The following is a 121610-nucleotide window of genomic DNA, read 5'->3' as shown; positions in this document are numbered from 1 at the left end:
ACTTCCTAGCTATAACAATTCGTGCAGCTGTCAATAAATTTGTGAGCAAGTCCGTCGTAGGCTGTGAACCTTCCACCCCATCGTAAACTGATAATAATGCTACCTCTGGACTTTCGGTCAGCTTTACTCATGTAGATTGTGCTGGTCAGACGCTCTTGGGCCCTTCTGAATACTGATCAGTGGGGGGGGGGTGAGTTCTGGGCCCTTGGTTTTATGATTCCCCGCCGCTGCTGGGCAGCTGTCTCCTATGGTGTTGAGAACCTGCACTGGGGGCAGGGGGTAGAAAGAAACAGGGGCCCACCTCTGCCCACTCAAGGAGACCCACCCTCAGAGGCCCCCTTATTCTGGCTCCAAGACCATCCCTTCTCCTCCCCCACTGCTCTGATGGCACAAAGGAGAGGAAGAAAGGGGCACACCTTGAAATAGATTGAGGGAGGCTTACAAAACTTCCTCCCTGAGAAGAAACCAGAGACTAACCACACCTGTCCTGGAGCTGATCTAGGAAATGTTCCTCCCCTAAGAACCCACAGGACAGAAATGGACGATGTATCCCTCTTCTGCAAGAATGGTGTAAGATTGGCAGGGCTGTGAATTTGGTATCTGGCCCATCTTGGATTTCCCCCTCCTTCTACCTTGGTTTTTGGCGGCTGTGTAAATGTGGAACAGCAGAGCAGCAAGATTTCATGCAGGTTGGGGCTGCTGGGAGTCAAGCAATAGTTGGGCTACAGAACCTCCACCTTTGTACTAAATCAGTAAGATCTATTCTGTTGAGGCTATGCAATAATCAACCAAATGAGGCAACTTTAGTTAAGGAGCCTGAGCTATTCAAGATACTGACACAGTTCAAGATAAAAGACCCTTCATGCTAATTCTGACTGGAGCAAACTAGGCTATCCCACCTGCCTTTATTTTGCCTGCCAGCTCCAAGACTGGTTTGGCAGGCTGGCTGGAGCCGCACCCAAGAGCCTTCGCTTTTCAAACTTGGTTTCATTGAGAGCAAACCAACAAGTTTGGATTGCTACATTAGCTACCTCATTACTCCACCACAGCTAAGAAAAATGCAGGGCTTTTCCTCCACTGTCTGAAGCCAAGGAAACAAACCTGCAAAAGGACTCTCAAGTGGAGACCAGAGGCTCACGTTTTTTGCACCCAAGTCCTTTGGCTCACAACAGCACCAGCAGGTGAGATTAAGGCTGGATTGAGACACGCTTGAGAGGAGGAGAGAGAAATGGGGTTCTCCCAGCACTGCTCTATTTTTATTTGGGCAGGAACTGTGAATGTCAGAATGGACTGCAGGCATGTGCACTGACCTAGCGCTAAAGAAAACATAGCCACGAGCCATTTGCTTGAAGCAAATATTGCCCCTCCAAAAGCCTTATAGCAGAAAAGCAATTGTATCTGGAATGAAGATTTATTTATATTATTGTCTTTTGAAATACACAATCATTGGTTTCAGAACTTGAAATAGGGGGGCACCCTTTGCCTATTTTAACATTGCACATGAAAAGTAGTGATTTCCTTTGACTGGTTTTTTTCTAACGAGAGAGAGAGAGAGAGAGAGAGAGAGAGAGAGAGAGAGAGAGAGAGAGAGACTGGGCTTCCTGATGTTATTGGGCTACCAACTCCCATCAGCTCCAGCCACCACAGCAAAAGGTCAGAGGTGATGGGAGTTGTTGTGCAACATGTGGAGAACTGGAGGTTTCCTTCCCCCCTTGTATTAAGTCACCATTCTGTCCTCCCTGCCCCTGGGATTTTCAGTTTTTCAAAAATTCTTCCTATTCTGCAAACTGCACAACAAGGAATAGCATAACAATGCATGGGTTTTTTGGAAACGATATTTCCTGCTATTGCACAACTTTGCAATAGCTGGAAAAGACATTCTAAAAACAAGGAAGTGAACTGAAGTGGTGATGAAAGAAAAAACATGTAAGGCTTTCTTTGTGATGGAAATTGCTACTTCTGGGCGTCATTCTCAATTCCACAAAACCGCATTTCAAATATATAGACCCAGTAAACCTGTTTGGTAAAGTGGAAGGTCAACATCCAGGGAAGAAATTATACCCTCCCAGCATCACTGGTCCCTGGTATGCCAGGATGGAGGGAGGCCTCCCCTTTCTCCAACTACTCTGGTTTTAACATTAAAACTTCCCTAAACAGGGCTGCCTTCAGATGTCTTCGAAAAGTCAGATAGTTGTTTATTTCCTTGACATCTGATGGGAGGGCGTTCCACAGGGCGGGCGCCACTACCGAGAAGGCCCTCTGCCTGGTTCCCTGTAACCTCACTTCTTGCAGGGAGAGAACCTCAGAGCTAGACCTCAGTGTCTGGGCTGAAAGATGGAGGTGGAGACGCTTATTCAGGTATACTGGGTCAAGGCCGTTTAGGGCTTTAAAGGTCATCACCACCACCACATTTTGAATTGTGCTCAGAGATGTACTGGGAGCCAATGCAGGTCTTTCATCACAGGTGTAATATGGTCTTGACAGCTGCTCCCAGTCACCAGTCTAGCTGCCACATTCTGGATTAGTCGTAGTTTTTGGATCACCTTCAAAGGTAGCCCCACGTACAGCACATTGCAGTAGTCCATGGGTAGGCAAACTAAGGCCTGGGGGCCGGAACCGGCCCAATCGCCTTCTAAATCTGGCCCGTGGGCGGTCCGGGAATCAGTGTGTTTTTACATGAGTAGAATGTGTCCTTTTATTTAAAATGCACTCTGGGTTATTTGTGGGGCACAGGAATTCGTTCATATTTTTTTCTTTAAAATATAGTCCGGCCCCCCACAAGGACCAGTCCCCTGATGAAAAGGTTTGCTGACCCCTGCAGTAGTCCAAGTGGGAGATAACCATAGTCAAATACTAAGCTAGATTGATTTCCCCCCCTCCCCTTGGCTTAGTATGAGTAATCTACCTGTGTTCCAGAGTGGGAAATGGCAGTGGGTGGTGGATTTTTTTTCTATGCTCAAATCATGAGCTGAACCAGGGAAGTCTGGATGGGAGGGGCTCTGGAACTCTGTTCACATTATAGAATTTGCAAGCAGAGGTATTCTGAGTTGTCCCTCCTTTTGTAACACATCTGTGGTCTACATGATGCAGAACACAGGATGCAAAAGTCTTAGTGATGCTGAGCAGGTTTGAGACTAGTTGGTGCCCAGAGAAGAGACCAGCAAGAAATCCTTTGTGTGGCAACTCCATTTAAGAAAGATGAGATATAAAATGTCATGATTTTGGGTTGACTTCACTGGTTGGCAGGGACTCTGCAGGGTTTTTGAAATGGTGCGTTCCCAGCTCTAAATGCAGGTGAAGCACATGCCTGACTGCTGAGCTACATTTGCTCACTCTGACCTAGAGCCAGTCACAAGATCCAGAGGTCTCCCTTCATCCTGACACACCAGGGACCAGTGATGCTGGGAGGGTGTCATTTTCCCACAATGCAATTCCAGGCTGCCTTAGCAGCTGGGATCCTACCTGGCAGGGCCCAGTACAGGTATTACAAACTGTTCTGCACTCTTCCCAAGGACCAGCTGAATGAAGCTCTCTGGTCCATGCACTTTTCTCAGATCACTCACTTCGCAATGAGAATGAAGCCTTAAAATATGAGCCTGGCCTTGTAGCCAAGCTCTTCTGATAGAATTCAGAATCAGGATTATAGACTTCCCCCTGGTGGCGCATTAAAGCATAGCTGCCTTTTCTATCTGCTTGGCTCAGAAGATTGGAACTCAGCAGTATGCCCTAGTGATGAGAGTTAGCGGGTTTTATAAAGGATGACCAGGACTGCAACCTGAGTCAGTGGGGCACTTGCACATTCCAGAGTCTCAGGATCCTTCCTAAACAAACTCAGGCACATGGGCTGTGAATCTCAAGCAAAGAACAAAGTTCATTTGCTTTACCCGAGGCAAGAAGTGCTGAAAAGCTGGACTTGGCAAGCAGGAGTGAAATGTTACTTTATTACTCAGTTATAGCTCATTTTCCCCATCATGAAACCCAAAGCAGTCGTCAGCCACCCAGGCACTGATCAGACCAAGACCTCCTTAGCTTCAGCAGGGCAGCAGTAATCTAAGCAGCCCTGTATGGTTGGGAACCAGATACCTGAAGGACCATCCACACTCATCTGTACCTGCCTGAACCTTAACCCTGGTGCTCTTCTCTGGTATACTGCTGAGACCTTTAATGACAGTAAGTACCATGGACAGGGACTTCACTGTGTTCACTCATACACCCCCCCCTCCAGCTGTGGGAGATAAGCATGAAACCCTGATGTTTACAAGAGCCTTAAAAACTGAGTTCAATTCCAGTTTGGTTTGTAACACTGTGCCTGTATCCTTTTAATTTTATCACACTACATCAGCTGCTCTTACTTTATTTTTTTTATAAAATTTATTTGGTTTTTCAAATTAAAATCTGACAGAAATGTATCATAAAAACAAGATTCCAAGGACTTCCATCCTCCTCTTTGTGGGCCCTGTTATTAATCCTCTCCTCCCGCTTCTTTTATGATAATCCGAAAACCTCTTCCATTATGTCCAGAATTCAACCTTAAGCTACAAGTGATATTCCAGTCCTACTAACAATTTTACCTGTTTACAATGGTCCTTAAGGTAAGTTATAAATTTCCCCCATTGCTTGTTAAAGTTTTGGTCTTCCTGATTTCTGACTCTTCCAGTCATTTTAGCCATTTCAGCATAGTCCATTAACTTCATCTGCCACTCTTCTCTGGTGGGAAATTTGTCTTCTTTCCATCTCTGGGCCAGTAACATCTGTGCAGACTGCTGCTCTTACTTCAATGTTCTTGCTCTACATAAACTTTGTTATATTTTATTATCTGTTGCTAAGCGGCTTTGGAAGCATGAACACCATAGAAGACAGGTTTTTTTTTTTAAATCACCTAATACATTAATTCCAGCACTCATCCTGGAGTTGTTTGCACACCTCAGGAATCCCAGCTCCCTCACACTTGGCTCTTCTCCACTCTCTGCCCCAATTCCAAAACAAGGAACTGAATCCAGGATCCCTCCTAGCCCTATTTTAAACCTCTAATTCCAGAGCTGAGAATGAAACCAAGAGTCAAGATCACACCCATCAGCCCTGGACCAAAACTAGAGATCTACCAGCTCCTTGTTTCAGACTCACCCCCACAAATTCCATTTAGAATCACATTCTTCCGCCCATGAGCCTGCCTTGAAAGAAAGGGAAAGGATCTCTGCTGCTTTGACATTCTTTATCCAGCCTGACTGTCCACGTTCTAAAGGAGAAATTCATCTGCACTAAGCCCCAGAGGCGGCTCCTCCCAGCCTAAAGGTGGCTTGTCTAGGGCAGTCCAGATAGTGCTGGACAACCACCCCCATCATCCCTGACCATGGGAGGCCGATGGACGTCTAATCTCCAGAGACTCACAGGTTCCCCATGCATAGGCAAGGCTTCCCATGCAATCCAGCTGCATTAAGCCTCCTACTGGGTTCCCATGAGAGTAACTGCACCAACAGGTTTACTCAGTCCCTTCAAACAGGGACTTTACCTAAGAACTAGCAGAAGCACTTTGCAATACTTTTTTTTTTTTTTTTTGCATGGGGCGAGATCTTTCTGGAAGTTTTCTCTCGTAACATTCCTCCTACGAATACAATACCAGGAAGAAGGTTTGGAGCTATCCTGTCCCACAATAAAGGGGTCTTGAACAGATAGATTTTAGAGAAGTGAGAACGGGGGAGGGATTTAAAGGTTCAACCCTGTACACCTTACCACCTGCAAAGGGGTAGCAGCAGAAACAGATACACCAGAGAGCTTGATGTTTTGTTTTCAGCCTGAAATCTGCACATCTCGGATAGAGAATATAGACTGGCCAAGCACCCCTGGTTAAATAGAAAATGACTCTTTGGAGTTTATGAATAAATATGCAGCCATGTAAGACCACAGCAAAAACAGATCTACATTAAATACATGTGCAGTGTGTCTCCAAGGAGCAGAAACAACATCCGTACGTTTAACACTGATATAAAACTGCCTGAAGCTTACTGAAACCTTCTGCTCTCTAAGATCCCACAGTTCCCCCACAAGGCTAGGAAGGCCTGGAAATGTGACTTGTGGCACCAGTTTATCCAACCAGCTCATGGATTCTAGAAAGCCATCTAGCATTTGTAAGCCAATCTGATGCAAGATGTCTCTTAGGATGTGGTACATGCTGGGATGAGGAGGGTGGCTGTACAGAGCTCCCATCAACGGTGATCTTCATCTGTGTCGCCTCTCTCTTCTCCCGAGTCTAGCTCGCTATCCAGGTTCAAAACAGGGAGGCGGTCTCCACATTCACAGTTCCGGGCACATCTGTAAATATCCCTGCAGGAGAGAATGATGGGTGAAGATGATCCCTACATGAGAGAGGGTGTAAAAACCTCTCCCTGTTTACATAACTCCACACCACGCATAATATTACAAACCTCTATTGTGTTACACACAAACATACACTTTACCGGCTATTTTTCTAAGCTAAAAGCCCCAAATGATATAATCTTTCTCAAAGGGAAGTTACTCCGGTGCCTTGATCACTCTTGCAGTTACTTTGTCCAGAGAATAAAAGTAGAATAGGACTATAACTGTTGAGTGACAAAGTATAACTTTGAATCTTGAAATAAAATTAAAATATTAGAAGTAGGGGGAAAGTCTACACCCAACATGCCACTAGAGAATGAATGAGAGTCTAGAACCAAGGCTCCTCCCACCTTTGGGAGAAGAGATCCAGTACCTGCCGTGTTTCTTCGAAGTAATCACTGCGTGCTGAAGGCTGCCATCGGGACAGCACAGGTGGACGTGGACATGGCGGGTACGGCAAAGGACAGGCTTTGTGATCCGAGGCCAGGGCTGCTCCAGTTCCCCCAATCCTCTGCGCAGAATCAGGTATGAGAATTTCTCCTCCTTCTTTGGTGGGTTCTGGAGGAAGACACAGAAGGTTGGGAAGGGGAAAATGGATCTCTGAAGAATAGAGTTTCCTACCCTCACTAACTAATTTGCTTCCCAGCCTTTGCTAAAGGGCAATCCAACTCTTGAAGTTGGTTTCATGTTGAATCAGGTGTGGATTAATTGAGCTGCCCGACTCCCTATCCGGTTCAGCATGCCAGCATTTCCCAGCCCTGATCCTTCAGGATGAGAGAGGTGACGGGAGAAGGGCAGGGTATTTGACAGATGCTGTTAATGGAGCCTAATAACATGCCTCTTTGCCCCATATCGTTCATGCACGGGAAAAGCGTCTATGTAACAAAAACAATACAAAACACATCACCGTGGACAAGTGAGCAGGTTTTTATTGGCACCCTGAGTGAGGACACAATTTGGCCCCCTCCCCACTCTTGCTTTCTGCTCTGTGCATGCTCTCAAGTGTGCTATGTCATAGTTTTGTGCCCCCGCTGTGCAGGGGAGCTGCCTGCATGCATGGTGACAACTATTAAAAGGGCTCAGTATGCTTTTTTGCAGTCTATAGGGTAGGGAAACATAGTTATGTTATACTGGAAATGAGGGAAGCTGAGCCAACAAGCCTATTACTTGTAACTACACAAACACCCCAAGCTGTTCAAACACAACGGGAGGTTGATCAATATACAACGTGGAAAAGCATTGCACGTGGAATAAGCAGAAACTCACCCAACTGAAAGGCAGCGGGAAATATGTCTGGGTGAAGTTACATGGCAGGATACGGTCTGGCGACAAACGAGGGCATGGCAAATGGTGCGGACACTGAGCATAATAGAGAAAGGGTAGAAATTATCTGTTAGTCTCAGGTTATGGTAGGGTTACTTATCTCTCTGGGAATAGAAGACAACCAAAATCTAATTTGCCCACAGGCCCCCCCAAATTAACAAGCCTTCGCATCCTATCTACTCCACATTGCTTTAAGTGGAAGAATTTATTAGACATGGTCCAGATGAAACAATCTCAGTCCAATAAGCCAAATGCACAGCCTGTTTCCTGCATCTCATTTCAAAACCTCTCGCGTTTCTTACACACTTGGTACAATTTAGATGCCGTGGTTTGTGTTCCATCCACTAAAACAGACTGCAAACCACAGTATTTTTTCCAAGGTTGCAAACGCGGCTTCAGCTAGGATGAAAAGGGAAATTGTGGTTTAACAAGCCCCATAAATACTGAATTCAAACACACAAGAGATGGGTAGAGGGAACTTGCAGAAACAGCACTCATTCTCAGTCTAAGAGACCTTGTTTTACCTTAGGGGTTGTTACTGGGACTCCCAAAACACATCAACCCTAGCCAACATGGCAAATGGGCTAGGATGATGGGAGCTGTAGTTCAGCAACATTTGGGGGGCATCATGTTGTTCATTCTTGGTTTATCCTACTGAGATGGTTATATCTGAACTACATATTAGCTTCCCACTACTCTCATGTATCTGTTTGACAGTTTTGGTACTGTTATTTATAATGTACATTTAAAACATTTCTAGACTGGCTTTCATTCAAAATCACAGGGCAGGTGTACAGCAACACCATTAAAAATCACAGCAATAAAAAACACATACAATATAAAACAAGTAACAATAATATATTCAAACCAAAACAGATAGGTTCCAGTTGCCAGAAGATGGGGTGGAAGGTTTTAAGAAAGCACCAAAGGTCGGTAGAAAACAATATAAACTGAAGGCCTTTGCGGATGATGTGGTATTGACATTACAGGAGCCAGTGCCTAGTACTAAAAGAGCTTTGGAATTAATTTCTGAGTTTGGTCGGGTGGCGGGATTTAAGTTAAACAAACAAAAAACCAAGGTTTTGGCAAAAAATTTGACACCTTTAGAAATAGATGGGTTTCAGAAGGAAACTGAATTAAACGTGGTTAAAAAAGTGAAATACCTGGGGGTTAACCTGACCGGGAAAAATTTGAATTTGTTTAAAGATAATTATGAAAAATGTTGGTCTGAAATCAAAAAGGACCTAGAAATCTGGTCAAGATTGAAACTTTCCTTGTTGGGAAGAATTGCAGCTGTTAAGATGAATGTATTGCCAAAAATGTTGTTTTTATTTCAGGCCCTGCAGATCGTGGACAGGGTGGAGTGTTTTGGAAAGTGGCAGAGGGACATAGCGAAGTTTGTCTGGCAGGGCAAAAAGCCCCGAATAAAATTTAAAATATTAACAGATGCAAAGGAAAGAGGGGGATTTGCCCTGCCGGACTTAAGGTTATACTATGAAGCTGCATCCTTCTGCTGGATGAAAGACTGGTTTTTGTTAGAAAACACCGATGTCCTAGATTTGGAAGGGTTTAACAATGCTTTCGGGTGGCATGCATATCTGTGGTATGACAAGGTAAAGTCTCATAAGCTATTTAAAAACCATATTGTCAGGAAATCTCTGTTTATTGTCTGGACTAAATACAAGGACTTACTTGAAAACAAGACTCCGAGGTGGTTGTCACCGATGGAGGCTAAGGCCATTAAGATTCTTAATATGGGGGGTGGCTGGGCAAAATACTGTGAAATAATTGAAAAAGTGGATGATACTTGGAGGCTGCAGAGTTTTGAAAAACTTAAAGGGAAGGTGCGAGACTGGTTTCATTACGCCCAAATTTTAGAAATTTTCAAAAAAGACAAAAAAATTGGCTTCCAGGTGGAAAAATCAAAACTAGAGTCAGAACTACTTGAACCTAAGACGAAAGTGCTTTCAAGAATGTACAATTTGTTGCTTAAATGGAATACTCAAGATGAGTTAGTTAAATCAGCCATGATAAAATGGGCACAAGACATCGGGTACAACATTATGTTTGAAGACTGGGAAAGGTTATGGACCACCAGTATGAAATTTACGGCATGTAGTGCCTTAAAAGAAAACATCATGAAAATGATATACAGGTGGTACATGACCCCAGTCAAATTGGCAAAGATATACCATTTGTCTGATAATAAATGTTGGAAATGCAAAGAGGCTGAGGGAACGTTCTTTCACCTTTGGTGGACATGCCCGAGGGTGAAGGCCTTTTGGGAAATGATTTATAACGAGCTGAAAAAGGTATTTAGATATACCTTTCAGAAGAAACCAGAGGCCTTCCTTTTGGGCATTGTGGGCCAGAGAGTGTTAAAGAAGGATAGGACTTTCTTTTTATATGCAACTACAGCAGCAAGAATTTTACTAGCTAAACACTGGAAGGCACAGGAATTACCCACACTGGAAGAGTGGCACACGCAACTGATGGACTATATGGAACTGGCTGAGATGACCGGCAGAATTCGAGACAGAGGAGAAGATGCAGTGGAAGAGGATTGGAGAAAATTTAAGGACTATTTACAAAAACATTATAAATTATTTGAATGTTGAGAATTTGCTAAGTTTTGAGGAAAACATGCTTCATTATTGAAATTCGGATATGATTATAATTGAGTTATGATTGAGAAAAGCTTAAATTTTTCAAAATCAATAATTAGATGAAAGTAGAATAATATACGAAACAAGGTAACAATTTGCTATATAACCTTTATTATAAAAATACAGAGATGGAGGAGGTGGGGAAGTCCAATGGATAATGAAAAAAGATTTGGAAGAAGGAGCTTTGTCTTTGCTTCTATTTGTTTTCTTTTCTTTCTTTTCTGTAAAAAACGGCTTTTGTTGAGTTATTGACAATGTATCTCGACCTTGGAAAACAAAGCAATAAAAAATATTTAAAAAAAAAAAAAATAAGAAAGCACCAAAGGGACATTAACCAGCTCCCTCCTTGGAGGTGGTGTCACAACAGAAAATGCCCTATCCCAATTACTGCAATGCAAAACCTGACCAACAGTACTTCACGATCTGATCTCTGTGACAGAGCAGCTCGATGTGGGAGAAGACGGTTCCTCGAGTAGTCTGGTCTCAAGTCGCTCAGGGCCCTCTATGTCAATACAAGAAGCTTACAACTGGCTCCGTTGTATACTGGCAGCCAGTGCAATTCTCAAGAGGAACATTAGCTGTGCTGCACCACATTCAGCAACCTAGCTGCAGCTTCCAGACCAGCCTCAAGGGCAGGCCCACATACAGTTCATTCCAGTAGTCCAGACTTGAAGTTAACAACAGGAACAACTATATCTGGCAACTCAGATGAAGATGGCAAAAGGTGCTCCTAAGCACTTCAGCAACGAAGACTGATTGTGGATCACTCCCAAACGAGGCACCTGTTCCTTTTGGGGGAGGGGAATACAATTCTGTCCAGAACAGGTAAATCACCTAATTCCTGGACCTAGGAACCATCCACAAGACCTCCTCCTTCTCAGGATTCAGCAGCTCCTTTTCACTCAATCTAGCTTCAGGAAAATTTCAAAACTCACCGGGGCAAAAACGGAAGGCTCTGTAGGATCATGAACCACTTCATCTGTGCCCTACAGAAGATGGATGGTGGTAGAGAAACATAATTCATTTAAACAGTCACGCATGTCATTCTCACAGTCCTTCCTCGGTCATGGGCAAGGAAGCTAAATATTGAGGAAAATACAGGGGCCAGAGGTCGAGCAGGTGCAGCCACCACAGGAACAGGCCTATCAACTTGTTTAAAAGTTCAGGCCCATTTGAAATGGAGACAAGCCTAAATGCCTGCTACAATTATGGGGTGGGTGGGAATGAACTTTCCTTCTTTAATTAAAATTGGATTTTTAACTATCTGTGCAAATAAGAGTGGCAATCTGGAGAAGTTTTGTTAATTAGCAGAGCTTGAGGTTAAAGGTCTTCAAGAGGGAAATTATGAATCTTAAACTCATTAATTACAGTCCACGCTCCAGAGAAAAACTTTGGGGAAGACATAAAGCAATCATCAGACTAAGGGAAGGAGGCTAACGTGTTTCCTGGCACGATACCCCTTTTTAAACAATCGTTTTATTTCAGGGGTCACCAACACAGCACCCATGGGGGTAACAGCACCCTTGATGTCTTCTTCTGGTGCCCACACTCACAGCCCCCCTTGGTTATGAGGCCATCACCTTTTGTCCCATGGAGAGTATGCAGAACTGGAAGGGGAAGGTGGAAGAATGACACTCATTCCCACTTGCTCACTCAGCACTTTTAAAAGCTATGTGTATGCGCGCACACACATTTTCTATCCCTGGGGAGCAGGAAGAAGTCAGGGGTTGTACCCCCAGCATTTGCTCGCAGGTCTAAAAAGGCTGTCAACTCCTCTTTTATAGCCTGCGTGCATTTCTTTAAAGGACACAAACACAGAGAAATGCCTCACCTTTAATATAAGATCCCGGGCTTCCATGAGCATCTGATGACCTTCTTTGGTCCCATTCTCTACCAGAACCTGGGGAAATGAAGGCAAGGGAGAGACTGTACACTGGGTGGTGCTGAGCAACAGCCTCACCCCCATTCCCAAACAAGAGCAGGCTTCTGCAGTGCATGGAATGCAAGGGAAAGTTGTTACTATCTATAGCACCACCAGTGGGCAAGGCACTTTGCCAAGTACATGAGTAGAAATCTCTGTCCCAGGGAGCTTACAATATTAAGATTTTATATAGAGGAAGCAGGTGTCTCCACTTTCTGCTGCTCTCTCAGCACCATGACTTGGTGATCCACAACAGCAGCTCACAGAGTTTCCTCTGAGTTGCCCTAACAATCAGGAGCCCCTTTTTCATTCAATGTACAGAGGAATCCAGGTCACAGTTAGAGAAAGAGAGAGAACTGCAGAGACGATAGAAATTGCATATCCCCCTCCATTTACTGGAGCCAATAGGAGCTCCACACACCCTCACCTCTAATTATGGTGAGATTGTAATATGTGTGCAGGGTACAAATAGGTAGCTTTCTCCAAGTCTTACTGCAATACAGGGAGTGAGGGCAGAGAGGAGGCAAGGATATGCTGCAGGATGGGTAGGGAGGCCGTATGGGCCACACCCAGTTATTCCCCATCCCTGGAACAGAAAAATGGAAGGCAAGGTTAACAGGGAAGGTATATGTGGTTGCTTCAGTTGCATGTATTTAGGGGGAGAAACACAGTATCAGATGGGTAAGGTAAGCTGTTTGTCCACTTACCAAAAAGCCACCTGTCTTTCTCCAGAGTGTCTGCACTGTCTCCACTCTCTGAGCATAACTTTGGAGTTCGTTGAGTGAGAAAGCAGAAACCACAAGGTCAAATTTCACCTGCATGTGGAGCAACGGGAGAGAAAAAGATGGGGCTGGAATATGTAGGAACAGTGTATTCAATTACAAATTTTAGGGTCTTTTAAAAAAGAAAGGGAAAAGGCCGAAAGTTTAATTTAGAGCCGGTGTGGACAACTTCTGCAGTGTAACAGTCAAGCTCTTGGACTTAAGACCGGGAAGATCAGTCCATTCTCTGCTCTGCCATGAAGTTTCCCGGGTGACTGTGACAAAGGTACACTCTCAGCTTAACCTACTTCACAGGGCAATGACCCAACAGGTGGTGGCTGGCAGCAGTTGGGGAGGGCAGAAGAGGCCTCTGTATAATGGATATTTTTAAGGGCCCTCTGTAACAGATACATTGTGGATTTGGTGGAAGTAGCAGAAGACGTGAAAAATTCCTCCCATGAACTTCCTTATGGCTCAAGCCATTGGTATTATTCGAGAAAATCTCTGATTATTCTTAAGTGTGGCAAAAGTTGGCCACTTGCAGGGTTTTTTAAATGGAAAATTTACACAGCATAAGTAGTATTTAAAAACAAACTCGTTTGAAGACCATTTCCAATCATTAAGCCTGGGGAATGGGAGGGGGAACCTGTTTAGATGTGGAAGTTAACCAGTTCAAGTGGGAAATCCTTGTGGGATTCTGGAAAATACACAATGGCACCCAGTCAACAGAACAACAGGGGACTGTAGGCACCTGAATGCAGATTTAACGAGACCCCCTGGGACTCATCCTGCTCTGAGTGCAGCTCCCATTGGGAGGAAAATAAGATGATGAGTTATTATTACCTTTGGTGAGACTGGGAGGAACTGCCGAAAGTAGACTCCTGGGATGCAGAGATTCTTCTCCTCAGAAATGCCTGGGTAGTTATTATTTTAAAAAAACAACAACCATAAACAAAGGTAGAAACATGGAGAGGTTTGTGGGAGCTCAAATACAACAGGCGAAGTGCTATAACTCAGTGAGTAGAATGTACGTTTTGCATGCAAAAGCTGCTAAGCTCAATCCCTGATATTCCCAGGTAGGGCTGGGAGAGACTCCTGCTGAAACCCTGGAGAGCGACTGCCAGCCAGGGTCTACAGTAGTGAGAAAGATGGACCAATGGCCTGACCCTGTATAATAATAATAATAATAATAATAATAATAATAATAATTCATAATAATTTGTTACTTATACCCCACCCATCTGGTCGGGCCTCCCCACCCACTCTGGTTGGCTTCCAACAGGATATTAAAAACACAATAAAAGATCAAACATGAAAAACTTCCCTAAACAGGGCTGCCTTGAGATGTCTTCTAAAAGTCAGATAGCTATTTCCTTGACATCTGATGGGAGGGTGTTCCACAGGGCGGCCGCCACTACCAAAAAGGCCCTCTGCCTAGTTCCCTGTAACCTCACTTCTTGCAGCAAGGGAACTGCCAGAAAGCCCTTGGAGCTGGACCTCAGTGTCCAGGCTGAACGATGGGGGTGGAGATGCTCCTTCAGGTATATGGGGCCAAGGCCATTTAGGGCTTTAAAGGTCAGCACCAATACAGTGGTACCTCGCAAGACGAATGCCTCGCAAGACAAAAAACTCGCAAGACGAAAGGGTTTTTGGTTTTTTGAGTTGCTTCGCAAGACGATTTTCCCTATGGGCTTGCTTCGCAAGACGGAAACGTCTTGCAAGTTTGTTTCCTTTTTCTTAACACCGTTAATACAGTTGCGACTTGACTTCGAGGAGCAACTCATAGAACGCGGTGTGGTAGCCTTTTTTGAGGTTTTTAAAGACTTTGGTGATTTTTGAAGCTTTTCCAAAACTTTCCCGACACCGTGCTTCGCAAGACGAAAAAAATCGCAAGACGACAAAACTCGCCAAACGAATCAATTTCGTCTTGCGAGGCACCACTGTACCTTGAATTATGCTTGGAAACGTACTGGGAGCCAATGTAGGTCTTTCAGGACCGGTGCTATATGGTCTCAGCAGCTGTTCCCAGTCACCAGTCTAGCTGCCACATTCTGGATTAGTTGTAGTTTCCGGGTCACCTTCAAAGGTAGCCCCACGTAGAGCGCGTTGCAGTAGTCCAAGTGGAAGATAACCAGAGCATTCACCACTCTGGCGAAACAGTCTGCGGGCAAGTAGGGTCTCAGCCTGCGTACCAGATGGAACAGTTTCTTATGCTCCCATGATTCTAGTGGCAATGGGTGGAAATTGCAATATGGAAAGGGTCTGAAGCCATACGGCCCAGACGGAGGTTTGATGCTAAAAGAGTAGGGTTACATTGAACTGGCCTGTGCAAATCACAACAAAAGGACAAAGGGGCAGAGCTTCCCTTCATTTCAATGGTCCCTGCATATAATTTCCCCATTCATTGGGCATCTGGCGTCCTACCTATTAATCAAGGACGGGGCGGGGGGTGTATTCCACTGGCATGATACGGCTCGAAGTTCTCCACATAACACCACTCACAACTCTCACCTTTCATCAGCCTCTCAGCTAAGGCTAACATTGAAGCCGAACTGTCAATGTTCATGTACTCGTTGATACTCTTGCCCCAGATGCCGTGTGCTGCCCTAAAGTGAAGGGGAAGGAGAGGAAAGAAAGGAGCAGGGTGGCACGTCTATGAATGGTCTCTTCTAAAAGATTTGAGCTGCTGGGATGGGAAGACTGCTGGACCAGGGATAAAGAACCTGTGGCCCTCCAGATACTGGAATACAGCTACTTCTATTCTTGACCTCTAAGCTGCTGGCTGATGGGAGTTAAGAGTCCAGCAGCAGGAGGGCCACAGGTTCCCCACCCCTATTTACATCAATATTTCCCTCCCTCCCTCAATGCTGCTCAGGAATTGACATGGTTTCTCACCAGGTGACAGCGCCTGTTCCTGAGCCAAAATCCAACAGGGTGCGCGGCTCAAAGTCTGAGACTCTCTTCTGGATCTGAAGGAGGCAAAAAGAGAAATTGATTCGTAAACCAAGGAATGCTGTCAATTGAACATACATATGAACCTTTCCAAAAAAAACAGGGTCCTTTTTGTTGGGGATAATTCAGACGGAAATTCCCAAGTGTTAAAAAAGACTATTTATGTATGCTACTACTGCAGCCCATGTTTTGTTAGCCCAAAAATGGAAAACGAGAGAGGTCCCAACCAAAGAAGAATGGCAACTTAAAACAGATGGAATATACACAGCTTGCGGATAGAATAAGAAGAATGCATGTTTAAAGAAGACTGGAAAATGTTTACTGAATATATGGGTGAAAATTGTGTTCATTTAAAAACACTGGTAGCATTAAAATAAATTCAACAGTGTAAATAAGTTTTGATGGATGTAATCCATTGATTACAATGGTTTAGTTCATGTAAAATATGCAGGGATGTATGGTATGCAAAATGAACCATGGACAGGGAAGAAGGGAAGCCTTTGATTTAAGGTTGTTTAAATGAATATTTTGAAATGTAATTTAGAAAATTTAATAAAAATTATATACAAAAAAATAAAAAACATATGACCCCGTTCTCCATTTGAAAGTAGGGTACGGTATTTACAAATGCACCCTGCAGTGCGATAACAATCACTTTAAAAGCAACACCAAAGTAATTAACTATACAAAAACAAAACAGGATGGCATTCAACCAAGTTTTACTCAAGAGCAGGCCTACTAAAATTAATGGACCTAATGTATATCAATTTCTAGGGGTCTACACTGCGGAAAGCTTAGCGGAATACCACACAGCCCAAAAAGTTTTCATATACCTAGAAATTCAAAAGGAATGTTGCAAACCTTACAGAAAACACTTGCTTTGCACTGCCACAGCAGGGAGAGTGTACAAAGCAACTTTGATCACCTAACTCAGGGGTCTGCAACCTGCGGCTCCGGAGCCGCATGTGGCTCTTTTACATCTTTGCCGCGGCTCTGGGGCGGATACTAGCGAGGGGAGGAGGCGCATTGTGCGCCCCGACACTCCTCACTGTGGCAGGCGCTGTACTGGCTGTGACGTTGCATGGGGGCGGTGCGTGCATTAGTCACGCACCGTCCCGACGTCACCTTCCTGCCCGCTGTCAGATCGCGGCTCCGGAGATATATTTGTTTTAAATGTTGCAATGGTTTTGCGGCTCCCAGTTGTTGTTTTTTCTTTGGAAACGGGTCCAAGTGGCTCTTTTTGTCTTAAAGGTTGCAGACCCCTGACCTATCTGAAGCTGGTGCACGGGCTAATAGAGCGAGCAGAAGCCAATCAGGTATGAGAGTCTCAGGTTATGAATCATACTAAATAATGCTAGCCTACCTTATAGGGCTGTTGTTAACCATTACAGAAACAATGCAGGTGAAGCAATTTGGTCATTTAATGGGCAGTGTATAAATCAATGATGGGGACTGTCAGTCCTGGGGCCTTTCTCCATTTGCTCCCCAGGACTCTCACACCACATGACAAATAATACCCTCCTTGATTGTTGTTAACTTGGCTGGAATGTGCCCTTGAACTGCAATAATGGCTCCTGCTAACCAGGGTGGAGGACAGAGGTGTGTGCATGTGGATGCGTATAGAAACGAGCCTATTGAACAAAGGGAAACTTTTTGTTTCCTGATATGCATACTTTTGCCTCTCTCACCCTATCCACTGTCATTTGGCCCCCAGAAGGTCAACAAGAATGAAATACTGACCACAGGCTCAGAAAGCATTTGTACAAGGGACAAGGAAACCAAGCCATATCTATTTTATTCATTTCCTGTATTTTTAATTCTGTTTGCAGAGGCAAATTACTGTTTGCCAAATTCGCTCATACCAATTGGCAGGGTGGGGGTGGGGCGTTTGCAAACCGTCTTACAACCCGGAAAATAAAAAGGCAAGACGTATGAGGAAGAGGTGCTGAGGGAAAATGTAGAGAGGGACGATCTGTTATTCAAGGCTAGGACAAAGTGGTGCCCCATAGCAAGGCATTTGTATGCAGCTCAGGTCGGGCTGATCTTTTGAAACTATTCATGGCTCCTGTTCCTTTGGGCCAATGGATGGGGGGAGAATCCCTCTGGTTTTTGGTTTTGTTTACATAAAGGTAAGACCAGAAGACCCCAACAAAGCAAATCCTTTGCTCAAAGGGGATGAGAACCTGGGGCTCTCATATCTAAATAATGCTACACTAGCCCCAGGCCTGAATAATCCGGAGTTTTACCACATGAATGTTTGTTGGTAGTGTTTTAACTACTACTAAATTATTAGCCACCAATTTATTTTGAACATGTAGTACACAGCCATCTTCTCACCCTGCTCCACCCACTAAAAACTTGAAACGTCAACTCACTTCATGGAAAGCTCGGGTCACGGCTGCAAAAACCCCGTCCATCCGGGCTGCCATGTATATAAAGCTGAGCTCTTCAGTGTACCTAGCAAAAGACAAACCACATAACCAAGTCAGCAAGGAGCAGAATTCTCACAGCCTGTGCCACTGAGAGAAAAGGGAAAGAACTGCACCACAAAAAAGGGCTGAGCGAGAGCTCCCCGCTGGTCTACATTGTGTAATGAGTCGTATCTGCTCTACTACTGCTTCTTGCTATTGACTTATCCCTGTTACAATAAAGAGCCGGGTGTCTTCTGCAGGCTGGCCAAATTTAATTCAACCTTCTGAGAATCTCACTTTCCATTTAAGTGACAATGAACAATCCTCTAGTTCTTAGTGTTAAGACAAGATCTGAACAGAGGCGGGTGTGAGTCGCAAAAGGCAGGCAACAGCAAAAAAAAGTATACATAAAATATTTGGATACGGATTTGGTAGCATATAGTCGTCAAAAGAGCAGATCAGGACCATGGCCCATCTGGTCCAGCCTTCTGCTCCCATAATGGCAAACTAGATTATTGTGCAAAGCCCACAAGCAGGAAATGAGGGTGATAGCCCTATTCTGCTTGCAGCTGATATTCAGACCCACTTTACCTCTGGCACTAGAAGCAGTAAACATACATTTGCATAGTAGCCACCAACAGACAGTGCTACTCTTCATAAATTTATCTAAAGCCATTTAAGAATGCATGTCCATTCTTTGCTGTAAGTTTGCTGTAGATTACTGTTTGGAATAAGTCACGTAAGTTTGCTGTAGATTACTGTTTGGAATAAGTCACCAGACAAAAGCCCTATCACACTCCCTCCTCCGTTTTTTCTACTCTGAGGGGGCCTTATTCATCCCTGCAGCCTTGAAAGTGTATAGTATCAAAGTGATGGCCACAATGGCCTATGCTGCACCTTTATGGGCTGCCTTTGCAAATCTCTCACCTTTAGAGTCACTTCAAAGCCAATTCTTACGCCGACTTCTAAAATTACCAACATGCGTAAGTAATGCGGCTATCCGCTTAGAAATGAAGATCCCCTCAGTGGAGTTAGTTATATGGAGGAGAGTTTTGATTTATTGGATATCCCTATGGCATAAACTCCCGAACCACTATCTCATTCAATGCATGTGGCGAGATGACTTCACCAATTTGTGGTCAGGAAAAATCCATGCCAAATTGCTGTCCTATGAGATCTCACCCACTGAATTGCTCAAACTGGATCTAAATGTGGCAAAAAGGTGTATAAATCAAAGGCTGGATGATGTGGAGCTATACCAAAATTTCGTAGCTGGTGGTGGAGTCTGCTCGCCGTTAAATTTCGGCATAACCCCTATCTACCGTGCTCCGTCCTACTTAACATCGCTTACGGCCGCGTCTCACCGATATGCCTTCATTAGAGCTAGGTTTAATGTCTTTCCAACAAACGTGCTGAGACATAGATTCACTAAAGGCCAAGTCCCTCCAATGTGTGCGTGTGAAATGAAAACATCTGAATCTCTACATCATGTTATGCTTATCTGCCCTTTGTACAGTTCAGCCCGTGCCAGTATACTAAACTCCATAATCCAGCCTATGGCTGACAAATCAGTAGACCTACAGCTAGCCTGGGTTCTTCAAGATGTGGATCCTTATACTACCCTACAGGTTGCTAAATTCCTAACAGCCGTCCTCTCGTACAAGAGACGGAATGGAATGTTAGCTGATTATTGATAGTTATAAGAATTTTCTATAATTACATCAGATATTGATTTTAGTGTAGTGCCTAAATTTTTTTAATCTTAATCTTAAACTTTTCTATGAATGGCTAATATCTGTCCTCTGAGTTGAGAACTGTGTTATACTACTTGTGGCTTGTACGAGTCCACTGTTTTATTTGATTTGATTTGTTTTTATTTGTTTTGTTGTGTGGTGTTGTGTTGTGTTTCATGATGGGCGTAAAGCCGAATAAACATTTTGATTTGATTTGATTTGGAATAAGTCACCATATTGATTCTCTGTATTTAGAACGTGAAACAAAAGGCTCTGCAATAAAAGAAGGGCTTTATCTGCCAGTCTGCATTCAGTAATATGAGATGGCATGCTATGTTCACACCAAATCTTCCCAAGAGAATCAGGTCCTTGGTTTCTGGCAAGGTCCCCAGGACACTCACTTCAGCTCCTCCCAGTGGTAAGTTGCTTTTCGGAGGGCATCCAAGACCTTTTTCTGCAGCTTCGCCTCGGCTTCCTCATCCAGAGGGCCCGTGGCATCTGAGACAGAAGAAATCGAATTATTTTATTTAACTCCACTCTTCTCCCACACTAGTATCAATCATTATTCAACCCCCTTTCTCCCACCCACCCCCATGCAGCAACATGTAAGGTAAGTTAGGCTAAAAGAGTGTGACTAGCTCAAGATCGCCCAGCAGGTTACATGGCTAATTTGGGAACAGCATCATATCCTCACTCTCTGGGAACAGGTATTGTCTCCTCCACAACTACCCCACAAATCTGCACTCACTTTTCTTCTCCCGAAATTTCTGCTCCAATTCATGAGCCTTCCTGCGCAGATCTGCAGCCTCCAGGGGGCGTTTGCGGCTCCACAGGTAGTTGGTGAGGGCCTTGGTTTGTTGCTCCAGATTCCGCATGGAGGATTCTGGGGGAAACGAAAAGCTAGTCAGGGTAGGGGCACCTACAGCAGCTCTCACTTGAAGACCCAAAACACTTTCTCAGATTGTTATGATGCTATCAACATGCAGGGAACTTTCTTATCGGGGAAGAGCAACATGTAGTTAAGTACATCCCCCCCAAAATCTGCAGCAGATAAACAAGGGGTTTTGAATTATAAGTATTTAATAGAAGCAGAAACAAAACAGAAGTCTTTTGCTCCCCAATCCAGTCTGTATGAATCCTTGATCTGTCACCAACTCAAAATGTAGATGTGTACAGTCATACCTCGTGTTGCGTTCCGCTCTTGTTACGGACTTTCAGCTTACGAACATGGCAAACCCAAAAGGGTTTACTTCCAGGTTTGCCACCCGTGCAAGCGAAAAAGCGATCTGTGCGCTTCACGCATGCGCAGAAGTGCTCGATTGCGCTGCACACATGTGCAGAAGTGGCACTCTAGTTGCAGACTTTTCGGGGTGCAAATGGCACCCTGAAACAGTTTAAGTCCGTAACTAGAGGTTCAACTGTACTTGCACAACAAGGGTGGGGAAGCACTTAATTATTTATTGATTTAAGGAATGTATACCTTGCTTTTCCCAATGTGGGTCTCCAGGAAGCTTACAGTTATAAAATATACCATGTACAAAATTAAAAACATAAATGAAGGCTTCAAATGTTTAAAACATCAATAATTTAAAATCTAAAAGGAAAAGGAAAACATCTGAGAAGCATTCATGGTGCAAAGGCCTCCTGAAACAGAAGAGTTTTGACTAAGCAACTGAAACTCAGTAGGGATGGTGCCTGTCTAACTTTTTGCAAGAGGGAGTTGCACAGAGTTAGGCCCACAACACTTGAAGGCTTAACTCCTCATTGATACAAGTCCAAATCCCCGCACCTCCTTGAGGAATAAGCTACAAAATATTATCTTTATCATTGTTGTTGTTTATTAATGCAGATGAATTATATCCTGCATTTCCGATACATTTGCACTGCTCAGAGGAGCAATACAATAAAAAGCAATCACTGCACATGTGTGTATATGTGTATACTCTCTCTCTCTCTCTCTCTAACACCAAAATAAGAAAACGAAGTCCCAAGGACCATTCCCTCTTCAAAGCTAGGAGACCTGTAGTCCTCCAGAGTTTACAGGTCCACAACTCTCATTTCTGACTATTGTCTGTGTTGATTGGGAGTTGTAGTCCACCACACGCTGGAGGGTCATGTATTCTCCAGCCCCGATATACAAAATCACGGGACCAAGAAAACAACAATAGATTATTACAAAATAATTCTTTAACTCTGGAGTTGGGAAGAGTGAATCCAGCCCACCCAACAAATCTATGAAGTGCATATGAGTCCACTACCCTTCATCCCCTGCCCCACATATCACAGAGTGTCATTGTTAATGGGTTTTACTTACCAGTTACTAGAAAGTGAGCTACTTCTACCAGTTCAGGAGAAAGCCTAACATTTTTGAGATGGAGGATGCCCGGGTGCTGGCGATGTGGAATTTTGCCCAAGAAATCGGAAGAATTATCTACTTGGGAGACCTTGGGTATGACAGTAGCCAGGCCCTGAGGGTAGACAAACAGGAAAAAGGGCTAGTTATGAGACCCAAAGACATGTTCACAGCCAGGCAGAACTACAGCAGTGCTACAAACTGAGATATGAAAGACAGGAGCTAAATGGCACCTTAAAACTAGGTTATGGGCACAACAACGGAATGTCTAGGAACTTTTTAAAAACAAGAATACAAAGCTGAAAATGAATGAACGGTCTAGTCCTCACCCTGCCCACCCCCACTAATATTCCCCAGAATAGCTGGAAGTGGGAGACAGAAAAAGGTCCTCCTTTCCTTCCACTCTGCAATTTAAATCTGAAATCTCAGGCTCAGTACTAAACTCAGAAATGGCTCGTGCTAATGAAATTCCCTGTCGCAAAATGCGCCTAGAACAATGGTAGTTTTGAACACTGAACTATAGGGAGGAATGCAGGTTTATGCGGCCAAGGAAAGTAGTAGGACAACATTGCTAAGCTAGAGAGGCCCAATCCAGCATGTCTTTGCCAAACAGTGACCATCCACATCCCTAAGCAGCTCAGAGAAACAAACTTGCTAGTCTTCAAAACAATTTTAATTGTTTGCTTTTATGCATTTCACAATGTTTTCTTTTATTCATAGAAATGTATCTATGTCACCATATCATAAAGTATCAGGGCAACAATAAAAAACACTATGGGGGGGGCAGAAATATTAAAAATCATCAGAATGTCTGTCTAATTAGAGTTGCAAAGCTATGTTGGCATAAAACAATTTTGCTGCTGTCGTAAGCTGCTTTGATAATAATAGTAATAATAATTTATCTATACCCTGCCCATATCTTTGAGTGGAAAAGATACATACAATACATACACACACAGAGAGAAAGAGAAGATAAATGTAAACAAATAAGACTAGCATGGCATAAATAACCACCAGGTGGAAGTATGAACTTCATCATTTCCAAGTGTGGGGAGAGTGGTGGGCTAACAAACAAGTCACAGAGTCAAAGATTGGGGGTTGAACATTTGTGTCTTATCCATTTGCAAGCTGCTTTGAGATTGTATGAATTTTACATACATTTCACGAAACAAACGAACAAAATAAAACCAAGCAGAATCCAGAGCAAGTCAAGCGGTGCCCCAAAAGAATAAAAATAACCACAGTTATTGATGGATTCACATTTTAGTTAAGGCTGGTCTTCATTGTCACCACTATTATTATTGCAATTATTAAGGCTGCATGCAATTTCATAACATTTGCATGCTGCTGGGTTGCTTTAACCCCCCCCCCCAAAAAAAAATAATCATCCTCAAAGCGGCTTTTCAAAAAGAGAATGAAGAAATAAAATTATTAGTGGAACCAATTAAAAGCACGCCCCCCCAAAAAAAAAATTTCCCGAAAACCAGAAATAAACTAAAAAATACACCAGCATTTTAGGTTTGTCTGGGTCGACACTGAGGCGGGTTAACAACCTGAGAGCATCACATTCTCCTATAAGCCACAGTTCAGGAACGGCTGACCACCCGCAAATTAATGGCACGGGCTACCTAATAAACTCAAGCCTAAAGAAAGCCTGGAAATGCAAAGTTTACAGCGCCCCCAGCCCTCTCGCGGATAAACGGGGGCGAAGGGGGGGGGGGAAACCCACCCTAAACGCCATAGGATAATTCCATGCTTTCCTCAAGCACCTTGCAGCCGCCATCTTCGGAAGGGAATGGGTGCTCGTCGCGCCGTCGCATCAACGCTCCTCTCCCTCGCCGAGTCGCATCGCAGCCACCATCTTGGGAAGGGCACTGACCGAAGCTGCATCGTATAAGCGCATGCGCATAACTCTCCACTCCGTTCCTACAGTTGCTCGCGGGAATGCAGAGCGAGGGCAAGCCAGAGAGGCAGGCGCCCGTGTCCACGCCCCCTAAGCTGCTGATTGGCCCCAGAGTCACCAATTATCAGCAGCTGCCTCCCCTCAGTTATTGTATTTTTGGTCACTTTTTTTTTTTTAAGAAAAAGAAGAGCGGTGTATTTGCATACTGCTCGCTGATTCGCTCATTTGGCGTTCTAAGGCAGGGATGTGCCCGCCCGCTTCGTTTAGCTTTCCAGGAATACGGTAGTTTGTTCTCTTTGAGGAGTTCTGAGCCTGGCTGCTCGTGTGAAGCTGGCTGCGTGAGCGCGCACATTATTATTTTTTTCTTTTCGCAAGTTTCGCAAGAGAGTAAAAAATAATAATGCATTTTTGGGTCTCTGAAGCTTGAACTGTTATGGAAAACCATTCGCAAGTAGCAAGCAGCTCTGGATAACCACTGTTATCTTCTTCAGTGAAGTTGTTCCACAACAGTTCACCACATTATTATTTTTAATTAGCTACTACATCTCAGATGTATGTGATGTATGGAAGTGAAAGCTGGACCATAAAGAAGGCTGATCGCCGAAGAATTGATGCTTTTGAATTATGGTGCTGGAGGAGACTCTTGAGAGTCCCATGGACCGCAAAAAGATCAAACCTATCCATTCTGAACGAAATCAGCCCTGAGTGCTCAGTGGAAGGACAGATTGTGAAGCTGAGGCTCCAATACTTTGGCTCACTGGAAGGACAGATTGTGAAGCTGAGGCTCCAATACTTTGGCCAACTCATGAGAAGAGAAGACTCCCTGGAAAAAACCCTGATCCTGGGAAAGACAAGGAGAAGGAGATGACAGAGGACGAGATGGTTGGACAGTGTTCTCGAAGCTACAAACATGAGTCTGACCAAACTGTGGGAGGCAGTGGAAGACAGGAGTGCCTGGCGTGCTCTGGTCCATGGGGGTCACGAAGAGTCGGACAAGACTAAACGACTAAACAACAACAACATCTCAGACTTTGATTAAAATGGCTGTACTGGATTATTTCACATTTCAGAGTCACTGATGTGAATAAAAATTTCCTGTGCCGTACAGTTTTCAAGTAATTTTACGGGGAGGATGAAAATTAAGGAATATTAGATACATGCACCATGTATCGTAGAACGGTGAAGTAAAACAAAGAAAAGACCCCAGTCAATATAATCTTTTATTTTAGACACCTCTGGGAATAAATACTACATTAAGCATAGATGTATATAACAAATCTCTATAGCAGAAATCTCTCCCGGAAAGCTGAGATCCTCCCTCCAGAGCTCAGTTTCTTTTGCACCTTTGAAATTATATGTACTGAATGCACATTGGCCAATAGATTATGCTGCCTGTGGGGAAAAACAGGGTGGAACAGCAATGGGCTAATTACATTGGGAAAGGACCAAACGTAGGTGGTCACATAAACCATGAAATCCCACACATTACGCCCATGGTCATTTATGTGAATAAAGAGCAGCTTGTGCGTAAGTTGTATATTTGTGCATATATCACATTATGTATTTTATTTTATTTTTAAACATAATTCCTGGACTTTTTAAAAAAAAAAACAACTATACTAGAGTAACAGAAACAAGTGAGCACTTGGGTGTACATGGTGTTCTGACACAGGACAAAGCTTGAGTGCATCCGTATCCACAATTCTGTATTGAACCTGTATTCCTTGAGCATCCCTCTCTGAAATGTTGAACGAGGCTGAGATTATCATCATACACAATACGTTCTATTATCATCCAAGAAAAAAAAAATCACAGGAAAACATATTGAAATGCAAATGTTCAAAAATGTTGCCAACTTTCAAATGCAGGGTTACATTTCATTTTCACTCTAATCAGAAACCCTTGAATCCAAAATGACAACAGTTTAATAGTTTTCTCAGCTGTTGGGCAGGTAGCCTAATGCAGAGGCTGTCCACCTTTTGGGCCTCAAGGTCACGTTTGCAAATGTGTGTGTTGTGGGCACCACAAATGCACTGCAACCAAGCAAAAGCTGCAGCCTATTGTACTGACTACAAAAGAATGTTTCTTTCTAGCCTCATTTCAGTAGGTGGAGTGGGGGAACTTGAAGGCATCTGGAAAGACATCTGTGGTGACCCTGACCTGATGCCACTAACCCTATGATTGTCTAACATAGAAACTGTGTGTGTTTGTAAAGCAGTGGGAAATCCGGCTTTAATTTTTGTAATGATGGGGGTCAGGGAGGGAAAGATGTATGTAGAACAGGACAAGTTTTTTTCTTATACAGTGGAACCTTGCTTCTCGAATGGCTTAGTTGACGAACAAATCGGCTCCCGAACGCTGAAAACCCAGAAGTGTTCCGGTTTACAAACGTTTTTCAGAAGCCGAACGTCTGATGTGGCTGTCGGCTATTGTTTCTGGAGCGCCTGCACCAATCGGAAGCTGCGCCTTGGTTTTCCAAAGTTTTGGGAGTTGAACGGATTTCCGGAACGGATTAAGTTCGAGAACCAAGGTTCCACTGTACTAATGGCTGGAGAAAGAGGAGGAATATCAGTGGGCCTGATTAGATCGATACCTATCTCCGATATGTCCCACATGTGCGGAGGAGAGACGGCTCTGGAAAGAATCAGGTAACCAACCATGCAGATTGACCCTATGTGTCTTGGATCTTGTGGGTTTACAGCATATGCAAATGAACCTCAGCATGGACACCTGCCAGTAGTATCAGAGACAGGGCAGGGAAACAGCTGCTCTCTTTTGCCCATTCATGTATATCAGTTGAATTTGGGAAACACATTGTTTGATGTGGATGTGGTATGAAATCTCTGGATGATTCAGTCCCGCAGTTTTGGATCTGATAATGGAGTCCAGCAATATTTGGGGGGTCACATGTTCCCCACCCCTGTATTATGTGTCCTGACAGGTATCTGACAACACCTTAATCTGAATTTTAATGTCCCAGGCAAGTGGCCAAATAGAACTTCTGGCTTAATGGGTTATATAGTGAGCAACCTTGCATTAATCCAAGGCAAGGGCAATGTTATGTTTTGTTAAATTGATGAGCCCCTGTAAAGAAATAATAGATAGGTGTTATGTACTGAAGTTCTCACCCTGGGCCAGCAGGGGGATACTGTAGATAGTTATGCAAATGAAGGATCGAAAGGGACGTTCAGTGATTGGATAGTTTGTATGCAAATGAGGATCAAAAGTGACGTTCAGTGATTGGATAGTTTTAGAAAGTTGCAACAGTTACATTGTTCTGGAGCTCTATATAAGCAGGCTGACTGAGCTCCTCAGTTCAGTTCAGTTCCAGCTTATAAATAAAGAGCTGCTTTGGAAGAATCGCTGTGTCATCTGATATGTTCGCCCACAGCTTAACAATAAATTCTTTTCTTTTTTTTTTTGTATATAATTTTTATTAAATTTTCTGTTTTACAGTTGAAAATACTCATTTTTACATCCTTATAATATCAATGACTTTCCTTCTTCTCTTTCCATGGTTCATTTTACATATCATAAATCCCTGCATATTTTACAAAAACTAAACCATTCAGCATTCCATTATTACATCCATCCGGTGCTTTTTTTTCTAAAAAAAAAATATGTTTAGGGGTACTCTCATTTTCCTATTCATATTGAAATACTGCCCCTCAATGAGGCCAAACTTAGATTCAAAAAATGTTTAGGGGTATGCATACCCCAGAAAAAAGCACTGCATCCATCAAAACTTATTTACACTGTTAAATTTATCTTAATGCTGTCAACGTTTCCAGCTGTACTCAATTATTTTCCAAGAAATAATAGGTGAATCTTTACCACACTATACATATGTTAACTGAGAACTTCGGGTAAGTGGGATTCAAGTGACAATTCTGTTGTGAGTCAGCTCCGTGGAACACCTGCTTTCAAAGATTTTAACAGCTGTTTAGTGCTCTTGCTGCAAGTGGAAAAAGCCAAGCCTGCCCTACATGAAATTGCTTTCTTCAAAATGGACAGGCCATCCTGATGCATCGCAACCTATGAGAATATGCCTTTGTCCCGTGTGGGCCCAGTAGCGGCACTGGCCCCGCGAAGTTCCCTGCAGCTTGCAGGTGGTGACGGATAACTGTGCCCTGCTGAGCCTCAGGGCCCGGCGGTAATGGGTTCCGCCTCTGCTGCAGATGTCCTTTATGTTGCTCCTGGGCGCATGGACAAAGCTGTTGGTGTCTTTGCAAGGCCTTGTCATCCCCCGGCGCAGCATCATGGCCCCACAGTAATCCTGCCCAGCCACATTGGTCCGGGGGAAGTCGTTGTGCTGCCTCAGGAACTTCTCGTGCCGAGGATTCTGTGAGGAGACGCGGCTTACGATCAGGCAGGAGGCCAACAGGAGCAGCAATAGTGCTTCGTTTCCTCTCAGGGAGATCATTGTTGCTGCTGATTTCCGACGAACCTGCAGCCATCGAAAGGAAGCAAGTGAAATGTTTATTTCGCATCACGTTACATTTTTAAAAAATGGGTTGCAGTGTGTCGTAAAACAAATACGCATTGCAAATGAAGGACAAGATAAAAAATAGCATTTAAAGAAGCGTGATTGACAGGAAAACAAAACAGAAAAAAAATCGAAAAATTGAAACTCCACATGGAGGTTTTTTACTTGTTTTACTTGATTTTTACTTGCATCGTTGGCGATGCAGTGAACAATACAAGTGGTTTTATTCTGGGGACGACGCAGAGGTACGCATACCCCTAAACATTTTGTGAATCTTTGTACTTTTGTCCATTTACTGTATTTATCTTTCCTGAACTATAAAATGGTGATTTTCTTGAGTCAAAATGAGAGTACCCCTAAACATTTTTTAATAAAAAAGCACTGAACAATACCATAAGAAGTATTGTTTACTATCAAACACAGACCATTGGTCCATCTAGTTCAATGTTGTCCACGCTGACTGTGTGGGGTTTAAGTCAAATGGTCACATCTAGCTGTACAGTACCAATGTGAGAGAGCTGCTTTGCCCCAGCCTCAAGACACCCACCGCAAAAGTAGGCTGGGTCAGTGCCGTTGACACTAGATGGCAGCAGAGAACAATAGCTAGCCTGTCATGAAGCAGAACTGTGTGTGAGAGAGATTGCGATAGCCTTCAATTTCTGTTCAGGAATGTTTTTACGGCACCCGTATGCAAAAGAGGGCAAAGTCTCTCACATGTTTGAAGGGTTCTCTATCAAAGAAGGCTGTGTATCAGGCACAGCTTGGTGGCAGGGAAAAGCAAAGTCAAACATGCCGGAATTCCCACTTTTTGAAAGGCACAAGGACTATGTTTTCAACATTACAGCAAGTGATCATCTTAAAAGTGCTCTTTTGGCAATTTCTTATTCTCTCTCTCTCTCTCTCTCTCTCTCTCTCTCTCTCACACACACACACACACACACACACACACACACACAAATTCTTGCTCTGCATGGACTAGAACAAACCCACAGGTGGGTTTCATTGGCAAGACTCAGCTCTGGGACATAACAGGTAATTTGAAAGAAAGAAAGAAAGAAAGAAAGAAAGAAAGAAAGGGAACAGTCTCTGAGAACAAAAGCGTTTACCATTATTTATTTGTTTACCATTTTGTAACAGAAGAAGCACTAAACGTTGAAGGGAAAATAGCTTCTTTCAAACAAGTAAAAAACCCCCAAAACTCAGGTATCGTTACCATTGTAACAAGGAACTAGTCCCTCAAGGGTTTCACACATCCCTTACCCTTTTGCTCAGTTAGTCAGAGGCTCAGCAATAGAGATGTACTTTCTGGGTGATTCTGCTGTGTGGAAGGGAATCAGTTCCACATGAGACCCCCCTTTCCTCTGAGGGACAGTTGTGGATACATGCAACAGGGTGCCTTATTCTCTCTCTCTCTCTCTCTCTCTCTCTCACACACACAACACACAGTCACACACTTCAGACCTTCTTGTGTGTCATGACTGCAAAGCACATACTGCTAGAATCTTTTTTTTTTTTTTTAGTCTGGGGGGAGCACAGAGTCTGGGTATCCTGTGCCCCCCTCTAGATGCTTTTCAGCGCAAACTACCATAAGCCCCAGCCAGCATAACGGGTGTTCAGTGATAAGAAAGGACGATCTCTGCTTCTAGTCAGTGAATATTCTTCACATTTACAAAGCTGAGAAAGGTGCTTTTATATTAACAGACAGGATTGCAAATTGTTTTTATATGCAACAACGGCAGCAAGAATATTGTTGGCACCAAAATGGAAACAAGAAGAATTACCAACGAAAGAAGAGTGGCAGACGAAATTAATGGACTATGCAGAATTAGACAAACTGACAGGAAGGGTTTGAAACCTGCGGGACCAGAGATTCTTAGAGGACTGGAGTAAATATTTGAACTATTTGAAAAGCAATTGTAATAAACAGATTACGCCAGTAGGACTGCAAGAAGTTTTGTAAGGAGGACTATGCGAAATATTGCAAGGAAGACTATGAAGAGATTTATCAGTTAAGGACAATCAAAAGTAATAGAGAAATTAATAAATGAAGATTAAGTGATAAAGAATGGAAAATCTTCAGAGGTAGTCTAAAAAATTGCATAAGATAAGAATTTATGTTAAATGATTGTTGGAAATGATATGTTAAAAAATTAATAAAAATGTATTTAAAAAGGGAGAAAGGTGCTTTTAAGGCCAAATAACACAAATGCAGCTGAAGGGAACTGAGCCTCCCCACTCTCCCCTTCTTTACAGCCTAGCTGATACTGGAGCTGGGATGGGGGAGAAAGAAGGCACTGGCCCATAGGGAGGTGATACCGGGAAGGGTCCCTGCAAACGTTCATGTTTATTTTTATGCCAAACACAAAATCTCTCCTCTCCATCTTCTGCGTCACAAATGCGCACGAGGAAACAAACAGGGCTGCCTCCTCCTCACGTAGTTTGACCTGTAAATTGTCACTGCGAGGGCCCCTCCATTCTCCCTTCGCAACAAGGACAGTGAACCTGTGGCCCTTCAGATGTTGTGGACTACAAATCCCATCATCCCTGACCACTCGGCATACTGGCTGGCACTGATGGGGTTTGAAGTCCAATAGTATCCATAGGCTGGCAGCTTCCCCGCCCTTAGCCTACACAGTGTAAGTCTAGCTGGGTTGCAACCAATTCTTCCTTTGGTGACAAACTCAGCCTCACTCCCTGACACAAGCTAAGGACCACAATTTTATCACCCAGAACGATTTCTGCACCAACTTACGCGATCTGTTCAGCCAGCACTACTCAGAAATGCCTCCAAATCACCCAGGGGGCTGTCGGAGCGGTGAATTCGGTTTCCTGTAGAGCTGAACATTTCCCCTTGGGCTCTTTATAGCCAGCCTAGCCAGCTGCTGGTAAAAGGTTAGTACTGATCACATGCAGCTGGATTGAACAGGCAGACAATGTGTGGATCACTGAGATGGAGGGTAGGGATTAAGAAGAACAAATGCACTGAGGATCAAGACACAGTTGACCTCATCGTGGTTTGAAGTCTCTCTGTTAACCAGTAAAGATAACACTACTTCCTGAATCCTTCTGAATATTTCTCCTGGGTGTGTGAATCCTGCAAATCATCATCATCATCATCACTTCTTGATTGATTTAAACAATACTGTTACTGGGAATAGGGAAGAAATATGATTCAATTCACACTTAATGGTCAACATACTTAATTCACACTTTCTGGAACATTCTGCTTATTGAAAAATGGCCAACCTTAAAATTCGCACTTCGGTGAATTTTTCAGCGTAGTTCTGCTGTCAGGCAATGTGCTGGAGTAAAGTGTGCTGGAGTAAAGAATGCATGTGCTGGAGTAAAGTGTGCTTATAAATGCATATGTAAAAAAATTAAAATAAATCCATAAATGCACATATGATTGAGAATCACATTAAACTGGCATTAAAGAAGGGCAAATTGCTTTGCAAAAAAAAGTATTGGGCAAAATGGCATAAAATATGTTTGTATTAGGAGAAATTCACACAAAATGATGATGAATTTTCATGGAGACTTTAAAAAAAATGAAACTGCTGTGGAGGTGAATTTAAGATTGGATTTAAAAATGAGAACTGGAGAGAAAATGAAACTGACAGATTTGCTTACCCCCTAATTATTCCCTGTTTGGGTGGATGCTAGAACTGTCTTTTTTAAAAAAAATATTTTTTTATTTGAAATTTTCAACATAACACAAATTAAAACTAATTAATTATTTACCCCTTCTGGACTCCCCCCCCCCCCCGGTTGCCAATGTCTCCCCGTTGTTTTGTTTTCCATTCAATCTCAAATCCATTAATCACCTTAATGCAGTGGTACCTCTGGTTGCAAACAGGATCTGTTCCGGAGCTCTGTCCGGATCCCGGGGTTTTGCAACTGGAGGTGCCGCTTCTGTGTGCACACATGGCTTTAAAAAGTGCTGCGGCGCAGAGATAGCTTCTGTGCATGCGCAAGCAGCAAAACCCGGAAGCGGGTTTGCTGCTTTCGCAACCCGAAGTTTATGTTACCTGAGGGTAACATAAGCTGAGGTTCTACTGTACATGGTACTTCATAGATGCTGTATCAATCCTCCTAAAGTTTTTAACTCTTCACAGTGAACTTAAAGGTATTCTATAATTTTTTTCCAGTCTTATACAAACTTTTCTTCATCTTGCTCTCGGATCTTCCCGGTCATCTTTTCCATTTCAGCATAGTCTGTCCTCTTTGTTATCCATTCTTCCATCATTGGAACTTTCTCTTCCTTCCATCTTTGGGCAAATAGCATCCTTGCTGCTGTGGTTGCATATATAAATAATCTTTTAACATTTCTTGGTAAGTCTTCACTTGTTATTCCTAATAAAAAGGCCTCTGGTTTTTTTTTTAACAAAAGTTATCTTAAACATTTTTTTCAGTTTGTTATAAATCATTTCCCAGAAGCCTACTGCCTTTTTAGATGACCACCACATATGATAAAATGTACCTATTTTATCTTTACACTTCCAGCACACATTAGATAAATTCTTATGGATTTGGATTTTTGGATTTTGGATTTGATATCTTGCTTTATCACTACCCTAAGGAGTCTCAAAGCGGCTCACAACCTCCTTTCCCTTCTTCCCCCACAATAAACACTCTTATACATTTTAGCTAACTTTACTGGAGATAAATACCATCAATACATCCTTTTCATATAATTTTCTTTTAAAGCACTACAAGCCGTAAATTTTAAATCTTTAAATTTTAAATAAAGTTATTTGCTAGAAACTACTTCTCAAAATTAGATACAGCTTCTCATAATGTCAAAATGAACATCGTGACATAACATATTAAAATGTAGCTTATTCAGTTGACCGTCGAGTCCAGGATGTACAAAATGCAATTCCTATTTTGTCAGTCCTGTAGTCCATTCATATTCTAATTTCTAATATATCAGCTGTACAAATTCCAAAGAAACATACAAAGATATAATAAATGCACATAACATAACATGGAACTCATTCGTGATAGATTTTCAGTCATGGTAAACCTGTAAGCCTGAGTACTGTATAAGGGGGCAACACTAGCTAAGGCGACAGGTGCAGATAATTCGTATTAATTCACTCTTAAAGGAAGAGTACTCAGGCTTACAGGTTTACCACGACTGAAAATCTATCACGAATAAGTTCCATGTAGCTGTTATATACAGTAACGGTATGTACACTTATTATATGCTTGTATATTTCTTTGTAATGTGTTCAGCTGATATATTACAAAGTGTCTATGTTTATATGATTTAGAACCACGCACAGCTGTTGAAGCCTCTTGGGGCGAAACAGGGGAATATCTAGGAACCCTCGTCTTGTTTGCCTGTGCCAGCATCTACCAGTGCCAGTGTTCAAATGATTTAATGTTGGAATACTTCTAAGGAATACATCAGATAGAAAAAGACAAGAGAAGATGAAGAAATTAGAATACGAATGTGCTACGGGACTGACAAAATAGGATTTGCATTTTGTACATACTGGACTCGGTGAGTTTTACAAAGCAGACAGCACTTTCATGTTGGACCCGGCAAGTCATCCACTGCATGCTGCTGGTTGCAATGCATGTATTTTACTATGCATATGTATCCAGATTGAGAAACTGCAGTTCACCCTGGCTTCACGCTGCAGTTCACAGGTTACATATGCATGCAGTGAAACACTCACTCATCAAACATGCATATTAATTCTTACGGCGAACCATTTGTAGCTCTGAAACTGTGTTTACTGTCAACAGGTCTTGAGAAACGCCACTTGAGGAATAAAAGATTTCAGGGCTTATAAAAGAATTTGTGCCAAGCTGCAAGAGAGTCAAGGGTGATTTTAACTGGGGCCCTCTTTCCAATATTATCACATTTATAAAGTGTGTATATATATGTAGAGAAAGAGAGAAAAAACCTTCCATGGAGCTGTACAAGACACACCTCCAAGATTAAAGCGATCATGTGCATTGTGAACAGACATCCCAGAAACTAAGACACCTCTGTATTTCTTCATCTTGCAAGGGAGGAAGCTAAGTAGGATGAGGTTGGTGGAAATGAAGAAACCTGTTAGTAGCGCGGAGCAAACATACATCAATGCTTTTTTTCTCCTGCAGTGGCAAAAAGAAGTACAGTTGTACCTTGGTTCTCGAACGCCTTGCAACTCGAACGTTTTGGCTCCCAAACACTGCAAACCTGGAAGCAGGGCTGTAGCTAGGGAGTGGTGAGGAGGGCCCGTGCCAGGGGTGCAGGCGAGCGGTGTGTGTGCAAAATTGGTTAAAACTATGTCCATAAATATGACTAGAAATAAAAATATTGATTATTGCCTCTTAAGAAAAGGTTTTAAATAGAGGGTGAATTGAATGGGGGTAGGGTTGGAGGAGAGGCGGAAAGAAGAGCTAATTTGTCAGTGGCTGGGGGTGCAATCTGGACAGTTCTGCTAGGGGCACAAGATCACCTAGCTATGGCTCTGCCCGGAAGTGAATGTTCCGGTTTGCGAACGTTGTGGGGTGGGGTGGGGTTCCTGCTACATTGGGAAGCCGAACATCCAACATGGATTCCGTGGCTTCTGATTGACTGCAGGAAACTCCTGCAGTCAATCGGAAGCTGCGTCTTGGTTTTTCAACGTTTTCAGAAGTTGAACGGACTTCCGGAACAGATTCCATTCGAGAACCAAGGTACGACTGTACCTCAATATTGTCCTCACTGATTTTTGATAGACGTTCCCTTCTTACGAGGCACAACAGCTGCGTCCAACTCTATGACTCCCTATTCTCTGCACTCCAACTGTATAATTATTAGAGCAACAGAACTCCATGAAACACAAAGGACAGTCCAGTTTCACAGGGGATTGCACTTCTGTTGAACTCTGAAGTGTAAACGCTAGATTTCTTCAGCAACATTCTGGACATTCTTAGCTCTGATCCTAGGCCTTGTCTTGAGATGGGAACACCATTGTCTCCTGAGTCGGTCAATATTTGGCCACTAATAAAGGAGTAGCAAACAGGAACAATCCATTGTAGGCAGGAGGATTTTCTGAATTTATCATAAGCTATTGTTCACCAGCCTTTTGGAGCCACTCTCTTGCTTATCTCTTACCCAGTCTCCCATTTCTTATCCCAAAGGTGATGGCTGGGGCAAACCCATCTAGATAAAACCAAAAGCCTTTTCACTGCCTAAGATTTTTTCCAGGTGAAACAGGTTGTAGCTCGCCTGCCTCAGTAGGAGGGGCTGCCCCATTTCCAGGAGTCACTTCAAAGAAACAAATGGACAATTAGTGCTTTTTAATCTCCCTGCAATACTCAGTTTGGTCCAGCAGGGCTATTATTACATTACGTTCCTTACGTTCATTTTAACTACTTTGGTGTTTTTCTTCCCTGTACTCATTTGGGGCTCTGATTCAGTTGTGTTTTCGGTGTTTGGTTGATTTTGCTTGGTTGATTTTGTCATTTCTGTTTTCTTTAGCGGAACAAACAAGACTGTTCAATCTTGGCAGATACGTTGCCCCACGAGGCATGCCAACTGCTGCCTTACAACTTCCTACCTCCCCTTTGAAAAACGTCTAGAAACATATCAATCATTTGGTCGTTGGCCTGTTTCCAAACACCCCTCCCAACTTCTGTGGTCAAATGGAGGCCTCTCTTCTGGGGGGAAAGTGTGCAAACACTTGAGATTACAAAAGGTGACTTTCACAAGCCAATTTAGCTTGTTCAGAGTAATGGCGTCATTGAACAGGTTTGCTGTTGCCATCACTGAGAGCCACTTAAAAGTGGGTGAAACCACACCTCTTGATACTGGTAGGTAAAGGTAAAGGGACCCCTGACCATTAGGTCCAGTCGTGACCGACTCTGGGGTTGCGGCGCTCATCTCGCTTTATTGGCCGAGGAAGCCGGCGTACAGCTTCCGGGTCATGTGGCCAGCATGACTAAGCCGCTTCTGGCGAACCAGAGCAGTGCACGTAAACGCCGTTTACCTTCCCGCCGGAGTGGTACCTGTTTATCTACGTGCACTTTGACGTGCTTTTGAACTGCTAGGTTGACAGGAGGAGGGACCGAGCAACAGGAGCTCACCCTGTCACGGAGATTCAAACCGCCGACCTTCTGATCGGCAAATCCTAGGCTCTGTGGTTTAACCCACAGCGCCACCCGCGTCCCATTTTGATACTGGTAATAAACAGCTAAAAGAAAATTTGTGTGGTGCAGACTAGATAACATCACAAAAAATCAGCCACCAGAACCCATGTTTTCATAGGTTCCTGTGCATTCATGGCTCATCCTATTCATGTTACTATAATTTGTTTTAACAACTTTCAATACTGAATTCTAAGTTGCTGCTTTTGAGCCTGTTAGAATGGAACATGTTGCCTTCTAGCAGGTCGCCTACTTAGTTCAATATTGCCTTCTCTGACTTCCTTAAGGTCTTAGGCAGAGGCCATTATTGTGAACTGGGTGAACTGGGGACATTATTGTGCTCTTAACAATGAGCTATAACTTGTTCTCCAAACTGACTACTCCCCAGGAACCAGAATCAACACCTGACGTCCCTGGAAGAGATGCGGGAGAAATTCGGCTCTTTGTTTGGATACAATCATACTACATCATCATGCAACAAAATGGTAGACTGAAGCTTTTCAAGACTGGATTTGTTTGTTTGTTTGTATTCCTGAGCAATGCTCTTTATGAGGCTACTGGTATATATTAGAAACACATTTAAACTCCATAGTCAAACAAACACTCTCCACACACAAAAGGAGAGGTCCTGGGAAACCCCAAAGTTTACTAAGGTACCCAAGTGGGGAGACCTTAAGTTTTGAGGACCTTTAAAAAGTTCAAAGAGGGGTGGAATGGAGTGTCCTGGAGTAGGGCATATTTAGCTGGCTGAAACTTCACTGCTGCCTTTTATTGCAAATAACAACACAGTTCTACATATGTAAAGGAATATTTTATTGCATGAAACTGCAAGAGAAGACCATTCAGTCACAGGTGTTCTCAGTTCTCAGCCTTAATCTTTAGCGGATGTTAAAACGCAAGGATAGGAAAATGCATTCATATTGCTTTATGACCACTAGATGGCATGCATTTTATTAAAATACAAAAGCAGGAGGGAAAGGCTGGAGGGACTGCGCCTCAGAGAAAGCAAACGGCAGCATTTGGAAAGGCAAATTGCAGTTGAGATACACAAACAGAAATAGATTTTTTAAAAAATTCTACCCGATTCTAAAAAGGGATTTAAAGCATTGTGATTCAATACAAGTAAACAGAGACATCTAAAGAGGCATTTTGAAGTGAACTGGTACCCCGTTGGTGCAGCCCACCCGAATGCGCTGGGAGGTGGACCTGCCTCTGTAGTTACAGGGCGGTCTCTGGGAGCCTCCCCCAAGAATGCGGCAAGCAGTGATGTCAAAGGGTGTGTTGCTGTCATAGTAATTCTCGCTGGCGTAGGTCCCCCCGTCACGGCAGGTGGCATCCACGGCCATGGGGTCCCCATGGATGAAGGTGTTGGAAGGTTTGCAAACACCGTCGGTCATCCCCCTTCTCTGCATCATGAGGTTGCAATAGCGCCGGGCATCCAAGTCGCTTCTGGTCTTTGGGAAGTCGATGTGCTGCCGGATGAATTTCTCGTAACGGGATTCCCTCTGGGTAAGCGCCGGCAGGACCATCAGGAATAGGAGCAGCCAGCAGGCAGTCGTCTGAGCCATGGTGTCCGCCGCACTTAGGAATGGAGAAGGGAATTATTATTTATTTCTTTAAAAAAATTGTAAGGCAATTTGCACACAAAACTAAATGATTTTGTGTAACTATATACAGTGGTACCTCAGGTTACAGATGCTTCAGGTTACAGACGCTTCGGGTTACAGACTCTGCTAGACCAGAAATATTACCTCAGGTTAAGAACTTTGCTTCAGGATAAGAACAGAAATTGTGCAGCAGCGGCACAGCGGCAGCAGGAGGCCCCATTACATAGCTGTCAACTTTCCCCCTTTCTTAAGGGAAATTCCCTTATTCTGAATAGGATTCCTCACAAGAAAAGGGAAAAGTTGACAGCTATGCCCCATTAGCTGTGGTACCTGAGTGGTACCTCAGGTTAAGAACAGTCTCAGGTTAAGGACAGACCTCCAGAATGAATTAAGTTCTTATCCCAAGTAAAAAGCTGTTCTTATCCCGAGTATAGTAAAAGCTGAAGAGCGGCCACTGCTTTGATTGGCTAGGTGAATATCAACACACATCCTCATGCAGAATGTAGGCACCCTATATATAGAAATGAGCAAACCAGTAATATTTTAGGGAGCAGGCTAGCAGGCAGGGCCCATGACTTACATCACAGGAGCCTACACAACACAAAACACTGTTGCTGTATGTAGGTTTTATTTTATTTGTTTTTTATCTTATATTTTGGAAATGTACATCCAGTTGTTTTTTTCCTTTAATTTTTTTGGGGGCCCCCAAGAGAGTGGGGCCGGAAGCTATAGCTTGTTTAGCGTATACGTAAATCTGGCACTGTTCACATGCAGTGGAAGTCCCTAACTCACTGAGGGTTTGAGGCCCATCGGCTGACCTCACCTGGTTTAGCTTGCCAGTCAAAACTGTTCTGGGGTGTGGCTGCTGTCACATGCTGACAGTTTCTGGGAGCCACAGGTGAGAGCTGAGTGCAGGGTGGGGACCAAAGGCGGGGGGAGAAGAAGGAGCATGACACGTCCCTCACCAGAGATGCCACCCCCTCCCCTAACACCCCCCACACTCCGGAACATTTAATTATAGCAACTCATTTGAATGCTTGGGCCCTAATCCCCTCACTTTTTTCAGCAGATCCTACCTGCCTTGCAGAGCAAAATGGTCCCCTTCTGAGCTGTGTTTTTCCCTTCTCGAGATCTTGTTTTACCGAGATGGCGAAACAGATCAAGTTCCCAGAAAACCTTTTTTTTTTTTAAATAGCATATTTTGCAATCCTCTGGACTGTGTGGAAAAGTGGGAGGCTCCGTTGCAAAGCTGTTTGAGGCAAATTGGCTGGTTCTAGACCACTCGTTGCTTATTAACAAATGGATCTGGTTCAATTTTTTTTTTTTTAAAAAATCAACATCATCATCTTGCCCTTGAGAAGGTGCTGTGCTGCCAAAATGTGTCAGGGCCTCAGTGTTGAAAAAGCCAGAATGGACAAGGCTGAAAACCTCACCCCGCTGATTAAGGGCGGCAGGAGGGGGGGGGAGACTTTTGTTTCATGTTTCTAAGGAAAGAAAAGATGCAGAGCATCTGGAACTGATAATATTTGGAAAGGAAAACATGCTGGCCACTTTATTCTGTTACACATCAACCAAGTTAGGAGGACCCAGGGAGGAGTAAATAACTGCTGCTGAGAAAACTAGACTGAAGAAGATGACTGCGTTTTGGAGCTAAGGAAGAGCAGTTCAGATCAGCCTCCTCTCCCTCTGAAAGGGAAATGCCGCAGAACTTGTCCATCTTCCCTCGCTGGAACCTGAATCTTGTGGCATGGGCCTGTGCTATTGATAGTCTTGCATTCTCTGCCTTATGCTGAGTGAGGCCATCGGTTCTCCAGGATTCCAGGCACAGGACGTTCCCCGTCCTACCTTGAGATTTTAGGGACTGAACATAGGATTTTCTGTTTGCAAAGCAGAGCCACTGCCAGTCAGTGTAGACTGAGCTAGGTGGGCCAATGACCTGACTCAGTATAAAACACCTTCCGTTGTTCCTTTGGCCTGATCTAGTTGGGCACTTAAGTTATCTTAAGTGAAGAATGTGCAAGTGACATCAATATGAGCATGTGCACTCAGGGCCGGATTTAGGTTTGATGAGGCCCTAAGCTACTGAAGGTAATGGGGCCCCTTATAGGTCCAGCTGTCCTTTGTCAACAACAAATTGTTTCTGTTTTTTTGTGTTGAATATATGCTATATGGTAATTTATGGACCTAGTAGGTACCGTATCTTAAGCCATTTGCACACAACAAATAGGAGCCTACACAACACAAAACACTCTTGCTGTATGTAGGTTTTATTTTATTTGGTTTTATCTTATATTTTGGAAATGTACATCCAGTTTTTCCCCCTTTAATTTTTTTGGGGGCCCCAAAAGAGTGGGGCCCTAGGCTATAGCTTGTTTAGCTTATATGTAAATCCGGCACTGTGTGCACTAATGAACTCTGCTCAATGATGCACTGTCACTGGTCCTCCTTGCAAATTATCTTCAACTCTCTGGGGAAGGAAAGAGAGTGAGAGAGAGAGAGAGAGAGCCCTTTCTTTGTTCAAAACAAACCTTCTCTGTAACTTTCACATGCTGCTGTGAATTATTAACTTACTTATAGCTTTAGTAATTTATTAACTTGCTGTAAAAGTTGAAGTTATTCACATACACATTTTTCATTCCTCTAATAATGGTGTGTGTGTGCTCCATGAGGCAATACCCGAAGGACCTCCTCTTTCCATATCAACCCACCTGGACCCTGAGATCACCTCCTGAGGCCCTCCTTTGTGTGCCTCCTCCTCAAGAGGTCAGGAGAGTGGCAACATGAGAACAGGCCTTCTCTGCAGTGGCTCTCCATCTGTGGAACACTCTCCCCAGGCAGGTTCTCCTCGCGCCTTCATTACACACCTTTAGGCGCCAGACAAAAACATTCCTTTTTAACCAGGCCTTTGGCAGACCTGAGGGACGCGGGTGGCACTGTGGTCTAAACCACTGAGCCTCTTGGGCTTGCCGATCGGAAGGTCGGCGGTTCGAATTCCCGCAATGGGGTGAGCTCCCGTTTCTCGGTCCCAGCTCCTGCCAACCTAGCAGTTCAAAAGCACGCCAAAAAGTGCAAGTAGATAAATAAGTAGATAAATAGGTAGATAAATAAGTACTGGCCACATGACCCCAAAAAACTGTCTGCGGACAACCTTCGGCTCCCTTCTCCAGGAAGATGAGCACCGCAATTCCAGAGTCGTTCGTGACTGGACTTAACTGTCAGGGCTGACCTGATCAGCACCCTATACCCTTTAAAATGTGGCTCTTTTGGGGTGGGGGCGTTATTGTTTTGATTTTATATATTGGAATCCTTTTTGTGAACCATCCTGAGACCTCTGGGCATAGGGCGGCATATAAATTCAATAAATGAAATGAAATGGCTTGTTAGAAGGGGGTCCAGGAGGGCAAAATAGCTGGTGGGTAAAGGTTCAGTATCTCCTCTTCCCCGCTTCTTCCACTTCAAAAACACTGTCTCAAAAAATGGTCAGGGGGATACTGTGGCAGGAGACCCCCCCCCTTCATTACATCGTAATGCACAAACACCACACACACACCTCCCACCTCCCCGAGCCTGGAGATGTCCCTTCTAGAGGGGCATCCCCTAAAAGCCTTCCGTAAATAAGGAAGCACCAACTTGACAGCTCCGCACGGAACCCTTTTATTTTTCCCGTATATTTTCCCTTAGTCGACCGTAACACTCTACCTCTCCCTATCCTTATTATTGGTAGACCGGCCGCCTGAACTCTGGGTCAGTCGGCTGCCGCTTCAGCCAATCAGCATTGCTGAACAGTGCCCCTTGTGGCCACCATGCAGGTACTGCAGGCAGCAGGCGCCCACTTCTCTGTCTTTGACAGCTCTCAAATACAAAGTTTCCGAGTTCAATTGACCATGACTGATTTAATCAAAATGTTGCAACCCGTTTCCGGACAGGTGAAAGTGCTTTGAACTTCAGTATTCTTCATAAATTCGCCATAAATCAGCCGTATATCGGATCTTCACCGGACCACTTTTATTCTGCTCCACATTACAAGGACTATCAAAGGGGGGTGGCCTGATACCAGTCGGCCATAATTGCTTGACCGAGCAGGCACGTACTCTGCAGCCCTTCCCAGTTGACACGGCAATCTTGATAGCCATCTTGATGGGCTCAGACAGAAGACTATCATGGACACAATGGACTGCACACATTATTGTATTCGATACAATGACAAAGGGACCATGACCGGATTCCCCTCAGGGGGCAGGAAACACCACCTTTCCCTTTGTTCTTGTGGAATGACTCATGGGGAGGGAGAAAGGGGGCTCCGGCCAGGTGTCAGGATGCTCAGATTACCTGCGCAACCCCTCCCCTGACTCCTCCTGTTTTTAATGTAGTCATGATGTAAATATGATGCGTTTCTAGGGGTGTAGCTTAGGGGATTAGGAACTAATAAAAGTTGGGGCCTCCTTTTGTTCGGGGCTTCCATCTTGCTTCACCTCGTGGGCAGTGGGAGTCCTGTTGCGACAGTCTTTCTTCAATAAAGACCAAGCCTACAGGCTGCTGATTTGCTTCAATTTACTCTGGTCGGTGTCTTTGCTTTTTGTCCAAGGGAGCCCTCGGATTTTCCCGGTAACAATACCTCCTGCAGAGACACATCTGACCTTTGGGTTGATGCTCTATTGCTAACAATACCACCTGAAGATTTATCTTTCTCTCGGTTTCCAACAGATTTCCAAGCTGACTTGGAAGCTAGATTCCCATGTGGGTCTGAATATCCCCAGACACTTTCAAGGGGAACATTTGTCTCCCAAACAAGGGAGTTTACATTCTCCATTATATTTACTCTTGGCCTCAAAGCACCCACAGAGCTACAAACGGCAAGATGACTATTTATTAGGCATCCTGTAGAATGTGCTCAGAAGCAGCCCTGGGGTTGTGGTGCCTGATCACATGATGACAACTGGCTGTGTCTATACACATGAACTCTGCACACTGGGACAGAACTGAGTGGGGAACCAGAGTTGCGAAAGTGTTGGGGGAAGCATTCCAAGCTGCCAGACATTAATGCTGAACCATATGCGCTCTATATTGTGAATACCATATGGGTAGGGGTTAAATGGAAGGAGAAAATCTAGACATTTGGGCATGGGGAAATGGAAAAAAGGAGAAAGGCAGTGGTGACAGCTCCCCACCCTAATATTTGACTGCTATACCTTTCTTGCTGAAACCTGGTTTTGCTTCAGTCATGAGCATCAAAAAACCTCCTATCCATCTCCCAGCAGACACTAAGTCCCCCCCAACAATGATTCACTTGGAATAACTGTATGCCACCACACCATAATTCCTGACAGGAAATGGTTGTGGCCTGCGTGCTCTCATAAAATGTGTTGCAGACACCAATTGGATCTAGCCAGGACCTCAACTTTTATCGCCAATGAATCGTCCCCCTCCCCTATGGTATATCTAGCTAAACTTGAAACCCCTAAGCGCTGGAGGGCCTTTACCTTGGCTCGATGTCATGCCCACCCTTCAGCTGTCCTTGAAGGCCGATACAGGAAGATTGCTTACCTGGAGAGACAATGCGCCTGTGACTCTGGACAAATAGAAACAACAGAGCATGTGCTTCTCCAATGTCTTTATTATAGAGACATTTGTACTACCCTCATCTTACCATTACTGCATAAGTACCCAGGGTGCACAGGACAATTCTATACCTCCCTGCTGCTTTCAGATACCAATCCTGCTACAACATACGTTCCAGATTCTGCACAGCAGCGCTCAAAATTCATCGGATGATGACCTGTGACACAAACTAGATATAATGAGCACTCGTATTAGAGTGCTCTGTAGACTGACAGCTATAATCTTATATATACTAACCTTTTATGCTCTTTCATTCTTGTCTAATGTTCCTAACTCCTCTTTTAGACTCTTAGTTTCTTTTGGATTCTGATAGACTTTTATATATATATATATACTTTTTGTTTTAACTGCTTTTTTTTTTAAAAAAAAACCAAAACCAAAACATTTTTAGACTTTAAATGATTGTACCCTTCCCTCCTTAAGCTGGTCTATGACCGTAATAAAGATTTGATTTGATTTGGTTGCAGCCTACCACCCATGTGGGCAGAAACACGAAAGAAAATCTCAGACAGTGCAGTACTGCATTCCACATTCCCTCCCTTGGATGCAATAAGAAAAAGAAAAAGAAATGAAATTAAACACACATCAAATGCTATGCAACTTTCTCCTCAGTTTAATAGTGACAGACATTGCTGGTTTAACAGAATCAAAGCAGGTTTCTTTGCCACTATAGTTTAAGGGTGTTTTCTTTGTTTGCTTTTTAATTGCAGTAAAGCAGAGCTGGACAGAATGGCAGCAAAGGGGGGGGGGGGGGTTCAGTGGAGTTGCAAGGGATGGCATAATTGTTAAAAAGCTGAATATTTGGGATCTGGGCGTTGGAAATCTTACACTGTGACAATGATGCTTTCGTCAAAGTGCACAGGCTCATTATTCTGATTACAGGCAATGACGATGTATCTGGATGACTTGTTATCAGAGTACTTGCAAGGTGGGCGAGTTGAGCCGCCTTTGTGCTTGCAGGTGGTGACAGTGAAGGGGCGGAGAGCGATCCTCAGCCCGTTTCCATAATCCTTCCCTCCAGATGCAGTGCACACAGATTTGATGTTATTCTTGGTGCCGTGGATGAAGGTGTTCACTTCCTTGCATGCTGGTTTGTCCAGCCCACGTCTTTTCATCATGACGTCACAATACTGCTTTCCAACGCTGCTCTTGGGATTATCGTAGTGCTGCCTTAGGAACTTCTCATAGGGGGTTTCACAATAGGCTCCTAGTGCCAGAACAGACACCAGAAAGGTGAGGAGCACAAGGCCAGATCCCTTGAAAGGCATCATCGTGGGCGACCGTTGCCTGAAAGAGATACCTGGGGAAAAAGTAAAGTGGGTGTGTAAATGCTTTCTTTCTGCTTGCCCCCAGAGGGTGCTTTGTGAAACAGCTTGGAGTTCAAATGAATGCTGTACTGTATATCCTTGCAAATTCTTATCTGCAAATGTTGTGGTGGATGTTATCTAGTCATGATCACATAACCATGTGAATATTGATACAAACCAGTCACATTGCAGCTTATGCATCTTATAGCAGAAGTTTAAGACACAATTTAAATATTTTTTAAAACCACTCTAAGTAGAATAATGAAGCATAACCACCCGCCCTACCCACTCGCCACTCCCAGTCTTCCCCTCCCCCTCTTCTTCTTCCTAATTGTTTAAACCAATTCATAAACCAAGAATTTATGCATTCACCACTAATAATGAAACACATGTTGTAGATATTCTTCAACAATTATTATGCTATTTTTGTGATATACAAATGACATGAGAAAACTTGGTGTACTTATTTGTATAACATCATTCTTGTTTGTAAAACCCAATAAAAAAACCAATATAAAAGAAGAAGCTTGGACCATTCAGGGAGAAGGAGGCAAAGAAGATAGGATATTTGTACAAGCTCAGTTAAGTTTCTGGCTGAAGTGAGATGTGAGCAAGGGACTCACTGGTCTGAATCTGAACTCCAGACTAGCACTGAGAGACCAGGGTTCAAATCCCCACTCAGCCGTGAAGCCCATTGGGAAACCCTGGGTCAGTCTTAGTCTCTTACCCTAGCCTGCCTCACGGGATTGATGAGAGGATTGACTGAAGGAGGAGAACGATGGATGCTGCCTTGAGCTCCTTGGTGGAAAGGTGGGGTATAAATCAACCAATCAACCAATCAATCAATCAATCAATCAATCTCCCTTTTGTATAAACTCCCTTAAAATCCTTCTGAAAGTCTTCGTCAAGCGCAACCAGTAGCTCAACAAGACAGCGGGGTATAAGATTTATTCCTTAACCTTTAGGTTAAAGTGCTGTACACCTGGGAACACCATGAGCTTTAAGTAGCTGGGTTGGTGTTGCAGCATCAGTAGATTTAAACAATTGTTCCAATTGTTGCTATATTTTGCCTGCTATAATCTTTTCGCATAGCCTTTTACATAAATACATCTTAAGCTCCCCCCCCCCTTTTCTAATAGGATTTAGTAAGAGCTAAATTGGAGTCACTTTTGCATGTTGCAATTTGTGCACACAACAGCTCCCACATCTTGTGGTTTAACGTTGTATGTTCACCCCTCTTAAAAATATATATTCCCCTAATAATAACTGCTTGCTTTATATTCTGCTTATGTTTCCCAGGCACGTAATGTTCTCTGACATTTCCCTTTTTCTAAGATTCCATTGTGTGGAATGTAATGTGCTTTGAATTTCCTTAGTGTAGATTATTACTCCCATCCAGGCCCATGAGAGGATGGGGGGCAGCCAAGTACTGCAACTATGAGTTGGGCCATAGGGAAAGCCCCATGGAGGCCATGCTTTCCACAAAGTCCCAAGCACCCCTTGTAAGGTCGTGTCACCATGGATGTTAAAATGCCCATGGACAACCAAACTAGGTGTCTCCAGGAGAACATCTGCCACGACCTGAAGCAGCTCAGGCAGGGAATCCTTGGTGCAGCAGGGAGGTCAGTACACCAAAAGGAATCCTGTACTGCCCTTACTGCCCAACCTCCAGAACATGCACTCAGAGAACTGGGTCTTCCCAATAGGACACCTGGTACAAACTAATGACTTCCTAAAACTCACTGCAACCCCACCTCCCCACCCATATGACCTGGGTTGCTGTGTGTAAGAGAAACCTGGTGGGCAAGCAGCGGCAAGAACAGGCCCATCTGCTTCATCCAACCAAGTCTCTGTTACACATGCCAGGTCAAGTCCTCCATCCACAATCAAGTCGTGGATGACAGCCATCTTGTGAATCATTGACCTGGCATTGCACAGCAGCACCTTAAAGTCATGTGGGTCTCCCTTGCTGAATCCAGTATCGGACAAGACCAGACCCGGAGACAGGGATAGTCTTCAAACAACGACTAAACCTGCCTCCTCGGTAATGACATGGTCATAAATCCACCATTACTCTGACCTTTCAATAACTGTTACGCTCTTAGGCATCAACCACCAGACCCAATAACTTACTATTTCTTCTCTTTAGCCTCCTGTCTTCTCTCTTAGCCTCTCTTCTGTTTTGCTCAGCTCCAGATGATACCCTGTCAATGCTTTGTCCAACCTTTTATCCTCTAGCGGCCACAGCTTCTGGCCAATAGCACACGGCCAGGTTGCAAGGCAGTCTTCTATTGGACCTCAGCCAAGGTTCAATAGGAATCCTTTAGTGAGTGACCCTCAGAACACCAATTGGATTGGTCCTTTAGGATGAATGGAATAATGCCCCCAACAATAACAGCGTGATCCTAGCCACTTCCTCCAGCCAGCCCAGAGCATGCCCCTAGCGGTCAACTTCCTCTTCCTCAGTATCAGATCACGCCAGTCATGAATGGAGAATTAAATGCAATTTTGCAAAGCAGCTCAGATATGCCGAAATGTGTTTTCGAAAGCCAAAGCTGACGAAAAGCCTTCACAATGTTTCTGGAAAAGGGCCAGCGTTGCAACTGTAATCACTAGGAACCCCTTTTTAGTCACTGCCGAGAAATCCACACTCAAAAAGGCCAGTCATAAGATACAACTCAATTAATACTTCAAAAACAACAACAACACAAAAACCTGAAAATGCAACTGATTGCCCACAAGGCAACCAACTGAAAGATGAACTTGCTGCCAAGCAAGGATAGCTCAATGGCAACCTTCAGGAAATGGGGATGCCAGTTGTCAGGGAACTGCCATCAGTGCCGGAGGGAGAGAGCAAAAGCCAGAGGGATCATAGAGAGCGTCCAGCGATCGAGAGAAGCAGCCCATCTTCTGGGGAAGGAAATCAGCGTAGCACCAGTGGAGAGGGGGGGAGGAGCAGGAGGCTGAAGTGGCGAGGTGGTCCCATGACTCCTTGCCTGGGACCAGCGGGGAGAGTAGGGGTCCTCCGTTGCCCACGCCCTCTCTGCGCAGAAGGCTCCCGCGCAGAGAGAGAGGGCGTCAAAGAGCTTCTTTGCTGGAAGAAGTTTAAGGAACACCCACTGACGGATTCTGCCAGGGACTGAGTCAGCCATGGGTCCGGACAGATAAGCCCAGCCAGGTGTTTGCACCCAGCCAGGGAGATAGTTGCCCGCTTGCACACGAGCAACCCCTAGAAAACATTACACCAGTCCTCTGAATTTGAGGCAGAAATGAGGCCCATACCTTTTCTATTAATCTGTGGAAGACTTCACTTGCATAGGCCAGGGGTCGGCAAGGCTTACTAGGCATGGGCAGGATCACTCCCGCAGAGATCCTCCGTGGGACGGGCAGGCGCAGCACGATGCCGGAAATCTCTTCTGCGCATGCCCAGATGCCAAAAATCACACCTGCACAGAAGGATTTTGGCATCTGGGCATGCGTAGGAGCGATTTCTGGAGCCACGGAAGAGAGTCCCTGCGCTGCGCTGGTTTAGCGCAGCACGTGGGGACTCGCCAAGCAGGTGGCTGGGTTCGGGGGCACTCATGGGCCGGTTAAGCGACCCTCATGGGCCTCCTCTGGCCCATGGGCCTTAGGTTGTCGACCTCTGGCATAGGCCAAGGATGGGGAACCGGGTTCAGCTGGTGGGGGCAGGTCCTTGGTTTTCCCCACCCTTGGTATGCCATTTTAACAAGTGTCCATCACCTGACATCACCATGATGTCAAAATATCAATTCTTCCTTGCGAGTGTTGTAAGCTGCGCTAGAAAGGAAAATGCAAAGCCAGCTAAGCAAGGCTGGAAATTTCTGCCATGGAAACATGGGAAGTTAGATGACCAGTGCTGTCTTCACTTTCTGATCCCAGGGAACCTAAAGTCCAGCTTAGTCTGGAAGCTCCGCAACTGGAATTATTATTTTAAAAAACCAAACATAGCTCTATCACCTTGCCTTGAAATAAAACAAAAGGAGCTTATTATTTTGAATTTTGCTCATTTAATCCCCCCTTTGCCTCTTCTCACTTTCATATCGCCTCTTTTTATGTGTAACTATGTCCTGCCTTCTCTTTTTTTATAAGATATTTATTAACCTTTTTTTTAAAGAAAGACATAAGTTCACAAAATATAAAAAATAAGAACAAAGAGTTACAAAGATAACAAAAGAACATAGAAAATAAAAAAATAAAAAGAGAAATACAAGTATTATCAAAAAGAAAAATATATAGAAAATACATACAAAATACAAAAAACAAAATAGCTAAGAAAAAGCGTTTAAAAACAAATCCAGTTTTCAATATCTATAAACTCATTTGCTTATTTTCTTGACTTCCTCACACCTCCCTTTTTTTGTATTCCCATTTATATAATCGATTCAGCAAATCCTTACCCTCTTTCCTTAATTTTAGCTTTAGATCTTAACCTATTATAACAATATATTTTCATCCATTTATCATATTTACATATTAACATATTCTTATTAATCTTATTACCAATGCCACTTATTTTCAATCCAACATCATTTTAACATTCATTAATTTTACAGTTTTTCCGTAAGTATTCTTTAAATTTCTTCCAATCTTCTTCCACCGACTCTTCTCCCAGGTCCCGGATTCTGCCAGTCATTTCTGCCAATTCCATGTAGTCTATCACCTTCGTCTGCCACTCTTCCAGGGTGGGTAATTCTTGTGTCTTCCAATACTTTGCAATCAGTATCCTTGCTGCTGTTGTTGCGTACATAAAAAAAGTTCTATCCTTCTTTGGCACCAATTGGCCAACTATGCCCAAGAGGAAGGCCTCTGGTTTCTTCAGGAAGGTATATTTAAATACCTTTTTCATTTCATTATAGATCATCTCCCAGAAAGCCTTGATCTTTGGGCACGTCCACCAAAGGTGAAAGAATGTACCTTCAGTTTCCTTACACTTCCAACAATTGTTATCGGGCAAGTGATAGATTTTTGCAAGCTTGTCCTGCCTTCTCTTTCCTGCAGGATATTCTATAGCAGCAAAAGCCAAAGGGGTCATGCCGCACCTGATATGTTCACAAATTTAATATAGCGGTCATTCTTAAATTTATCCCATGGCTACTTGAAAATTGCTGAGGATATTGTCAGACCACTTAATAATTTTTTTCCTGTCTGTTGTAGTATTTGTAACACATGGCAACAAGTGCTCTGTTGTTTTTAATTGTATTTCAGTGCTTGTTTTGTTTCTTATATTGTATTTTATTGCATTACAATTTGGATTGTATATAATTCAGTGGAATTCACAGACACACCAATGGACCACAGTTAGAAAACATCTGGATATTAGGATAAGAGTTCACTGCTTAGAATCCACCTCTTCAGATATATCTAAAATAGTAGCATTTTTCAAATTTATTAATACAATTTTTCCTCAAAAATACTTTCCAAGTGGGGAGGAAGGAAAATTCTGTGCCTCAAGTTAGCAGTAATCCCCAGATTACCAGATTATTCATTCTTTTTCTCCTTAAACAACAAAAAACAGATTCCTAGCATTTATATAACTCCGTGATAAATAAATCTATTTTTCCATTTTCAGTATTTTATTCTGTCCCTTCCCTATGGAAAGAAAAAATCACTCCATCCTGTAGAATAATTGCCCAGGCCTCCAAGACTTTGAATTTCTTTCTTCTGTTTAATAGAATTCAAGTAGAAAAGTGAGGAAAGAGAATTGAAACAGCTCTCACTAAATGGCAGCAAAAAAGTTTGACATGGGAAGTGATGGATCTTTCAAAATCCATTCAAACCAGTCTAATTAATTCTTAATTTTTATTTCTTGCTCCCTCTACATCGATAGAAAGAAATAGGTGAGTATTATTACATCCAGATACTAGAGAACTTGTACCAACCATATGATTGTGAAATGTACCGTACAATTGTGACTATAAACCACTAAAAACAACATCAAAGAATGGGAACGATTATAATACAGCATTACAAAATACCACAGTTTAGGATTGTGACAGGAGCCATATTGGTTATAGCTGCTTGTGCATAGTGGAAATTTAACTGAGTTAAAACATTGCTTCTTTTCTGGGGATACGTGGGGGTATGCATACCCCTAAACTTTTTCTGAATTGAAGTTTGGCCTCATTGAGGTGCAGTATTTCAAAATGAGAGTACCCCTAAACATTTTTTTAAAAAAGAAAAAAAGCACTGGTTAAAACTATAGCAAAAGTACTGACAAGACACGCGGACAGCTACCCAGCAAGAAGCAGAAGTAAGTATTAGGTGGTTTCTGGTGAGCAAATCAGATGTTACAGAATCTGAGCCACAAAAAGTAAATCGTTGGCTTGCTTGACAAATCCACAGGAGCCTAACCACAGCAACTAACCATCAGCTTGCTTGACAAATAGCAATGCTAAATTTATAAATATTAAGACGTGATAAACAAACTTGTGTGCATGGATGGAATACACCCCCCAAAAAGCATAAAAGAATTGTGCAGAGTGGGCTTCCTAAACTCACTCCATCCAGATGTTTTTGGCCTACAACTCCCATGATCCCTAGCTAGCAGGACCAGTGGTCAGGGATGATGGGAATTGTAGTCTCAAAACATCTGGAGGGCCGAGTTTGAGGAAGCCTGGTGCAGAGGTTTGGATAGGGAGAGTCTGGAACTTGCTGCAGGAATTAATAAAGATCACCCAATGTTGCCCTTGCTTCATATCTTAGTCTTGGCCAGTTATGTCCCACCTGGGACAGGTATTGAGGATGCTACCACAGGGTCTCAGGGACAGCTTGAGAAAAAAGGTACATCTTCAAATGAGGAACAGAGATTGATCTGCCTGTCCAATGTATGTTTCTTAGCCTCTTGACTGAGTCAGATGAACGCCTGATAGAAAAAAATTAACAAATGTATTGGTTCGTGCTGTTTTAATAAGGTATAATTTGCTTAGGGACGCGGGTGGTGCTGTGGGTAAAACCTCAGCGCCTAGGGCTTGCCGATTGCATGGTCGGCGGTTCGAATCCCCACGGCGGGGTGAGCTCCCGTCTTTCGGTCCCAGCTCCTGCCCACCTAGCAGTTCGAAAGCACCCCTAAGTGCAAGTAGATAAATAGGTACCGCTTTCTAGCGGGAAGGTAAACGGCGTTTCCGTGTGCTGTGCTGGTGCTGGCTCGCCAGAGCAGCTTCGTCACGCTGGCCACGTGACCCGGAAGTGTCTCTGGACAGCGCTGGCCCCCGGCCTCTTAAGTGAGATGGGCGCACAACCCTAGAGTTGTACACGACTGGCCCGTACGGGCGGGGGTACCTTTACCTTAAATTGCTTAAAAGCATGGTTTCCTAGCTGTGTGCAGCAGCAATACAACATACAAAATCAAATCAAATCAAGTTGAAAATAAAATTTGGGTGGGGGTGTCATTTAAAACGGCTGCTGAAATTTAAAAAGTCACCGTTTTGTATGAGTTTTGTGTGTTCTGAAAGGAATCATATAAGTAGGTGGATCGTGCTTACAACATTGCCTATGCCAGCCACTGAAAGGTGTAAAAGACATAAGTGAAATCAGAAAAGAAAAGAAAATGAATATGAAAGAAAAAGTGATTGATATGTGTTGTATGTGCGATATAACATTGTTTTTCTCTACCTGTTTTTGCGGTTTAAATTGACAATGCTTTAAACTGAAACACTTCTTGGATGGGTCTAGATCCAGCCACAGAGTCAGCTGGGTACATTAACCCAGGCATAGCCAGCCGGGGGTGGGGGGTAGGGGGAGGCTGCTAGAGACCTGAAAGACTTATGCTGTCATGACAAGAATGCCCCGTGCCAACCAGTCAGGGAAATATCTCCCACAGAGACACATCTGACCTTGGGGTTGATGTTATATTGATGCCATTTGAAGATTTCTCTCTCTCTTGTTTTCCAACAGACTTCCAAGCTGACTTGGTAGTGTGAGTCCCAAGTGTGAGGTACCACTGTATTTGCATTTTGTACTGGCAGCTAATTACTGTCAGTGGTTTCCCAGAACAGTCACATGACTCACGAAACTAGCTTGAAGACCTGAACGAACACCAATGTTTATCTTGCTACATCCACATTGGATGCCAAAATGTCTGAGGTTACCAGCTTTAATTTTCAGAATTAATGCTTTTGTTTAGCCCATACTTAATTAAAAATAAGGCCACTTGTAGAACTTAGGTATGACAGCAGAAAACCTCGTGTTCTGCGGGGAAACCCAGCAATATTTTCATTCACAGATTGTGCAAAAGCACCCTGCCTGCCAAAACCCCTCCAACGCCACCATTAAGAAGCAGGTGTTCTCCTGTTAATTAGAGCTCAATTTGGACTAAAGAACAGGCATGTGCTTGAAGTGATGAGATTACAAACTGCGGAATAGAATCAGCTGCAAGGTCATTGAGGTTTGAACTTGAGTTAACACTTCATTCGGTGCAAAAGACGGTGTGGGAGCAGGGGAGCCTACAGTTTCTTTATATCAAGTTTTCTTCTCTACGTTTATGATTCAGCAATCATAATTCAGAATTAATGTTTTCATTTAGCTACAGCCCATACATAATTAAAAATGAGGCAACTTGTAGAACTTAGGCAAGACCGCAGAAAAACCTAGTTTATGGGCTGGCAGCCACTAATATTTTCATTCATAGATTGTTGCCGACATGCTATTAAAGCAAATGTTGTTATGGTCTGCTACATTAATGTATTTACTATGTGTGACCCATAGTGGGTAAAACATAGCCACATTTATTTTGTTTTTTATTGATGCCAGTCATTATAGAGGTTGATTCTGGCATAGGGAAAGCATTCCGGTAACAGGTAGGCTGCCTTCTGGTCAATATCTCATCTTCTTCCCATTGGCCACAGGCTGGAAGGGAGTTACCAGGCACCAAGGTCCACCCTGGTACAAGCCATTTCTGCAAAGCCCATCTTGCAGCGGCCATGTTTCCCAGTTGTGAATTAATACATTTCTGTTTTCCTGGCTCTATCTCTTGTGATTCAGATAAGCTAGCTGTGAATACTTCTGAACCCCACTTGAATGTCCCATTATCTCCAGCTTACACTGGATGGCACATCCTCCTCATTCATCATTTGCATGGGGCATAGCCACCAATGCCCCATCAAATGAAGCCACACTAGGCTCAATCCCTGCCTTCCTTCTGTAGTTTTGTAAGGCTTGTTCACACAGGAGCAAAGTCTATATTTTCGTTGGCTGGTCTTGTGGCATCCCTGTGACATCTTCCCTATCTCAGGGTTGCCCTGGACATTTCCTACTAGGAGTGTTTCAAACACACACACATAAAAACACATTTGCATAGTCCCTAATGGTAGGATTGGGACCCCAGGGGAAAAGGTCTGGGGCAAGGTAGAGAGGATGTCAGGTGTATTTCCCTACATTAATGAGGATGAAATGTTCATACAGATCCACATTGGGCTTTGGAGCTGAACCACAGGGTCAAAACATCAAGAGAGGAGGCCATGTCTATAATCCCCATAGTACAGCTTTCAAAATCTGAACAGACATTTCTTTAAAAAGTTAGTGTTTAGTCTTCCAGAGAGACACCTTTCATCAAGTAGGGAGCAGAAGGACCTGATACTTCTGCTGGTGCTCAAATCTGGGTTGCTATTTTTTTAGTACCGTTAGCCAATACAACTTGAAATCTAAAATTCTGGTACTTGGAAGGTGTAGTAAAGTTAATACATTTCAAGAAGTTGTTCTTTGGTCATGTAAAAAGCAAGGCCTTGTGGGAAACCAGCAAGCCACAAGAATTATGGGAACTAAGTCCTGTTGCTTTAACCCGCAGACCAGCAGCCTCCAAGAGTGTGAAAGAGATATCGCAGGAAGGAACTCTCTGGCTGATTTAAGGGTTTGACACCTGGGGTTGAAGTTATGCACATTCACTCCCGTGTTGTTATCTATCGTTTAATTGCCTGAGAATGTGCATCTGCATAAGCTCCACGGAAGGGAGGAAAAACCTTTGAACTAGGTTCTGGAGCCTTAATTGGCCCAGCTGTCACAGGTTAAAATTATTAGCCCACAAGCTGGTCATTGGAGAATTTGAATGTAACCTAGGATTGTGATTGGACCTGGGGTTCTGGTTCCACGTGCAATTTGTGAATAAAGATCTTAGGAATGGCTGGGGAAAGCGCTCTGAAATCCGCCCGGCTGCTAACGTTTGACCTGGCAGCCGTCTAGCCGTCGTTTGTCTCTTTGTGATGAAGATTTTCTAAGACTTCTGAATGTGGATCAACTGAAGGACTTTGAACTATCCTATCTTTGCCTTAGTGTGTAGAAGTGAGTATTTAGTCAGCTATACTAAGCAATGTTCTTATTTTTATCTGCATGTAATCCACAAGAGATGTTCCTACTTTTATAAGCATGTTAACTTTATGTTTTTTAAATAAATTTTAGAAAAGAAACTCTTTTCTGTCCTAATTTGCCTTTCTGAGGGAAAAGCTAAATCCAACGCCTGACTTCTTGGTTACGCTATACCTAAATAATTTCTGTCTGCAAGTTGTGGATGCAACCTGTAGAGTGGGGCAGCCGGTAACATAAGAGCATAGTCTTCTTCCTCGGACTGTGGCTCTAGGCACCCCGGAAGACGAGGGAGTGGTGGCAGCCTACCTAGTCCTGTTGCGTTTTGTATCTGTAAAAAAAGTAAAGGGGTCCCTGGCCAGCGCTCCAGAAACCTGACTCAGCTGGAGGGCAGGAGCAGGTGAGGGAGGGGCGAGTGGCTGGGACCTTTACTACAAAAGGAATTTGGAAACATTATTTTGGTCAGTGAGAAAAGCACAGAACTGGTAGTGCTGTGAGAAAAACAAATGGAGGTGGACCAGAAAGCCACAGACAGTTTCATGGATTTTTAATGTTCATATTTTATTGAAATAATTTTGGTTATAAAGAAATAGAGTGATACAGAGGAAAAAAGGGGTAGAGAACAAAGCTGTATATAAGAAATATATATTCCATGTCTGCTTATCTGAGTCACAAGATGGAAGAGTTAGAAAAGGGGCCGGGTTTAAATAAGCAACCAGGGATACTACAAATAACTGCTTGATCGCACAGCAGCAAGAATCATGAGAAAAGGAATGAGATCATAGTTTTGTATAATGAAAAACGAGGTAGGAGATGAACAGTGGGACAAAGTGGAGGCCAAAGTGATCAGAGTGGCCTTTTCACCCTCAATAAGGAAGGAATCCTGGTGACAATCCAGTGGTGACTTCTGAGCAGGTAAAACAGACATTTGCTTATGTAAAAGGACTTCTTCAACTCCTCCTTCATGCAATCCTCTTGCCTTTGCCCAGACCTGCCCTGGAAGATTGGGGGACTACCTTGAGAGGTTTCTTGAGAGGGATGCAGTGCGGGGGAGGGGGGAGGGGGGAAGTGTAGGGGGCTGCTGAGTGTCGGAGAGGATGGTAGCGGAGGTTTGTTGCCTGAGCAGAACTCTGCTTGTGCAACAATGGCATTCAAAATCTTAAGTCAATTGGGTACCCATTCTTACATAAAAGGGAAATTCTCCTAGTAAATGGATAACCGTAGTAGTCGAAGTATTCTTTAAAACAGATGGTGATTGGAACAGGAGATGCGCTCGGCATGGGACCAGTTTCAAGTATGCCCTTAACAGTGCAGATATTTTTAAGATCCTGGTCTGAGACATGAATGAAAGTGTGTGATTCTCCATATATCAGGCCTCTTTTGCTTCTTAAATAGTTGCAGTAATCTATGACTACAGTCTTTGGGTAATCGACATACTCGTGTTTGAAGGATTTGAAGTCCCAGGAGGCTTCAGTCCCCAGCACCATCCAGGAGAGCAAAACCAAGAGCAGCCATAAAGGACAGGGCCCCTTGGCAGCCATGGCTCGCTGTGGCTCTTGGTGGTTGTTCTGTGCAGAAAAAAACAGGAAACAGTGTAAAGTTCAACAGGGCATTTTCATGCTTTCCCTTTTCCCATCAGATTTATTATATAACCCACTTCCCAGGAAATATCAAGAAAAAATCTGAAAAGGGCTAGTACAGCCTTGCTCAAATTGTAATCCTAATTCCCTCATTAGGTAGTTATGAGGCTGCCTAATGCTGCCGTCAGACACTGCCCCATCTACTTCAGTACTGTGGTACCTCAGAAGTCAAACAGAATCCCTTCTGGAACTCCATGTGACTTCCGAAATGTTCAGAATCCAAGGCACAGCTTCTGATTGGTTGCAGGAAGCTCCTGCATCCAATCGGAAGGTGGGAAGTTGCATCAAACGTTTTGGTTCCAAAGAACGTTCGAAAACCGAAACACTCACTTCCAGGTTTACAGCATTCAGGAGGAAAATGTTTGACTCGCAAGGTGTTCGGATCCAAGGTACGCCTTTATTGTCTAGTATTGAGTTGTGGCCCTTCCCCATTCCCATCTCTCTTCCTCCACCCCATTACAACTATGAAACAATAGTTTAGATGACAGGCAGATTGAAGAAATGAATAAAACTAAGTTTCAGAGACTAATAAGCACCTCAAAAATTACACAAAAATTAGTCTCTGCAAAGACAATGAATGACACCATTATTCTTCATGTCACAACAGCAGGAATAAACAGGCGTGAGTTCTCCAAATTAGCATACTGAGATTCCCTAAGTGCCAAACTGTTAACCTTAGTCAGAGTGTGGTGGCCTCCTCAGGTAACTTATTCAGTTTGTCATGAAATAATAGCAATTTATTGATTTTATTGCCAATGTCTTTTTATTGCCAGAAATAAGGAACAGTGTTTGACTCCCAGGGCAGCATAAGTACAACCAACTGAAAAAAAGGTAGTCCCTACTCACAGGCTGAAGATTGTAATGATACAAAAGGACAAAGGGATGAGTGAAGAAGAAAAAGACAGACCTCTGTGCCCGTCCTTAAAGTCAAACAGACGAACTAAGAAATTCATAAAATTTATTCAAGTCAGACCCTGCTTTCTCTTTGAGACATCCCAATGATGACTTGTCATCCACTTTCTAGATTTCTAGATAAATGTGAACACCTTTGAAATGGGCACCTTTCATGACTGTAAAATTATCCTAAATCTCGGAATGTAGCTTTTCCCAATGAAGCTTCATTTCCCTGTACGTAGAGCTTTACTTCCTACTTTCTGCTGTTCATACCTTCTCAAAATGTACATTTGTATATAAGCATACTGGGCTTCCTTGTACAGGGGTAGTGGTACTTACATGACTTAATCTTTCTCCAAAAATTAAACAATAGCACATAGCAATATTTGAATTCCGGAGAAAACATTGTAACCTAAATTTCAGCATGGCTGTTACATACAGTCATCCCATCAGCCTTCTGTACTCTGAATTGATGCAGCCAGTCCACAGCTTAGCCACCACATCTATTGTCAGAGAGCTTGTGCTCAAAGATGATTGGCTGCCAGTGAAATGCAGGTAAAGAATAGGGCTGCCATGATTAATACTTAGGAGAAGGAGTCACACAAAGGTTAAATATTTATTCACAAAAATGTATATCTGCATACAGAAATAAAATTCGGGGGGGGGGATACAAGGAGAAAAGTGTTGTTAAACATGGAAAAGGTTTATTCTATCAAAGATGGGGGGAAACTGAAATCAAGTATGGAAGAAAAGAAATGACAGACAAAGTTTAGCTATTCAAAAGCTGGCTGATTTAAAACCTGCCTGCAGTTTGCCTTCTAGGCCACCTTTCCCACTCCTGAACAAAACAATGAACATAGCTTTGTAGATGAGCATGTCGAGGCCTTTTTCTTACCTAGTATAATAGAAATTGGTCTCCCAAAGAGTTGATCGAAATATGTTCTTTCACTCGTATGTGCCTCTGAGCATCCTTCAGGAAGAGAAACCTTATATAGAGAGAATTCAGCTATGGTGGATGATGATACGTGGAAAATTGTTACTGGATGTCCTGGGACAAAGGCTGGAAGCCTATTTTTCCCCCAGTAGGAGATGGAAATGAAGCATCATTAGTAGAAAAACATGTAGGTCTAATTTAATTGAGCTTGAATGTTCTGGTAGGACGCATTCTGTACCCAACAGGTTGACGGTACAGCTGATGTCTATATTCTCACGTGAATATTTTTACTCTAGACTGGCATATTACATCATGCAATGCATGGGAAAGTGTTCATCCACCCATATTGATCTGGGCTAATCCTGATTCTCTACAGTGGATACAGTGCTTATAGCATGAATGTTTCCCCTTGTTAGTAAAGACTCACTGGAAGACCAAGAGGCAGATATCTTCTACGTAGGGGTGCGTCTGGATGCTTTGTTGTCGCTTGAGGCTAAGGTGGCATCAGTGGCACAGAGTACCTTCCATCGACTTCAGCTGATGGCCTAGCTCTATGCCTATCTGGACATAGACAGCCTAACTACTATTGTCTATGCTCTGGGAACCACTAGGTTAGATTACTGTAAGGTGTTCTACTCAGAGCTCTGAAGACAATTCAGAATCTTCAGTTATTGCAGAAATCAGTGGCCAGGGCAAGATTCTTCGGTCATATTACACCAAGCCCAACTGCACTCATTTCCAGGCCCAACTCATGGGATGGGGGATTATTGATTATGCATTTATTTTTGGTTCTTATATTCAGCATGTGTTTTGTGTTTTTTATACTGTATTCTTATGCATTATTATTGTATTAAAATATTATTTCTAGAGGTAAAAGCTGTATCCACCAGCCAAGTCATAAGACGTACTACAAGGCTTTCCAATTAAAACAGTTGACGCACATGATTAACTCATCTTCAACTCTCTGGGCCAAAATGGAACTGGAACCCTCACAAATCTCTCCTAATGCTTTATCCTTCCTGAAAACTTCACGTACTTGCATTAGCAAAATAAGGTTGCAATGTACCTTGGGTTACAGACGCTTCAGGTTACAGACTCCTTCAGGTTACAGGTGGTGGTGTGGCGGCAGCGGGAGGCCCCATTAGCTAAAGGACAGTCCTCATGATATGCAAATTCCTGTGCTTAGTATTTCATATGAATTTTTTTTTAAAAAAGTATCTGTTGGAGATTTTGTGGGGGTGAAATAATGTCTTTGGGGGGTGTTTTCTGAAGTTGCCATAGCAACCCCCTCAATGTCATCCATCTCCTCCCCTCCCTCTGCCTGCGAGCTTTCCGAGTCTGCTGCTCTATCTGAGTCTGGGAACTCTTGATGAAGGGGGGCTGAACTAACCCACTCTGCTCTGTCTGTGGCTGCCGTCCCTCCTCTCCAGAGTCGGACACTTTCCAGGTGTTCTATTCAGCCACTTCCCTGACAACTAGGGTGCAGGAGGACCTGAGACTTCTGCAGGTGCTGAAATTTGGGATTTTTAGTAGAGTAGCCAATACAATTTCAAATCTAAAATTCTGGTACTTGGAATAAATTTGGAAACATTATTTTGGTGAGGTGAGAAAATCACAGAACTGGCAATGCTGCCAGACAAACAAAGGAAATTGGACCAGAAAGTCACAGACAGTTTCATGGATTTTTAATGTTCCTATTTTATTGACATATTTTTAGTTTTAAAAGAAACAGAGTGATACAGAGAAAAAAGGGGGAAATAAGAAAGCTGTGTATAAGAAATATATATTCCATGTATGCTTATCTGAGTCACAAGGTAGAAGAGTGACAAAAGAGGCCGGGTTTTAATAGGCAACCAGGGATACCACAAATAACTGTTTGATCCCACAGCAGCAAGAATCATGAGAAAAGGAATGAGATCACATTTATATCATGAAAAGCGAGGTAGGAGATGAGCAGTGGGACAAAGTGGAGGCCCAAAGTGATCAGAGTGGCCTTTTCACCCTCAAGAAGGAAGGAATCCTGGTGGCAATCCAATGGTGACGTGTGAGCAGGTAAAACAGATATTTGCTTATGTAAAAGCACTTCTTCAACTCCTCCTCCTTGCAATCCTCTTTCCTTTCCCCAGGCCTGCCCTGGAAGATTGGGCGACTACCTTGAGAGGTTTCTTGAGAGGGATGGAGTGCAGGAGGGGGAAAGTGTAGGGGGCTGCTGAGTGTCAGAGAGGATGGGAGCTTACGTTTTTTGCCTGAGCAGAAGTCTGCTTGTGCAACAATGGCATTCAAAATCTTGATTCAATTGGGTATCCGTTCTCACATGAAAGGGAAATTTTCCTAGTTGCCTCAAAAGTGTGGTAGCTGAATTTATATTTTATACAGTTGGTGACTCGAATGGGAGATGAGCTCAACTTGGGACCAGTTACTGGGGCACCCTATGAAGTGCAGATGTTTTTAGATCTTGGTCAGAGACATGAATGAAAATGCATGCCATTGTGTAATACAAGGCTCTTTTCCTGAGTAAATAATTGCAGTAATCTTTGACCTCAGTCCTTTGGTTTGAAGGATTGGAAATCCCAGAAGGCTTCAGTCCCCAGCACCATCCAGGAGAGCAAAACCAAGAGCAGCCATACAGGACAGGGCCCCTTGGCAGCCATGGCTCGCTGTGGCTCTTGGTGGTTGTTCTGTGCAGAAAAAAACAGGAAACAGTGTAAAGTTCAACAGGGCATTTTCATGCTTTCCCTTTTCCCATCAGATTTATTATATAACCCACTTCCCAGGAAATATCAAGAAAAAATCTGAAAAGGGCTATGACAGCCTTGCTCAAGTTGTAATCCTAATTCCCTCATTATTTAGTTATGAGGCTGCAGTCAGACATTGGCCCATCTACTTCACTACAGTGGTACCTCAGAAGTCAAAGGGAATCCCTTCCGCAACTCCGTTTGACTTCCAAAATGTTCGGAAACCAAGGCTTGGCTTCTGATTGGCTGCCCTGTGCCTCCCTGCCAACCAGTCAGGGAAATATCTCCTGCAGAGACACCTCTGACCTTGGGGTTGATGTTACCTTGATGCCATTTGAAGATTTCGCTCTCTCTTGGTTTCCAACAGACTTCCAAGCTGACTTGGAAGTGTGAGTCCCACGTGGGTCTGAATATCCCCACATACTTTCAAGGGGAACATTTGTCTCCCAAAGAAGGGAGTTTACATTCTCCTTTCTATTTATTTCCAGGCCTCCAGGCTCTCACAGAGACACAAATGGCAATTTAAAGATGCAGTATCCAAAAAACAGCACAGTAAATGCAAACAGAAGCCATGTGTCAGAAACCTTCAATGAAACAGCTGAAATCTAATTCCGTGTTCAAACCCCCTGGGGGTAGAGATTTCAATCAATCAATCAATCAATCAATCAATCAATCTAGTTTCTTGTTGGTGGAATAATCTAACGTGATTTTTCCTCATCCCAAGTTTTCTTTGATTAACCCAAAGTGAGATCTGAGGACGAGACTCATTGCCTAGCACTGAGAGACCAGGGTTCAAATCCCCACTCATCCTTGAAGCTCTTTGGGAAACCAATTTCTCCCCACCTCTCTTGTATAAATAAGATTTGAACTAGCATTCAAAGGAGGATTGCTGAATCCTAAATATAGAGAAGAAAACTTAATACAGTGGTGCCTCGCAAGACGAAAAGAATCCGTTCTGTGAGTCTCTTCGTCTAGCGGTTTTTTTGTCTTGCAAAGCAAGCCCATTGACGGATTAGCGGATTAGTGCTATTAGCGCTATTAGCGGCTTTTAGCGGCTTAGCGGCTTAGCGGATAAGTGGCTTAGTGGCTTAGAAAATGGGGGGGGGGGAGGAAAAAACCCCCGCAGGAACTCGTAAGACATTTTGTCTTGCGAAGCAAGCCCATAGGAGATTCGTTTTGCGCAGCACCTCCAAAACGGAAAACTCTTGCGTCTAGCGAGTTTTCCGTCTTGCGAGGCATTCGTCTTGCGGGGCACCACTGTATTAAGAAACTGTAGGATCCTCTCTGTCCACACCGTCTTTTTGCACCGAATGAAGTGTTAACTCAAGCTCAAACCTTAATGACCTTGCATCAGGTTCTGTTCCGCAGTTTGTGATCTCAGCATTTCCAGCACACCCCTGTACATTATTTCAAATTAAGCTCTAATTAACAGGAGAACATGTGCTTCTTAATCGCAGCATTGGAGGGTTTTTTGGCAGGCAGGGTGCTTTTGCACAATCTATGAATGAAAATATTGCTGGTTTTTTTTGCGTGGACAAGCAGAGTCCCCCAAACCCTGGGCGGCCCCCCGAGTGGAATAATGACTCAAGACAACGTGCTATGGGATTAAAATTAGCCACAACTTTATTATGTTTCAGATGAAGGTAGACTTTGGCTTAGGCATTGGGTGTTATCCCTCCCAGTCTGGGGATCTGAGGAACATCAGGGTTATCCAGAGTGTGTGGGGATGGGCTGGCTCTAGAGAACATATGTTCAAGCAGAGACCCCACCCCCCTCCCCCCGGTTACGCCGCCGTCACAGGGGAGAGCAATGACAACCTGCAGGCGTACGGCTAATGCCTCCCCTCAAACAACCCCTTTAACAGGTAACCCTGTGATCGCCGCCTCAAAGAGGAAGGGAGTGTGGGTCACTGCTACGCGCCCACTCCTATCTTGGGAAGATAGACTAAAGGATTCCGCCCAAGGCCTGAAACCGCCAACGTTGTGATGTTTTGCTATGGGAAAGGCAAAACCTGCCAAGGCAGGGAAATTCTTTTCTTGCCATTCAACAGCGACCTTCATGTAGCAGCGCCCACGTAGCTGTCTAGAAAAGGTTAACCTGAAAAGGAAGACATAACTGAGGGTGGGTAGGGTGGGAGAAGCTCTGGAGCCAACTGACGGATCCCAGGTAAGTTCCTCACCCTAATGTGTGGACAGGGTGGTCCCTCCCCCTACCTGGCCTGATCACCTTGGAAACGCCTCCCCAGGTGGGATTGGGCAACTGGCAGAGGTTCTACAAGTGGCCTTATTTTTAATTAAGTCTGAGCTGTAGCTAAACAAAAACATTAATTCTGGAAATTAAAGCCTGTAACCTCAGACATCTTGGCATCCACTGTGGATGTAGCAAGATAAATGTTGGTGTCTGTTCAGGTCTTCAAGCTGGTTTCGTGAGTCATGTGAGTGTTCCAGATATAGAATGAGCCTTTTCCAAACATGGAATTCAGCTCTTTGGACTGCTGCACTCTGGGTTGACATGGGATTGCCATATTTCAGAAAGAAAAAACCAGCATGACACCCTCAAATTGTTGAGCTTTCTTTAGGAAGACACCATCTTTTTCCAAAACCACCATTTTTTGATTGACTATCAATCTGTTTTCGAACACATTTTTAAAAGAAAAGCCTGACTAGTCTTTTAGATGCCTTTTATTTGAATAACTTTCAAAAGAGATGCCTGAAGCAACTGATATTATATTTGAGAAGTCTTGTTTATTTGTTATATTTCACTCCAATAAGACCCTTTTATCCTAACTAGAACCCAGTACAATGTATGTCCCTGGTTGCTTATTGAAATCCAGCCTCATTTCTAACTCTTCCACCTTGTGACTCAGATAAGCAGACATGGAATACAGTGGAACCTCAGTTTTTGACTGCAATCCATTCCGGAAAACCGTTTGACTTCCAAAACATTTGAAAACCAAGGCGCAAATGGCACTTCCAAGGTGCATTCGAAAACAGAAGCATTTACTTCCGGGTTTTCGGCATTCCAAAGCTGAAACATTTGACTTCCGAGACGGTCGAAAACCAAGTTTCCACTGTCCTTTGATTATGGGCATTGCTCTGATTTATTGCTGAATGCAATAAACTTACTTGGTTTATGCTGACAGGATTGTACTCTGAAAAGGAGCCACTTCATTGGGAAACAAGGGACACTTCTCAACCTCCCTTATGAAACTCCAACATGTACAGATGTACAAAAAGAAATCTTAGGCGGGGAAAACTACAGCCTAACATGTAAAAGAAAATTCAAGACAATACCTGGGATCCGTCAGGGCACGGAGGCAAAATGGAGTAGGAGAATGTAACAACTGGTTGCCCAGATCAATGAACGAGAGCACTCCACAATGCAACAGTTTATTGCAGGATGAATTCCAGAAGACGCAGGATGGCTCCAGCAAAGGCTGTGTTCGTAATCTAGGACCAGCAACTGGCAGGGTCCAGAAACCCTGGGAAATATCAAGATTTCACTTGAGCTGGGCCCACCATCTTGGCCAAGTCCTTAAATCCCCTTTGCAACATTCATGTAAACTACCGGTAGTTTCTACATAGCTTTTGTATGTTGTGGCTTATTGTCCTCAATGTGTGAGTTTACAGGCCTTTCTGACTTTGCTAAAATAACTATATTCCCTGCATAAACAGGAGAGTGTGTTTTATTCTTGTTTGTTCAGAAAACTCTGGCTTAAGTATACAAAGTCTCACAGACTGGAGAGGGGCAAACGTGAGTGGGAGTACATATTTCTTTTCTGCAAAGGTCCATTTTCCTTGGTCCCATTGAAAGGGGGAGAAAGGGGGTCCTAATAGCTCCCAGCACATCTTTTAAAATGTTTTGGGGAGAGTAAGCTTAACTTCCATGAGTCATCAGTTTTCTGTTTTGCCAGCATTGCTATTTTTATTAACAATTATTAATTGGTTGATTAATTCATCAAATTCATATACCACCCTTCATCCAAAGATCTCAGGGCAGGTCACTGAACAAAAATACAAAAGAAAACTTTGAAATACATTATAAAAACAACAATACTATAACCACCCCTCCCACAAACATATTTTTAGTGTGTTTGTTTTGGGTTTGTTTGTTTGTATTGGCTACTCTACTAAAACCCCCAAATTTCAGCACCTACAGAAGTCTCGGGTCCTTCTTCTCCCTAGTTGTCAGGGATGTGTCTGAACTGAATGCCTGGGAAGACTCTGACTCTGGAGATGAGGGACTGCAGCCACAGGCAGAGCAGGAGTGGGTTAGTTCAGCACCCCTTCATCAAGAGTTCCCAGATTGAGATAGAGCAGCACACTTGGAAAGCTCGAAGGCAGCAGAAGAGGAGGAGATAGATGACATTGAGGAGGTTGCTATGCAACAAGGAGGGAGGCAGCGTTTAGAGGGCTCTTCATTTGATAGCGGGGGGGGGGAGTTCACCCACCTTCTTCCCAAACCAAAAGAGCTGAAAGGGGTAAAATGCAACAGAAATACAAGAGAGGACAGACTGGACTTTGGCACCCTTATGTTGTGAAAGGGGCGGGGACTCAAAGTGACCAACTCATAGCTAAGAGTGGCAGGCTCGGAGCTGCTCTCTGGATGTTAATTGTCAATAAAAATGTCATTTAACTGCCAGACTCATTAATTCTTATCGGGGTTTGCTCGCCTGCCTGAATTCATTACACTATTTGATGCAAATCATGCAATCGCATGTCAACCCAGGGTGCAGCAGTCAAAAGAGCTGGATTCCATGTTAGGAAAAGGCTCCTTCTATATCTGGAAATACTCGTGCTTGGATTTACAAATCAATGCACTGAGTTCCAAAACATGGATGTGTACCAATAAAAAAACAGCAGCCATATTTACCTGAAGGAAATCTACAGTGGTACCTCAGGTTACATACGCTTCAGGTTACAGACTCTGCTAACCCAGAAATAGTGCTTCAGGTTAAGAACTTTGCTTAAGGATGAGAACAGAAATCGTGTTCTGGCGGTGTGGCGGCAGCAGGAGGCCCCATTAGCTAAAGTGGTGCATCAGGTTAAGAACAGTTTCAGGTTAAGAACGGACCTCTGAAACGAATTAAGTACTTAACCCGAGGTACCTCTGCATTGCTATTTTGTACTGGCAGCTAATTCCTGTCAGTGGTTTCCCAGAACACTCACATGACTCACGAAACAAGCTTGAAGACCTGAACAGACACCAACGTTTATCTTGCTACATCCACACTGGATGCCAAAATGTCTGAGGTTACAGGCTTTAATTTTCAGAATTAATGCTTTTATTTAGCCCATACTTAATTAAAAATAAGGCCACTTTTAGAATTTAGGTAAGACCGCAAAAAACCTCGTGTTCTGCTGGGGAAACCCAGCAATATTTTCAGTCACATATTGTGCAAAAGCACTTCGCCTGCCAAAAACCCTCCAACGCCTCCATTAAGAAGCAGGTGTTCTCCTGTTAATTAGAGCTTAATCTGGATTAATGTGCTGGAAGTAATGAGATCACAAACTGCAGAACAGAACCAGCTGCAGGTCATTAAGGTTTGAACTTGAGTTAACACTTCATTCGGTGCAAAAGACGGTGTGGGAGTAGGGGAGACTACAGTTTCTTTATATAAAGTTTTCTTCTCTACATTTATGATTCAGCAATCATAATTCAGAAATAATGTTTTCATTTATCTACAACCCATACATAATTAAAAATGAGGCAACTTGTAAAACTTAGGCAAGACCACAGAAAAACCTAATTTATGGGCTGGCAGTAATATTTTCATTCATAGATTGTTGCCGACATGCTATTAAAGCAAATGTTGTTACGGTCTGCTACATTAATGTAATTACTGTTTGTGACCCATAGTGGGTAAAACATAGCCACATTTATTTTTCATTATTATTGATGCCAATCATTATAAAGTTTGATTCTGGCATAGGGAAAGCATTCCGGTAACAGGTAGGCTGCCTTCTGGTCCATATCTCATCTTCTTCCCATTGGCCACAGGCTGGAAGGGAGTTACCAGGCATCAAGGTCCACCCTGGTACAAGCCATTTCTGCAAAGCCCATCTTGCAGCGGCCATTTTCCCCAATTGTGAATTAATACCTTTCTGTTTTCCTGGCCCTCTCTCTTGTGATTCAGATAAGCTAGCTGTGAATACTCCTGAACCCCACTTGAATGTCCCACCATTATCTCCAGCTTACACTGGATGGCACATCCTCCTCATTCATCATTTGCCTGGGGCATAGCCACCAACACCCCATCAAATGAAGCCACACTAGGCTCAATTCCTGCCTTCCTTCTGTAGTTTTGTAAGGCTTGTTCACACAGGAGCAAAGTCTAGATTTCCATTGGCCGGTCTTGTGGCATCCCCGTGACATCATCCCTATCTCAGGGTAGCCCTGGACATTTCCTACTAGGAGTGTTTAAAACACACACACACACACACAAACACCTTTGCATAGTCCCTAATGGTAGGATTGGGACCCCAGGGGAAAAGGTCTGGGGCAAGGTAGAGAGGATGCCAGGTGTACCTCCCTACATTAATGGGGATGAAATGTTCATACAGATCCACATTGGGCTTTGGAGCTGAACCACAGGGTCAAAACATCAAGGGAGGAGGCCATGTCTATAATCCCCATAGTACAGCTTTCAAAATCTGGAGAGACATCTCTTTAAAAAGTTAGTGTTTTGTCTTCCAGGGAGACACCATTCATCAAGTAGGGAGCAGGAGGACCTGATACTTCTGCTGGTGCTCAAATCTGGGTTGTTGTTTTTTTTAGCAACGGTGGCCAGTACAACTAGAAATCTAAAATTCTGGTACTTGGAAGGAATTTGGAAACATTATTTTGGTGAGTGAGAAAAGCACAGAACTGGTAGTACTGTGAGAAAGACAAATGGAAGTGGACCAGAAAGCCACAGACATTTTCATGGATTTTCAGTGTTCTTATTTTATTGACATAATTTCAGTTTTAAAGAAATAGAGTGATACAGTGGAAAAAAGGGGGAAAGAACAAAGCTGTATATAAGAAATATATATTCCATGTCTGCTTATCTGAGTCACAAGATGTAAGAGTGAGAAAAGAGGCTGGGTTTTAATAAGGAACCAGGGATACCACGAATAACTGCTTGATCCCACAGCAGCAAGAATCATGAGAAAAGGAATGAGATCACACTTATATAATGCAAAGTCATACTTTTATATGATGAAAAGCAAGTTAGAAGATGAGCAGTGGGACAAAGTGGAGGCCCAAAGTGATCAGAGTGGCCTTTTCACCCTCAAGAAGGAAGAAATCCTGTAGGCAATCCAGTGGTGACTTGTGGGCGGGTAAAACAGATATTTGCTTATGTAAAAGGACTTCTTCAACTCCTCCTTCTTGCAATCCTCTTGCCTTTGCCCAGACCTGCCCTGGAAGATTGGAGGACTACCTTGAGAGGTTTCTTGAGAGGGATGGAGTCCAGGAGGGGGAAAGTGTAGGGGGCTGCTGAGTGTCAGAGAGGATGGTAGCGGAGGTTTGTTGACAGAGCAGAAGTCTGCTTGTGCAACAATGGCATTCAAGATCTTAATTCAATTGGGTATCCATTCTTACATCTAAGGGAAATTTTCCTAATAAGGTAATAATCGTGGTAGATGTACTCATATTTATAACAGAAGGTGACTGGAACAGGAGATGAGCTCGAAAAGGGACCAGTTTCTGGTATGCCGTCAACAGTGCAGATGTCTTTAAGATCTTGGTCAGGGACATGAAGGAAAAAGTGAAATATGGGGTTACCCAGGCCTCTTTTCGTGAGTAAATAGTTGCAGTAATGTGCGACTTCAGTCTTCGGGTAATCAACATACTTGTGTTTGAAGGATTTGAAATCCCAGGAGGCTTCAGTCCCCAGCACCATCCAGGAGAGCAAAACCAAGAGCAGCCATAAAGGACAGGGCCCCTTGGCAGCCATGGCTCGCTGTGGCTCTTGGTGTTTGGTCTGTGCAGAAAACACAGGAAACGAAGCAAAGTTCAACAGAGCATTTCATGCTTTCCCCTTTTCCATCACATTTAGTATATAACCCATGTCCTAGGAAATATCAAGGAAAAATCTGAAAAGGGCTATGACAGCCTTGCTCAAATTGTAATCCTAATTCCCTCATTAGGTAGTTATGAGGCTGCCTAATACTGTCGTCAGACACTGCCCCATCTACTTCAGTACTGTGGTACCTCTGAAGTCAAACGGAATCCGTTCCAGAACTCTGTTTGACTTCCAAAATGTTCAGAATCCAAGGCACAGCTTCTGATTGGTTTCAGGAAGCTCCTGCAGCCAATCGGAAGGTGGGAAGTTGCATCAGACCTTTGGGTTCCAAACAATGTTCGAAAACTGAAACACTCCCTTCCAGGTTTACAGCATTCAGGAGCCAAAGTGTTTGACTCGCAAGGCGTTCGGATCCAAGGTACGCCTTTTTTTGTCTAGCATTGAGTTGTGGCCCTTCCCCATTCCCATCTCTCTTCCTCCACCCCATTACAACTATGAAACTATAGTTTAGCTGACAGGCAGATTGAATAAATAAATAAAGCTCATTTCCAGATACTAATCAGCACCTCAAAAATCACACAAAAATTAGCCTCTGCAAAGACAATGAATGACACCATTATTCTTCATGTCACCACAGCAGAAATAAACAGGAGTGAGTTCCCCAAATTAGCATACTGAGATTCCCTAAGTGCCAAACTGTGAACCTTAGTCAGAGTGTGGTGGCCTCCTCAGGCAGCTAATTCAGGTTGTCATGAAATAATAGCAATTTATTGATTTTATTGCCAATGTATTTTCATTGCCAGAAAGAAGGAACAGTGTTTGACTCCCAGGGCAGCATAAGTACTACCAACTGATAAAAGGTAGTCCCTACTCGCAGGCTGAAGATTGTAATGATACAAAAGGACTAAGGGATGAGTGAAGAAGAAAAAGACAGACCTCTGTGCCCATCCTTAAAGTAAAAAAGACGAACTAAGAAATTCATAAAATTTATTCAAGTCAGACCCTGCTTTCTCTTTGAGACATCCCAATGATGACTTGGCATCTACTTTCTAGATTTCTAGATAAATGTAAACACCTTTGAAATGGGCACCTTTCATGACTGTAAAATTATCCTAAATCTAGGAAAGTAGCTTTTTCCAATGAAGCTACATACAGTCATCTCATCAGCCTACTGTACTCTGAATTGATGCAGCCAGTCCACAGCTCAGCCACCACATCTATTGTCAGAGAGCTTGTGCTCAAAGATGATTGGCTGCCAGTGAAATGCAGGTAAAGAATAGGGCTGCCATGATTAATACTTAGGAGAAGGAGTCACACAGAGGTTAAATATTAATTCACAAAAATGAATATCTGCATACAGAAATAAAATTCGGGGCGGGGGGGGGGATACAAGGAGAAAAGTGTTGTTAAACATGGAAAAGGTTTATTCTATCAAAAACGGGGGGGAATTGAAATCAAGCATGGAAGAAAAGAAATGACAAAGTTTAGCTATTCAAAAGCTGGCTGATTTAAAACCCGCATGCAGTGTGCCTTCTAGGCCACCTTTCCCGTTCTTGAACAAAACAATGAACAAAGCTTCGTAGATGAGCATGTCAAGGCCTTTTTCTTACCTAGTGTAGTAGAAATTGGTCTCCCAAAGAGTGGATCGAAATATCTTCTTTCGCTCGTATGCGCCTCTGAGCATCCTTCAGGAAGAGACACCTTATATATAGATAATTCTCCTATGGTAGATGATGATACGTGGAAAATTGTTACTGGATGTCCTGGGACAAAGGCTGGAAGCCTATTTTTCCCCCAGTAGGAGATGGAAATGAAGCATCATTAGTAGAAAAACATGTAGGTCTAATTTAATTGATCTTGAATGTTCTGGTAGGACGCATTCTGTACCCAACAAGTTGATGGTACAGCTGATGTCTATATTCGCACATGAATATTTTGACTCACTACAGACAGGCATATTACATCATGCAATGCATGGGAAAGTGTTCATCCACCCATATTGATCAGGGCTAATCCTGATTCTCTACAGTGGATACAGTGCTTATAGCATGATTGTTTCCCCTTATTATTAAAGACTCACTGGAAGACCCAAGAGGCAGATATCTTCTACTTAGGGGTACGTCTGGATGCTTTGCTGTCGCTTGAGGCAAAGGTGGTATCAGTGGCACAGAGTACCTTCCATCCACTTCAGCTGATAGCCTAGCTCTATGCCTATCTGGACATAGACAGCCTAACTAGTATTGTCTATGCTCTGGGAACCTCTAGGTTAGATTACTGTAAGGTGTTCTACTCAGAGCTCTGAAGACAATTCAGAAACTTCAGTTAGTGCAGAACTCGGTGGCCAGGGCAAGATTCTTCGGTCATATTACACCAAGCCCAACTGCACTCATTTCCAGGCCCAACTCTAGGGATGGGGGATTATTGATTATTCATTTATTTTTAGTTTTTATTTTCAGTATGTGTTTTTTGTTTTTTTTTTATTTTGTATTTTTATGCATTATTATTGTATTAAAATATTATTTCTAGAGGTAAAAGCTGTATCCACCACCCAAATCATAAGACGTACTCCAAGGCTTTCCAATTAAAACAGTTGACGGACATGATTAACTCATCTTCAACTCTGTGGGCCAAAATGGAACTGGAACCCTCACAAATCTCTCCTAATGCTTTATCCTTCCTGAAAACTTCACGTACTTGCATTAGCAAAATAAGGTTGCAATGTACCTTGGGTTACAGACGCTTCAGGTTACAGACTCCACTAACCCTGAAATAGTACCTCGGGTTAAGAACTTTGCTTCAGGATGAGAACAGAAATCTTGTGGTGGCGGTGTGGCGGCAGCAGAAAGCCCCATTAGCAGAAGTTGTCCCTCGTGTTAAGAACAGTTTCAGGTTAAGAATGGACCTCTGGAACGAATTAAGTTCTTAACCTGAGGTACCACTGTATATCCTTTTGAATTCTCATGTGCAAATGTGGTGGATGTTGTCTAGTCATGATCACATATCCGTGTGAATATTGACACTTGCCAGTCAGTACTTGATAAATGACAATGTGGTGAATATCGTGCAACAACAGTCTACGGAGGACAGTATCCACACAATGTATTTTATAGAGTATGTCCACTCCATTTGTGCACACCCTTCACAAGTGGGTAGAATTTTGGCTATTATTATGTTTTTGACAACGGGACAAATTTCAAGTGCAGGCGGTGAAATAATTAACATCATCCACCTTACGGATGTTGGCTACTGTATTAATTACCCACCATGCCTTTGGCATTATGCTATATAAGACAAGAAGCTTAGACCATTGTTGAGGGTCAGGGAGATGAGGCCAAGAGATAGGATATTTGTATAAACCGTGTAAGTTTCTCGCTGAAGCGAGATCTGAGCAAGGTACTGACTGAATGAATCTGAGCTCCACCTCTGACCCTAAACCATAGAGAGGAGATACAGGAATAGCAGATTTGAAGTAGGGTGACAAAAAAGAGGGTCTCTTGGTTCTATCCTCCTCTGGCCAGAGACAGAGAAAATGTACATTTACCTACATTTACAAGGGACAGATATGCAAATTCCTGTGCTTAGTATTTCATTTGCATTTTAGAATTTAGAGATTTTGTGGAAGTGAAATAATGCCTTTGGGGGGTGTTTTCTGAAGTTGCCATATTCAGGACTGGGTGCTTCCACCTCAGTGTCCATGGAAGTTAAATCTTTGAGGGCTGGTGATTGTGGGGGAAGGGAGGCATATTCACTCTAACATGTAGGCATGAAAACTTTTACTAAATTTGCCTGCAATCATCATTTTTTTCACATAGCCTTTTCAATAAACGGAACTTTGAAACATACAGTTTAACTAATTCCCCCTTGCCTAGTAGCATTTACTGAGACCTAAATTGGAGTCACTTTTGCATGCTGCAATTCGGACACACAGCAGCTCCCCCATCTAGTGGTTCAATGCTGTATGTTCACCCCTCTTAAAAAAAATATTCCCCTTATAACAAGTCTGCTCACCTTTCCCGCTTGGCAGCTTAAACAAAGCTTAAACAATGGTCTAAGCCAGGCATCCCCAAACTCGGCCCTCCAGATGTTTTGGGACTACAACTCCCATCATACCTAGCTAACAGGAACAGTGGTCTGGGATGATGGGAATTGTAGTCCCTAAACATATGGAGGGCCAAGTTTGGGAAGGCCTGGTCTAAGCTTTCCTTTCTGGCCATTAATAGAGCCAGAAAGAAAGCAATCACCTGTCTTCACCTTCGACAAGGAAGCCTTGTCTCGCGGTGACAGGGTACACCTTCATGATGTTGGCAATGATAACCTGTTGAATGACACTTCAGAGTGCATCAGGGATTGGTTGCAGGTGTGAGGGTGTTGGCGGTTAGCCTTTGCTTGTATGGAGGGGAGGTTGTGGCCTCCGCCTGCCCCTCCTCAGTAAGGGTATCCTGTTCAAGGGATCCGGGGTTGTGAATTCTGTCCAGACCTGGGATGTGGGCTAGGGCCATGTCACAACCCTTACGGGGACCCCTCTGGGTGTCCCTAATTGATGTAAGTCATAGGGTGCCACCTAATGGTGGTTTACCCTTAGATGGACTCCCAGCAGACAGGCAGGAGTCACGATATAGCCTGGCTTCACCCAATGCCTATGCCAAACCGTTCACACATTTAACCAATAACGTTGTGGCCTATTGGAACCCATAAACCAAAACACTCATGTCCGTGTGTTTATTGGCCATTAGGTGGACAATAATGGGGGCCTTGGCAAGCAACAACATGTTTTACATTCTACTTATGTTTCCCAAGCATGAAGGCTATTTTTCTAGAAAAAGAGGTGCCAGAACGCATCACGAACCCCTCTTCTTTTTATTCTCTTTAAATGGCAATGGTGCCCTCATGAGAGGTGCTAGGACTGAGTTCCAGGGAGTTCTCGAAAGCCCTACAAGCATGTAATGTTCTCTCACATTTTCCTTTACCCAAGATTACGGTCGCCATACGTCTGGAATTTCCCGGACACAGCTGGGATTTGGCAGTGTCTGAGTGGAATTTGCTGAAATGTCCAGGAAAATCTGGACACATGACAACCCATGTCAGAAATGTTGATTTAGGTGAATTTCCTTAAAAACAGCTCAAAAACTTAATTTGTAAAAAATGCCAAAAACTTTTGTTTCTGGATATGGCAGTCCTACACACGATTCCTTTATGTATAATGTGCTTAAAGTTTGCAGTGTTAATTCTGTGTAGATTTTTACTCCCACCTCCCATAAACTGAAATAGATCCATTTTGCTGTCAACTTTCAATAACTGTTACGCTCTTGTGCAAAGACAATCAAACCCATTAACTTGCAGTTTCCTTTATATAGCTTCCAGTCTTCCCTCTTGCTCCTCTCTGTCTGCCTGCAGCTCCAGATGACACCCTGTCAATGCTTTGCCTGCCCTTTTATTCTAGGGGGGCCACCCCTTCTGGCCTATGGCACACGGCCAGCTTGCAGGACCCCATTCTATTTGACTTTCCCCCAGGGTCCAAATGGAATTGTCAGGACACCAATCAGATTAGTCCCTGACGGTGCTAGGAGAAACCAGTGGAGGCTGGTCCTTTAGGATCAAAGGAGCACTGCCCCAACAAATGCAACCTGACCCCAGTCAGCCATCACCTGCCTCCTTTCTTATGCCAGCCCAGGGGGTTTCCCTGGTTGTCAACTTCCTTCTCATATTCAGGGTTGGCCTTGTAGAATTCAGGGCGGGGAGTCAGTGCATGGGAAATGGGACAAAACTAGTTGGTTCTACTGTGCTTGGCTCCAGTTCCACAAACTGTTTTGCCTAAGTTTTACAAAATGCCTTATTTTTAAGTATGGGCTGTAGGTAAACAAAACACACACACACACACCTTTCATCAAGTAGTGTAATGCTCTCAGGCAGGCAAGCAAGCTAGCCCCAATAAGAATTAATAAGTCTCTGGCAGTTTTATGACATGTTTATTTACAATTAACATCCAGAGAGCGGCTCCGAACCTGTCACTCTTAGCTACGAGTTGGTCACTCTGATTCCCTGCCCCTTTCGCAGCACAAAGGGTGCCAAAGACCTGTCCTTTCTCTCTTGTATATCTATTGCATTTTAACCCTCTCAGCTCTTCTGGTTTGGCGAGAAGGTGGGTAACCCCCCCCCCCCCGGTATTCAAACGAAGAGCCCTCTAAACGCTGCCTCCCTCCTGGTTGCATAGCAACCCCCTCAATGTCATCCATCTCCTCCCCCCCTCCTCCTGCGAGCTTTCCGAGTCTGCTGCTCTATCTGAGTCTGGGAACTCTTGATGAAGGGGGGATGAACTAACTCACTCCTGCTCTGTCTGTGGCTGCAGTCCCTCCTCTCCAGAGTCAGACTCTGGCTGCCCCTGTACTGGCATTCCTTCATCTCCAGAGTCAGACTCTTCCCAGGTGTTCTATCCAGCCACATCCCTGACATTATTTTGGTGAGTGAAAAAAGCACAAAACTGGCAGTGCTGCGAGAAAGACAAATGGAAGTGGACCAGAAAGTCACAGACAGTTTCAGGGATTTTTAATGTTCATATTTTATTGACATAATTTCAGTTTTATAAGAAACAGAGTGATACAGAGAAAAAAAGGGGGAAAGAACAAAGCTGTATATAAGAAATATATATTCCATGTCTGCTTATCTGAGTCACACGGTGGAAGAGTTAGAAAAGAGGCCGGGTTTTAATAGGCAACCAGAGATACCACAAATAACTGCTTGATCCCACAGCAGCAAAAATCATGAGAAAAGGTATGAGATCATACTTATATATGATGAAAAGCGAGGTAGGAGATGAGCGGTGGGACAAAGTGGAGGCCCAAAGTGATCAGAGTGGCCTTTTCACCCTCAAGAAGGAAGGAATCCTGGTGGCAATTCAATGGTAACTTGTGAGCAGGTAAAACAGATATTTGCTTATGTAAAAGGACTTCTTCAACTCCTCCTCCCTGCAATCCTCTTGCCTTTGCCCAGACCTGTCCTGGAAGATTGGGGGACTACCTTGAGAGGTTTCTTGAGAGGGATGGAGTGCAGGAGGGGGAAAGTGTAGGGGGCTGCTGAGTGTCGGAGAGGATGGTAGCGGAGGTTTGTTGCCTGAGCAGAAGTCTGCTTGTGCAACAATGACATTCAAAATGTTAATTCAATTCTTACATGAAAGTTCAATTTTCCTAGTAAATTCATAAGTGTGGTATATGAAATCATACCTATAACTCATGGTGATTGGAACAGGAGACGAGCTCTGCATTGGACCAGTTTCTGGTATGCCAAGAAAAGTGCAGATTTCTTTAAGATCTTGGTCAGAGACATGAACGAAAGTGTGTTCTATTGGGTAACCCAGGCCTCTTTTCCTGAGTAAATAGTAGCTGTAAATTTGTCTGGCAGGGCAAAAAGCCCAGAATTAAATTTAAGATACTAACTGACGCAAAAGATAGAGGGGGTTTGCCCTGCCGGACTTAAGACTGTATTACGAATCGGCAGCTTTCTGCTGGTTGAAAGACTGGCTACTTCTTGGTTGGCATGCATATATATGGTATGACAAGGTAAAAACTCATAAAGGTTTTAAAAACCATATTGTTAGAAAAGCATTATATAACATTTGGATGCGGTATAAAGACTTACTGGAAAGCAAAACTCCCAGGTGGTTATCACCAATGGAAGCCAAGGAAGTGAAAAAACCTAATATGGAGTCTAAATGGCCTAAATATTGGGAAATTTTAGAGCAAGATGAGGGAAAAATTAAACTATAGAGCTATGAAAAATTGAAGTTTAAGGTACGAGACTGGCTTCATTACTATCAAATATTGGAGGTGTTTAAACAGGACAGGAAAATTGGCTTCCAGACGGAGAGGTCAAAACTTGAAACAGAACTTTTAGAACCCAATACTAAGAACTTGTCTAGAATGTATAATCTGCTGTTGAAATGGAATACACAGGATGAAACGGTGAAATCAGCTATGATTAAATGGGCACAAGACATCGGTCATGACATTATGTTTGCTGACTGGGAACAGTTATGGACCACCGGTGTTAAGTTTACGGCATGTAATGCCTTAAGAGAAAATATTATGAAAATGATTTACAGGTGGTACATGACCCTAGTCAAGCTTGCAAAAATTTATCATTTGCCCAATAATAAATGCTGGAAATGTAATGAGACTGAAGGTACCTTTTACCACCTTTGGTGGACCTGCCCGAAGATTAAAGCCTTTTGGGAAATGATCTATAATGAAATTAAGAAAGTCCTTAAAAGGACTTTTCCTAAGAAACCTGAGGCTTTTCTCCTGGGCATGGTTGGCCAATTGGTGTAAAGGAAGGATAGGACGTTTTTTATGTATGCTACCACAGCAGCAAGGATTCTTTTAGCAAAGTATTGGAAGACACAAGAACTACCCACACTGGAAGAATGGCAGACGAAGGTAATTGACTATATGGGACTGGCGGAGATGACTGGCAGAATCCGTGACCAGGGGAAAGAGACAGTGGAAGAAGACTGGAAGAAATTTAAAACATATCTTAAAAATTGTTGTAAAATTGAGGAGTGTTAAAATGTCAAGGAATTGGGAAATAGAGAATTGCAGCTGTAATCAAGAAGTTAGAGAAGAACCTAAGAGAAAATGAATTGTATAATTTGCTAATTGGAGGAGTTGCTGAAGAAATATAAAACAAGGATGCAGAAAAGGGGAGGTATGGGGAAGTCCGGGAAGCAAGGTGTATGAAAAAAAGGTTATGAAATTATACATGTTTATATGTTTGTATGTTTGTGTATTGTGTATTGTTTGTGTTTATTTTGTGTTTGGAAAACCAATAAAAATTTATTTAAAAAAACAACAACAGAAGTCTGCTTGTGCAGCAAAGGCATTCAAAATCTTAATTCAATTGGGTATCCATTCTTACATTCAAGTTCAATGATCCTATTAAGTTTATAAGCGTGGTACCTGAACTTAGCTCTATAACACACAGTGATTGGAACAGGAGATGAGCTCAGCATGAGACCAGTGAAGGGTGAGCCATGAACAGTGCAGATTTCTTTAAGATCTTGGTCAGAGACATGAATGAAAGTGTGTGATTTTCCATATGTCAGGCCTCTTTTCCTGATTAAATAGTTGCAGTAATCTTTGACTTTAGTCCATGGGTAATCGACATACTCGTGTTTGAAGGACTGGAAATCCCGGGAGGCTTCAGTCCCCAGCACCATCCAGGAGAGCAAAACCAAGAACAGCCATAAAGGACAGGGCCCCTTGGCAGCCATGGCTCACTGTGGCTCTTGGGGGTTGTTCTGTGTAGAAAAAACAGGAAATGGTGTAAAGTTCAACAGGGCATTTTCATGCTTTCCCTTTTCCCATCAGATTTATTATATAACCTACTTCCCAGGAAATATCAAGTGAAAATCTGAAAAGGGCTATGACAGCCTTGCTCAAGTTGTAATCTTAATTCCCTCATTATTTAGTTATGAGGCTGCAGTCAGGCATTGGCCCATCTACTTCAGTACAGTGGTACATCAGAAGTCAAAGGGAATCTGTTCCGGAACTCCGTTCAACTTCCAAAACATTCGGAAACCAAGGCATGGCTTCTGGTTGGCTGCCCTGTGCCTCCCTGCCAACCAGTCAGGGAAATATCTCCCACAGAGACACCTCTGACCTTGGGGTTGATGTTATATTGATGCCATTTGAAGATTTCTCTCTCTCTTGGTTTCCAACCTGACTTGGAAGTGTGAGTCCCCCGTGGGTCTGACTATTCCCACACACTTTCAAGGGGAACATTTGTCTCCCAAAGAAGAGAGTTTACATTCTCCATTATATTTACTTCCAGGCCTCCAGGCTCTCACAGAGACACAAATGGCAATTTAAGGATACAGTATCCAAAAAACAGCACAGTAAATGCAAACAGAAGCCATGTGTCAGAAACCTTCAATGAAACAGCTGAAATCTAATTCCGTGTTCAAACCCCCTGGGGGTAGAGATTTAAATCAATCATTCAATCATGTTTCTTGTTGGTGGAATAATCTGACATGATCTTTCCTCATCCCAAGTTTTCTCTGATTAACCCAAAGTGAGATGTGAGGACGGGACTCATTGCTATGAATCTGAGCCCCCGACTAGCACTGGGAGACCAGGGTTCAAATCCCCAGTCAGCCGTGAAGCTCACTGGGAAACCAATTTCTTCCCTCCTCTCTTGTATAAATAAGATTTGAACTAGCATTCAAAGGAGGATTGCTGAATCCTAAATGTAGAGAAGAAAACTTAATATTAAGAAACTGTAGAATCCCCTCTGCCCACACCATCTTTTTGCACCTAATGAAGTGTTACCTCAAGATCAATCCTTAATGACCTTGCAGCAGGTTCTGTTCCGACGTTTGTGATCTCAAGATTTTCAGCACATGCCTGTACTTTAGTTCAAATTAAGCTCTAATTAACAGGAGAACATGTGCCTCTTAATGGCAGCGTTGGAGGGTTTTTGGCAGGCGAGGTGCTTTTGCACAATCTTTGAATGTAAATATTGCTGTTGGTATTTTTTTGCCAGGACACCCGGGCGGCAACCCGAGTGGAATAACCACTCAAGACAACGTGCTATGGGATTAAAATTGGCCACAACATTATTATGTTTCAGATGAAGGTAGAGTTTGGCTTAGGCATTGGGCGTTATCCCTCCCAGTCTGGGGATCTGGGGAACATCAGGGTTATCCAGAGTGTGTGTGGGATGGGCTGGCTCTAGAGAACATATGTTCAAGCAGAGAGCCCACCACCCCCCGTTACGCCGCTGTCGCAGGCGAGAGCAAAGACAACCTCTATGCAAACGGCCAATGCCTCCCCTCAAACAACCCCTTTAACGGGGAACTCTGTGATCACCGCCTCAAAGAGGAAGGGAGCATGGGTCACTGCTACACACCCACTTCTGTCTAGGGAAGATAGACTAAAGGATTCCACCCAAGGCCTGAAACCGCCAACATTGTGATGTTTTCCTACGAGAAAGGGAAAACCTGCCAAACCAAGGCAGGGAAATTCTTTTCTTGCCATTCAACAGCGACCTTGATGTAGCAGCGCCCACGTACTTGTCTAGAAAAGGTTAACCTGAAAATGAAGGCATAACTGAGGTTGGGTAGGGTGGGAGAAGCCTGGGCCAACTGATGAATCCCAGGTAAGTTCCTCCCCCTTTTGGGTGGACAGGGTGGTCCCTCCCCCTACCTGGCCTGATCACCTTGGCAACGCCTCCCCAGGTGGGATTGGGCAACTGGCAGAGGTTCTACAAGTGGCCTTATTTTTAATTAAGTCTGGGCTGTAGCTAAACAAAAACATTAATTCTGGAAATTAAAGCCTGTAACCTCAGACATCTTGGCATCCACTGGGGATGTAGCAAGATAAATGTTGGTGTCTGTTCAGGTCTTCAAGCTAGTTTTTTGAGTCATGTGAGAGTTCCAGATATAGAATGAGCCTTTTCCAAACATGGAATTCAGCTCTTTTGACTGCTGCACTCTGGGTTGACATGGGATTGCCATATTTCAGAAAGGAAAACCCAGCAGGATACCCTCAAAGTGTTGAGCTTTCTTTAGGAAGACCCCATTTTTTCCCAAAAGCCCCATTTTTTTATTGACTATCAATCTGTTTTGGAACACATTTTTAAAAGAAAAGCCTGACTAGTTTTTCAGATGCCTTTTAATTGAATAACTTTCTAAAGAGATGCCTGAAGCTTTTCTTGCCATTGAACAGCGACCTTGATGTAGCAGCGCCCACGTACTTGTCTAGAAAAGGTTAACCTGAAAATGAAGGCACAACTGAGGTTGGGGAATGGGGGAGCAGTTCTTTACGTTCCCGAAGCTGCAAAAAGCAGTTTGAGACATAGGCTGTGTCTGATGCCAACAGACAGTGTGTGTGTGTTCGGTAGGAATTAAAGCTGCGTCACACTTGGACACTTGAAGATGGCGGGGGAAGCTGATGCAATATCCCAGACGGCCATGCTAAGCTCTGGAGGCGTCTTGGGTGTAAAGATGCAGAGCTGTTTTCCTGACAGCCAAAGCTCCCCATGCAGTGGGAGGCATTTGGAGGGAAAATGCGCAAGGGCAATGTTTCCTGTTTCGGGGGAGGAATCTCCAGCACAGGAGGAGCAAGGGGGGTTGACTGCCAAGGCATCCCAACCATCATTGCACCCACCAGGTGGTGGCGCTGAGTTCGAAGCAGTGGAAAGTTTTTCCTGTGGGAAGTTTAGACAAAATCCAAAGGCCAGGAAGATCTGCAGGGTTTTCCAAAGGCGACATGAAGCAAGGCTAGAGATTCTAGACTTCAGCAAGGATATGTTTACACCACAGAAGGGTCTGATCCACCAGTTCGGTGGAGATTTCTTGGAGGTGCAAGATTTTTAATCTCCCAAATGACCTACCAGGAGGGAAAGAACATGCCAGTGAGGCATGTGTCTCTGCCAGACTCCTACTTGTGTGTAGGACCTCCTGACAGGCTTTGCTCTCCCGGACCTAATATTATACTACAAGGCAGCATGCCTACGTTGGATTAGAGACTGGATACTGTTAGACAATACAGACATACTAGTTATAGAAGGATGGCATAATCTGTATGGATGGCATGCATACCCTGTATATACAGTGGTATTTTGGTTTAAGAACAGCTTAGTTTATGAACAACTTGGATTAAGAATGCTGCAAACCCGGAAGTAGGTGTTTTGGTTTCTGAACTTTGCCTTGGAAGCAGAACATGTTTCGCTTTCTGTTGAGTGTGTTACATTTGTAAATTGAGTTCCCCCACTGCTATGGGAAAGTACGCCTTGGTTTAAAAATGCTTTGGTTTAAGAACGGACTTCCGGAACGGATTAAGTTCGTAAACCAAGGTACCATCATAAGAAAGTTAAGGTACACAAAGGGTACACAAAGGGTTTTTAAATCATAGACTAGCCAAAATATACAAATTAAAATCAAATATCTGCTGGAGATGTCAAGGCCATTACAATTAAGGGAGTTAATATGGATCGACAGTGGGCAATTTACAGGGAATTGCTGTTCCCAAACAGTTTGGGAACCAGAATTTTAGGTTTCAAGTTGTATTGGCTACTCTACTAAAAACCCCAAATTTCAGAACCTACAGAAGTCTCAGGTCCTTCTTCTCCCTACTTGTCAGGGATTTGACTGAATTGAATTCCTAGGAAGACTCTGACTCTGGAGATGAGGGACTGCAGCCACAGACAGAGCAGGAGTGGGTTAGTTCAGCACCCCTTCATCAAGAGTTCCCAGATTGAGATAGAGCAGCACACTTGGAAAGCTCGAAGGCAGCAGAAGAGGAGGAGATAGATGACATTGAGGAGGTTGCTATGCAACCAGGAAGGATGCAGCATTTAAAGGGCTCTTTTTGTTTCATGGTGTGGGGGGGAGGTCACCCACCTTCTCCCCAAACCAAAAGAGCTGAAAGGGTTAAAATGCAACAGAAATACAAGAGAGGACTGTTATGTACTGAAGTTCTCACCCTGGGCCAGCAGGGGGATACTGTAGATAGTTTTCAGTCAGGTCCATGTCAGTTATTTTAGGCGGGAAAACCTGGGTTGTTGTTGCTACAATGTTGACAGCTGGCTGCCTATAAAAGCAGGCCGGCTGAGCTATTTGCTGTTCAGTTCTGTCCAGCTTACAATAAAGAGCTGCTCTGGAGAAATCACTGTGTCGTCTGCTATGTTCGCCCACAACTTAACTCTGGCGACGAGGATGGGATCGATGGACATCAGAGCACAGCCAGATGCAGCCACCCACTGAGCAGAGCTGAATCACTGAGCTGAATCACTGAGCGAAATCACTGAACAGAACCAATTCAGAGCTGACTGTTCTGGCTAGAGCATGGTGTTCTATCCATCGCCCTTCACGCCGGCATCGGAATCATGGCTTCACTTGTGCCTCTACCGCCGTTTGCGCCACCCTCTGAATCATGGGACTCCTACCTCGCTCGGTTCGACTGCTACCTCCAAGCCAACGAGCTGATGCAAGTATCACATGAGCGTAAGTGGGGCCTATTCCTCAGCCTCTGTGGGCCTGAGGTGTTTGAGACGGCCTGAGCATTGGTTGCGCCTGAAGCAGTCCGTGGGACACGATCCAAGAGAAGCTCTGCAACCACTACGCACCAAAGCCGTCCAAGATTGCTGCCCGCCATGCATTATACCACCAGAACCAGGCAGAGGGGGAGTCAATCAACAACTACACCACCGCCCTGCGACAGGCTGCAATGCACTGCGAGTTCCGAGACTTAGACGATGCCCTGATGGATCGAATCATCTGTGGGGTCCGGGACATCCATCTGCAACGGCGTCTCCTCGCCAAGCCAGACCTCACGCTACAGAAAGCCATTGAGGAGGCTGTGGCCTCAGAAGCTGCTGAACCGCCCAGGAGATCCGCAAGTCCAGCAGCCCGCGTCTTGCTAGGAAGCCAGTTCCAGTGCATCATGAAGAGGCCAGCAGTGATGAGGCATCCTCCAGTGAAGACGATGATGTGCACCAGACAAAGCGGGAGCGCAGGAAGTTCCAACAGAAGGCCAAGGGCCAACCGGAATGTGCCGGCTGCGGAGGCAACCATTCCCGTGCCAAGTATCGATTCAGAGACGCCGTCTGTAGGAAGTGTTCCAGAAGGGGGCACATCGCTAAGGTCTGCCGATCGGCTCCGTCTGAGACCCCCCCCCCTTCACCGACTCGCAAGTCCAAGTCTTCACTCCAGTCTGCCAAGGAAAGCTGTTTCACTCTCACCAACTGCCGCTGCCCATCTGGAACCACGATTGGCCAAACAGACTCACCTACGCGATGCAAGCTGAACGTCACAGTGCTCATTGAAGGAGCTCCATGTGACATGGAGATCGACACCAGGTCTGCCCTGTCCATCATGTCTTGGAGCACCATCAAAAGACTGGTACCCAGAGTGTCCAAAAGGCAACTCAACTCTCACCGTGTACACCTGAGAGACTACCAGAGAAACGGTATTCCCGTGGTAGGCGTTGGCCGGTTCCGGATCACCTTCAAGGATTTTTCGGGCCTGCTCCGATTGGTGGTGGTAGAAGGTCAGCGGCCAAGCCTCCTAGGGCTAGACTGGTTTGATGCCCTCGGCCTGGAAGTCACCGGTATCAACTGCATCTCTAACGCAGAGACTGAGGGTCTGGTCAAAGACTTTGCCGAGGTTTTTGACGGCACTTTGGGGCAATATACAGGTACGCCCATCTCCTTTAGCCTTGATCCACAAGTCGCCCCCATCAAGCTAAAGCCACGCCGGGTTCCCTTTGCTCTCAAGGCTAAGGTGGATGAACAACTGGACAAGCTGATCGCCCAAGGAGTTTTGGAGCCGGTTGACCACGCCAAGTGGGAAACCCCCATCGTCACGCCTGTCAAGCCAGATGGGTCGGAGAGAATCTGCGCTGACTACAAGTGCACGATCAACAAGGCACTTCAGCAGCATGCTTATCCGGTTCCTGTTGTCCAACACCTGCTGCATTCCCTGGGTGAGGGTAAGGTCTTCGCTAAGCTGGACCTTGCCCAAGCCTATCAACAACTGCCCGTCGATGATGCCACTGCTGAAGCCCAGACGGTCGTCACCCACCGAGGGGCATTCCATTGCCGCCGGTTGCAGTTCGGGGTGAGTGTGGCTCCTGGCATCTTCCAAAGCCTTATGGAGCGTCTCCTGCAAGGGCATCCGGGTGTGGTACCATATTTTGATGACGTCCTGGTGTCCGCAGACTCACACCAGCAGCTGTTCGAGCGCCTCCGTGCCGTGCTGGCCAGGTTCCAAGAGGCCTGGGTTCAAGGTAAAGAGGGAGACGTGCCAGATTGCCATTCCACAGGTAGAGTTCCTGGGCTATCTTATCGACGCCTCCGGCCTTCACCCGACCACATCCAAGATCTGCACTATCCAGCAGGCCCCCATCCCAAAGAACAAGACGGAGTTGCAGGTGTTCCTGGGGCTGCTGAACTTTTATAACATGTTCCTGCCCCACAAAGCCACGGTGGCTGAGCCTCTTCACCGACTCCTCAGCAAAAAGAAGTCTCAGGTCCTTCTTCTCCCTACTTGTCAGGGATTTGACTGAATTGAATGCCTGGGAAGACTCTGACTCTGGAGATGAGGGACTGCAGCCACAGACAGAGCAGGAGTGGGTTAGTTCAGCACCCCTAAATCAAGAGTTCCCAGATTGAGATAGAGCAGCACACTTGGAAAGCTTGAAGGCAGCAGTAGAGGAGGAGATAGATGACACTGAGGAGGTTGCTATGCAACCAGGAAGGAGGCAGCATTTAAAGGGCTCTTTTTGTTTCATGGTGTGTGGGGGGGAGGTCACCCACCTTCTCCCCAAACCAAAAGAGCTGAAAGGGTTAAAATGCAACAGAAATACAAGAGAGGATGGACTGGACTTTGGCACTCTTATGCTGGGAAAGGGGCGGGGACTCAAAGTAACCAGCTCATAGCTAAGAGTGGCAGGCTCGGAGCTGCTCTCTGGATGTTAATTGTCAATAAACATGTCATATAACTGCCAGACTCAATAATTCTTATCAGGGTTTGCTTGCCTGCCTGAATTCATTACACTATTTGATGCAAATCATGCAATCGCATGTCAACCCAGGGTGCAGCAGTCAAAAGAGCTGGATTCCATGTTAGGAAAAGGCTCCTTCTATATCTGGAAATACTCTTGCTTGGATTTACCAATCAATGCACTAAATTCCAAAACAAGGATGTGTACCAATAAAAAAACAGCAGCCATATTTACCTGAAGGAAATCTACAGTGGTACCTCGGGTTACATATGCTTCAGGTTACATACGCTTCACGGTTACAGACTCTGCTAACCCAGAAATAGTGCTTCAGGTTAAGAACTTAGCTTAAGGATGAGAACAGAAATCGTGTTCCCGGCGGCGCGGCGGCAGCAGGAGGCCCCATTAGCTAAAGTGGTGCTTCAGGTTAAGAACAGTTTCAGGTTAAGAACGGACCTCTGAAATGAATTAAGTACTTAACCCGAGGTACCACTTTATTTGCATTTTGTACTGGCAGCTAATTCCTGTCAGTGGTTTCCCAGAACACTCACATGACTCACGAAACAAGCTTGAAGACCTGAACAGACACCAGCGTTTATCTTGCTACATCCACATTGGATGCCAAAATGTCTTAGGTTACAGGCTTTAATTTTCAGAATTAATGCTTTTGTTTAGCCCATACTTAATTAAAAATAAGGCCACTTGTAGAACTTGGATAAGACCACAGAAAACCTCGTGTTCTCCTGGGGAAACCCAGCAATATTTTTATTCACAGATTGTGCAAAAGCACATTGCCTGCCAAAACCCCTCCAAGGCCGCCATTAAGAAGCACATGTTCTCCTGTTAATTAGAGCTTAATTTGGACTAAAGTACAGGCATGTGCTTGAAGTGATGAGATTACAAACTGCGGAACAGAACCAGCTGCAAGGTCATTAAGGTTTTGAACTTGAACTTCATTTGGTGCAAAAGACGGTATGGGAGCAGGGGAGCCTACAGTTTCTTTATATAAAGTTTTCTTTTGTACGTTTATGATTCAGCAATCATAATTCAGAATTAACATTTTCATTTAGCTACAGCCCATACATAATTAAAAATGAGACAACTTGTAGAACCGCAGAAAAACCTAGTTTATGGGCTGGCAGCCAGTAATATTTTCATTCATAGATTGTTGCCAACATGCTGTTAAAGCAAATGTTGTTACAGTCTGCTACATTAATGTATTTACTATGTGTGACCCATAGTGGGTAAAACATAGCCACATTTATTTTATTTTTTATTGATGCCAATCATAATAGAGGTTGATGCTGGCATAGGGAAAGCATTCCGGTAACAGGTAGGCTGCCTTCTGGTCAATATCTCATCTTCTTCCCATTGGCCACAGGCTGGAAGGGAGTTACCAGGCATCAAGGTCCACCCTGGTACAAGCCATTTCTGCAAAGCCCATCTTGCAGCGGCCATGTTTCCCACTTGTGAATTAATACCTCTCTGTTTTCCTGGCCCTCTCTCCTGTGATTCAGATAAGCTAGCTGTGAATACTTCTGAACCCCACTTGAATGTCCCACCATTATCTCCAGCTTACACTGGATGGTACATCCTCCTCATTCATCACTTGCATGGGGCATAGCCACCAACACCCCATCAAATGAAGCCACACTAGGCTCAATCCCTGCCTTTCTTCTGTAGTTTTGTAAGGCTTGTTCACACAGGAGCAAAGTCTAGATTTCCATTGGCCAGTCTTGTGGCATCCCTATGACATCTTCCCTATCTCAGGGTTGCCCTGGACATTTCCTACTAAGAGTGTTTAAAACACACACACAGACACAAACACCTTTGCATAGTCCCTAATGGTAGGATTGGGACCCCAGGGGAAAAGGTCTGGGGCAAGGTAGAGAGGATGTCAGGTGTATTTCCCTACATTAATGGGGATGAAATGTTCATACAGATCCACATTGGGCTTTGGAGCTGAACCACAGGGTCAAAACATCAAGAGAGGAGGCCATGTCTATAATCCACATAGTACAGCTTTCAAAATCTGAGCAGACATCTCTTTAAAAAGTTAGTGTTTTGTCTTCCAGGGAGACACCTTTCATCAAGTAGGGAGCAGGAGGACCTGATACTTCTGCTGGTGCTCAAATCTGGGTTGCTAGTTTTTTAGTAACGGTAGCGAATTCAACTTGAAATTAACTGGTACTTGGAAGGAATTTGGAAACATTATTTTGGTGAGTGAGAAAAGCACAGAACTGGTAGTGCTGTGAGAAAAACAAATGGAAGTGGACCAGAAAGCCACAGAGCGTTTCAGAGATTTTTAATGTTCATATTTTATTGACATAATTTCAGTTCTAAAGAAATAGAGTGATACAGTGGAAAAAAGGGGGGAAAGAACAAAGCTGTATATAAGTAATATATATTCCATGTCCGCTTATCTGAGTCACAAGGTGGAAGAGTTAGAAAAGAGGCCGGGTTTTAATAAGCAACCAGGGATACCACAAATAACTTCTTGATCCCACAGGAGCAAGAATCATGAGAAAAGGAATGAGATCTCACTTATTTCATGCAAAGTCATACTTTTATATGATGAAAAGCAAGGTTGGAGATGAGCAATGGGACAAAGTGGAGGCCCAAAGTGATCAGAGTGGCCTTTTCACCCTCAAGAAGGAAGAAATCCTGGTGGCAATCCAATGGCAATTTGTGGGCGGGTAAAACAGATATTTGCTTAAGTAAAAGGACTTCTTCAACTCTGCCTTCTTGCAATCCTATTGCCTTTGCCCAGATCTGCCCTGGAAGATTGGGGGACTACCTTGAGAGGTTTCTTGAGAGGGATGGAGTGTAGGAGGGGGAAAGTGAAGGGGGATGCTGAGTGTCGGAGAGGATGGTAGCAGAGCTTTGTTGCCTGAGCAGAAGCCTGCTTGTGAAACAATGGCATTCAAAATCTTAATTCAATTGGGTATCCATTCTTACATGTAAGCGTAATGATCCTAATAAGGTGATAAGCCTTGAAGATGAATTTAGCTCTATAACACATGGTGATTGGAACAGGAGATGAGCTCGAAAAGGGACCAGTTTGTGGTATGCCGATAACAGTGCAGATTTCTTTAAGATCTTGGTCAGAGAGATGAACAAAAGTGTGTTCTTTTGGGTAACCAAGGCCTCTTTTGCTGATTAAATAGTTGCAGTAATCTGCGACTTCAGTCTCCGGGTAATCGACATACTCGTGTTTGAAGGATTGGAAATCCGAGGAGGCTTCAGTCCCCAGCACCATCCAGGAGAGCAAAACCAAGAGCAGCCATAAACGACAGGGCCCCTTGGCAGCCATGGCTCGCTGTGGCTCTTGGTTCTGTGCAGAAAAAACAGGAAACGGTGTAAAGTTCAACAGAGCATTTTCATGCTTTCCCTTTTTTGATCAGATTTATTATATAACCCACTTCCCAGGAAAAAGCAAGGGAAAATCTGAAAAGGGCTATGACAGCCTTGCTCAAATTGTAATCCTAATTCCCTCATTAAGTAGTTATGAGGCTGTCTAATCCAAGGCACAGCTTCTGATTGGTTGCAGATAGCTCCTGCAGCCAATCGGAAGGTGTGAAGTTGCATCAGACTTTTTGGTTCTAAAGAACGTTCGACAACTGAAACACTCACTTCCAGGTTTACAGCATTCAGTTGGCAAAGTGTTTGACTCGCAAGGCGTTCGGATCCAAGGTACGCCTTTATTGTCTAGCATTGAGTTGTGGCCCTTCCCCATTCCCATCTCTCTTCCTCCACCCCATTACAACTATGAAACTATAGTTTAGTTAACATGCAGATTGAAGAAATGAATAGAACTAAGTTTCAGAGACTAATAAGCACCTCACAAATCACAGAAAAATTAGCCTCTGCAAAGACAATGAATGACACCATTATTCTTCATGTCACAACAGCAGAAATAAACAGGAGTGAGTTCCCCAAATTAGCATACTGAGATTCCCTAAGTGCCAAACTGTTAACCTTAGTCAGAGTGTGGTGGTCTCCTGAGGTAGCTAATTCAGGTTGTCATGAAATAATAGCAATTTATTGATTTTATTGCCAATGTCTTTTTATTGCCAGAAAGAAGGAACAGTGTTTGACTCCCAGGGCAGGATAAGTACAACCAACTGAAAAAAGGTAGTCCCTACTCGCAGGCTGAAGATTGTAATGATACAAAAGGACAAAGGGATGAGTGAAGAAGAAAAAGACAGACCTCTGTGCCCATCCTTAAAGTCAAACAGACGAACTAAGAAATTCATAAAATTTATTCAAGTCAGACCCTGCTTTCTCTTTGAGACATCCCAATGATGACTTGGCATCTACTTTCTAGATTTCTAGATAAAAAATGTGTAAACACCTTTGAAATGGGCACCTTTCATGACTGTAAAATTATCCTAAATCTAGGAATGTAGATTTTTCCAATGAATCTACATTTCCCTGTACATAGAGCTTTACTTCCTACGTTCTGCTGTTCATACCTTCTCAAAATGTACATTTGTATATAAGCATACTGGGATTCCTTGTACAGGGGTAGTGGTACTTACATGACTTAATCTTTCTCCAAAAATTAAACAATTCCTGCACATAGCAATATTTGAATTCCGGAGAAAGAATTGTAACCTAAATTTCAGCATGGCTGTTACATACAGTCATCCCATCAGCCTTCTGTACTCTGAATTGATGCAGCCAGTCCACAGCTCAGCCACCACATCTACTGTCAGAGAGCTTGTGCTCAAAGATGATTGGCTGCCAGTGAAATGCAGGTAAAGAATAGGGCTGCCATGATTAATACTTAAGAGAAGGAGTCACACAGAGGTTAAATATTTATTCACAAAAATGAATATATGCATACAGAAATAAAATTCGGGGGGGGGGGATACAAGGAGAAAAGTGTTGTTAAACATGGAAAAGGTTTATTCTATCAAAGACGGGGGGGAACTGAAATCAAGTATGGAAGAAAAGAAATGACAGACAAAGTTTAGCTATTCAAAAGCTGGCTGATTTAAAACCTGCCTGCAGTGTGCCTTCTAGGCCACCTTTCCCACTCCTGAACAAAACAATGAGCAAAGCTTCGTAGATGAGCATGTCGAGGCCTTTTTCTTACCTAGTGTAATGGAAATTGGTCTCCCAAAGGGTGGATCAAAATATCTTCTTTCGCTCGTATGCGCCTCTGAGCATCCTTCAGGAAGAGACACCTTATATAGAGAGAATTCTGCTATGGTGGATGGTGATACATGGAAAATTGTTACTGGATGTCCTGGGACAATGGCTGGAAGCCAATTTTTCCCCTAGTAGGAGATGGAAATGAAGCATCATTAGTAGAAAAACATGTAGGTCTAATTTAATTGAGCTTGAATGTTCTGGTAGGACGCATTCTGTACCCAACAGGTTGATGGTACAGCTGATGTCTATATTCTCACATGAATATTTTTACTCTAGACAGGCATATTACATCATGCAATGCATGGGAAAGTGTTCATCCACCCATATTGATCAGGGCTAATCCTGATTCTCTGCAGTGGATACAGTGCTTATAGCATGAATGTTTCCCCTTGTTATTAAAGACTCACTGGAAGACCCAAGAGGCAGGTATCTTCTACTTAGGGGTACATCTGGATGCTTTGCTGTCGCTTGAGGCTAAGGTGGCATCAGTGGCACAGAGTACCTTCCATCGACTTCAGATGATGGCCTAGCTCTACGCCTATCTGGACATAGACAGCCTAACTACTATTGTCTATGCTCTGGGGACCTCTAGGTTAGATTACTGTAAGGTGTTCTACTCAGAGCTCTGAAGACAATTGAGGAACTTCAGTTAGTGCAGAACTTGGTGGCCAGGGCAAGATTCTTCGGTCATATTACACCAAGCCCAACTGCACTCATTTCCAGGCCCAACTCATGGGATGAGGGATTATTGAGTATTCATTTATTTTTGGTTCTTATTTTCAGTATGTGTTTTTTGTTTTTTATATTGTATTCTTATGCATTATTATTGTATCAAAATATTATTTCTAGAGGTAAAAGCTGTATCCACCACCCAAATCATAAGTTGTACTACAAGGCTTTCCAATTAAAACAGTTGACGCACATGATTAACTCATCTTCAACTCTGTGGGCCAAAATGGAACTGGAACCCTCACAAATCTCTCCTAATGCTTTATCCTTCCTGAAAACTTTACGTACTTGCATTAGCAAAATAAGGTTGCAATGTACCTTGGAGGCCCCATTAGCTAAAGTGGTCCCTCAGGTTAAGAACAGTTTCAGGTTAAGAACGGACCTCTGAAACGAATTAAGTTCTTAACCTGAGGTACCACTGTATATCCTTTCAAATTCTCATGTGCAAATGTTGTGGTGGATGTTGTCTAGTCATGATCCCATATCCGTGTGAATATTGACACTTGCCAGTCAGTACTTGAAAAACGACAATGTGGTGAATGTCGTGCAACAACAGTCTACGGAGGACAGTATCCACACAATGTATTTTATAGAGCATGACCACTCCATTTGTGCACACCCTTCATAAGTGGGTAGAATTTTGGCTATTATTATGCTTTTGACAACGGGACAAATTTCAAGTGCAGGCGGTGAAATAATTAACATCATCCACCTTACGGATGTTGACTACTGTATTAATTACCCACCATGCCTCTGGCATTATGCTACATAAGACAAGAAGCTTAGACCATTGTTGAGGGTCAGGGAGATGAGGCCAATCGCTAGGATATTTGTATAAACCGTGTAAGTTTCTTGCTGAAGTGATATCTGAGCAAGGGACTGAATGAATGAATCTGAGCTCCACCTCTGACCCTAAACGATAGAGAGGGGATACAGGAAGTAGGGTGACGAAAAAGAGGGTCTCTTGATTCTATCCTCCTCTGGCAAAAGATGGAGAAAATGCACATTTATCTACATTTACAAGGGACAGTCCTCATGATATGCACATTCCTGTGCTTAGTATTTCATATGCATTTTGGAAAAAAAAATGTATCTGTTGGAGATTTTGTGGGGGTGAAATAATGTCTTTGGGGGGGTGTTTTCTGAAGTTGCCATAGCAACCCCCTCAATGTCACCCATCTCCTCCCCTCCCTCTGCCTTCGAGATTTCCGAGTCTGCTGCTCTATCTGAGTCTGGGAACTCTTGATGAAGGGGGGCTGAACTAACCCACTCTGCTGTGTCTGTGGCTGCCGTCCCTCCTCTCCAGAGTCGGACACTTTCCAGGTGTTCTATTCAGCCACTTCCCTAACAAGTAGGGTGCGGGAGGACCTGAGACTTCTGCAGGTGCTGAAATTTGGGGTTTTTAGTAGAGTAGCCAATACAATTTCAAATCTAAAATTCTGGTACTTGGAATAAATTTGGAAACATTATTTTGGTGAGGTGAGAAAATCACAGAACTGGCAATGCTGCCAGACAAACAAAGGAAATTGGACCAGAAAGTCACAGACAGTTTCATGGATTTTTAATGTTCCTATTTTATTGACATATTTTAAGTTTTAAAAGAAACAGAGTGATACAGAGAAAAAAGGGGGAAATAAGAAAGCTGTGTATAAGAAATATATATTCCATGTCTGCTTATCTGAGTCACAAGGTGGAAGAGTTAGAAAAGAGACAGGGTTTTAATAAGCAACCAGGGATACCACAAATAACTGCTTGATCCCACAACAGCAAGAATCATGAGAAAAGGAATGAGATCACATTTATATCATGCAAAGTGAGGTAGGAGATGAGCAGTGGGACAAAGTGGAGGCCCAAAGTGATCAGAGTGGCCTTTTCACCCTCAAGAAGGAAGGAATCCTGGTGGCAATCCAATGGTAACTTCTGAGCAGGTAAAACAGATATTTGCTTATGTAAAAGGATTTCCCCAACTCCTCCTCCTTACTATCCTCCTTCCTTTCCCCAGACCTGTCCTGGAAGATTGGGGGACTACCTTGAGAGGTTTCTTGAGAGGGATGCAGTGCAGGAGGGGGAAAGTGTAGGGGGCTGCTGAGTGTCAGAGAGGATGGGAGCTTACGTTTTTTGCCTGAGCAGAAGTCTGCTTGTGCAACAATGGCATTCAAAATCTAAATTCAATTGGGTATGCGTTCTCACATGAAAGGGAAATATTCCTAGTTGCCTCAAAAGTGTGGTAGCTTAATTTATATTTTATACAGTTGGTGACTCGAACGGGAGATGAGCTCAACTTGGGACCAGTTACTGGGGCACCCTATGAAGTGCAGATGTTTTTTAGATCTTGGTCAGAGTCATGAACGAAAATGTGTGCCATTGTGTAATACACGCCTCTTTTCCTGAGTAAATAGTTGCAGTAATCTTTGACTTCAGTCCTCGGGTAATCGACATAGTCGTGTTTGAAGGATTTGAAATCCCAGGAGGCTTCAGTCCCCAGCACCATCCAGGAGAGCAAAACCAAGAGCAGCCATAAAGGACAGGGCCCCTTGGCAGCCATGGCTCGCTGTGGCTCTTGGTGGTTGTTCTGTGCGGAAAAAACAGGAAACGGTGTAAAGTTCAATAGAGCCTTTTCATGCTTTCCCTTTTCCCATCAGATTTATTATATAACCCACTTCCTATCAAGGGAAAATCTGAAAAGGGCTATGAGAACCTTGCTCAAATTGTAATCTTAATTCCCTCATTAGTTAGTTATGAGGCTGCAGTCAGACATTGGCCCATCTACTTCAGTACAGTGGTACATCAGAAGTCAAAGGGAATCTGTTCCGGAACTCTGTTTGACTTCCAAAACGTTCAGAAACCAAGGCATGGCTTCTGATTGGCTGCCCTGTGCCTCCCTGCCAACCAGTTAGGGAAATATCTCCCACAGAGACACCTCTGACCTTGGGGTTTATGTTATATTGATGCCATTTGATGATTTCTCTCTCTCTCGGTTTCCAAGCTGACTTGGAAGTGTGAGTCCCACGTGGGTCTGAATATCCCCACACACTTTCAAGGGGAACATTTGTCTCCCAAAGAAGGGAGTTTACATTCTCCATTATTTTTATTTCCAGGCCTCCAGGCTCCCACAGAAACACAAACACAAAACCAATTTCTTCCCTCCTCTCTTGTATAAATAAGATTTGATCTAGCATTCAAAGGAGGATTACTTCAGTACAGTGGTACATCAGAAGTCAAAGGGAATCTGTTTCGGAACTCAGTTTGACTTCCAAAACTTTTGGAAACCAAGGCATGGCTTCTGATTGGCTGCCCTGTGCCTCCCTGCCAACCAGTCAGGGAAATATCTCCCACAGAGACACCTCTAACATTGGGGTTGATGTTATATTGATGCCATTTGAAGATTTCTCTCTCTCTTAGTTTCCAACAGACTTCCAAGCTGACTTGGATTTGTGAGTCTCATGTGGGTTTGAATACCCCAACACACTTTCAAGGGGAACATTTGTCTCCCAAAGAAGAGAGTTTACATTCTCCATTATATTTACTTCCAGGCCTCCAGGCTCCCACAGAGACACAAATGGGAATTTAAAGATACAGTATCCAAAAAACAGGACCGTAAATGCAAACAGAAGCCATGTGTCAGAAACCTTCAATGAAACAGCTGAAATCTAATTCCGTGTTCAAACCCCCTGGGGGTAGAGATTTAAATCAATCATTCAATCAAGTTTCTTGTTGGTGGAATAATGTGACATGATCTTTCCTCATCCCAAGTTTTCTCTGATTAACCCAAAGTGAGATCTGAGGAGGGGACTCATTGCTATGATTCTGACCCCCTGCCTAGCACTGAGAGACCAGGGTTCAAATCCCCACTCAGCCATGAAGCTCATTGGGAAACCAATTTCTTCCCTCCTCTCTTGAAAGCTAGCATTCAAAGGAGGATTGCTGAATCCTAAATGTAGAGAAGAAAACTTAATATTAAGAACCTGTTGGCTCCCATCTGCCCACCCCGTCTTTTTGCACCGAATGAAGTGTTACCTCAAGATCAATCCTTAATGACATTGCAGCAGGTTCTGTTCTGACATTTGTGATCTCAACATTTCCAGCACATGCCTGTACTTTATTTCAATTAAGCTCTAATTAACAGGAGAACATGCGCTTCTTAATGGCAGCGTTGGAGGGTTTTTGGCAGGCGAGGTGCTTTTGCACAATTTGTGAATGTAAATATTGCTGTGGTGTTTTTTCCCTTGACACCTGGCAACCCGAGTGGAATAATGATTCAAGACAACGTGCTATGGGATTAAAATTGGCCACAACTTTATTATGTTTTAGATGTAGGTAGACCTTGACTTAGGCATTGGGCGTTATCCCTCCCAGTCTGGGGATCTGGGGAACATCAGGGTTATCCAGAGTGTGTGGGGGATGTGCTGGCTCTAGAGAACATATGTTCAAGCAGAGAGGCCCCCCCCCCGTTACGCCGCCGTCGCAGGGGAGAGCGATGACAACCTCTAGATGTACGGCGAATGCCTCCCCTCAAACAACCCCTTTAACGGGGAACCGTGTGATCGCCGCCCCAAAGAGGAAGGGAGCGTGGGTCACTGCTACATGCCCACTCCTATCTAGGGAAGATAGACTAAAGGATTCCGCCCAAGGCCTGAAACCGCCAATGTTGTGATGTTCTGCTACGGGAAAGGCAAAACCTGCCAATCAAGGCAGGGAAATTCTTTTCTTGCCATTCAACAGTGACCTTGATGTAGCAGCGCCCACGTACCTGTGGAGAAAAGGTTAACCTGAAAAAGAAGGCATAACTGAGGGTGGGTAGGGAGGGAGCCAACTGATCGGAGCCAACTGACGGTTCCCAGGTAAGTTCGGAGCCAACTGACGGTTCCCAGGTAAGTTCCTCCCCCTAATGTGTGGACAGGGTGGTCCCTCCCCCTACCTGGCCTGATCACCTTGGCAACGCCTCCCCAGGTGGGATTGGGCAACTGGCAGAGGTTCTACAAGTGGCCTTATTTTTAATTAAGTCTGGGCTGTAGCTGAACAAAAACAATAATTCTGGAAATTAAAGCCTGGAACCTCAGACATCTTGGCATCCACTGTGGATGTAGCAAGATAAATGTTGGTGTCTGTTCAGGTCTTCAAGCTAGTCTCGTGAGTCATGTGAGTGTTCCAGATATAGAATGAGCCTTTTCCTAACATGGAATTCAGCTCTTTTGACTGCTGCACTCTGGGTTGACATGGGATTGCCATATTTCAGAAAGGAAAAACCAGCAGGACACCCTCAAATTGTTGAGCTTTCTTTAGGAAGACACCATTTCCCCCCAAAAGCACCATTTTTTGATTGACTATCAATCTGCTTTCGAACACATTATTAAAAGAAAAGCCTGACTAGTTTTTCAAATGCCTTTTAATTGAATAACTTTCTAAAGAGATGCCTGAAGCAACTGATATTAGAGTTGAGAAGTCTTGTTTATTATGTTATATTTTACTCCAATAAGACCCTTTTATCCTAAATAGAACCCAGTACAATGAATGTCCCTGGTTGCTTATTAAAATCCAGCCTCATTTCTAACTCTTCCACCTTGTGACTCAGATAAGCAGACATGGAATACAGTGGAACCTCCGTTTTGACCATAATCCATTCCGGAAAACCGTTCAACTTCCAAAACATTTGAAAACCAAGGCGCAAAGGGCGGCCTGCAGATTTAATTGAAAAATTGAGAAACACTCAGTGGAAGCCTTTTGACTTCCAAGGTGCATGAGAAAACAGAAGAATTTACTTCCAGGTTTTTGGCATTCTAAAGCCGAAACATTTGACTTCTGGGACGGTCGAAAACCAAGTTTCCACTGTCCTTTGATTATGGGCATTGCTCTGATTTATTGCTGCATGCAATAAACTTACTTGGTTTATGTTGCCAGGATTGTACTCAGAAAAGGAGCCACTTCATTGGGAAACAAGGGACACTTCTCAACATCCTTTATGAAACTCCAACATGTACAAATGTACAAAAAGAAATTTTAGACGGGGAAAACGACAGCCTAAGATCTAAAAGCAAAATTCAAGACGTTCCCTGAGAATGGCATGGGGGCAAAATGGAGTAGGAGAATGTAACAACTGGTTGCCTAGATCAATGAACGAGAGCACTCCACAATGCAACAGTTTATTGCGGGATGAGTTCCAAAAGACGCAGGATGGCTCCAGCAAAGGCTGTGTTCGTAATCTAGGACCAGCAACTGGTAGGGTCCAGAAACCCCAGGAAATATGAAGATTTCACTTGAGCTGGGCCCACCATCTTGGCCAAGTCCTTAAATTCACTTTGCAACAGTCATGTTAACTAGTTTCTACATAGCTTTTGTATGTTGTGGCCTATTGTCCTCAATGTGTGAGTTTACAGGCCTTTCTGACTTTGCTAAAGTAAATATTTTCCCTGCATAAACATGACAGTGTGTTTTATTCTTCTTTGTTCAAAGGGAAGTCACAAATACAAATACAGTACAATAGTATAAGTAAGGAAAGTAGATAGATAGATAAATAGATAGATATAGACATATTGCTACAGTATGTATTGTAAAGAACATATATACATATATATATATATATATATATATATATATATATATATATATATATACACAGTGTGTATTGTAAAGAATGACAAAAGGTGTAATTGATTATATTATGGCAAAATTATATATATATGGATAATGCAGACATCCTAGACTTAAAATTGGGCAGGAAGGCATGTCTTTAGTATGGGAAGGCATTAATTTATAAAAGTTTTATGAAACATATTCTTAGGAAGAAACTGTATAGAGCTTGGAAGAAATGTAAAAATCTGCTGGAAAGGAAAGCACCTTTATGGCTATCTCTTATCAATTACAATTAAGAGAGTTAATATGGATCGACAATGGGCAATTTACAGGGAATTGCTGTTCTCAAACAGTTTGGGAACCAGAATTTTAGATTTCAAGTTGCACTGGCTACTCTACTAACCCCCCCAAATTTCAGAACCTGCAGAAGTCTCAGGTCCTTCTTTTCCCTACTTGTCAGGGATTTGACTGAATTGAATGCCTGGGAAGACTCTGACTCTGGAGATGAGGGACTGCAGCCACAGACAGAGCAGGAGTGGGTTAGGTCAGCACCCCTTAATCAAGAGTTCCCAGATTGAGATAGAGCAGCACACTTGGAAAGCTCGAAGGCAGCAGTAGAGGAGGAGATAGATGACATTGAGGAGGTTGCTATGCAACCAGGAAGGATGCAGCATTTAAAGGGCTCTTTTTGTTTCATGGTGTGGGGGGGGAGGTCACCCACCTTCTCCCCAAACCAAAAGAGCTGAAAGGGTTAAAATGCAACAGAAATACAAGAGAGGACTGTTATGTACTGAAGTTCTCACCCTGGGCCAGCAGGGGGATACTGTAGAAAGTTTTCACTCAGGTCCATGTCAGTTATTTTAGGCGGGAAACCCTGGGTTGTTGTTGCTACAATGTTGACAGCTGGCTGCCTATAAAAGCAGGCCGGCTGAGCTATTTGCTGTTCAGTTCTGTCCAGCTTACAATAAAGAGCTGCTCTGGAGAAATCACTGTGTTGTCTGCTATGTTCGCCCACAACTTAACTCTGGCGACGAGGATGGGATCGATGGACATCAGAGCACAGCCAGATGCAGCCACCCTCTGAGCAGAGCTGAATCACTGAGCTGAATCACTGAGCGAAATCACTGAACAGAACCAATTCAGAGCTGACTGTTCTGGCTAGAGCATGGTGTTCCATCCATCGCCCTTCACGCTGGCATCAGAATCATGGCTTCACTTGTGCCTCTACCGCCGTTTGCGCCACCCTCTGAATCATGGGACTCCTACCTCGCTCGGTTCGACTGCTACCTCCAAGCCAACGAGCTGATGCAAGTATCACAGGAGCGTAAGTGGGGCCTATTCCTCAGCCTCTGTGGGCCTGAGGTGTTTGAGACGGCCCGAGCATTGGTTGCGCCTGAAGCAGTCCGTGGGACACGATCCAAGAGAAGCTCCGCAACCACTACGCACCAAAGCCGTCCAAGATTGCTGCCCGCCATGCATTATACCACCAGAACCAGGCAGAGGGGGAGTCAATCAACAACTACACCACCGCCCTGCGACAGGCTGCAATGCACTGCGAGTTCCGAGACTTAGACGATGCCCTGATGGATCAAATTGTCTGTGGGGTCGGGATCCGGTTTGGATCGCCAGCAGTATGGGAGCGCGGAGAAGTTGCTGAGCGTCTTCTCCGAACTGCGCGGGGCTTTTGTGGGGCAACGCAAGGGCACTGCGACCCCAAAACCTTCAGGGGGGCCCCCTGAAGGGAAGCGCTACCAGCAGCGTCAGAAAGGTCCGAAGCCTTCTGAAGTTTTTCCTATCTTTGGGGAGGACTCCGGAGCAACGGGACCTAGAGGCGCATTCCGGTAAGCTCTGCGACCCCGGGCAGTAATGCCTCGAGCTCCCGCTGAAAAGAGGCGACAAATCTCCGAAATCTTTTAAAATTGCTGCCTTTGGTGTTGAAAATTAAACGTCGAGCTGTAAAAGCAGGAGGATAGATTCCAAGGCGCAAAGAGACTAATTGTTTAAATTAAGGAGCCCGATTGTTTCGGAGCCAAGATGGCGCTGGGAAGTTAATTAGAAGAGTGAAACAAAGTAACCAACGCCTGCTGTAGAACAAAGAAAGAGAAGCCCCCGTCGGGAAACTCCGCGGGGCAAAGTAACCAGTTAAAAAAGTTTGAAACTGAAATGAAACAATAGAGACTTTGTATCGTTAAATGGGCAACTGGAGAATTTAATAAAAAAAAAGTTAAAGAGAGAACCGGGAGGAACGAACGGAGGGACGCTAGACGCGGAGAAAGCGAACAAGGGGGAAGAAGGAGCAAGTTAGTACAAAATGTCGGCGAAATAACCCCCCCCCCATCTACCAACAACGGAGATAAGAATAACTACGATTCTCCGCAAGTATCCTCCCTTGCATACTTCTAGCACTCCAGTCTTTCAGCCGGGTGTCGTATTGACTTAAAACCGAAGGAAACACAGCACGTGAGACGGTGTGTATGGGGGAGACGAGACTGCTTACTATGGTTGGCTGACATCCGCCCAGACTTGCTAGAAGCTGGCTTCTCTGAGGGACTCTGAGGGACTCAAAGACTCTGAAGGTTTTTTCTATCACTTTCTCTTACCTCTGGACTGACTTTGCATCGAGGAACAGGTCGCCCCCTGGACGTTCGACTTTTTCCTTTATTTTTTCTCCTTTTTTGGAACTGAAATTGAATTCCTTTCTCCCCGACTTAGGGCTCCCTCCCTTTGCCGGGGGAACTTACCTTAAGCTCTGGATTGTTTTGGATCCTTGTCCCTACGCTCATATATCTGTCCCCCCCCTGCCCGTTTGCCCTTCCCCCCCTACCAATTTCTACCTCCTGATTTTTGGTTGTTCTTAAGGGAATACTAATAGAACAAATCTCACAACACGTGGGAATAGATTAAGCTACAAGAGGCGGATACTCAAAAGAGAAGTTTTAGTATCATCGGCACTATTCAGATTGTGCCACCTGTGTTAATCCATTTATCCATTTATTGTCCCCTCTCCGTGATCCTTCTCCCTTTCCGACCTTGCAAGACTCCTCAACTCCCTCGTCATTTTTTGTAATTTTGGTTGTATATGATTATCATGCATTACTTTTCGTAATTGGAACTTATCTTTTACAAGAGACAAACGTAAGGATTTGTAAACTAGGAGGGAAAGCTCCCAGTATTGGGGACGGTCTGACTTAAAGGGAAGATATAAGACAAGTTTGAATCAAGGGGCAGACTAAAATCCTTTCGGTGATAACCAAATATCTAAGATTGTAAGCCCCTCGGGGAAAGCCATAAAAACTTGTGGACAGACTTAAGGCGGGAGGGGAGGGAAGGGAGAGGCGGGCAGATGGCGGGGAAAGACGGGAAGAAGCCTGCAGGGACACCAATGGATAGGAGAACCTCAAGGCAAGAGGAAATAAAAGACCTAGATGCATTATGGTTGAAAATAAAAGAGGAATTTAGACAAAACGAAACACGCATAGAAAAAAAGTTAGGAGAGATGCAAGAATCTTTTGACAAAAAAATTGAGGTGGTCGCAGGGGAACTTTCAAACAAGATAAAAGAACTAACTGCTAAAACGAAAACCTTAGAAGAACTAAATAAAAAAATGCAAAAAGATTTGAGAGACCAGAGAAAAGAAGTTGAAAAAACTAAAGAAAACTTTGGAGAACTGAGTAAAACCCAAGATCAGGTCTTAGATAATTTAGCCTTGATGGAGATGAAACAAAAGCAATTAAAATTAAAATTTAGAGGAATAGGGGAGGAGAGAGAAGAAGATATAAGGGAGAAAATGATCAAAGAGCTTGCGACCTGGCTCTCATTGGAAGAAGAAGAAGTTGCACAAACGATAGAAAATGCCTTTAGAGTAAAAATAAGACCAAAACAGAATAGACTGAAAAAGGTACCAGGAGACTGTTTAGTGATCTTCAAATCGAGTGACATGAGAAATAAGATTCTGAGAGAAAGTTACCAGAGGAAACTGGTAATAGACGGGAAACCTATTATCATTTTTAAAGAAATACCAATTAGACTCCTTCGAAAAAGAGAGGGCTACAAACAAATAGTGGGCATCTTAAAGAAAAATAATATACAACACAGATGGGAATTCCCAGAAGGGATTTCCTTTTTTTACAAAGGGAAGAGATTTAAGATAACCGAAAACCAAGAAGTAAGTAAATTCCTACGTAGATACGAAAAAGACCTCGGGGGGGTAGAGGAAAGAGATGGAGAGAAGGATGGAGAGAGAGAAGGAAGAGGAGGGGGGAGGTTGAGGGAAAGATTGGAGGGGGAGGGAGGAGCAGGGGGAGGGGGAGAGGAGGGGGAGGAGGAAGAAGGGGAGGAGGGGGAGGAGGAAGAGGTCGAGGAACAAATAGAAGACAAAACCACCCGAATTTAATTTGGTAAAACCTAAAGTAGGAGGTTACTGACTTACTTACTAGTAGATAAAAACGACAATGAATCTTAAAATTGCAACGTGGAATGTTAATGGATTGAACGAAAAAGCCAAAAGGAATAAAATTGCAAATGTTTTGAAAAAGGAAAAATTGGATGTAATTGGTATTCAAGAAACTCATGTAGCCAAAAAGCACAAACATGTCTTAACAAACAAATACTTGGGTATGGAATTTATAAACTCTACGGAAGAGAAAAAAAAAGGAGTAGTAATATACGTCAAGGAAAAATGGGAACCAAAAATGATATATAAGGATGATGAGGGGAGGGTACTAGGGGTGCAAATTAACTTTCAGGGAGAAAAGATTAATGTAGTTAACATCTATGCCCCAAATACAAACAGACCGGAGTTCTTTAAGAAACTAGAACAAGTCTTACTAGACCTAGATGATAATAAGACAATATTATTAGGTGACTTCAATGCCGTGCCATTACCAGATATTGACAGACAAACGGAAAATAAAAAACGAAATCAAGGAAAGTTACCGAAATCATTTCAAAATCTGGAAGAAAATCTAGACTTGATAGATATATGGAGACATAAACATCCAACAGAAAGACAATTTCCTTTTTTTTCGGAAGTACACAAAAGCTGGGGCAGAATAGATCAAATCTGGACTTCGAGAACACTCACCCTAAGAGCAATAAGATGTGAAATACACCCAAGAACGTTCTCTGACCACAGCCTAATAACATTGGAAATTAAGGGAGCATCACAGGGAGGCTTCAGATGGAGACTAAATGAATATCTATTAGAGAATGACGATGTTGTTGAAAAGGCCAAAATCACCTTAAAGGAGTACTTTGAGTTGAATTCGAACACAGGAACAAACATAGAAGTAATTTGGGACGCTAGTAAGGCGGTAATAAGAGGATTATTTATCCAGCAAAATAATTTTAAGAGGAAGATAAGACAGCAGAAGTTGGAAGAAATACTTAAGCAGTTAAGAGGGTACGAGAAAAAACTAATAGACCATCCGAAAGATGAACAAAGTAGCCGAGCAATAAAATTACTACAAACACAATATTCGATGCTGACGAGCCAAGAAATAGAATGGAAAATCAAATTAATGAAACAAAGATATTTTGAGTCAGCAAATAAAACAGGGAAATTTTTAGCTTGGCAGTTGAGGAAAAGGCAGAAACAGAATACGATAAACAAAATAAAGGTAGAGGAAGAACTGATAGTAGACCCAACAAGAATACAAAAAAAGTTTCTCGAGTTTTATGAGGAACTATATAAGAGGGGAGAAGAGGACACAACACAAATAGAAAGATATTTAAAGAGACATAAAGGGAAGACAATTACAGAGGAAGAAAGACTACAACTAAATAAGCCCATCAGCATTGAAGAGGTCCAAAACGCTATAAAAAAAATGAAAATAGGGAAAGCTCCTGGCCCAGACGGCCTTTCGGCTAAATATTACAAAGTTCTAGGAAACCAACTATTCCCGGCGCTCTGCGACACTATGAACAATATCTTAAAAGGAGGGAAAATCCCTGAGTCGTGGAGGGAAGCCTACATAACATTAATTCTAAAACCAGATACGGATAAAATGAGCATTAAGAATTACAGGCCGATATCTTTATTGAATAACGATTATAAAATCTTCGCCGACATTATGGCAAATAGACTAAAAAAATGCCTGTCAAGCTTAATTCACAAAGACCAAGCAGGCTTCTTACCAAATAGATACTTGAAAGACAATGTGAGACACACTATAAATTTAATTGAATATCTGGAAATCAACAACAATATACCAGCGGCCCTGATTTTCATAGACGCTGAGAAGGCGTTTGACAACGTCTCTTGGCCGTTTTTATTAAAAACCATGGAAGAAGCGGGGATAGAGGGAGAATTCTGGAAAGGAATACAGGCAATATACTCCAACCAATCAGCCAAACTGGTGATAAACAACAATCTTACAAATACATTCCAAATTGAAAAAGGAACCAGGCAAGGCTGCCCCCTCTCCCCGCTTTTATTCATTATGGTCCTAGAAGTCTTAGCAAATAAAATAAGATCAACGCCTGAGATCCGAGGGATTAAAATAGGATCTAGGGAGTTTAAACTAAAAGCTTATGCGGACGACTTGATGTTATCCCTAGAAGAGCCGCTAAAGAGCATCGAGAAGGCGCTGGAAACACTAGAAGAATATGGCAGACTAGCTGGATTTAAATTGAACAGACTAAAAACCAAAATATTAGTAAAGAATTTGAGAAATGATTCAAAAGAAAAATTAGAGAGCCAACATGGAATTAAAGTGTCCAAAAAAATAAAGTACCTAGGCGTCTGGCTCTCACCTAAAAATATAAATCTGATTGAAGATAACTACACAACGACCTGGAACAAAATTAAAAAAGACCTGGATATATGGAGCAGAGTTAACCTTTCATGGCTTGGCAGGATGGAGGCAATAAAAATGAATATTCTTCCTAAGATGTTGTTTCTCTTCCAAAGCATCCCGGTGATCAGAGGGAATAAAATATTTAAAGATTGGCAGAAAGTACTCTCAAGATTTATATGGCAAGGTAGAAGGCCAAGGATTAGATACAAACTACTTACAGATCGAAAGGAGAGAGGAGGGCTGGCGGTACCCAACCTAAAATTATATTACGAAGCTGCCTGCTTATGTTGGGTGAAAGACTGGATAACCTTGGAAGATGCGGATTTATTAGATCTCGAAGGTGTAGATAATAGGTATGGCTGGCACGCCTACCTGTGGCTAGATAAAGAGAAAGTACATAAGGGGTTCTCGAGTCACATAATTAGAGGCCCTCTTTATGAAGTCTGGAAAAGAAACAAAAATCTGTTAGAACCAAAAACACCCTGGTGGCTGTCCCCCACAGATATCCTATCATTCAAAAAAACAAATACGGAAGAGCAAGGCTTGACATATGAAGATCTATTGACAAGTTCCCATGAAGGCTGGAAATTAAGACCGTTTGAGGAGCTGAAAGAAAAACTGAAGGACTGGTTTCAATATCACCAGATTAATGCAAGATGGACGGAAGATAGGAAAGTAGGAATGAATGGGAAAAAATCAAAATTTCAAATAGAAATAATCGAAAGTAAATGTAAGTTATTATCTAAAATGTATAACATCTTACTGGAAGCCGATACAAAAGAGGTAGAAATTAAAGAAGTTACGGTAAAGTGGGCAAGAGACCTGGGATATAACATAGAACATGAGAAATGGTTGAAATTGTGGAACGAGGGAATAAAATTCACAGCAAGTGCGGCAATTAGAGAAAACTTGGAGAAGATGATATATAGATGGTATTTAACACCAGAAAAATTAAATAGAATGTACAAGACTGGCAACAAGGCCTGCTGGAGATGTAAAACAAATGAGGGGAACTTTATACATATGTGGTGGTCATGCGAGGGAATTAAAAGATTTTGGAACCAGATATATGATGAACTAAAAAAAATATTTAGTTACACGTTCCCCAAAAAACCAGAGGCCTTTTTGCTAGGGATGGTTGGAAAAGAGATACCGGAACAAGACAAAACCCTGTTCCAATACGCAACAGCTGCGGCTAGAATACTTATTGCCCAAAATTGGAAAAACCCAACTTTACCAACACTGAAAGACTGGCAACTGAAACTATATGAATTTATAGAATTGGCAAGATTGACACAAAGATTAAGAAATCAAAAAAATACAAAGTTAAAAGAGGATTGGAACAAATTTTTGGTATACATCGAAGGCAATTTTAGTAATTTACCAACTACAGTAGGTTTGATTTAAATCTTCTGATGTTATAAACTAAAAACCAACACCAGCTGTAAGATGATACTATTAAAAGTAGGCATCTGAAATCAAGAGGGAAGGAAGTCGGTTTTAACAAACTGTTGTATGTGCTTTTTTTTTGTTTCTTTCTTGTTTTTTTTTTCTCTTTATTTCTATTCTTTTCTCTTTTTCTTCTCTTTGTAACATTTTCTTACTGTTGAATGTTATTTTTAGGCTTTGTTTTTGTAGATGTGTATGATGATGAAAATACAATAAAAAGCATTTAAAAAAAAAAAATTGTCTGTGGGGTCCGGGACATCCATCTGCAACGGCGTCTCCTCCCCAAGCCAGACCTCATGCTACAGAAAGCCATTGAGGAGGCTGTGGCCTCAGAAGCTGCTGAACGCTCCGCCCAGGAGATCTGCAAGTCCAGCAGCCCACGTCTTGCTAGGAAGCCAGTTCCAGTGCATCATGAAGAGGCCAGCAGTGATGAGGCATCCTCCAGTGAAGACGATGATGTGCACCAGACAAAGCGGGAGCGCAGGAAGTTCCAACAGAAGTCCAAGGGCCAACCGGAATGTGCCGGCTGCGGAGGCAACCATTCCCGTGCCAAGTATCGATTCAGAGACGCCGTCTGTAGGAAGTGTTCCAGAAGGGGGCACATCGCTAAGGTCTGCCGATCGGCTCCGTCTGAGACCCCCCCCTTCACCGACTCGCAAGTCCAAGTCTTCACTCCAGTCTGCCAAGGAAAGCTGTTTCACTCTCACCAACTGCCGCTGCCCATCTGGAACCACGATTGGCAAAACCGACTCGCCTACGCGACGCAAGCTGAACGTCACGGTGCTCATTGAAGGAGCTCCATTTGACATGGAGATCGACACCGGGTCTTCCCTGTCCATCGTGTCTTGGAGCACCATCAAAAGACTGGTACCCAGAGTGTCCAAAAGGCAACTCAACTCTCACCGCGTACACCTGAGAGACTACCAGGGAAACGGTATTCCCGTGGTAGGCGTTGGCCGGTTCCGGATCACCTTCAAGGATTTTTCGGGCCTGCTACGACTGGTGGTGGTAGAAGGTCAGCGGCCAAGCCTCCTAGGGCTAGACTGGTTTGATGCCCTCGGCCTGGAAGTCACCGGTATCAACTGCATCTCTAACGCAGAGACTGAGGGTCTGGTCAAAGACTTTGCCGAGGTTTTTGACGGCACTTTGGGGCAATATACAGGAACGCCCATCTCCTTTAGCCTTGATCCACAAGTCGCCCCCATCAAGCTAAAGCCACGCCGGGTTCCCTTTGCTCTCAAGGCTAAGGTGGATGAACAACTGGACAAGCTGATCGCCCAAGGAGTTTTGGAGCCGGTTGACCACGCCAAGTGGGAAACCCCCATCGTCACGCCTGTCAAGCCAGATGGGTCGGTGAGAATCTGCGCTGACTACAAGTGCACGATCAACAAGGCACTTCAGCAGCACACTTATCCGGTTTCTGTTGTCCAACACCTGCTGCATTCCCTGGGTGAGGGTAAGGTCTTCGCTAAGCTGGACCTTGCCCAAGCCTATCAACAACTGCCCGTCGATGATGCCACTGCTGAAGCCCAGACGGTCGTCACCCACCGAGGGGCATTCTGTTGCCGCCGGTTGCAGTTCGGGGTGAGTGTGGCTCCTGGCATCTTCCAAAGCCTTATGGAGCATCTCCTGCAAGGGCATCCGGGCGTGGTACCATATTTTGATGACGTCTTGGTGTCCGCAGACTCACACCAGCAGCTGTTTGAGCGCCTCCGTGCCGTGCTGACCAGGTTCCAAGAGGCCGGGCTCAAGGTAAAGAGGGAGAAGTGCCAGATCGCCATTCTACAGGTAGAGTTCCTGGGCTATCTTATCGACGCCTCCGGCCTTCACCTGACTACATCCAAGATCCGGGCTATCCAGCAGACCCACATCCCAAAGAACAAGACGGAGTTGCAGGCGTTCCTGGGGCTGCTGAACTTTTATAACATGTTCCTGCCACCACAAAGCCACGGTGGCTGAGCCTCTTCACCGACTCCTCAGCAAAAAGAAGTCTCAGGTCCTTCTTCTCCCTACTTGTCAGGGATGTGACTGAATCGAACGCCTGGGAAGACTCTGACTCTGGAGATAATAATAATAATAATAATAATAATAATAATAATAATAATAATAATAATAAAAATTATTTATATCCCGCCCTCCCTAGCCGAAGCTGGGCTCAGGGCGGCTAACAACACTAAAACAGTGCAACTTTATAAAAACATTATAAAAATTAATTAAAATACAAATTGATGGCAACCATAAACTAAAGTTTTGTAAAGATTGCCAAAGGAGGGAGTCAGGCTGCGCCCTGACCAAAGGCCTGGTGTAACAGCTCTGTCTTACAGGCCCTGCGAAAAGATGTCAAGTCCTGTAGGGCCCTTGTCTCTTGCGACAGAGCGTTCCACCAGGTTGGAGCCGCAGCCGAAAAAGCTCTGGCTCTAGTTGAGGCCAGCCTAACCTCTCTGTGGCCTGGGACCTTCAAGATGTTTTTATTTGAAGACCGTAAGTTCCTCTGTGGGGCATACCAGGAGAGGCGGTCCCGTAGGTACGAGGGTCCTAGGCCGTATAGGGCTTTGAAGGTTAAAACCAGCACCTTAAACCTGATCCTATACTCCACTGGGAGCCAGTGCAGCTGGTATAGCACCGGATGAATGTGATCTCGCAGCGAAGACCCCGTAAGGAGTCTCGCTGCAGCATTCTGCACCCGCTGGAGTTTCTGGGTCAGTCTCAAGGGCAGCCCCACGTAGAGCGAGTTACAATAATCCAGTCTGGAGGTGACCGTCGCGTGGATCACAGTGGCTAGGTCAGGGCGAGAGAGGTAAGGAGCCAACTGCTTAGCTTGGCGGAGATGAAAAAATGCCGCCTTTGTTATAGCTGCAATCTGCGCCTCCATGGAGAGGGAGGTATCGAAGATTACACCCAAACTCTTAACGGACGGTGCTGGCACTAATTGCACCCCCGCAAGAAATGGGAGTTGCCCCCTCAATCTCATATCGTCCCGTCCCAGCCAGAGGACCTCTATCTTCGAAGGATTTAACTTCAACCGGCTCCCACGTAACCATCCAGCCACAGCTTCCAAGCATCTGATCAGTGTGTCTGGGGCCGAGTTAGGATGGCCATCCATCAACAGATAGAGCTGGGTGTCATCAGCATACTGATGGCAGCCCAGCCCAAAACTCCGGACAAGCTGGGCAAGGGGGCGCATAAAGATGTTAAAAAGCATTGGGGAGAGTATTGCACTCTGGGGCACTCCACACACCAAGGAGTGGCGGGATGACAATTCCCCCCCAAGCGCCACCCTCTGTCCCCGACCAGAGAGAAACGAGCACAGCCATTGAAGGACTGTGCCCTGGATCCCCACATCGGCAAGGCGGTGGTCCAGGAGTTCGTGATCGACCATGTCGAAGGCTGCTGACAGGTCTAGAAGAATCAGCAGCCCCGACCCGCCTCGATCCAGCTGCCTGCGGAGATCATCTGTTAAGGCGACCAGAGCCGTCTCGGTCCCATGACCAGCGCGGAAGCCGGACTGGAATGGATCCAGAGCTGATGATTCATCCAGAAACCTACCAAGCTGTTCTGCCACCGCTCTCTCAATCACCTTACCCAGGAATGGAAGATTCGAAACCGGGCGGTAATTGGATAGATCTAAGGGATCTAATGATGTTTTCTTTAAAAGCGGGCGCACCACTGCCTCCTTCAGTTCCCCTGGGAATGTCCCGGTGCCAAGGGACAAATTGATGATATCCCCCAGGGGGGCCCGCACCTCGTCTGGACACGCTCTAATCAGCCAGGACGGGCACGGGTCGAGAGGACAAGTGGTGGGCTTTCCAGCTCGGAGGAGTCTGTCCACATCGGCTGGGGATATCCGGTCAAAGTGGTCCAATACTGGACCCGAGGACAGTCGAGGGGCCTCCAGTTCCTTTATTGTATCCAAATTGGCGGGGAGGTCATGGCGGAGCAACAGGACCTTCTCCGCAAAAAAGCTCGCAAATGCCTCACAGCTGTGTGTCAAATTGTTATTTAAATTTGGCTGTCCTTCGAGGGACGTTAAAGACCGAATTATACTAAATAATTGCGCCGGGCGAGAGCTGGCGGATGCAATGGAGGCCGAGAAGTAGGACTTCTTAGCGGCCTTCACTGCCATCTCGTAGGTTTTCATAAAAACCCTATAAGATGTTCTTGAAGCTCCGTCACGGGCACCCCGCCATACTCGCTCTAGCCATCTGAGGTCCCGCTTCATTTTCCGGAGCTCCTCGGTAAACCAGGGAGCCCGGTTTCTGCGGGGTCACAGAGGGCGCTTAGGTGCGATCTCATTGATGGCTGCCAGGAGCTGGGTATTCCAGCCCTCAACAAGCTCAGTCAATGAGTCGCCAGGGGGAGAAAGGTCCCGCAAGGCTTGACGGAATCTATCAGGGTCCATCAGCCTCTGCGGGCGAGCCCAAATCGGCTCGCCACCTAAGCAGGGTGGGGGTGGAACGTCAATCCTGGCTTTCAGAGCGTAGATGAGGGACTGCAGCCACAGACAGAGCAGGAGTGGGTTAGTTCAGCACGCCTTCATCAAGAGTTCCAAGACTGAGATAGAGCAGCACACTTGGAAAGCTCGAAGGCAGCAGAAGAGGAGGAGATAGATGACATTGAGGAGGTTGCTATGCAACCAGGAAGGAGGCTGCATATAGAGGGCTCTTTGTTTCATGGTGTGTGTGGGGGAGTTCACCCACCTTCTCCCCAAACCAAAAGACCTGAAAGGGTTAAAATGCAACAGAAATACAAGAGAGGATGGACTGGACTTTGGCGCCCTTCATGCTGTGAAAGGGGCGGGGACTCAAAATGACCAACTCGTAGCTAAGAGTGGCAGGCTTGGAGCTGTTCTCTGGATGTTAATTGTGAATAAACATGTCATATAACTGCCAGACTCATTCATTCTTATCAGGTTTGCTTGCCTGCCTAAAATCATTACTCTATTTGATGTAAATCATGCAATCGCATGTCAACCCAGGGTGCAGCAGTCAAAAGAGCTGGATTCCATTTTAGGAAAAGGTTCCTTCTATATCTGGAAATACTCGTGCTTGGATTTACCAATCAATGCACTAAGTTCCAAAACATGGATGTGTACCAATAAAAAAACAGCAGCCATATTTACCTGAAGGAAATCTACAGTGATACCTCGGGTTACATATGCTTCAGGTTACATACGCGTCAGGTTACAGACTCTGCTAACCCAGAAATAGTGCTTCAGGTTAAGAATTTAGCTTAAGGATGAGAACAGAAATCGTGTTCCGGTGGCGCGGCGGCAGCAGGAGGCCCCATTAGCTAAAGTGGTGCTTCAGGTTAAGAACAGTTTCAGGTTAAGAACGGACCTCTGAAATGAATTAAGTACTTAACCCGAGGTACCACTTTATTTGCATTTTGTACTGGCAGCTAATTCCTGTCAGTGGTTTCCCAGAACACTCACGTGACTCACGAAACAAGCTTGAAGACCTGAACAGACACCAACGTTTATATTGCTACATCCACATTGGATGCCAAAATGTCTTAGGTTACAGGCTTTAATTTTCAGAATTAATGCTTTTGTTTAGCCCATACTTAATTAAAAATAAGGCCACTTGTATAACTTAGGTGAGACAGCAGAAAACTTCTTGTTCTGCAGGGGAACCAAGCAATATTTTCATTCACAGATTGTGCAAATACACTTCGCCTGCCAAAAACCCTCCAATGCCGCCATTAAGAAGCACCTGTTATCCTGTTAATTAGAGATTAATTTGGATTAATGTGCTGGAAGTGATGAGATCACAAACTGCGGAACAGAACCAGCTGCAAGGTAATTAAGGTTTGAACTTGAGTTCACACTTCATTTGGTGCAAAAGACAGTGTGGGAGTAGGGGAGACTACAGTTTCTTTATTCCAAGTTTTCTTCTCTACATTTATGATTCAGCAATCATAATTCAGAATTAATGTTTTCATTTAGCTACAGCCCATACATAATTAAAAACGAGGTAACCTGTACAACTTAGGTAAGACCACAGAAAAACCTAGTTTATAGCTGGCAGCCAGTAATATTTTCAATCATAGATTGTTGCCGACATGCTATTAAAGCAAATGTTGTTACGGTCTGCTACATTAATGTATTTACTATTTGTTACCCATAGTGGGTAAAACATAGCCACATTTATTTTTTATTGATGCCAATCATTATAGAGGTTGATGCTGGCATAGGGAAAGCATTCCGGTAACAGGTAGGCTGCCTTCTGGTCAATATCTCATCTTCTTCCCATTGGCCACAGTCTGGAAGGGAGTTACCAGGCATCAAGTTCCACCCTGGTACAAGCCATTTCCGCAAAGCCCATCTTGCAGCGGCCATGTTTCCCAGTTGTAAATTAATACCTTTCTGTATTCCTGGCCCTCTATCTTGTGATTCAGATACGCTAGCTGTGAATACTTCTGAACCCCACTTGAATGTCCCACCATTATCTCCAGCTTACACTGGATGGCACATCCTCCTCATTCATCCTTTGCAGGGAGCCTAGCCACCAACCCCCCATCAAATGAAGCCACACTTGGCTCAATCCCTGCCCTCCTTCTGTAGTTTTGTAAGGCTTGTTCACACAGGAGCAAAGTCTAGATTTCCATTGGCCGGTCTTGTGGCATCCCCGTGACATCATCCCTATCTCAGGGTAGCCCTGGACATTTCCTACTAGGAGTGTTTAAAACACACACACAAAACACCTGTGCATAGTACCTAATAGTAGGATTGGGACCCTACATTAATGGGGATGAAATGTTCATACAAATCCACATTGGGCTTTGGAGCTGAACCACAGGGTCAAAACATCAAGAGAGGTGGTCATGTCTATAATCCACATAGTACAGCTTTCAAAATCTGAACAGACATCTCTTTAAAAAGTTAGTGTTTTGTCTTCCAGGGAGACACCTTTCATCAAGTAGGGAGCAGGAGGACCTGATACTTCTGCTGGTGCTCAAATCTGGGTTGTTATTTTTTTTAGTAACGGTAGCGAATTCAACTTGAAATCTAAATATCTGGTACTTGGAAGGAATTTGGAAACATTATTTTGGTGAGTGAGAAAAGCACAGAACTGGTAGTGCTGCCAGACAAACAAATGGAAGTGGACCAGAAAGCCACAGACAGTTTCATGGATTTTTAATGTTCATATTTTATTGAAATAATTTCAGTTATAAAGAAATAGAGTGATACAGAGGAAAAAAGGGGGAAAGAACAAAGCTGTATATAAGAAATATATATTCCATGTCTGCTTATCTGAGTCACAATGTGGAAGAGTGAGAAAAGAGGCTGGGTTTTAATAAGCTACCAGGGATACCACAAATAACTGCTTGATCCCACAGCAGCAAGAATCATGAGAAAAGGAATGAGATCACACTTATATCATGCAAAGTGAGGTAGGAGATGAGCAGTGGGACAAAGTGGAGGCCCAAAGTGATCAGAGTGGCCTTTTCACCCTCAAGAAGGAAGGAATCCTGGTGGCAATCCAATGGTGACTGTGAGCAGGTAAAACAGATATTTGCTTATGTAAAAGGACTTCTTCAACTCCTCCTTCATGCAATCCTCTTGCCTTTGCTCAGACCTGCCCTGGAAGATTGGGAGACTACCTTGAGAGGTTTCTTGAGAGGGATGGAGTGCAGAAGGGGGAAAGTGTAGGGGGCTGCTGAGTGTCAGAGAGGATGGTAGTGGAGGTTTGTTGCCTGAGCAGAAGTCTGCTTGGGAAACAATGGCATTCCATATCTTAATTCAATTGGGATTCCGTTCTTACATGAAAGGGAAATTTTCCCAGCATATTCAGCAGCGTAGTAGATGACATCAAATCTATAACAAATGGTGATTGGAACAGGAGATGAGTTCGACATGGGACCAGTTATTGGTCTGCCCATAAAAGTGCAGATTTTTTTAAGATTCTTGTCTGAGAGATGAATGAAAGTGTGTGCTCTATCGTATTTCAGGCCTCTTTTGCTTCTTAAATAGTTGCAGTAATCTTCGACTTCAGTCTTCGGGTAATCGACATACTTGTGTTTGAAGGATTGGAAATCCCAGGAGGCTTCAGTCCCCAGCACCATCCAGGAGAGCAAAACCAAGAGCAGCCATAAAGGACAGGGCCCCTTGGCAGCCATGGCTCACTGTGGCTCTTGGTGGTTGTTCTGCGCAGAAAAAACAGGAAACGGTGTAAAGTTCAATAGAGCATTTTCATGCGTTTCCTGTTCCCATCAGATTTATTGTATAACCCCTTTCCCAGGAAATATCAAGTGAAAATCTGAAAAGGGCCATGACAACCTTGCTCAAATTGTAATCCTAATTCCCTCATTAGGTAGTTATGAGGCTGCAGTCAGACACTGCCCCATCTACTTCAGTACTGTGGTACCTCTGAAGTCAAACGGAATCCGTTCCAGAACTCCGTTTGACTTCCAAAATGTTCAGAATCCAAGGCACAGCTTCTGATTGGTTGCATGAAACTCCTGCAGCCAATCGGAAGGTGGGAAGTTGCGTCAGATGTTTGGGTTCCAAAGTACATTCGAAAACTGAAAAACTCCCTTCCAGGTTTACAGCATTCAGGAGCCAAAGTATTTGACTCGCAAGGCGTTCGGATCCAAGGTACGCCTTTATTGTCTAGCATTGAGTTGTGGCCCTTCCCCATTCCCATCTCTCTTCCTCCACCCCATTACAACTATGAAACTATAGTTTAGTTGACAGGCAGATTGAAGAAATGAATAAGACTAAGTTTCAGAGGCTAATAAGCACCTCAAAAATCACACAAAAATTAGCCTCTGCAAAGACAATGAATGACACCATTATTCTTCATGTCACAACAGCAGAAATAAACAGACGTGAATTCTCCAAATTAGCATACTGAGATTCCCTAAGTGCCAAACTGTTAACCTTAGTCAGAGTGTGGTGGTCTCCTCAGGTAACTTATTCAGGTTGTCATGAAATAATAGCAATTTATTGATTTTATTGCCAATGTATTTTTAGTGCCTGAAAGAAGGAACAGTGTTTGACTCCCAGGGCAGCATAAGTACAACCAACTGAAAAACGGTAGTCCCTACTCACAGGCTGAAGATTGTAATGATACAAAAGGACAAAGGGATGAGTGAAGAAGAAAAAGACAGACCTCTGTGCCCATCCCTAAAGTCAAAAAGACGAACTAAGAAATTCATAAAATTTATTCAAGTCAGACCCTGCTTTCTCGATTTCTAGATAAATGTAGACACCTTTGAAATGGGCACCTTTCATGACTTTAAATTATCCTAAATCTAGGAATGTAGCTTTTTCCAATGAAGCTACATTTCCCTGTACATAGAGCTTTACTTCCTACTTTCTGCTATTCATACCTTCTCAAAATGGACATTTGTATATAAGCATACTGGTTCTAAAAGACGCCTGCTTCTTGGGAGAAAGGCGATGGCAAACCTAGACAGCATCTTAAAAAGCAGAGACATCACCTTGCCAACAAAGGTCCGTATAGTTAAAGCCATGGTTCTCCTAGTAGTGTTGTATGGAAGTGAGAGCTGGACCATAAAGAAGGCTGATCGCCGAAGAATTGATGCTTTTGAATTATGGTGCTGGAGGAGACTCTTGAGAGTCCCATGGACTGTAAGAAGATCAAACGTATCCATTCTTAAGGAAATCAGCCCTGAGTGCTCATTGGAAGGACAGATTGTGAAGTTGAGGCTCCAATACTTTGGCCACCTCATGAGAAGAGAAGAGTCCCTGGAAAAGACCCTGATGTTGGGAAAGATGGAGGGCACAAGGAGAAGGGGTCGACAGAGGACGAGATGGTTGGACAGTGTTCTCGAAGCTACAAACATGAGCCTGACCAAACTGCAGGAGGCAGTGGAAGACAAAAGTGCCTGGCGTGCTCTGGTCCATGGGGTCACGAAGAGTCGGACACGACTAAACGACTAAACAACAACATACTGGGCTTCATTGTACAGGGGTAGTGGTACTTACATGACTTAATATTCCTCCAAAAATTAAACAATTCCTGCACATAGCAATATTTAAATTCAAGATAAAGCATTGTAACTGATATTTGAACATGGCTGTTACATGCAGTCATCTCATCAGCCTTCTGTACTCTGAATTGATGCAGCCAATCCACAGCTCAGCCACCACATCTATTGTCAGAGAGCTTGTGCTCAAAGATGATTGGCTGCCAGTGAAATGCAGGTAAAGAATATGGCTGCCATGACTAGAACTTAGGAGAAGGAGACACACAAATGTTAAATATTTATTCACAAAAATGAATATCTGAATACAGAAATAAAATTCCAGGGGGATGCGGGAATACAAAGAGAAAAGTGTTGTTAAACATGGAAAATGTTTATTCTATCAAGACGGGGGGAAACTGAAATCAAGTATGGAAGAAAAGTAAGGACAGACAAGCTTTAGCTATTCAAAAGCTGGCTGATTTAAAACCTGCCTGCAGTGTGCCTTCTAGGCCACCTTTCCCACTCCTGAACAAAACAATGAACATAGTTGTGAAGCCTTGCATGTCAAGGCCTTTTTCTTACCTAGTGTAGTAGAAATTGGTCTCCCAAAGAGTGGATCGAAATATCTTCTTTCACTCGTATGCGCCTCTGAGCATCCTTCTGGAAGAGACACCTTATATAGAGAGAATTCAGCTATGGTGGATGATGATACGTGGAAAATTGTTACTGGATGTACTGGAACAAACGCTGGAAGCCTATTTACCCCCTGGGGGAGATGGAATTGAAGTATCATTAGTAGAAGAACATGAAGGTCTACTTGCTAATTGGTCTTGAATGTTATAGTAGTTCCCATATATTGTTTTACTGGAAGGATGCATTCTGTACCCAACAAGTTGATGGCATAGCTGGTGTCTATATTCTCACATGAATATTTTTACTCACTCCAGATAGGCATATTACATCATGCAATGCATGGGAAAGTGTTCACCCACCCATATTTATCAGGGCTAATCCTGATTCTCTACAGTGGATACAGTGCATGAATGCATGAATGTTCCCCCTTGTTATTAAAGACTCACTGGAAGACCCAAGAGGCATATATCTTCTACTTAGGGGAACGTCTGGATGCTTTGCTGTCGATTGAGGCTAAGGTGGCATCAGTGGCACAGAGTACCTTCCATCGACTTCAGCTGATGGCCTAGCTCTACGCCTATCTGGACACAGACAGCCTAACTACTATTGTCTATGCTCTGGGAACCTCTAGGTTAGATTACTGTCAGGTGTTCTACTCAGAGCTCTGAAGACAATTGAGGAACTTCAGTTAGTGCAGAACTCTGTGGTCAGGGCAAGACTGTTCGGTCATATTACACCAAGCCCAACTACACTTATTTCCAGGCCCAACTCATGGGATGGGGGATTATTGAGTATTCATTTATTTTTGGTTCTTATTTTCACTATGTGTTTTTTTATATATGCTGTATTCTTATGCATTATTATTGTATTAAAATATTATTTCTAGAGGTAAAAGCTGTATCCACCACCCAAATCATAAGTTGTACTCCAAGGCTTTCCAATTAAAACAGTTGACGGACAGGATTAACTCATCTTCAACTCTCTGGGCCAAAATGGACATGGAACCCTCACAAATCTCTCCTAATGCTTTATCCTTCCTGAAAGCTTCACGTACTTTCATTAGCAAAATAAGGTTGCAATGTACCTCAGGTTACAGACGCTTCAGGATACAAACTCCGCTAACCCGGACCTAATGCTTCAGGTTAAGAACTTTGCTTCAGGATGAGAACAGAAATCGTGTGGTGGCGGTGTGGCTGCAGTGGGAGGCCCCATTAGCTAAAGTGGTACCTCAGGTTAAGAACAGTTTCAGGTTAAGAACGTACCTCTGGAACGAATTAAGTTCTTAATCTGAGGTACCACTGTATATCCTTTCGAATTCTCATGTGCAAATGTGGTGGTGGATGTACTTCTATCTACATTTACAACGGACAGTCCTCATGATATGCAAATTCCTGTGCATTTCAGAAAAAAAATGTATGTGTTGGAGATTATGTGGAGATGAAATAATGCCTGGGGGGGGGGTTCTGAAGTTGCCATATTCAGGATTGGGTGCTCCCACCTCAGTGTCCATGGAAGTTAAATCTCTGGGGGCTGGTGATTGTGGGGGGAGGGAGGCATATTCACTCTAATGTGTAGGCAAGCAAACTTTTACTAAATTTGCCTGCAATCATCAATTTTTTCACATAGCCTTTTCAATAAACGGAACTTTGAAACATACAGTTTAACAAATTTCCCCTTGCCTAGTAGCATTTAATGAGACCAAAATCGGAGTCTCACTTTGGGACTACAACTCCCTTCATCCCTAGCTAACAGGACCAGAAACAAAACAATCAGCTGCCTTCACCTTCAACAAGGAAGCCGTGTCTCACAGTGACGGGGTACACCTTTCCGATGTGGGCAATGATACCCTGTTGAATGACACTTCAGAGTGCGTCAGGGATTGGTTGCAGGTGTGAGGGTGTTGGCGGAAAGCCCTTTGGGCTCGAGTGGTGGTTAGCTTTTGTTTGTATGGAGGGGAGGTTGTGGCCTCCGCCTGCCCCTCCTCAGTAAGGGTATCCTGTTAAAGGGATCCGGGGTTGTGAATTCTGTCCTAAGCCGGGATGTGGGCTAGGGCGATGTCATAACCCTTACGGGGACCCCTCGTGGTGTCCCTAATTGATGTAAGTCATATGGTGCCCCCTAATGGTGGTTTACCCTTAGATGGACTCCCAGCAGACAGGCAGGGGTCAAGATATAGCCTGACTTCACCCAATGCCTAAGCCAAACCACTGACATCTGTAACGAATAAAGTTGTGGCCTATTGGAACCCATAAACCAAAACACATGTCCATGTGTTTATTGGCCATTAGGTGAACAATAATGGGGGCCTTGGCAAGCAACAACATGTTTTACATTTTACTTATGCTTCCCAAGCACGAAGGCTATTTTTCTAGAAAAAGAGGTGCCAGAATTCACCAGGAACCCCTCTTCTTTTTCTTCTCTTTCAATGGCAATGGTGCCCTCATGAGGGGTGCCAGGACAGAGTTCCACGGAGTTCTGGCTGAGAAAAGCCCTACAAGCATGTAATGTTCTCTGACATTTTCCTTTACCCAAGATTAGGGTCTCCATACATCTGGTATTTCCCGGACACAGCAGGGATTTGGCAGTGTCTGAGTGGAATTTGCTGAAATGTCCAGGAAAATCTGGACACATGACAACCCATGTCAGAAATGTTGATTTAGGTGAATTTCCTTCAAAACAGCTCAAAAACTTAATTTGTAAAAAATGCCAACAACTTTTGTTTCTGGATATGGCAGTCCTACCCAAGATTCATTTATGCATAATATGCTTAAAGTTTCCCGTGTTAATTCCGTGTAGATTTTTACTCCCACCTCCCATAATCCATGTTGCTGTCAACTTTCAATAACTGTTACGCTCTTGTGCAAAGACAATCAAACCCATTAACTTGCAGTTTCCTTTATATAGCTTCCAGTCTTCCCTCTTGCTCCTCTCTGTCTGCCTGCAGCTCCAGATGACACCCTGTCAATGCTTTGCCCGCCCTTTTATTCTAGGGGGGCCACCGCTTCTGGCCTATGGCACACGGCCAGCTTGCAGGACCCCATTCTATTTGACTTTTCCCCAAGGTCCAAATGGAATTCTCAGGACACCAATCAGATTAGTCCCTGACGGTGCTAGTAGAAACCAGAACCAGTGGAGGCTGGTCCTTTAGGATCAAAGGATCACTGCCCCAACAAATGCAACCTGACCCCAGTCAGCCACCACCTGCCTCCTTTCTTATGCCAGCCCAGGGGGTTTCCCTGGTTGTCAACTTCCTTCTCAGATTCAGGGTTGGCCTTGCAGAATTCAGGGCGGGGAGTGAGTGCTTGGGAAATGAGACAAAACTAGAAGTAGTTGGTTCGACTGTCTCTGGCTCCAGTTCCACAAACTGTTTTGCCTAAGTTTTACAAATTGCCTTATTTTTAAGTATGGGCTGTAGGTAAACAAACAAACAAAATCTCTCTAAAAAGTTAGTGTTTTGTTGTCATCTAGGGAAAAACCTTTCATCAACTAGTGTAATGCTCTCAGGCAGGCAAGCAAGCTAGCCCCAATAAGAATTAATAAGTCTCTGGCAGTTTTATGACATGTTTCTTTACAATTAACATCCAGAGAGCGGCTCCGAGCCTGTCACTCTTAGCTACGAGTTGGTCACTCTGATTCCCTGCCCCTTTCGCAGCACAAAGGGTGCCAAATTCCTGTCCTTCCTCTCTTGTATATCTTTTGCATTTTAACCCTTTCAGCTCTTCTGGTTTGGCGAGAAGGTGGGTGAGCTCCTCCCCCCCCCCCCGCTATCAAACGAAGAGCCCTCTAAACACTGCC

At 43.8% G+C, this 121610-nt stretch overlaps 3 protein-coding genes, 1 long non-coding RNA gene and 1 pseudogene across 6 annotated transcripts; 1 reads left to right on the top strand and 4 right to left on the bottom strand.

Annotated features, from left to right (window-relative positions):
* Positions 1-5844: 5844 nt before the first annotated feature.
* Positions 5845-22589, bottom strand: METTL17 (methyltransferase like 17). Its single transcript, XM_077916980.1, has 13 exons — positions 22436-22589; positions 20870-21004; positions 20523-20619; positions 18353-18434; positions 15921-15994; positions 15537-15631; positions 13869-13939; positions 12972-13079; positions 12175-12243; positions 11279-11329; positions 7621-7713; positions 6728-6912; positions 5845-6321 (listed from the first exon to the last, which is right to left on the bottom strand). Exons 2-13 carry the CDS (start codon positions 20994-20996, stop codon positions 6204-6206), a joined length of 1170 nt encoding a protein of 389 aa, XP_077773106.1. The 5' UTR covers positions 20997-21004; positions 22436-22589; the 3' UTR covers positions 5845-6203.
* A 5770-nt stretch (positions 22590-28359) lies between these two features.
* Positions 28360-33106, bottom strand: LOC114608006 (ribonuclease-like). Its single transcript, XM_077918105.1, has 2 exons — positions 33020-33106; positions 28360-28824 (listed from the first exon to the last, which is right to left on the bottom strand). The coding sequence occupies exons 1-2, from the start codon at positions 33104-33106 to the stop codon at positions 28360-28362; spliced, it is 552 nt and encodes a 183-aa protein (XP_077774231.1).
* Positions 33107-37782: 4676 nt separating this feature from the next.
* LOC114582796 (ribonuclease pseudogene) lies at positions 37783-39823 on the bottom strand (annotated as a pseudogene). Of its 2 annotated transcripts, none has more exons than XR_013390355.1 (2): positions 39677-39823; positions 37783-38574 (listed from the first exon to the last, which is right to left on the bottom strand). The product of XR_013390355.1 is annotated as a ribonuclease pseudogene, transcript variant X1 (transcript). The 2 variants fall into 2 exon arrangements; XR_013390356.1 differs by having other exon boundaries at positions 39681-39765.
* A 4993-nt stretch (positions 39824-44816) lies between these two features.
* Positions 44817-45548, bottom strand: LOC114582815 (angiogenin-2-like). Its single transcript, XM_028704113.2, has one exon. It carries the CDS (start codon positions 45488-45490, stop codon positions 45044-45046), a length of 447 nt encoding a protein of 148 aa, XP_028559946.2. The 5' UTR covers positions 45491-45548; the 3' UTR covers positions 44817-45043.
* A 9060-nt stretch (positions 45549-54608) lies between these two features.
* On the top strand, positions 54609-98849 carry LOC144325265 (uncharacterized). The gene is made up of 2 exons (XR_013390551.1): positions 54609-55819; positions 98332-98849. It is a non-coding gene; the product is annotated as an uncharacterized LOC144325265 (long non-coding RNA).
* The last annotated feature ends 22761 nt before the right edge of the window (positions 98850-121610 follow it).

The sequence above is a fragment of the Podarcis muralis genome, chromosome 13 (genome assembly GCF_964188315.1).
Source record: "Podarcis muralis chromosome 13, rPodMur119.hap1.1, whole genome shotgun sequence".
Lineage (NCBI taxonomy): Eukaryota > Metazoa > Chordata > Lepidosauria > Squamata > Lacertidae > Podarcis > Podarcis muralis.
Note: the sequence above shows the minus strand (reverse complement) of the source record. Positions and strands in the feature narration are given on the sequence as shown.

Bases quoted from the DNA above. Each gene is read 5' to 3' on its own strand.
- METTL17 (XM_077916980.1), bottom strand. From the start codon at position 20,996: ATGCGGAATCTGGAGCAACAAACCAAGGCCCTCACCAACTACCTGTGG. The intron at 13,080-13,868 runs GTAATAATAACT...CTCCACATGCAG, and splicing joins TCCTCCCAGTCTCACCAAAG to GTGAAATTTGACCTTGTGGT. The intron at 12,244-12,971 runs GTAAGTGGACAA...TCATTTCCCCAG, and splicing joins GAAAGACAGGTGGCTTTTTG to GTTCTGGTAGAGAATGGGAC.
- LOC114608006 (XM_077918105.1), bottom strand. From the start codon at position 33,106: ATGGAAGAATGGATAACAAAGAGGACAGACTATGCTGAAATGGAAAAG. The intron at 28,825-33,019 runs GTATAAGACTGG...CGATGGCTGCAG, and splicing joins AGCAAGATGAAGAAAAGTTT to GTTCGTCGGAAATCAGCAGC.
- LOC114582815 (XM_028704113.2), bottom strand. From the start codon at position 45,490: ATGATGCCTTTCAAGGGATCTGGCCTTGTGCTCCTCACCTTTCTGGTG.